General features: G+C 40.2%; 3 protein-coding genes across 3 annotated transcripts; 2 read left to right on the plus strand and 1 right to left on the minus strand.

The window, feature by feature from the left end:
• Positions 1-3,575: 3,575 nt before the first annotated feature.
• LOC310871044 (uncharacterized protein) lies at positions 3,576-65,944 on the plus strand (the record flags this gene model as incomplete). The annotated part of the gene is made up of 32 exons (XM_083782492.1): positions 3,576-3,611; positions 10,798-10,892; positions 11,022-11,136; positions 11,740-11,816; positions 11,956-12,043; positions 12,547-12,638; positions 14,053-14,140; positions 14,560-14,654; positions 15,245-15,332; positions 23,608-23,658; positions 25,017-25,111; positions 26,521-26,635; positions 27,270-27,367; positions 27,829-27,919; positions 28,923-29,020; positions 31,387-31,474; positions 32,715-32,809; positions 33,149-33,263; positions 35,485-35,579; positions 39,553-39,640; positions 40,925-41,019; positions 41,226-41,310; positions 41,487-41,575; positions 42,963-43,044; positions 43,265-43,306; positions 43,941-44,035; positions 45,628-45,715; positions 47,188-47,273; positions 47,983-48,070; positions 50,599-50,693; positions 52,013-52,100; positions 65,324-65,944. 32 exons carry the CDS (start codon positions 3,576-3,578, stop codon positions 65,942-65,944), a joined length of 3,357 nt encoding a protein of 1,118 aa, XP_083638618.1.
• A 9,040-nt stretch (positions 65,945-74,984) lies between these two features.
• On the minus strand, positions 74,985-78,305 carry LOC310856109 (transport and Golgi organization protein 6 homolog; the record flags this gene model as incomplete). Its single annotated transcript, XM_083761338.1, has 1 exon — positions 74,985-78,305. One exon carries the CDS (start codon positions 78,303-78,305, stop codon positions 74,985-74,987), a length of 3,321 nt encoding a protein of 1,106 aa, XP_083617464.1.
• A 458-nt stretch (positions 78,306-78,763) lies between these two features.
• On the plus strand, positions 78,764-80,161 carry LOC310856114 (ruvB-like 2; the record flags this gene model as incomplete). The annotated part of the gene is made up of 1 exon (XM_083761344.1): positions 78,764-80,161. One exon carries the CDS (start codon positions 78,764-78,766, stop codon positions 80,159-80,161), a length of 1,398 nt encoding a protein of 465 aa, XP_083617470.1.
• Positions 80,162-144,179: the final 64,018 nt, after the last annotated feature.

Below are 144,179 nucleotides of genomic sequence, written 5' to 3' on the forward strand. Positions count from 1 at the left end.
TCTCATAGTTCTAGGCAGGTCTGTAACTCTGTGTCCTCTCTCATAGTTCTAGACAGGTCTGTAACTCTGTGTCCTCTCTCATAGTTCTATAGGCAGGTCTGTAACTCTGTGTCCTCTCTCATAGTTCTAGGCAGGTCTGTAACTCTGTGTCCTCTCTCATAGTTCTAGGCAGGTCTGTAACTCTGTGTCCTCTCTCATAGTTCTAGGCAGGTCTGTAACTCTGTGTCCTCTCTCATAGTTCTAGGCAGGTCTGTAACTCTGTGTCCTCTCTCATAGTTCTAGGCAGGTCTGTAACTCTGTCCACTCTCAAAATTGCAGATCTACAAGCTCGAGTGCCGCGCTATGAGCTTGTAGATCTGCTATTTTCCAATAGATAAAGTTTGGAATAATGGTTAAAACACCAAAAGGGGTGATCCCGTACAGAATGGGTTAAAGTACATTCATACCATTTAATTAGGGCAAGCGCTTTGCTTTGAAAAGGTTCTTGTCTGTCCAAAAATGAATTGCACACAATGTACATGGAGCCATATCCCATTTCCTTAAAGGTTTTATGACATTCATTTTCATTTTCATTTATTTTTCTTTTTCTTTTTTGTTTTAGGTTTTATGACCTCAATTACACCCAAAAAACCTGAACTTTGAACATTCAGTGGATTTTCTGTGGTCTGAAGTTTTCTTTGGGGTTTTTTGGGCCTTTTGAGCTACAATGAAAACAGGCAACACAGTGAAACAGTGACATCTGCTGGCAAATCCCATTGACATATATGGGATTTGCAGTAAGTGATGTCACTTACTGCCGGCAAATCAGAGCACCTGTTTGAGCCAGAAAACCCCAGATCACAGAAAATCTACTGAATGTTAAAAGTTAATGTTTTTTGGGTGCAATTGAGATTAGAAAACCTAAAAAAAACAAGAACAATTCCAAAACCTTTTATTTAATGTCACAATCCCTTTAACAAACAGCGAGTAGTAGCAGGGCGGCAGTGCCTCAGGGGTAGAGTGCCTGGATGGTAACCGTAAGGTTGCCAGTTCAAACCCAGGCTCCCCCAGAGTTAGTGTTGAAGTGTCCTTGAGCAAGACACTGAACCCCTAATTGCTATAGTAAATAAATAGATGTGCTGGTTGGTGCCTTGCATGGTTTCCGCCGCCATCGGTGTATGAATGTGTGTGGGTAAATGTAATGCACAATCTCTTAGATAAAAACCTTGGATAAAGGTGCTATATATAAATGCACAATATTTTAGATAATGGAGAATTTGAGTGCCTCAAAGGAACTTTGGTAACTACCAGGTGAAACTCACATCTGTCAAAACACCGCTATCTAAATGGTAAATAACATTCTTATCCTTTGTGGTCAAGACAAAAAGAACACATCTAATCACGCCTCCAACTATCCATGATTTAATTAGCAGTTGACACAACAATAGGAAGGCTAATTTCAGATGAGCCTACTGCCTTTTTTCAGGTGAAACTTCTGCCCGAGTGGGAGTCAGTCTGCATGAACACCGATCCTCAACACCTCCAGACAAAGGAGATGGATATTGACTGAAGGAGAGAGAGAGAGACCATGTTATTATGCGCCGATCCCCTTCTACATATACATGGAGATTAGAAGCATGGAGAAACTGGGAAAGAAGAAGCGACCACAGCTAGTTCAGTGTCAGAATGAACAGCTGATGGCTGATGATGGATCTCTAACAACACCTCACACCTGGTTAATCTCCCTGCATGCTGTGTGTTGTGAGCTTGTAGAGCTGCTGTTTTCAGTGCATGACACGAGCATGTGCCAGAGGCAGCATTTTTACATAATGAATGTTAGACTAATATATATTTTAAATGAAATAGAAATAAATGTTATGCTGACTAATATCTGGGGAGAAACAATAATGGATAATACTATAGTGATCAAAAAGAGGTTGGTTATAGTTATAACCACCCCTAATCTAAAACACCCCTAATCTAAAACCCACTATAATCTAAAACATTTTTATTTTATTTAGCAATCCCTGAGTTGGTTCATGACCACTGCTAGCTCAATGTTGTTTCCTGTCATTCAAGTACTCTGTGTGTGTGTGTGTGTGTGTGTGTGTGTGTGTGTGTGTGTGTGTGTGTGTGTGTGTGTGTGTGTGTGTGTGTGTGTGGGGGGGGGGGGGGGGGGGGGGGGGGGTCAGCTAAAGTCTTTGAATGAACCGACCAATGAGGATTGTCCAGAGGTGATGTTTAACCTTCCTAAGAACTGTTTAGGCCTCCTTGGCTTTGACTCGACTAGTTGACTCGTCTAGTACTTGGTGGTGTGACTGCTCTCTGCTCTGCCTGAAACGACCAGGAGATCACCTTGTTTTCACTGAAAAGCACAAGGTAAGATACAACATTTACATTATATCTATAACCGTACCGTAGTCTGAAAACCCACCTTTTCAGACTCCATCATGGCCCATAGCACCCCTTTATTTCTGTAGACTTAGATAGCATTTGATACAGACTTATAGCATGTTATGTAGACAGCACTATAATTGCATTGTATGTAGTCATAGCACGTCATAGTACATATGTATAGTATATATGTATAGTTTCATTATATAGATATTCCACTGTTACTTTCTTAGCTCACGCATGTTTCATGATAAATGCTTTTTATGTGATGTATTCCCATGCTTTTTTGTTCTTGCTTAATGTAAGGAAACAAATGGACCATTATGGGTCTGTAACTCTGAGAGTGTACAAATGGACCCTTATTTGTACACTCTCAGAGTTAAAATTAACATTGATTTTACAATATAAATTGGGGTTCCCCAGAGAAATAGAAATGCCATTAAATGGGGGGGTTCTGTAGACTAAAGCAAATGGGGGTTCCTGGGATAATTGGTGTCAATTTGGGGGTCCTTGACGTTGAAAACGTTTGGGAACCAGTGCTGTAAATAAAGGCATAAGATAAGTTGCCAAGAGTATAGGCCTGGCCCAGGCCGTAGCGTAACGGTCTGGGCACCGGACTGGTGATCCAGTCGCAGTGTGCCGCGGGTTCGACTACCGGACCCGACACGGCCTTTACTGCATGTCATCCCCCCATCTCTCTCCCGTTTCCTGTCAGCCTACTGTCTGTCCCTTAAAAAATCAATAAAAGGCGTAAGCCGCAAAAAAATATCTTAAAAAAAAAAAAAAAAGAGTATAGGCCTAATACATTGTTTCTGTTTACTGTCAGATATAGATGCCACACAATTACATTATAATTTAAAGTTATAATACAGGATCACATGTTCTGTATTAGGCTACATTCTCAGTGTGATCTCATTGAGAACATTATTCATGATTTGGGAAATGTTTAACATTTTGGCAGCCAGACTAACAACAACCAGAGGCAGATTGCTGCAACAGGGCTGCCATCAGTGTGTGATTCATACGAGGTTTCCACTGGACACACACTGGTCTGATTTAAGGCAGAATTCTAAAACTTGGTTAATAGATATTAGTTATCGTCAAACCACTCTGTAAACCCATTTGGTAAATAAAACAACAACAACCCAAACGCATCTTGTATTTTCTTCTTTCTCAGAATCACAAGTCAGTGTGAAAGTGTCATGTCTGCCAACAGGCTGAGTCCAGAGCAGCAGCAGGTGAGCACAGACATCAACCACAACAACACGAAGAAAGACAAATCAAATGATTTCCACTAGAGCTGGGACTCGATTAAAAAAATTAATCTAATTAATCAGAGGCTTTGCGATGAATTAATCTAGATGAATCGCATTTTAATCGCATATCATTATTTGACCCGAGAACAGTGAGAAAGCATTTTTTTTAAATGGATTTTGGTATACTAGTGAATCAATGAATAGTGAATACACAAGTTTAAGCAATAAAACATTGTTTTTGTAGTAATAGGGGTAATAATTCTTTATTGAATAATTGCACACAACTGTGCTGTAATCCACGCTACCATCGGATAGCCTTTTAAATCCTATTTCCAATCCACGGGGACAAGCAAAGTGATCTCAGCGGCTTCCCCCAGTCTGGTGAACTGTCTGCGGTGTCTGGTGGTGTTATTGTCTGAAGAGGACAAGGACACTTGGTGCGCAGGTCCGTCTGAAAACTGCCCAGTGACAACGTTCCGCGGTGAAAAGAATAGTGCGATTAAAATGTGTTAATTTTTTTAATGCATTAATTTTTCTGTAGTTAATTAATCGCAATTAGTCCCGGCCCTAATTTCCACACATTTTCAAAAATAGCAGATCTACAACCTCATATAGGTGCGGCAAGAAGTGATGCGCTATGATCTTGTAGATCTGCTGTTTTCGCCAGTATAATAGCAAATGTAAAATAATGGTAAAAGAAAAGTGGTTAAAATCTAAAATGACACAGATTATTTCCCTGTTTTAATGGGTTATTAAAGGACCACTTCACCAATTTTCAACCTATCTTTCATAGAATTTGTTCTACTCGGTCTGTGTCTCATAGGAGGGCTGTGGGAAGTTCAGAAACCCGTCCACCAGTGACATCGTTAGGCAGATTTCTTTTTTTAAATACGATAATAAAAAAAAACTATATTTAGATTTTTCTTATTGTGAGAACGATGACTTCCATTTTCCCATCGTAAATTTTCAGGAATAGAAAGCCTTGGATTCCCGATCCATGATGTAAAATATGCATTTAACATCCACCCAAGTGCAGCAGATGTTTCTGAATACTGTTGTTGTTGTTCAGTGTAACTCACCAACCTCACAGAGGCTAATCCCTTGTAGGTGCAAAACGTATCTGACAATAAAAACGCCCTAGCCTAGAGACCCTTAGATAGCATTTTATGTCGACTTAGATAGTATTTTAGACAGACTTATAGCTCGTTACGTAGACAGCACTGGGGCGGCGGTGGCTCAGGGGTAGAGTGCCTGGATGGTAACCGTAAGGTTGCCAGTTCGAACCCGGGCTCCCCCAGAGTTACTGTCGAAGTGTCCTTGAGCAAGACACTGAACCCCTAATTGCTCCCGATGTGCTAGTTGGTGCCTTGCATGGTTTCCGCTGCCATCGGTGTGTGAATGGGTGAATGTAATGCACAATCTCTGTAAAGTGCCTTGGATAAAGGCGCTATATAAATGCACCATTTACCATTTACAGCACTAGAATTGCATTTTATGTAGTCATAGCACTTTATAGTACACATGTATATTGTATAATATATAATAGTATGTATAGTTGACATAGATACTCCACTATTGGCACTATTGGCACTATTGTTGCCATATAAAAAATGGCAACTAAAAAATACGGGGAAGCAGCTTTTTGCTTCTACGGGCCATCGGCATGGAACAAGCTCCCTCTGTACCTTCGTCAGGCAGCCTCTGTAGACATTTTTAAAGCTCAGCTCAAGACCCACTTCTACAACATTGCCTTTAAGTGATCTTATATTTTGTGTTATTCATGTCCTCACTGTATTGCATTACTGCTTGTTTTAATGTCGTTGCCTTGCTTTTCTTTTATGCTTTGCTTTTATTTTATTCTCCATTGTTCTGTAAAGCACTTTGAGCTGCATTTGATGTCATGAAAGGTGCTATACAAATAAAGTTTTATTAAGGGACCAAGAAGACACGCAGTGACTTTGGTCACTTCTTGTTTTTGTAGTTTTTAAGGGACCAAGAAGACACGCAGTGACTTTGGTCACTTATTGTTTTTGTCTTTATTTTTCTTCTTCTTCTTCTTCTTCTTCTTCCGCCAAAAATAGCTGTTCTGACTGAACCGTGCAGTCGCTTTTCGTGAAACTCGGTAATCTGGTAGAGGGCCATGCCAAACGGTGACTATGTGAAGCCCATGACCATTGGCCAAATGGTGGCGCTATAGCACTGAAATTGAAAATTAAGTTGAAAATGCAAACTTTGAATGTGCATATCTCATGAACCGTTTTACCGTTGGCAATGACACTTTGATACACATATGTGTCTCCTCATGCCAAACAACTTCCATATTCTGTCTTTTGACCTCTGACCTTTAGATTACCCGCCATTTTGAATTATATGAAAACCATTAAAAATCTATCTTCTCCCAGGATCTTTGATCAAAATGCACAAAAACGTCTACACTTGAACTTTGAACTTATACGAACAAAAAATCGTAACAGATTTCTTTTAAGTGAAAAAATGAAGTTTTTATGAGCCAATAAATAAATTCTGTCTTGTGAAACCTCTCATGCAACCAATACGTCTTCCAAATACGGTTGGCAGAGCTAATGCCTATACTGCATGTTACTGTATAGAATGAGTCAACTGACAGAGTCTGCTTAGCTCAGTCGGTAGAGCTCTCACCTTTGGACCACAGGGTCACTGGTTCAAATCCGGGTAGTGACAACTCAGCCTGTGATTCTTATTTGTGCATATTGTTCTCTCTCTTTCTCCATCTCTTTCTCCACCCCCCCTCTCTCTCTCTCTCTATCACTAGGACATGACATCACAATAATAGAGATACTAGTAACTGTAATAGAGTAATAAGTCTAATAGTGTATTTAGTGTAATAGTGTAATAAGTGTAATAGTGTAAAAGTAGTGCAATAGTGTAATAGTGAAATAAGTCTATTTAGTGTAATAGTAGTGTAATAGTGTAATAAGTGTATTTAGTGTATTAGTGTAATAGTGTAATAGTGTAATAAGTGTAATAGTGTAATAAGTCTATTTAGTGTAATAGTGTAATAAGTGTATTTAGTGTATTAGTGTAATAGTGTAATAGTGTAATAAGTGTAATAGTGTAATAGTGTAATAGTAGTGTAATAGTGTAATAGTGTAATAAGTGTAATAGTGTAATAGTAGTGTAATAGTGTAATAAGTGTAATAGCGTAATAGTGTAATAAGTGTAATAGTGCAAAAGTGTAATAGTGGTGTAATAGTGTAATAAGTGTATTCTGTCTTCTCTCTCTCTCCACCCCCCCTCTCTCTGTCTCTCTCTCCACCCCCCCTCTCTCTGTCTCTCTCTCTCCACCCCCCTCTCCCTCCACTCTCTCTCTCTGTCTCCACCCTCTCTCTCTGTCTCCACACTCTCTGTCCTCTCTCTGTCTCCACACTCTCTGTCCTCTCTCTGTCCTCTCTGTCTCCACACTCTCTGTCCTCTCTCTGTCTCAACACTATCTGTCCTCTCTCTGTCCTCTCTGTCTCCACACTCTCTGTCCTCTCTCTGTCCTCTCTGTCTCCACACTCTCTGTCCTCTCTCTGTCTCCACACTATCTGTCCTCTCTCTGTCCTCTCTCTGTCTCCACACTCTCTGTCCTCTCTCTGTCCTCTCTGTCTCCACACTCTCTGTCCTCTCTCTGTCTCCACACTCTCTGTCCTCTCTCTGTCCTCTCTGTCTCCACACTCTCTGTCCTCTCTCTGTCCTCTCTCTGTCTCAACACTCTCTGTCCTCTCTCTGTCCTCTCTCTGTCTCCACACTCTCTGTCCTCTCTCTGTCCTCTCTCTGTCTCCACACTCTCTGTCCTCTCTCTGTCCTCTCTCTGTCTCAACACTCTCTGTCCTCTCTCTGTCTCAACACTCTCTGTCCTCTCTGTCCTCTCTCTGTCTCCACACTCTCTGTCATCTCTCTGTCCTCTCTCTGTCCTCTCACTGTCTCCACACTCTCTGTCCTCTCTCTGTCTCCACACTCTGTCCTCTCTCTGTCTCCACACTCTCTGTCCCTGTGTCTCTCTGTCCCTGTCTCCACACTCTGTCCTCTCTGTCTCTCTCGCTCTCTCTCCACACTCTCTCTGTCTCCACCCTCTCTCTTTGTCTCCACCCTCTCTCTCTCTCTCTCTCTCTCTGTCTCTCTCTCTCTCTGTGTCTCTCTCTCTCTCTCTATCTCCTTGGTCCCGCCTTATCGCTGCTTGCAGCTATATTTTTTCTTCTCCTTCTTCCGCCAAAAATAGCTGTTCTGACTGAACCGTGCAGTCGCTTTTCGTGAAACTCGGTAATCTGGTAGAGGGCCATGCCAAACGGTGACTATGTGAAGCCCATGACCATTGGCCAAATGGTGGCGCTATAGCACTGAAATTGAAAATTAAGTTGAAAATGCAAACTTTGAATGTACATATCTCATGAACCGTTTGACCGTTGGCAATGACACTTTGATACACATATGTGTCTCCTCATGCCGAACAACTTCCATATGCTGACTTTTGACCTCTGACCTTTAGATTACCCGCCATTTTGAATTATATGAAAACCATTAAAAATCTATCTTCTCCCAGGATCTTTGATCAAAATGCACAAAAACGTCTACACTTGAACTTTGAACTTATACGAACAAAAAATCGTAACAGATTTCTTTTAAGTGAAAAAATGAAGTTTTTATGAGCCAATAAAAAATATTCTGTCTTGTGAAACCTCTCATGCAACCAATACGTCTTCCAAATACGGTTGGCAGAGCTAATACCTATACTGCATGTTACTGTATAGAATGAGTCAACTGACAGAGTCTGCTTAGCTCAGTCGGTAGAGCTCTCACCTATGGACCACAGGGTCACTGGTTCAAATCCGGGTGGTGACAACCACAGCCTGTGATTCTTATTTGTGCATATTGTTCTCTCTCTGTCTCTCTCTCTCTCTCTCTCTCTCATAGAGATACTAGTAACTGTAATAGAGTAATAAGTCTAATAATGTAATAAGTGTATTTAGTGTAATAGTGCAATAAGTGTAATAGTAGTGTAATAGTGTAATAAGTGTAATAGTGTAATATTGTAATAAGTCTAATAGTGTAATAGTGTAATAGTGTAATAAGTCTAATAGTGTAATAGTGTAATAAGTGTAATAGTGTAATTATAGTGTAATAAGTCTAATAGTGTAATAGTGTAATAGTGTAATAGTGTAATAGTAGTGTAATAGTGTAATAAGTGTAATAGTGTAATAAGTGTAATAATAGTAATAGTGTAATAGTAGTGTAATAGTGTAATAAGTCTAATAGTGTAATAGTGTAATAGTAGTGTAATAGTGTAATAAGTCTAATAGTGTAATAGTGTAATAGTAGTGTAATAGTGTAATAAGTGTATTTAGTGTAATAGTGTAATAGTGTAATATTAGTGAATTAGTGTAATAGTAGTGTAATAGTGTAATAGTAGTGTAATAGTGTAATAGTAGTGTAATAGTGTAATAAGTCTAATAGTGTAATAGTAGTGTAATAGTGTAATAAGTCTAATAGTGTAATAGTAGTGTAATAGTGTAATAAGTGTAATAGTGTAATAAGTGTATTCTGTCCTCTCTCTGTCTCCACTCTCTCTGTCCTCTCTCTGTCCTCTCACTGTCTCCACACTCTCTGTCCTCTCTCTGTCTCCACACTCTCTGTCCTCTCTCTGTCTCCACACTCTGTCCTCTCACTGTCTCCACACTCTGTCCTCTCTCTGTCTCCACACTCTCTGTCCTCTCAATGTCTCCACACTCTGTCCTCTCTCTGTCTCCACACTCTGTCTTCTCTCTGTCTCCACACTCTGTCCTCTCACTGTCTCCACACTCTGTCCTCTCTCTGTCTCCACACTCTGTCCTCTCTCTGTCTCCACACTCTGTCCTCTCACTGTCTCCACACTCTGTCCTCTCACTGTCTCCACACTCTGTCCTCTCTCTGTCTCCACACTCTCTGTCCTCTCTCTGTCTCCACACTCTGTCCTCTCTCTGTCTCCACACTCTCTGTCCTCTCTCTGTCCTCTCTCTGTCTCCACACTCTGTCCTCTCTCTGTCTCCACACTCTGTCCTCTCTCTGTCTCCACACTCTGTCCTCTCTCTGTCTCCACACTCTGTCCTCTCTCTGTCTCCACACTCTCTGTCCTCTCAATGTCTCCACACTCTGTCCTCTCTCTGTCTCCACACTCTCTGTCCTCTCTCTGTCCTCTCTCTGTCTCCACACTCTGTCCTCTCACTGTCTCCACACTCTCTGTCCTCTCTCTGTCTCCACACTCTCTGTCCTCTCTCTGTCTCCACACTCTGTCCTCTCACTGTCTCCACACTCTGTCCTCTCTCTGTCTCCACACTCTGTCCTCTCACTGACTCCACACTCTGTCCTCTCTCTGTCTCCACACTCTGTCCTCTCACTGTCTCCACACTCTGTCCTCTCACTGTCTCCACACTCTGTCCTCTCTCTGTCTCCACACTCTCTGTCCTCTCAATGTCTCCACACTCTGTCCTCTCTCTGTCTCCACACTCTGTCCTCTCTCTGTCTCCACACTCTGTCCTCTCACTGTCTCCACACTCTGTCCTCTCACTGTCTCCACACTCTCTGTCCTCTCTCTGTCTCCACACTCTCTGTCCTCTCTCTGTCCTCTCTCTGTCTCCACACTCTCTGTCCTCTCTCTGTCCTCTCTCTGTCTCCACCCTCTCTCTCTCTCTCTCTCTCTCTCTCTCTCCACACTCTCTGTCTTTCTCTCTCTCTGTCTCTCTCTCTCTCTCTATCTCCTTGGTCCCGCCTTATCGCTGCTTGCAGCTATATTTTATTATTATTATTATTACGTTCTTAAGTTTATACATGATTCATGATAGCTACTTTTTATACATATGCTTTTGTTTTTGCTTAAATGTAAGTCGCTCTGGATCAAGAGCGTCTGCTAAATGCCTAAATTATAAATTGTAAATTGTTTAAGTGCTTCTGTCTTAAGGTGCTCCGCTTGGTGAAGTGCTGTGGAGATGGGTTAATAAAAACAATGCTTTGTGCTTCTGTCTGTCTTAAGGTGCTCCGCTTGGTGAAGTGCTGTGGGGATGGGTTAATAAAAACAATGCTTTGTGCTTCTGTCTGTCCTAAGGTGCTCCGCTTGGTGCAGTGCTGTGGGGATGGGTTAATAAAAACAATGCTTTGTGCTTCTGTCTGTCTTAAGGTGCTCCGCTTGGTGAAGTGCTGTGGAGATGCTGAGGGCATCAGCCTTCGCGACCTGATGCGGAGACTCAGTGGCATGAGTTATGCCGTCATGCTGTAAGACGCGCCTCTCCTCTCCTCCATTATCATTATTATTATTATTATTATTATTATTATTTAATTTGTGGTATTTATTATTCTTTAATGAAGCTAAATATTCTGCATGGCCTTCCCTCTGTTCTACAGAGACGCAGTGGAGTTCCTGAGCATGGGGCGACTGATCTTTCCCACCGTCGACGAGTATCACTACAAATGGACGGACGCTATCAACGACTACATCATGTCCCCGGACACCATCAATGTAAGATTATATATTTAACCCATTCTGACCTGAGATCAGATTGTAAAAGAAATGTCTGTTTGAAAATGACAGTTTTCTGAAAAAAGCTATGTTTCTATGTCAGTCGTTCTTTGTTTTTTCAAAAAATAGCAGACCTACAAGCTCGTAGCGCGCCGCTATGAGCTTGTAGATCTGCTATTTTTAAATAGCTAAAGCATTTGTTTATTTTCTTTTAATGAATGTAAATGAAATAATTTCGTTTCAGGATGGGAACCCCTTTTGGCGTTTTAAGCTCTTTCTTTCGAACGTTTTTAACTCAATTCTTTGCTTCTCGGGGGGTCCCCGGAACAACATATTTTCATGGGGTCGGCGGGCCAAGTACATATATACGTTTTGGGGGTCCTTCATGAAAAAGGTTGAGCACCAAACTGACACAGAAAGATAGTTTCTTTTTCCAGAAAACTGTCAGGATTTAGAAACCTTTTTTTTAAAAATCAGCATCAACCATCATTTGGTGTGATGTACCAGCCTTACAGAGACAAATTCCTCCTCTGCAAAAACATTCCTGGCAATAAAAAAAAACAATTTGTGATTCTCTCCTTTAAGGTGCTTCGTGTGATAAAGAGCTGTCGAGCTGTCGAAGGCATCAGCCTTCAGGGGCTGGAGGAGAGACTGGGTGACGTGAGTTTGCCCGTCATCTGGTAAGACATCTGAGTTACTGTATACCGTATAGTCATGTCGGCTCACAGGACCCCTGTGGTTCATTCTGTTCCCTTTAATACGAGAGTACACAACTATCTAAATATTATGCATCACCTTTTTTCCACCTTCCTGTGACAGGGAAGCAGTGGAGTTCCTGAGCAACGAGGGATACATCTATTCCACCATCGACCAGTTTCACTACACGTCATCAGACACCATCAACAAAGTAATGTTCTTTAGACCAGTTTCACTACACACCATCAGACACCATCAACAAAGTAATGTCCTTTACACCAGTTTCACTACACACCATCAGACACCATCAACAAAGTAATGTTCTTTAGACCATTCTGACCTGAGATCAGATTCATACGAGGTTTCCACTGGACACACACTGGTCTGATTAACCCATTCTGACCTGAGATCAGATTCTAAAAATGTCAGTCGTTCTTCGATTTGAGCTTGTAGGTCTGCTATTTTTCAATAGCTAAAGCATAACATGATGCTGACACCAAAATGGGTGCCCGTTCAGAATGGGTGAACTACAAATTCTGGGACAGTTATTGAACTGTCCAAATTGTCCCTAGTATACTGCCTACTAAATAAATAATGCACTCAGGATACAATATATATAATAATACCAACTTCATTGAATGTGATCTCACAGAGACAAATTCCTTGTCTGTACAACAAGGCCAATACCATGTTTTATTTCATCTTTCTCCAAAGGTGCTGGGTTTGATCATGTACTTTCAGGATTCTGAGGGAATCTGTCTTCTGGACCTGAAGAGATATAGTCTCATGAGTCTGCCCGTTATCAGGTAAGATCCTCTGCTGTCATACTTAAAGGGACACTTCACCCTTTTTGCAAAAAAATATATGTTAATGACGTTTAGAAGCTTTAGAACACTTTCCTGGGGGTCTTTATGTGTGTAATCTGTGGTTTTAGATATTTTAGATTGTAGCAGTGAGCCCAGTGTCTCTGATGTCATGGACACTGGTCTCACTACTACCTTCCTGGACTACATGTTGTCTCAGTAAGACAGCTCTCCCCCCTATCCACAAGGAGGAGCAGTGCACCAAAGAATGGTGGGAATTGTAGTCCAGGAAGGTAGTGAGACCAGTGTCCATGACATCAGAGACACTGTGCTCACTGCTACAATCTAGAATATCTAAAACCACATATTACACACATAAATACCCCCAGGAAAGTGTTCTAAAGCTTCTAAACGTCATTAACATATATTTTTTTGCAAAAAGGGTGAAGTGTCCCTTTAATTTTATTCCATCTAAATTAGTCGTGTCAGCTGACTGAAACATTGTAATCAGGATTGTCGTACAGCTGTCTCTATATCAGAGGGGTGGGCAGCTTTGACGATGGAGAGAGAGCCACTACAGTTCCACACTCACTCCAGATAAGGGCCACATTGCATATTACTGTCGTAGCTAAAAAAAATAGCCGATCTACAAGCTCAAAACACGTCGCAGTGGGGCGCGTTTTGAGCTTGTAGATCAGCTATTTTTTTGCTATTTTTTTAATTGGAATCCTGAAAAGTTTAATTCGTATTTAATTTCAAAATTTAACTTTATGAACCAAATGCAAATACATTGGACATAAAAAAAAGACAATAACATTTTAATACTAGTAATTAGCCGATATTCACCTGAGGGCCACATTAACCCATTCTGACCTGAGATCAGATTCATACGAGGTTTCCACTGGACACACACTGGTCTGATTAAACCCATTCTGACCTGAGATCAGATTCTAAAAATGTCAGTCGATTTTTCAATAGCTAAAGCATAACATGATGCCAACACCAAAATGGGTGCCCGTTCAGAATGGCTTAATAAGGTGAGGGCCGCCAGTTGCCCATGCATGCTCTCTATATGGACAATGCTGGAGCAGTAATTATGTGTGGTCCCTTAGCTTAGGGAGCTGTGTGTCCTATAAGAGCCACCAGCACAAGCCATTTAGTAAAGACTGTGGTTTGTTTTGTTCAGTTTTCTATGAGATCATTTAACAGTTGTTCCATCTAAAATGTTGATGGAACAACTGTCAGTAAACAGTCTAGAACAAACAAAGTGACAACTGTGTAAGTCAACACACGTGAGCTGCAACTGGCCGCGGCCCTCACCAAGTCACCTTTTGCGCAATGTGGCCCTTGCCCCAAAATGAGTTTGACACCCCTGATCTAAATAGTATGCATCATTTGTCCCACTGTCCTCCGACAGGCAAGCAGTGGAGTCCCTGGTTGCCGACGGGCTGGTCTTCTCTCCTATTGACGGCTATCACTACAAAGTGACCAAGGACATCAACAAAGTAAAATAATGCTTTGTGTTATGTTGAAAAGAAATGTATTTTGTATATTTCACGTGAGACGGTAGAGACGGTTATTGAACTGTCCCTGGTCTGCTGGGAAATCCCATTGTCATTTAAGGGATTTGCAGGCTCTTACATCACACTCCACAGGAAAATCAGAGAACTCGTTTGAGCCAGAAAACCCCAGACCACAGAAAACCTACTGAATGTTAAAAGTTCAGGTTTTTTTTGGGTGCAATTGAGCTCTGAAAAATAAAAATGTATAAGAAGAATTACAAAAACTTTCAAGTCAATTCTTTGTATCTTCATATTTTTGAGATAATTGTAAACATTTCTTAATACTAGTCTGTTTGTTATCCAGTGTAATGCAACAAAACATACGTACCTGGCAATAAAACAATACATTCTGATTGTCATAGGTGCTGAGTTTGATAAAGAGTTGTGGAGACGTGGAGGGCATCAGCCTCCAGGAGCTGAAACGGGGACTAAATGGCATGAGTATGCCTGCCATCTGGTAAGACCCCCCTCTCTTCTCTCACATGTTTTCTTTTTGTTTACATTTTTAGCTCTGAATATGTCGTGTCAGCTCCTCCCAGAAGCCCCTGTCATTTCGTCAACGAAGAATGTTCGTCGACTACCTTTTTTCACTGACGAAAACGAAATGGAAACTAAATGAAAATTAAGCTATGATTACTGAAACTAAGACAAAATGTCGTCAACAAAACTAGACTAAAATGTTAGGAAGGGGACTAGTGGACAAGAGATCCAGTAACAAGTCATATTTAAGTCATAGCCTACTTGGTTGCATGATGAAAATAGCAGATCTACACACGTTGTGAGCTTGGAAATCTGCTATTTTCAGCAAGTGTAAAGATCAGGCATTACGACGGCATCAAGGCCCGCCAAAATACATTTTAGTTGACTAAATCAATTGTGGATTTAGTCGACTAATAAAATCGTATGATATTTAGTCGACTAATAAAATCGTATGATATTTAGTCGACTAAAACTAGACTAAAACACTAAAACATTTCAGGTGACTACAACTAAATGGAAACTATTCAAGGCACTAAAATGCGTCTCCTTTCCACTGTCCTCTGACAGGCAGACGGTGGTGTTTCTGACGGAGGCGCGGTTCATCTTCGCCACCATCGACATGGAACACTACAGGTCCATAGACACCACCAACGAGGTAATGTGAGGCATTGTATTCAGGAAACAGTCATTTTCCAGAAGGGAGAGGGCAACTCTCCCTTCTGGTTGCCAGTCGCCAGTTGTCCAGCAGGGGGAGTGGTTTCACCAGCCTAGGTCTGACCGTCATACTATATGATTTCAATCTCTCCCTATACAGATGCTGACTCCAGCGTCAAGCAACTGCAATGCAAGACACACTGCGATGCAAGACGCACTTTGCAACCAGCAAATCGAATGTGTGGGTATATATGGGTATATATACTGAGTCTCACCATGCTAATCTTAACTTCAGAGATTGTTGCTCTATATGTGATGGGGTTTTTCGTTTAAAGTGTGTACACATGTGTTTATATTTGGACCACTTCTTAACTCTCATACCTACTGTATGAGTTGTCTGAACTGAAAGTGACCTGATGCTACCAAACATCTATAGAGAATATGTTAATATAAGTGATCATTATTATGTATCATGCAGTGTTTCCTGGAGGTGGTTCTCTCTGGAGAGGTATCATCGGTGTTCTTGAAATTAACAAGTTTAACCCATTCTGATTTCTGACCTGAGATCAGATTCATACGAGGTTTCCACTGGACACACACTGGTCTGATTAACCCATTCTGACCTGAGATCACATTCTAAAAAAGTCGTCGTTCTTCGATTTTTCAAAAAATAGCAGACCTACAAGCTCATATCGCGCCACTCGGTGGAGCGATATGAGCTTGTAGATCTGCTATTTTTAAATAGCTAAAGCATAACATGATGCTGACACCAAAATGGGTGCCCGGTCAGAATGGGTTAATAACCAATACAATGCACACATTGTATTTATCCAGCTACTAATTTATTCTCCTCCATACTCTGAACACTCTGGATTGTTTATTTTTCATTTTAACCTGCCTTACTTTACCTGTACTACTGCCCACTTTATTTTAACTTTATTAGTATTATTGTTGTTATTATTATTATTAGTTTATTATTATCTTGTTGTCATATACCAACACATACTTCCCACAGATTACATGCACACCCCCAATGTGAGTTTGAAACTATGACCAATGACAAAAACAACAACAACTCCCATATCAACACAGAGAAATACAACAATATGCAAACAAACACAGCAGCAACATCTGTGAACTGTTGCGACAAAAGAAGGTTAGCGAATGGAATACAACCACCCTAAGGACTGCTATCTGTACCAAGTAGACCGCTAAAGTTACTGCACATTACAGACAAACACATCTTAAATATTAAATATATATTTTTAGGGGTGCTATCCAGCTTTTAGTGTTCACAAACTTTGTCCTACATGCACAAACACTAACCCATTCTGACCCTTTTGGTGTTTTAACCCATTCTGACCTGAGATCAGATTCATACAAGGTTTCCGCCGGACACACACTGGTCTGATGAACCCATTCTGACCTGAGATCAGATTCTAAAAATGTCAGTCGCTCTTCGATTTTTCAAAAATAGCAGACCTACAAGCTCGTATCGCGCCACTCGGTGGCGCGATATGAGCTTGTAGATCTGCTATTTTTAAATAGCTAAAGCATAACATGATGCTAACACCAAAATGGGTGCCCAGTCAGAATGGGTTAAGCATCACCGTATGTTATGCTTTATTAGCTGTTGAAAAATGGCAGATCTACAAGCTCATAGCACGGCACTCTGTGCCGCGCGCTATATATGAACTTGTGGGTCTGCTATTTTTGAAAAATCGTGAAAATGTGGCGCAAATCTTTGAATTCTTTCACAGCGGACGCTTTTTAACTCATATCTTTGCTTCTGGGGGCGGCCCCTGGAACAGCATGTTTTCAGATGGGGGTCGGCGGCCAAATACATATCATTTGTGGGGTCCTTGACATGAAATATTGAGCATAGAAACATGAGGTCTTTCAGGAAACTGTCAGGACATTTTTTTTATTTCGACGTCGTCGTCAGGTCTGAATGGGTTAAATTCCCATTGGCAATGAATGGAACATTATACGAGATAATGTCTGAGCTAATAGACAGTGTTTATTTTATGACATGATGATGTACGATAATAAGAGCGCCCCTCACTTCACACAGGTGTGATTTTTTGTATTCTATTTAAAATACTCTTTTTAAACAAATGCTGCTATTTGTCCAAAAGGGACTGCAAAGGAGTGCTGCTATAGTTGTTTAAAAAAAGCATTATACCCAATTGTATTAAACGGTGCAATGTGACATAGCTCTGTTTTACACAATGCTGCACAATCCTCCCAACTGTATATATACTTTCCCCATTTTCAACTGTTTTTATATTGTTAATATATTTTGACACTTGCATGCATTGGCAATGTAAACGTATGTTTTCTCGTGCCAATAAAGCTCCTTTGTAATTGAATTGATATGGTCATTGTTTTATAGAACACGTACAGAGAGTGCCAGTATACTTGTATGAATTTGTATGAAACGACTCTTGATTGATCATTGTTACTAATAGCGTGGTACAGTCCGATAACACTACGGTGTTCGGTGGCTCAGGGGTAGAGTGGCCGGATGGTAACCGCAAAGTTGCCAGTTCGAACCCGGGCTCCCCCAGAGTCAGCGTCGAAGTGTCCTTGAGCAAGACTCTGGACCCCAAATTCCCCCTGAATGTGCAGGTTGGTGCCTTCCATGGTTTCCGCCGCCATTGGTGTGTGAATGTAATGCACAATCTTATGTAAAACGCTTTGGATAAAGGTGCTATATAAATGCACCATTTATCCATAATGATTTCCTTGCTTGGTGACTATTTCTATGTATTTGATGTATTGTTCTTGCTTACCGTAAGTCAGTCACTCTAAACTGCTAAATGACTAAATTGTCAAATTACTCTGACAGTTGACAAATTACTGCTATCTTTAGCGGTTTTTAAACATCCACACCTCCGACTCCATTAGTTTTGCAGAGAGATACTTCTGGCAAAGAGGTCTGCCACCTGGTCCTTAACACCTAGGGACCAATCCACATCCACAGTGGAGAGTGATCAGAGCATGGAAACCTGCAGATCTCCTAATGATCACAACAGTAATTTGTATGATAACGATGATGACCCTTGACCCTCCACACATGGTGAAAAGGCCCAACGTCAACTACTGTTGGGCTGAAACTGAAACTGCGGCTCGTGCCAGAATTCAATTTGTGATGCAACTCTCACAGAAACAACAGCATGAGCTTACACACACACACACACACACACACACACACACACACACACACACACACACACACACACACACACACACACACACACACACACACACACACACACACACAGGGAGGGAGAGCCTATTTCACCTTTTGATTGATTGAATACATTTAATATAAACAGTACTGTAAAATAGTACAGTGGTACAATTATATACCAAAAGCTCAAAGGGCTTGTTTCCCTATAAGGGACTTATCTGTACCAAGTAGACCGCTACATAGCCTACCCCCGGTCATTTTCGCAGGGCCCCCATAGCACGCGTGCGCGCAACATTTTTGTGTTTTTCCGTGTTTTTATCATGTTTTTGACCTAAATCAATGGCCAATGATTAATGAAGGGCCCCAGGAGCCCTTTTCAAGGCGTCAAACCTAGTACTGCGCGGTCCTATTTCCCTGAAGGGCCCCTGAGAGCCAAGGGCCCCAGCTGGGCCACGGCCCCACTGGCCCAATGGCTGATTAATTTGTCCCTGCCAGGAGGAAGTCAGTAATGTTGCTCTGGAGTCTGGAGAGGGAAGTCCGTGACCCCGGTCCACACCACTGATTCAACCCCCACGAACCCCAACCAAGAAAAGCCTGGGTACCGAGGCTGGCTATTAAACCCCTTCAATAGCAAAGTTCATAATTATGATATGATATGATATATTATATGATATGATATGGAAAACATGTCGCAACAGACAGTTCACAAAGCTTGCAGCTGTGCTGTGTTAGAAGTATTATTTATTTGATAGTAGGCTACTACTAGTATCTATCTTGTCTTGTCGTTTAGTCATATTATATAGTTTCAAACTCTCTTTGCGTCGACCAAAATTAAGGGGTGGACATGATGCAATGAGTGTGTGCGTGTGTAGTATACTTTGTGTGTGTGAGTGAGTGTGTTTGATCTGGACCAATCAGCTAGCAGACCTCGGACAAACCGACCAATGGCGTGGCGGATGAACAATGCTCGAATGCAAATTCTCTCCAGCATGGTCCCCCCCCCCCCCCCCCTCCCTCCCCCCCCCCCACTGAGCCCTCCTCCTCCTCAGCCCAGCGGTTTATTTACAAGGAAGGAAGAACTTTATAATAATAGTCTTTTTGGACCCGCTGATAATGTTATATATCTGTATTATGTGACTTAATACAGCCTGCTGGAAGTAGGAAACCAAACAACGGCACAATAATCTCTCTTCGGGACGCTGAGAAGCCCAAAAGGTAAATAAATGTGTGTGTTTGTGTCTGTGTCGCTGTGTGTGTGCACATCAATGGTTGTAGGCTAGTAGCTGGACAGGCATTCAGTGTTTCTGTTTGATTAAAAAAGCATAATAAGGTATATATGCTATAATAATGCTACAGCAGCCTGCCGTTACATAAACATGTTAACTGTAAAGGCACAATACCTAGGTTACAGTCATTCCGCCTGGGATCAAGATTTAGCCTGAGATTTAGACTCTCGTATTTATTTATTTATCGATTGTGAGTCCGACAATAATGTCCGAATCGATACATACATCTAGACTATAAGCCTGGGATCAAGACGGCCTGTAGTCTTTTTGGTCGAATCTAAGCATAGTTTACTGATGGCACATTGTTTTACTGTTAACATGATCACAACACAATGCTGCTGGGGGGTGCACTTAGTTTAGACTAGTCATTGGTTAGACATGGGTTAAGGTTAGGTTTAGTGTGCATACTTAGTTTAGACTAGTCATTGGTTAGACATGGGTTAAGGTTAGCCCTCCAAGCAGAACCCAATGCTACTGAAGTTTCTGACATTTGTTCGACCCAGTGCATTGGGTCCTGTTGCACCACTACCATGCCACCTGGTACGCAGCCATTCTTAAACATAAACAACATGTTTAGCGCCTGTCTGCGCTCTGTGACGACATTTTTCCATGTGAGGCTTTCTGAATATGTGAAGTATAAGTACCCATACATCCCGCTGCGAATATCTCCTGTGGCGCGGAAGCCGTTAAGTTAACTTTGTTTGACCGATTTGGTCGCTTTGATTCTTCTCTTCCTTCCTTGTTTATTGACACCTCATTGTACCGCCTATCTGGCTAGCTAGTGGCGCTATAGCTATGACAGAGCAGATCAGAGGCAGGGACGTAGCCGCACAAGCCAACCGCACACCGGGAGGCGGTACAATAAACGGTAAACAAACAAGAAGAAATAAAGCGACCAAATCGGTCAAACAAAGATTAAAAATACTTAACGGCTTCCGCGCCACAGGAGATATTCGCAGCGGGATGTATAGGTACTTAAAGTTCCCGAATTCAGAATCACTCAAGCTAAAAAAGACCGTCACACGGCGCAGATTCAATCTTACGCGTTCTTAATACTTCCGCGTTCCGGAATTCCCATACGAAAATATAGTCATGACCAGGGACCCAACATAAAACTCATCAAAATTTCAGAAAAGCTTTATGTAGGGTTCCGAGAGGGGCTAGGTTAAGGTTAGGTTTAGGCGTGCTGCCCCGTGGGAGGTTAGGTTTAGACTAGTCATTGGTTAGACATGGGTTAAGGTTAGGTTTAGGTGTGCTGCCCCGTGGGAGGTTAGTTTTAGACTAGTCATTGGTTAGACATGGGTTAAGGTTAGCCCCAGGTGTGCTGCCCCGTGGGAGGTTAGGGTCAGACTAGTCATTGGTTAGACATGGGTTAAGGTTAGGTTTAGGTGTGCTGGCCCGTGGGAGGTTAGGTTTAGACTAGGCATTGGTTAGACATGGGTTAAGGTTAGGTTTAGGTGTGCTGCCCCGTGGGAGGTTAGGTTTAGACTAGTCATTGGTTAGACATGGGTTAAGGTTAGGTTTAGGTGTGCTGCCCCGTGGGAGGTTAGGTTTAGGGTGAGGGTTTGAGATAGGTTGTAGGGGGTGCATACTTAGTTTAGACTAGTCATTGGTTAGACATGGGTTAAGGTTAGGTTTAGGTGTGCTGCCCCGTGGGAGGTTAGGTTTAGACTAGTCATTGGTTAGACATGGGTTAAGGTTAGGTCTAGGTGTGCTGCCCCGTGGGAGGTTAGGTTTAGGGTGAGGGTTTGAGATAGGTTGTAGTTGTAGGACTAATGACTGGTCTAACAAATGACTAGTCTAAACCAAAAACTGTCTAATCTAAGTACTGCACCCTGCTGCTGGCATTAACCTGCCGTTCTGCATGTTTGAAATGGTGCATTTAGAGCTATGTTACTCTCAACTTCTGCTTCTGCTATCTTCGGTTTGTAATGGGTGACTGGGTTTGTTTAGCATAAGATTTAGACTATCGCCAGAAACCATAAATACGTCTAGTCTAAATCTTAGGCTAGGTCTTGTTTAATTTGCTCTGAGGTTTCTTAGTTTCTGTGAAAAACAGCACACAGTGAGACAAACAAGAACAGACAGGATCTAAATATATTAACCCATTTTGGTCGATAAAAATAGGCTTCTAAATCCTAACATTTTTCTGAAAAACCTATGTTTCTATGTCAGTTGGTGCTCAACCTTTTTCATGTCAAGGACCCCCAGAATTATCTCTATTGGGCCACGGACCCCCATCTCAAAATATGTAGTTCTACAAATCAAACAAAGGCTGACAAAAACAGCCAGGATAGTATATTCATCTTGCTTTCCTTTCCCCCTCCTATGTCCAGCTTTGAGGGTTGTGTAAATGCAGACATTGTCCTAATAACACAAACATTGAATGCCATTGATAATGAATGGCCAGCTTTAAGTGTTTGTGCAAACACAAACATTGAAAATATTGACAATGAATGTCCAGCAGTGCTGCACGATGCTCGCTCAAATGTGAATCTCGATTCTCCTCCACAGGAATTGAGATTCCACGATTCTCACACGATTCTCATAATTTCCATGAAAATATGTATTAACCCATTCTGACCGGGCACCCATTTTGGTGTTGGCATCATGTTATGCTTTAGCTATTGAAAAATAGCAGATCTACAAGCTCATAGCGCGCCACCGAGTGGCGCGATACGAGCTTGTAGGTCTGCTATTTTTGAAAAATCGAAGACACTTTTAGAATCTGATCTCAGGTCAGAATGGGTTAATAATGAAACTGTCAGGATGTAATAGACACTTTTAGAATCTGATCTCAGGTCAGAATGGGTTAATAATGAAACTGTCAGGATGTAATAGACATTTTTAGAATCTGATCTCAGGTCAGAATGGGTTAAAAGAAAGTACTCGTACTCGTACTTGGTCTGAAAAAAATGGTATGGGGACATCTCTAGTTTTGAGTGTTTGTGCAAACACGAACATAGAGTGAGGACGCAGAGTGTGATTGGCCGGAATGAGGTGATGTATAAGAGCGCCCCTCACCTCACCCCTGCCCATTTTGACAGGCTGGAACGGCTTAGGGGCGACGACAGACTTGAAGACCCTATTAACAGGAGTCCTATGCATGCACCTCTTGGTACCACAGCACCTCAAAGGCCCTTAAAACTAGGCTCCAGACTTCCCAAAACAAACTGGTCAGGCTCCTACTTGGCCTCACTCCCCGAAACCACCTCACCCCTGCCCACTTAGACAGGCTGGAATGGCTTAGGGTCGACGACAGACTAGAGTACAGCATCTTGCAATGGGTCTGGTCCACAAGATTTGATACAGCACCAAGATACCCTACCTGTCTAGATACTTATAATTAGTACACCCACAACACCAGAGGGAGTTCAACAAACCATGTGCAACCCAGATTCGGCACAAACAAGGGGCTAAATTATTTTCGCTCCTATGCCACCAAAATGTGGAACAACCTACTAATGGTCATTAAGATGTGAATCCCTTGACTCCTTCAAAACACTGCAATTTGAAACTGCCCCCCCGTAAAATCTGAAATCCCTCACTGTATTTTTACCTCTATGATGATTTCCTGTTGTTGGCAATATAGAAGTGCATGTTTGAACGTCTCTAAATGTTATGATGAATTGAACATGGTGGACCCTATTGTAAACAAGTGTACTCCTTTATGGCGTTTTCCACAGTTAACAGTTTTGTATTGAGTTGTGCTTGAAATGTACTGTAATTCTCCAATCTGTTAAAAAAATCAAAATTCTATTTTATTTTCAGAAGCACAGGTGTGAGTGTCTCAGCGACAGCGTCACATCATGGCTGCTAACCGGCTGAAGGAAAATGAGAAGAAAGTGAGTATAGAATAATGTATATTATTTCTCTAAATGTTATGATGAATTGAAAACGGTAGACGCGCTTGTAAATGTACTGTAATTCTACAAACTGTTAATACATATCTCAATCAATCAATGAAAAACATCAGCTACATGACAGTACATTTTTGTTTTAGTCATAGTCTTTTGAATAACTTTCATTTAGTTTTAGTCACATTTTAGTCACCTAAAATGTTCTAGTGTTAGTCCAGTTTTAGTCGACTAAATGTCATACGATTTTAGTCGACTAAATCTACAGTTGATTTAGTCGACTAAAATGTGTTTTGACGGGCCTTGATGTTGTTGTAATGGCAGATATTACACTTTGTTTGCGTGCTGAAAATAGCAGCTCTACAAGCTCACAACGCATCACGCTGCGACGCGTCGCGTTGTGAGCTTGTAGATCTGCTATTTTCAGCACGCAACCTAGCATAAAACTGGATCTCTTGTCCACTACACCCTCCCCTAGCATTTTAGTCTAGTTTGTATTTGTTGACGAAATTGTCAATGCATTTAGTCTTAGTTTTAGTCGTCGTAGCTTAGTTTTAATTTAGTTGCCATTCAGTTTTCGTCAGTGAAAAAAGGTAGTCAACAGACATTTTTCGTCTCAGTTTTAGTCGACGAAAACAACACTGGTTTGCAGATGAGCTACTCATAGCAGGGCTGCATGTTGAAAAAACATACATGCTAACAATTTCTTCCTATGCATGCATTCCATTTTCTTTCTATCATGCATTCTAAGCCAGTGGTTCCCAAAGTGTGGTCCGGGACGGAGTCCCATGCATCCAACTAAGTGTACAAATGGGACCAAATGACCTGCTTGGTTCCATTTGTACACTCTCAGAGTTACAGACCCATAAGGGTCCATTTGTTTCCCAACTATCATTTAGCTGGGGACCCCCTGGAACTCCCAGGGGGTCCTGGAGGGGTTCCTGGAACAACATATTTTAAGATGGGGGTCGGTGGCCAATTACATATACCTTTGAGGGTCCTTGACATGAAAAAGTTTGAGAACGACTGACATTTCAGAAAACTGTCATGTTTTCTGTAAAACTGGCATTTGTAGAATCGTCCTCAGATCGAAATGGGTTAAATAAATGTCTTTATGAAACGTCTATGGGAAAAATGAATGGGGAAATTCTCTTCCTGGTGTCCTGGCAGGGGGCGGGGCTGCGGCGCTCTATAGCGTATTACAGTGCAAATTCAAAGCATTGAATATTGTGTAAATGATTCTGCTTCTCTCTGCTGTTAAGGTGAATATTGTGTAAATGATTCTGCTTCTGTCTGCTGTTAAGGTGAATATTGTGTAAACGATTCTGCTTCTCTCTGCTGTTAAGGTGCTGTGTTGGATCATGACTTACAAAGACGCTGAGGGCATCAGCGTTCAAAACCTGAAGGAGAGACTTAATAACATGAGTATTCGCGTCATCTGGTAAGAGATTATTATTATTATTATTATTAATATTACAGCATATCGTTTTTCTTTGTATGTTTGGCTCTGAATTATAGTCAGTTCAGCTCATGTCGGTCATGTAACAAGAATAATTGCGAACGCAGTGATTGCGAACGCAGTGATTGCGAATGCAATGAGCACTAACTATGACAGCAAGGGCTGAATGTCTGTGTGTGTGTGTGTCCCGCTGTTACACCACCCGCCCGCCACCAGAGGGCGCAGCTGTATCACACAAAACACACACAGCACGCACTCACACACACACACACACACACACACACACACACACACACACACACACACACACACACAACTTAACTTAAAAAAAAAACTTAACTTAAAATGAAAAAGAAAAAACTTAACTTCAAAAAAACTTTAAAAACACTTAACTTCAAAAAACTTAACTTAAAAATAAAATCTTAAAAAAACACAAAAAAGTTAAGTTTAAAAAGAAAACCTTAAAAAAGTATGTAATTTATTCTAATTGTTATTGCCATTTACGAGCTGCGTTCGCTTCCCGCGTTTGCGCGTCTTACTTGTAATAATAGTTAGTGATGCACCGAATAGTCGGCCGCAGAAAATATTCGGCAGAAAATAGCTAAAAACGCATTTTCGGCCTATTCGGTTTCGGCCTGAATAGGCAGAAAATATATCACCGAATAGTGTATGCAATTAATGCATTCAAATGAGCTGAATAAATGTTTTATGGACCCATAACAGTGATTATTATTGAAGTTAAGTTTTGCCATAACCATAAATCAGGTAGCTTTAAGGTACGGCAATGACAGCAATGGTAGGCAAAAATATATATAATATTAAATATATTCGGATATTTGGTTTTCGGCCAACTGTTTCTTATATTCGGTATTCGGTTTCAGCCAAGAATTTCCCTTTCGGTGCATCCCTAATAATAGCACAGCTGTGTCTCTGGCTAGCCTGGCCCAGCCAGCGTGCTTTCTGGTCTGGAGACCTTCCTCTTTAGTAAGGCATTTTGCCCAGCCGGACATTTATGCTGCCCTGTGACGCTTCTAACATTTTAGCTGCTTAGGTGTCCACAGAATGTTTTAACCGTTTTATTTTTCTGCCTGTAGCACTTTGAGATTTGCTTCAAATGTAAAGTGCGTTATAAATAAAATGTATTATTATTATTAGAGAGGGCGCGCACGCTTGGAGCAAGCGTTGGAGAAATATAAGCCTGGGTACCGAGGCTACTCTATGGCCAACGCTGGTGACAGATCTCTGGTCCCTCAGGGAGCCATGTGTCAACAGAGCCAGAAAGCAGTTTTTTCCCCTTTTTCTGCGAGAGGAACTTAACAGCTTTGTTTTGTCGCACATTATGACATTAAATATAATCTGCGTCACCTTTCCTTCCACTGAACTCCCAACAGGAAAGCAGTGAAGTTCCTGGTCAACGAGGGACACGTCCGCTCCACCGTGGACAAGATGCACTACCTATCCACACACTTCAAGCATCACATCAACATGTCCACAGACGCCACCAAGGTAATGACGTCATGTCCAAATGTATTTACTTATTTTCAACATGGCTGTGACCTCGTCTGCATTGATACAATTTAGCTTTTTTAACGGATTCTGGGACGGTAACGGAACTGTCCAGTCCAATCCACTTTATTTATATAGCACGTTTCAAAACTCAGGGTTTAAAAGTGCTGTACAGGAGAAAATCTAATAAGATTCACTATAGCTACGTAACCACACAGAACAAACTACAGCGAGAATACAAAGTACTACAAACAGTGAAACAACTGAGAGACATCATTGAAAAGTACAAGACGCAACAGCGTCAGACAGTGAAAGAAAACATTTACAAGGACCGAAGGAACTCAAGCGGGGTTAAAAGCCAATGTATGAAGGTGGGTCTCAAGGCGAGATTTAAACGTCCCGATGGAAGGGTCCAGTTTGATGTGGGAGGGGAGCGCGTTCCATGATTTGGGGGCTACAACAGAGAAAGCTGGACTTTAATTCCGATGAAATTATTTGCAAATGTTTCTCAATACCTATTTTTTCCCCCCGGTGTAATGTACAAACCCCACTGAGACTACTGTAATTCCTTGAAAGTGCAAAACAACAACTGGCAATAAATTCAAGAATAAATCAGATTCTCTGTCTCCTCAAGGTGCTGAGCTGGATCCAGTGTTTCCAGGGTGCTGAGGGCGTCAGCCTCCAGGCCCTGAAGCAGGGACTGGGAGGCATGACGGTGCCCGCCGCCAAATGGTAAGACCCTCCTTTCTTCTTCTTTTTATTATTGGATTTTATTTGCTCCCTTTTTCTGTGAGAGCACATTCTGGGCGGGAACCCCGCAGATCTACAAGCTCATAGCACAGCACGGAGTGCTGCGCTACGAGCTCGTAGGTCTGCTATTTTTGAAAAGATCTTGAAAATGTGGTGCAAATCTTTGAATGTATATTCTTTCACAGTGAACGTTTTTAACTCAAATCTTCTGGGGGGGGGGGGGGGGGGGGGCTTATTTTTATAGGGGAGTCAATGGCCAAATTCAGATAATTCTGGGGATCCTTGACGAGAAATGAAAAAGGTTGAGCACCACTGATATAGAAACATAGGGTTTTTTTTCCAGAAAACTCAGGATTAATTTAGAAGACATCTGTAGAGTCGTTCCGTAAAATGGGTTAATAGCATTGTTTTAGGTACCTTAAAAAAAGTGACCTTTCTGTCAGCGACGAAGCAGTGAAGTTCCTGGTCAACGAGGGATACATCCATCACACCACCGACCAGCATCGCTACATGTCCACGGACATCATCAACAGCGTAATGCTTTTATTTCATTCATCTCTACATGTCCACAGACATCATATCAACAGCGTAATGCTTTTATTTCATTCATCGCTACATGTCCACAGACATCATCAACAGCGTAATGCTTTTATTTCATTTAAATGTATTTTCACACGGCTGTGGTTCCTGCTGCACATATTGGTATTACCCAACTCATATTTACCTATATTTCTGATATCTGATATTTCCGTGACCGCGGAGAGCAAAGGTCAGTTTCTCAGGTTTTTTTTTTAATCATGTATGAAGGTTTAAAACACTAATCGAGCCCCCATGCCATGCAAACTTCATGAGAGCCCCAGATCCATATGGCCACCATTTTTCTTTTCTTTTTAAAGATTTATTTTTTAGTCTTTTCTGCCTTTTTTATTGATGGTATCAAGTGAAGATGGACAGGAAAGAGGGAGAGAGAGAGAAGGGGAGAGACATGCAGCAAAGGTCGTCATGAACGGGACTCTTTAACTATTGAAAAATAGCAGATCTACAAGCTCATAGCGCGCCACCGAGTGGCGCGCTATGAGCTTGTAGGTCTGCTATTTTTGGAAAATCGAAGGACGACTGACATAGAAACATAGCTTTTTCAGTAAACTGTCAGGATGTAGAAGACATTTTTAGAATCTGATCTGGGGTCAAAATGGGTTAAACTAGGGGCTTTTTCATGATTCTGAATCCATTCCAAGCATTAGTTTTGCACAAAAGAAAACACTCCTTGGGCTAAATTCGGCCATAAGCCACTAGCCCAAATGTCCTCATCACATTAGTGATGACGGCTATGGCCGTTTTTAGCCCAAGGACTGTTTGGGCCATGGGTGCACTGCTCAACCTTCATAGGAGATAAATCCACTGAGAAACTTTAACAAACTATATATATTATTGTTTATGCTGCTTAATATTATTATCCTGTGTAATGCACCAACCTTACAGACACATTTCATTGTATGTGCAGAATATAAAGGTGAATTCTGAATGTGTTCCTCAGGTGCTGCGTTTGATCAAGAGTTGTCAAGACGCCACGACGGGCATCAGCCTTCAGGACCTGAACCAGGGACTGTGTGGGATGAACGTGTCTTCCATCAGGTAAGACCCTCTCCTTCTTAAGTGCCTTGCAGAGTCAAACGTAATCGACGCAAGAATACATACGCAACGGAGGGTGAGAGAAATGTCTCCCTCGCGTTACGTCAGTTACGTGGTCTGTCTCGTTACGTCAGTTACATGGTCTGTCTCGTTACGTCAGTTACGTGGTCTGTCTCGTTCCGTCAGTTACGTGGTCTGTCTCGTTACGTCAGTTACATGGTCTGTCTCGTTCCGTCAGTTACGTGGTCTGTCTCGTTACGTCAGTTACGTGGTCTGTCTCGTTACGTCAGTTACATGGTCTGTCTCGTTACGTCAGTTACGTGGTCTGTCTCGTTCCGTCAGTTACGTGGTCTGTCTCGTTACGTCAGTTACATGGTCTGTCTCGTTCCGTCAGTTACGTGGTCTGTCTCGTTACGTCAGTTACGTGGTCTGTCTCGTTACGTCAGTTACGTGGTCTGTCACGTTCCGTCGGGTCGCGTTACATCAGTTACGTGGTCTGTCTCGTTCCGTCGGGTTGAGATCTGATCCCGAGCCAACGCAACCATATTGCTTGCGTTGCGTACCTTTGCGTCGAGGACGCCCTGCGCACCTGGAGGCAGCAGAGAGCAAGGTTTGGTTTCCTGCTCTGCTCCTATCCCCGAAGCAAGAGGGAAGCCACTCCGTTGTAAAAATAAACACGAAGGCATGGCTATCTCACATTATTTCACTGGACGCCAACATGAAAGTTAAACAGGACAACGTTGTACAAGCTATGATAGTTGTGTATAATGTATAGTCTCCTATGTAGGTACGAAGTATCTACGAGCTTGTAGATCTGCTATTTTTGAAAAATCGTGAAAATGAGGCGCACATCTTTGAATATATATTCTTTCAGGGCGAAAGTTTTTAACTCAAATCTTTGCTTCTGGGGGTTCCTGGGACAACATATTTTCAGATGGGGGTCGGTGGCCAATTATTACGTATCATTTTTGGGGTGCTTGACCTGAAACATTGAGCACCACTGATACAGAAAACATGAGGTATTTAAAAAAAACTGTCAGGATTTAGAAGACTTATTTTATTTTATTTTTTCGACGTCAGGCCTAAATGGGTTAAACTATCAGAGCCAGCAGTGCAAGGCTTTCAGTAAAGTTGACTGTGGTCGGTTTTTGTTCCCTTTTCAGTGAGAGCACATGCAAAAGCAGACACACACACACACACACACACACACACACACACACACACACACACACACACACACACACACACACACACACACACACACACACACACACACACACACACACACACACACACACACACACATACTGTAACAGTAAGTATGCAGTGCCAGTTGGTGCCACAGGGTGGTGCACTGCACCCTTTTGTTTTGTTGTGTGTGTGTGGAAGATCTGACTTTTTTTTTTGATTGATTGAAATATTTATTAACAGTTTGCAGAATTACAGTACATTTCAAGCACAAACTCAATACAAAGACTGTTAACTGTGAGTGGACGACCCAATTAAGCATTACACTTGTTTACAACAGGGTCCACATTGTTCAATTCATAAAAACATTTAGAGACATACAAATAGACATTTCTATGTAGCTAAAGAACAGAACAGGAATTCATCATATAGGAAGCAAAAAGGGAAAAGATACATATACAGTGAGGGGAAAAGGGGGGGGGGATTCAGATTTTACAGAGGCCAGTTTCGAATTGCAGCCATCCGTATAGGTGCCCTTTGAGAGCAGTTTTGAAGGAGTCAAGGGATTCACATGTCTTAATGACTGTTGGTAAGGCGTTCCACATTTTGGTGGCATAGGAGCTTCCTACTTCCACTATATGCGTATACTACATTAGCGGGCAATATGACTAGAGGCTCCGTTCACCTTTTGTTTATGATATTAGTTCTGTCTGCCGTGAGACCTGGCGTAATAATATGGTCAATACTGGATCCATGCTCTTTTTAGTAGGCTGCCAAATAACCCATTCTGAACGGGAACCCATTTTGGTGTTAGCATCATGTTATGCTTTACCTATTGAAAAATAGCAGATCTACAAGCTCATAGCGCGCCACCGAGTGGCGCGCTACGATCTTGTAGGTCTGCTATTTTTGAAAAATCGATCTCAGGTCGGAATGGGTTAATCAGACCAGTGCGTGTCCAGTGGAAACCTCGTATGAATCTGATCTCAGGTCAGAATGGGATAAATCAGCTTATAGTGACATTCACCTGTGTCTGTGTGAAATACCTGGACTGGCATCTATTCTATACTTACTCCCTGCTCAACACATCACAATACACACACACACACACACACACACACACACACACACACACACCATCCACATGTTCTCTGCATCACATCTTCACTCCTCTCCGACAGGCAGGCGCTGGTGTTCCTGACCTACAGAGGCCTCATCTCTCCCTCCATGGAGGGGAATCACTACAGACTGACAGACACCATCGGCAAAGTAATCTTACTGAAATGTACTTCTGCATTTCCATATGGCTGTACTGTATACGTGACTGTCTTATGTTCATTCATGACCATAAACCACCTCATCACGGCATGACAAAATAATGTGTCACCATCCGGTGTTGTTTTTGGCAGCACGTTTCCATTTTTGTTTTAGTCATTAGTCTCTTGAATAGTTTTCACTTGGTTTTAGTCACATTTTAGTCACCTGGAATGTTTTAGTGTTTAGTCTAGTTTTAGTCGACTAAATGTCATTCGTTTTGGCACGGCCTTGATGCCGTCGTAATGACTGAATGATGATTTTTACACTTGCTGAAAATAGTTTGTAGAGCTTGTAGATCGGCTATTTTCAGCATGCAACCAAGTGTAAAATGACTTATACTGGATCTCTTGTCCACTAGTCCCTTCCTAGCATTCAGTCTAGTTTTTATCTGTTGACGAAATTGTCAATACATTTTTTTCCTTTTAGTTTTCATTTAGTTTTCGTCTGTGAAAAAAGGGTAGTCAACGGAACATTTTCCGTCTTAGTTTTAGTCGACAAAAACAACACTGATTCAGTCATTATGTTTTGAATGAGCGTAAATGTCATCCAGTGCAATGACCAGCCTCACAAAACGAATATCTCTGTGGGAGGAAGAGAATAAACATGATTGTGATTCTCTCCTGAGGTGAATAAAGATGATTGTGATTCTCTCCTGAGGTGAATAAAGATGATTGTGATTCTCTCCTTAAGGTGCTGAGTGTGATATAGAGTCAGGATGTGGAGAATAAACATGATTGTGATTCTCTCCTGAGGTGAATAAACATGATTGTGATTCTCTCCTGAGGTGCTGAGTGTGATATAGAGTCAGGATGTGGAGAATAAACATGATTGTGATTCTCTCCTAAAGGTGCTGAGTGTGATAAAGAGTCAGGATGTGGTGAATAAACATGATTGTGATTCTCTCCTAAAGGTGCTGAGTGTGATAAAGAGTCAGGATGTGGAGAATAAACATGATTGTGATTCTCTCCTAAAGGTGCTGAGCCTGATAAAGAGTCAGGATGTGGAGAATAAACATGATTGTGATTCTCTCCTGAGGTGCTGAGCCTGATAAAGAGTCAGGATGTGGAGAATAAAGATGATTGTGATTCTCTCCTGAGGTGCTGAGCCTGATAAAGAGTCAGGATGTGGAGAATAAACATGATTGTGATTCTCTCCTGAGGTGAATAAACATGATTGTGATTCTCTCCTGAAGGTGCTGAGTGTGATAAAGAGTCGGGATGTGGAGCGGGACATCAGCCTCCTGGACCTGAAGGAAAGACTGAACGGCATAAGTCTGCCTGTCATCAGGTAAGGCCGTTCCCTCCACTACTACAAAAATAGCAGACCTACAAGCTTGTAGATCTGCTATTTTTGAAAATTCGTGAAAATGCGGCACAAATCTTTGAATATATATTCTTTCGATGTCAGGCCTAAATGGGTTAACTAAAATATTGGCTTCTGGGGGGTGCCTGGAACTACATATTTCAAGATGGGGGGGTCTGTGGCCCAATAATTCTGGGGGTCCTTGACATGAAAAAAGTTGAGCACCACTGACACAGAAACATGGGTTTTTCAGAAAAATGTTATGATTTAGAAGCCCTTTTTTTAATCAAAATGGGTTAAATATTATGCATGACCTTTCCACAGACAAGCGGTGGAGTTCCTGGGCCTCGAGGGGCTGGTGTTCTCAGACGGTTACCACAACGCCTTCAGACTGAGCGACCCAATCACCTATCGCCACCTGTCCAACGACGCCGCCTCGGTATGTCGTCGCCTTGTTCGTTTGTTTGTTTTTATTTTCACTTAACAAAATATTTAACAACGCCGTTAAAACATGTGAAGGAGAAAGCCCAAAACCCCTCCAGGGAGCTTAACCCATTCTGACCTGAGATCAGATTCATACGAGGTTTCCACATGGACACACACTGGTCTGATTAACCCATTCTGACCTGAGATCAGATTCATACGAGGTTTCCACATGGACACACACTGGTCTGATTAACCCATTCTGACCTGAGATCAGATTCATACGAGGTTTCCACATGGACACACACTGGTCTGATTAACCCATTCTGACCTGAGATCAGATTCATACGAGGTTTCCACATGGACACACACTGGTCTGATTAACCCATTCTGACCTGAGATCAGATTCATACAAGGTTTCCACATGGACACACACTGGTCTGATTAACCCATTCTGACCTGAGATCAGATTCATACGAGGTTTCCACATGGACACACACTGGTCTGATTAACCCATTCTGACCTGAGATCAGATTCATACGAGGTTTCCACATGGACACACACTGGTCTGATTAACCCATTCTGACCTGAGATCAGATTCATACGAGGTTTCCACATGGACACACACTGGTCTGATTAACCCATTCTGACCTGAGATCAGATTCATACGAGGTTTCCACATGGACACACACTGGTCTGATTAACCCATTCTGACCTGAGATCAGATTCATACCAGGTTTCCACATGGACACACACTGGTCTGATTAACCCATTCTGACCTGAGATCAGATTCATACGAGGTTTCCACATGGACACACACTGGTCTGATTAACCCATTCTGACCTGAGATCAGATTCATACGAGGTTTCCACATGGACACACACTGGTCTGATTAACCCATTCTGACCTGAGATCAGATTCATACGAGGTTTCCACATGGACACACACTGGTCTGATTAACCCATTCTGACCTGAGATCAGATTCATACGAGGTTTCCACATGGACACACACTGGTCTGATTAACCCATTCTGACCTGAGATCAGATTCATACCAGGTTTCCACATGGACACACACTGGTCTGATTAAGAAGTGGCATTCTCCAAGAACATCAAGATTACATCAACATTGGAAGTGCAGATCTGTTACAAATAATACAATAAAACACCGTACACACACAGAGGAAATCAAATAATATATGGACAAAATGACAAGAAAACGGCAGTAGAAAATCTTAAGTCACAAAACGGGTTAAATTGACAGACCGTCTGTGGTATTTAATCCATTCTGGACGGGAACCCCAGTTGGTGTTTTATGCATTGTTATATATAGCTATTTTAAAAATAGCTATTTATAATAAGCTATTTTAGAAAATGTGGCGCAAATCTTTGAATATATATTCTTTCAGAGCGAACGTTAACTCAAATATTAGCTTCTGGGGAGGTCCCTGGAACAACATATTTTCAACATATACAGATAATGTACAACAAATACAGGTAATTCTGGGGGTCCTTGACATCAAAAAGGTTGAGCACCACTGGCAGAAAAAAAATAGGATTTAGACGCCATTTCTTTAAGAATCGTCCTCAGATCTAAATGGGTTAAGAGAAGTCATTTTATGCCGTTCTTGAATTGATGATATGACCACTCCCTTTAGATGTAGATGTAGGCCTACAGGCAGAGCATTCCATATTTTGGACCCTTTATATGAGATGTTCTTTCTATTTTCACATGACCGTAAACTCGGTTGTCTGCTATAGTGCTGAATGATTCTAGCTCAAATGTCAATCTCGATTTCCCTCCACGAGAACTGAGATCACGATTCTAAATGTTGAAAATATGTATTTAAAAAAATATAAACAAACGTCAGAGTAACTCTCATTGAATTGGACAGCCAAACAGTGCTTCACAAAAAGAGATTGCATAGGTGTCTGAATCTAGAGTATTGCGCAGCACTGTTGTTGCTGGCATCATGTCGTGCTTTAGCTATTTAAAAATAGCAGATCTACAAGCTCATATCGCGCCACCGAGTGGCGCCATACGAGCTTGTAGGTCTGCTATTTTTGAAAAATCGAAGAACGACTGACATAGTAAACGTAGCTTTATCAGAAAACTGTCAGGATGTAGAAGACGTTTATAGAATCTGATCTCAGGTCAGAATGGGACCCATCTCCTCCTCCAATTTCTTGTAGACTTCCACCAAAGTCCAAACTATAATAATCCTGATTGTCTCCTAAGGTGCTGATGGCGATAAGGGTCTGTCACGAAGTTGAGGGCATCAGCCTCGAGGAGCTGGACGAGGAATGCAGTCTAGTGAGTCAGCCTGCCATCTGGTAAGACGCCTTTCCTCCTACCTTATCATGGACCACCAGGCCTTAATGTAGTCTAGTGAGTCAGCCTGCCATCTGGTAAGACGCCTTTCCTCTGCTACCTTAATGTAGTCTAGTGAGTCAGCCTGCCATCTGGTAAGACCAGGGGGGCAGTCAGACAGATATTTAACCAGGGGGGCAGTCAGACAGATATTTAACCAGGGGGGCAGTCAGACAGATATTTAACCAGGGGGGCAGTCAGACAGATATTTTGTGAAGCCTGAAACTCCTGAAAGTTCATATAATGGCCTGTTGTGGCGCTGTCACTGGACCCAAAGAAACCCATAGCCCCATAGAGGTCCATGTATTTGGGCCCAACTTCACCTAGAATGTATTACCTTAATAAACATGGTCATGAATACTTTCTGCTTCCAGTCACTAGTTTAAAGTCTCATTTCTAATGTCATAATATTCTTTTTGGAAAATTATGGTCCCATTTATAAAATAAATGACCATAAAGTCGTGTATGTTCTGAGGGGCGTGGCTACCGTTACAGTCTATGATCGGGAGTCCCCACCCACTCGAGTCAAAATAAAAACCAACGGAGAAGAAGGGGGGGAAGTCCCGCCTCGTTGTCTGGGCCAGCCAATGGCCAGCTGGGCCCAAACGGATCTAGAAAGATGGCGACTTACAGTGCAGGAATAACAGGCTTCATTTTACGTCCATGTTAGACCCGGGGAACGCTTTGTCCATATTTTTTACAGTCTATGGTTACGACGCCTTTCCTCTCCTACGTTATCATCGACCACCAGGCCTTACGTCTGTGAGTGAGCGGCTAGTTACCGTTACCAGACTGTTGCCTCTCGCGGTATCCAAATGCTTCCGTCATACAGTCTGGAGCAACGGAAGCTCTGATCATGAGTAAAATATAAATGCTTCCGTCATACAGTCTGGAGCGACGGAAGCTCTGATCATGAGTAAAATATAAATGCTTCCGTCATACAGTCTGGAGCAACGGAAGCTCTGATCATGAGTAAAATATAAATGCTTCCGTCATACAGTCTGGAGCGACGGAAGCTCTGATCATGAGTAAAATATAAATGCTTCCGTCATACAGTCTGGAGCAACGGAAGCTCTGATCATGAGTAAAATATAAATGCTTCCGTCATACAGTCTGGAGCGACGGAAGCTCTGATCATGAGTAAAATATAAATGCTTCCGTCATACAGTCTGGAGCAACGGAAGCTCTGATCATGAGTAAAATATAAATGCTTCCGTCATACAGTCTGGAGCGACGGAAGCTCTGATCATGAGTAAAATATAAATGCTTCCGTCATACAGTCTGGAGCAACGGAAGCTCTGATCATGAGTAAAATATAAATGCTTCCGTCATACAGTCTGGAGCAACAGAAGAGCTGTCATGAGTCAAATATAAATGCTTCCGTCATACAGTCTGGAGCAACAGAAGAGTTGTCATGAGTAAAATATAAATGCTTCCGTCATACAGTCTGGAGCAACAGAAGAGCTGCCATGAGTAAAATATAAATGCTTCCGTCATACAGTCTGGAGCAACAGAAGAGTTGTCATGAGTAAAATATAAATGCTTCTGTCATACAGTCTGGAGCAACAGAAGAGCTGTCATGAGTAGAATATATATGCTTCCGTCATACAGTCTGGAGCAACAGAAGAGTTGTCATGAGTAAAATATAAATGCTTCCGTCATACAGTCTGGAGCAACAGAAGAGCTGCCATGAGTAAAATATAAATGCTTCCGTCATACAGTCTGGAGCAACAGAAGAGTTGTCATGAGTAAAATATAAATGCTTCCGTCATACAGTCTGGAGCAACAGAAGAGTTGTCATGAGTAAAATATAAATGCTTCTGTCATACAGTCTGGAGCAACAGAAGAGTTGTCATGAGTAAAATATAAATGCTTCCGTCATACAGTCTGGAGCAACAGAAGAGCTGCCATGAGTAAAATATAAATGCTTCCGTCATACAGTCTGGAGCAACAGAAGAGTTGTCATGAGTAAAATATAAATGCTTCTGTCATACAGTCTGGAGCAACAGAAGAGTTGTCATGAGTAAAATATAAATGCTTCCGTCATACAGTCTGGAGCAACAGAAGAGCTGCCATGAGTAAAATATAAATGCTTCCGTCATACAGTCTGGAGCAACAGAAGAGTTGTCATGAGTAAAATATAAATGCTTCTGTCATACAGTCTGGAGCAACAGAAGAGCTGTCATGAGTATAATATATATGCTTCCGTCATACAGTCTGGAGCAACAGAAGAGTTGTCATGAGTAAAATATAAATGCTTCCGTCATACAGTCTGGAGCAACAGAAGAGCTGCCATGAGTAAAATATAAATGCTTCCGTCATACAGTCTGGAGCAACAGAAGAGTTGTCATGAGTAAAATATAAATGCTTCCGTCATACAGTCTGGAGCAACAGAAGAGTTGTCATGAGTAAAATATAAATGCTTCTGTCATACAGTCTGGAGCAACAGAAGAGTTGTCATGAGTAAAATATAAATGCTTCCGTCATACAGTCTGGAGCAACAGAAGAGCTGCCATGAGTAAAATATAAATGCTTCCGTCATACAGTCTGGAGCAACGGAAGCTCTGATCATGAGTAAAATATAAATGCTTCCGTCATACAGTCTGGAGCGACGGAAGCTCTGATCATGAGTAAAATATAAATGCTTCCGTCATACAGTCTGGAGCAACGGAAGCTCTGATCATGAGTAAAATATAAATGCTTCCGTCATACAGTCTGGAGCAACAGAAGAGCTGTCATGAGTCAAATATAAATGCTTCTGTCATACAGTCTGGAGCAACAGAAGAGTTGTCATGAGTAAAATATAAATGCTTCCGTCATACAGTCTGGAGCAACAGAAGAGCTGCCATGAGTAAAATATAAATGCTTCCGTCATACAGTCTGGAGCAACAGAAGAGTTGTCATGAGTAAAATATAAATGCTTCTGTCATACAGTCTGGAGCAACAGAAGAGCTGTCATGAGTAGAATATATATGCTTCCGTCATACAGTCTGGAGCAACAGAAGAGTTGTCATGAGTAAAATATAAATGCTTCCGTCATACAGTCTGGAGCAACAGAAGAGCTGCCATGAGTAAAATATAAATGCTTCCGTCATACAGTCTGGAGCAACAGAAGAGTTGTCATGAGTAAAATATAAATGCTTCCGTCATACAGTCTGGAGCAACAGAAGAGTTGTCATGAGTAAAATATAAATGCTTCTGTCATACAGTCTGGAGCAACAGAAGAGTTGTCATGAGTAAAATATAAATGCTTCCGTCATACAGTCTGGAGCAACAGAAGAGCTGCCATGAGTAAAATATAAATGCTTCCGTCATACAGTCTGGAGCAACAGAAGAGTTGTCATGAGTAAAATATAAATGCTTCTGTCATACAGTCTGGAGCAACAGAAGAGCTGTCATGAGTAGAATATATATGCTTCCGTCATACAGTCTGGAGCAACAGAAGAGTTGTCATGAGTAAAATATAAATGCTTCCGTCATACAGTCTGGAGCAACAGAAGAGCTGCCATGAGTAAAATATAAATGCTTCCGTCATACAGTCTGGAGCAACAGAAGAGTTGTCATGAGTAAAATATAAATGCTTCCGTCATACAGTCTGGAGCAACAGAAGAGCTGTCATGAGTCAAATATAAATGCTTCCGTCATACAGTCTGGAGCAACGGAAGAGCTGTCATGAGTCAAATATAAATGCTTCCGTCATACAGTCTGGAGCAACGGAAGAGCTGTCATGAGTCAAATATAAATGCTTCCGTCATACAGTCTGGAGCAACGGAAGAGCTGTCATGAGTAGAATATATATGCTTCCGTCATACAGTCTGGAGCGACGGAAGCTTTGCTTTTATTAAAGATAAACTTGTGTACCGAGCAGATCATCAGTGTGCGGGCGTATCTTTATCCTTATCATTAAAGTAATATCTCTCCACTGAACTCTGACAGGAAATCAGTGGAGTTCCTGAGCAACGAGGGCCTCATCTATTCCACCATCGACCAGTTTCACTACACACCATCAGACACCATCAACAAAGTAATGTTCTTTAGACCAGTTTCACTACACACCATCAGACACCATCAACAAAGTAATGTCCTTTAGACCAGTTTCACTACACACCATCAGACACCATCAACAAAGTAATGTTCTTTAGACCAGTTTCACTACACACCATCAGACACCATCAACAAAGTAATGTTCTTTAGACCAGTTTCACTACACGTCGTCAGATGAAACCTATCATATGAAAATGTGCTCTTTTTGATTTTTAACATGGCTGTGTAAACTTGCCAATGCTACTGTTACAAGGTGATCGCTAAATAAGTTCCACAATGGGATTAATCGTTTAAATGCTACCGGTTACCCACGGTTGTCCAGAACCGCCCCAAAAAGGCCTCTGCCCAAGCCCTGGACAGGGCCCCTGCCCAGGCCTCTGGACAGGGCCCCTGCCCAGGCCTCTGGACAGGGCCCCTGCCCAGGTCTCTGGACAGGGCCCCTGCCCAGGCCTCTGGACAGGGCCCCTGCCCAGGCCTCTGGACAGGGCCCCTGCCCAGGTCTCTGGACAGGGCCCCTGCCCAGGCCTCTGGACAGGGCCCCTGCCCAGGTCTCTGGACAGGGCCCCTGCCCAGGCCTCTGGACAGGGCCCCTGCCCAGGTCTCTGGAGACAGGGCCCCTGCCCAGGCCTCTGGACAGGGCCCCTGCCCAGGCCTCTGGACAGGGCCCCTGCCCAGGCCTCTGGACAGGGCCCCTGCCCAGGTCTCTGGACAGGGCCCCTGCCCAGGCCTCTGGACAGGGCCCCTGGACAGGCCTCTGGACAGGGCCCCTGCCCAGGCCTCTGGACAGGGCCCCTGCCCAGGCCTCTGGACAGGGCCCCTGCCCAGGCCTCTGGACAGGGCCCCTGCCCAGGTCTCTGGACAGGCCCCCTGCCCAGGCCTCTGGACAGGGCCCCTGCCCAGGTCTCTGGACAGGCCCCCTGCCCAGGCCTCTGGACAGGGCCCCTGCCCAGGCCTCTGGACAGGGCCCCTGCCCAGGCCTCTGGACAGGCCCCTGCCCAGGCCTCTGGACAGGCCCCCTGCCCAGGTCTCTGGACAGGGCCCCTGCCCAGTGTCCATATATGGAGCTGGATTGTTCTGACATCATTCTGACTTCTGACTAAATGCTACTGATCTAGAATATTTGTACATAACTGTAAAAAAAATTAACCTTAAAGCTGTCATCATCCAGTGTAATGCACCAACCTCACGTGTAACGCACCAACCTCACGTAATCACATGGGTGAAAACAGAACCTCCATTAGCTAATGTGTGAATCTCTCCCAAGGTGCTGAGTTTGATAAAGAACCATCCGTGTCCTCTGGGCGTCAGCCTTCAAGACCTGGACCAGAGACTGGTTTATAGCAGCATGCCTTTCATCACGTAAGACCTTTCAGTATGCCTTTCATCACGTAAGACCTTTCAGTATGCCTTTCATCACGTAAGTCGTAAGACCCGCACTTCAGTGATGCTTGCGGAACTCGACACTGTCGTGGCAATAATCACGTTAACCCACACCCTCTCGTGTAATATTGCTTAATTGAAATGTATCTAAACTAAACCATCAACGTTCAACTGTCCTCTGACAGGCAAGCAGTGAAGTCCCTGGTTGAGGATGGACTGATCTTCTCCGTTGACGGGAGTCACTACACACTGACCGACACCATCAGCAAAGTAACGTTAGGTTTTTCTATTTTAAAAACACTTTTTCACGTGACTGGAAGTGCTATAGTCCTCTTTTATCCAGAGACTACGGATTTCCGACTAACGTTGGAACAGTTGTTGTATGTATGTGCAAAACATACAAAAAAAGAAAGTTAAAAAAACATATTTTTTGATTGTTTCTTAAGGTTCTGAGCCTGATTATTACAGCTGCAGAGGGCAGCAGCCTCCAGGAGCTGAAGAAAGGACTCGATGGCATGAGCATGCCTGCCATCTGGTAAGACCCTCTTCTTGTACACCAGGGGTGCCCACACTTTTTAGACTTGAGAGCTACTTTCAAAATGATCAGATCTACCTACCAAAAAATATATAGGCCTATTATCCCATTGCTGAAAATAGTTACATATTAGGCAAACACACTTGGAATGAGAAATAGAGGAAAACTGTGGGAGATGACAAAAATAGTTTTTGTTTTTATTTAAATTATATTTTTTAGGGGCATGTCATGTGGTCTACTTGCACAGCCTGTGTGATCTACTGGTAGATCACAATCTACCTTTTGGGCACCCTGGTTGTACACTATGCATATTTTCCCTTCATATTATTATGGTAATAATAATTAATCTGGCCCCTTTACCCCATTGAGACCTGCGGCCAGATTCTACAAATGTATTCTAAACCATGACATGTTTTTATGTCAGTGGTTCTAAACCATGACATGTTTTTATGTCAGTGGTTCTAAACCATGACATGTTTTTATGTCAGTGGTTCTCAAACTATTTCATGTCAAGGACCCCAAATACTTTACATAGTGGGGCCTGACCCCCATCTGAGACTCATTCGTTCCAGGGACCCCACAGAAGAAAAGATTTGAGTAAAAAATAAAAGATGTATGATGTCTGATCCTCAGTGCAACTGAGGTCCAAAATGTTCAGATTGGTGCAGACTGCAGGGAAGATCATAGGGTTATAAGACAACTCCCCTCTCTGCAGTCTATTTATGAGCAGGCTACATTAAATGGCGAGTTTGTACTTCTGCCCTCTGGTGGAAGTACATCAGGTTTAAAAAAATCGTTTGTATCAGCATCAACTAAGATGCTGAACGAGGCTCTGAAACAGCAGTAACTGCAGTAAGTGCAATTGCACACATCATGTGTGCAATTAGTGTAATGTTGTGTCTTCCTCTGTAATGTATTTTTGTTGTCATTGGTGTTTTATGTGTGGCTGTAGCTGGGGTGAAAGCCCAAGACAAATTCCCCTTGTGGACAATAAAGTTTACCTTGACCTTGATAGTATATGTCTTCCTAGCCTGAGCTAACGTGTTAGGTTTCTGGTCTAGAGGGGCGGGTCGCGGCTGAGATTTGCGCACGCCCTGATTGGATCTCATCGATCTGTCCGTCACCCCCGGCCCCTCCTCTCCCCCCTAGTGCAGCGCTACGTCACATCATTTGGAGCGACGCCCACCCGGAAGGGTTGACTCCCAATTTTAGACCAGAGCGGCCAATACGTTCCTCCAGGCTTTCAATTTTTTGCACCAACAAAAATGAAAGCCTGGTACCGAGGCTAATGTCTTCCTAACACAGCCCAGTAATACTAGATATTAGACACACACACTATGCAAACATACAGTATGAATGCATCACCTTCCCGCTCTCCTCTCGACAGGCAGTCGGTGGTGTTTCTGAAGAAGGAGGGATGCATCTACTCCACCATCAACATGGACCGCTACAAGTATTCCATGCTACAAGTAAAGTCGTCATTTTGGTTGAAACGTTGCCCAGATCGGGTCATTTCGAGAGTCAACAAAACTTGAATGAATGAATGAAGGAATGTAAAGTGCATTGTACGTTGCCGCCATTGTACGGAGTACCCACAACAGCCGGTTCCTTAATGTTCAACGATATTCATATTTCAAGGAGAATATTTGCAACTAATTGTACATGATGTTTCTTACTGCTGTTATGCAGGACAACGACATGGCTGCTCTCATGCTGCGGCCAAATGAGCAGGTGAGTCAGGAAACATCAGCGTTAGGAAAATAACTCCATCAACCGATAACGATTGCATTAGCTAGACTTGTGTTAGGGTGACATGGGTGAGAACAGAACCTCCATTAGCTAGACTTATGTTAGGGTGACATGGGTAACACAGACCATTTGATTACATTTAGCCTCTCAGACCCAAAACTAAAGAATATTTTGTTGTCGTTTGGATAGTATTTTGTCCACAATCCCATGCTGTATAAATGGTGCATTTATATAGCGCCTTTATCCAAGGCGCTTTACAGAGATTGTGCATTACATTCACACATTCACACACCGATGGCAGCGGAAACCATGCAAGGCACCAACTAGCACATCGGGAGCAATTAGGGGTTCAGTGTCTTGCTCAAGGACACAGTAACTCTGGGGGAGCCCGGGTTCGAACTGGCAACCTTACGGTTACCATCCAGGCACTCTACCCCTGAGCCACCGCCGCCCCCCGGACCTCTCAGACCCAAAACTAAAGAATATTTTGTTGTCGTTTGGATAGTATTTAGTCCACAATCCCATGCTGTATATAACGTGTCCCCCCTCACAGAATTCCTTGTTTGTGCAAATACACAATCTGTCAATAAAACTAACAGTGGTTCTCTCTCCTAAGGTGCTGAGCGTGATAAAGAGCTGTGAAGATGCTGAGGGCATCAGCCTCCAAGACCTGGAGGAACACATTGGTTACATGAGTCTGCCGGTCATCTGGTAAGTTGTTCAGAGCACGACGCTGGGAGCGTTTATATTCCAAAACGAGATGCATGCTGGAGTCAGAAATGAAGACAAAACCATGGAGAGCTTCCTAGATTAGGAGTTACGAGCGAGTTTGATTAGAAAGGACGTCTTTACATTACACGTCCTTAGCAAAAGAATGTGTTAATTTGAGAGCACTTTGTTTAGTCAAGTGTGTACCCAGTATCTAAATAGTTTAGGTACACACAGAGTTAGGGATGGGTATCGTTAGGATTTTTTCGAGTCCGGTACCGATTCCGGTACTGCTTATCGATTCCGGTTCTTAACGGTTCCCTATTTCGGTTCCAAAATGATATAAAAGAGGTCAAATGTTTAAAAAAAAAGCTCAATGTCAATTTAAGACATGTAATGAATAAATAGTGTAACATCCTCTTCCACAGTATACTACCACAGTACTGTGGTAAAGGCCTACAGTTAGGCTACTGACAAGTTCAGATGCAAATTATAACATAAAAATTCAATGTATGATAGGCTATTTCATATACCGGTAATATCACATCAGAACAGTGCAACACTACAGTGCTTCAACGGGAGAGAGAGAGAGAGAGAGAAAAAAAGAAAGACGTGTTAGAGAGAGCGTCTCTCTCTAACGCGCGCGCGAGAGAGAGAGAGAGAAAGAAAGACGTGTTAGAGAGAGCGTCTCTCTCTAACGCGCGCGCGCGAGAGAGAGAGAGAGAGAGAGAGAGAGAAAAAGAAAGACGTGTTAGAGAGAGAGAGAGAGAGAGAGAGAAAGAAAGACGTGTTAGAGAGAGCGTCTCTCTCTAACGCGCGCGCGCGCGAGAGAGAGAGAGAGAAAGAAAGACGTGTTAGAGAGAGCGTCTCTCTAACGCGCACGCACGCACGCGCGCGCGAGAGAGAGAGAGAGAGAGAGGGAGAGAGAGAGAGACGTGTTAGAGAGAACGTCTGAGAGAAAGAGAGATAGACTTGTTGCTAACAGGGTCCCGTTAGCAACAAGCTAACAGCATACCGGTGGTACGTTCGTTCCATAAAATGAGAGATCCACAACGCGCATGGAGCTGCGCCAGTGCGCCAGGCTGCAAAACCCCCCATGCGCTCATCGATCTGCCGTTCGTTGCATGAAGGGCAGATCTGTGGGGGCTCTCTCCCGAAGTTAACTTTGTTGTTGTATTGTGTGCGAGCGGAGCACCGCGGCCACGGCATCTGGAGTCTGGACAGTGGACGCTAACTGCTTTGATTGTCTACTATAGTGAAGCCATACTTTTGAGCGACAAGAGCGATTACCACGGTCCATTCTGTTGCTGGCTCTCCGAGTAGCAGGATCTGATTATAATCAGCTGTTTTATGTGCGTGCGTGCATGGTGTCACCCAGGAACCGATAGAGAGAACCGAAATTGAATTATTGTAATGGGTACCCGGTACTAGAGCATGTTCGGTTCGGTACCGGATTGGTACCGACGTTCGGGACCCACCCCTACACAGAGTACACACTATCTAAATAGTTTGCATCACAGAGTACACAGTATCTGAATAGTTTGCATCTCACAGTACACAGTATCTGAATCACCTTTTCCACCTTCCTGTGACAGGGAAGCAGTGGAGTTCCTGAGCAACGAGGGATACATCTATTCCACCATCGACCAGTTTCACTACACGTCATCAGACACCATCAACAAAGTAATGTTCTTTAGACCAGTTTCACTACACACCATCAGACACCATCAACAAAGTATTGTTTCGCGTCTCATTGAACTGTACTTACTGTATTGTAAACTTGGCTGTCTAATAACGCATTCAGGGATGGAAGGGAACCACTTTCTGTGTTTTAACCATTGTGTTACACTTTAGCTATTGAAAAAATAGCAGATCTACAAGCTCGTAGAGCGGCACCGAGTGCCGCTCTACGAGCTTTTAGATCTGCTATTTTTGAAAAAACGTAAAAATGTGGCACAAGTCTTTGAATATATATATTCTTTCAGAGCGAACGTTTTTTTTTAACTAAAATCTTTGCTTCGGGGGGGGGTCCCTGGAACAACATATTTTCAGATGGGGGTCGGCGGCCAAATACATAGATTTTCTGGGGTCCTTATTGAGCACCACTGACATAGAAACACAGGGTTTTCAGAAAACTGTCAGGACTTAGAAGAGTCAGGCCTAAATGGGATAATGTACCCCATGTCTGTCCTGGGACTGCGGAGACTATTTTAGTTTTTTATGCTAACTAGAGCGTTGCCCGTTGGGCACTGGCCTACTTGGAACGATGCAAGTTGGGAATGCATGCCCCAACCAGATATCATGCCTGTGTCCCTTTTGTGCCCATATAATATATGGAGTCTATGCAGACGGAACAGGCCAGCTCCATATAGAGCGTCGCAGTCCCGCCCACTTTCATGACGACGCCAGGCCCAGGAAATAATTCCCAATGCATTTTTCCCATAGACATTTCAAAAAGTATTTATTTAAAGACCTTTTTAAGCGTCGTACGAAGCCAACTCGAGTCGTGACAAATCATGACAACAAACACAATATTTTGGACCAAATAAATAATTACAAAGAAGAAAAACAACAAAAAAGAAAGTGTTGTAACCTGCCGTTTTTTTTCCTTCTTTCTAATTATTTGTTTGGCCCAAAACATCGTTTATTGTCATGATTTGTCACGACAAGAGTTGGCTTTGTCCGCGGCGTAAACGGCTTTAAATAAGTATGATTAAAATGAACGGGGAATCCTTTTCCGGGTCTCTAGAGGGGGCTGCGACGCTGGGCACTGGGCCAGAGCCCGGGCAGGGGCCCTCTTTGGGGGCGGTTCTGAGGCGCTGGGCACTGGGCCAGAGCCCGGGCAGGGGCCCTCTTTGGGGGCGGTTCTGAGGCGCTGGGCACTGGGCCAGAGCCCGGGCAGGGGCCCTCTTTGGGGGCGGTTCTGAACAACCGTGGGTCCGACCGACTCGACACCGGGCACTCTGCTCCCTGTGGTGGTGTCTGTGGAACACGTGTGTCGAATTTGGGCGTGAACGGTTCTCGAGTTACGTGGATTACAGACGTACACACAGACAGAGACTTTTGGGTTGTTCAATTAAATAAACATACATTTGCACAAATTCCATAATGAAAAACATACCTGGTGATAAAACGTATTCTGACTCTCTCCTAAGGTTCTGGTGTATATACAGTTTTGGAGGGATGGCGTCTGTATTCCGGACCTGGCCACAATCTGTGGCAGGAGTTTGGCTGTCACCAAGTAAGACTTTTTCTTTTAACCCATTTTGGGCGTTAGCATTATGTTATGCTTTAGCTATTGAAAAATACCAGATCTACAAGCTCATAGAGCTTGTAGGTCTGCTATTTTTGAAAAATCGAAGAACGACTCACATAGAAACGTAGCTTTTTCAGAAAACTGTCAGGATGTAGAAGACATTTTTAGAATCTGATCTCAGGTCAGAATGGGTTAACACATTAGTCATGTCAGCTCACAGGAATGTCATACAGTTGTCTCTATATAAGGACAATGCTGGAGCAAGATATCAGCAGTACAATACTTTTTAGTAAAGATGATTGTGGTATATTTTGGTTCCTTTAATCATACTATAATTCTAACAATGTCTGAGTGTCTGTCTGTGTGTCCGAAACACAGCCGTAGCTCCTCACTGCCTGCACCAATCACTCCCACTTTTCACACAGGCATTGACCATATGGAGGGCGTAACAAAGGCGTAACGAAGCCCTTTTTTCGATTTCACACATCAATTACTATTAATGAATTCATTAGTCAATTACAAACGCACCCGGGCGCAGTACCCCCCACGGCCACAAGGGGGGGGGGGGGGCAAATATCTCACAACGGGTAAGGGCTAGTATGATATAATGGATGAAATAACCCCGGGCGTTCGGGGTGTTAATATGAGTGTTAATATGGTTTATCTAAATCCTATGGTTCCGGTGCTCCGTCAGGCAGGCCGTGGAGTCCCTGGTGGACGATGGACTTGTCTTCTCCGTCGACGACGGCTGGCTCTACAAACTGACAGACACCATCACCAAAGTAATATATTACTCTATACAGACACCATCACCAAAGTAATATATTACTCTACAAACTGACAGACACCATCACCAAAGTAATATATTACTCTATACAGACACCATCACCAAAGTAATATATTACTCTACAAACTGACAGACACCATCACCAAAGTAATATATTACTCTATACAGACACCATCACCAAAGTAATATATTACTCTACAAACTGACAGACACCATCACCAAAGTAATATATTACTCTACACACTGACAGACACCATCACCAAAGTAATATATTACTCTACACACTGACAGACACCATCACCAAAGTAATATATTACTCTACAAACTGACAGACACCATCACCAAAGTAATATATTACTCTACACACTGACAGACACCATCACCAACGTAATATATTACTCTACAAACTGACAGACACCATCACCAAAGTAATATATTACTCTACAAACTGACAGACACCATCACCAAAGTAATATATTTATTTTTTCTAATATATATTTTTTTATCCCACGATTTTGTAACCCATTTTTCACCCCTGTGTCAATCATCTAATGTGATCCTGGGCTCTACACACCCTCCACCAACCTAGTCCCTATATATGGGGGACAAGGGGAGAGCAACGGACTTGAACTCATGCTTCCTTCATGCCTGAGTGTCCAAGTTGCTCCTTTACACCTGACAGGGGGGAGTTTCCCTGGTTGGACGTAGCGCGTGGAAGGAACACGTTATTCCAACCAGTTCCTTTCCCCTCCATCAGGCGCCCCGGCCTGGCCAGGGGGAGGCAATTTAGAGACCAGGATTACTGCATGTTTTTTGTGAGGGTGCCTACCCTAGGGGACACGGGGAGAACATGTGAGGGTACCTACCCTAGGGGACACGGGGAGAACATGCAAACTCCACACAAAGTAATATTCTTATTGAAACGTACTTTGTGTTTTCTTCCTGCTGTACACATAACTATACATCTCATCTCCAGGCACTAACTACATCATCATATCATACTATCATTCTAACAATGAATGAATGTCAGAAACACCGCCGTATCTCCTCATTGCCTGCACCAATCGCTCCCACTTTTCACACAGGCATTGACCATAATAATATGGAGGTCTTAACGGAGCCCTTTTTTCAATTTGACACATTAATGATTAATAATGAATTTATTAGTGAATTAACCTGTGTTAATGTGTGTGTGTGTGTGTGTGTGTGTGTGTGTGTGTGTGTGTGTGTGTGTGTGTGTTGCATCCTTTGGCCGTCTTCTCCTACTAAACCACACCGTTTGCACACATCTCACCATGCACAACACCAACAGCTAGCCTGTCCACACCTCAACCACTACTTTGCATTCATATTCATGTCATATTTACTGTACAATACCCATTTATATGAAATAATAATCCAACTGCACCCAGGGCGCAATACCCCCCACGGCCACAAGGGGGTACTGAACAACTCATCTCCCCGCAAATCACGTGTCACCAGTGTCACCAGTGAAATGCATGTTGGGACGGACACAGATTAATACTGGGACACAGTTTCCGGCGCAACATTCCCCTTGCATTCTCCAACGCACTTCCCCTTTTTCACACCGCCCCCAGGCAGGCATCAGACCTATGCATCAGACCCACACGAGGAAAACAACTCGGACCCATAGTACAGCTACTCTTGCGTCAGTCGACATAACTTCTTCTTTGGGGAAGCATCGCGGCCGGGAGACGGTGAGCGGTTAGGGACCGTCTACAAAGTGCCACACCGAACTTGCACACATTCAATAACTTCCATTTATAGGCAGAATATCACCACCATATTTACACACATCAATGGTGTACTTATGATTGTACTACAGCATTTAATTAGCCTATACTTTTGTGCCCAACCCAACTTCCCAAGACCATCTGTAAACAATTCCCCCCCCTATCAGTAATGTGATCTATTACATCGCACACTGAACATGATTTGCTGTTCATATATTCAGAACGGGTAAGGACTAGTACTATTAATATATACTGGTATAGTTACTGAACTGTCGCTAAAATAAATCATGCCAACGACGGATGACCGTCCCAGAGGCTGGTTTTTCACCATGTTCAAAATGCTAAATGGTGCATTTATACTGTATAGCGCCTTGACGCTTTACATAGATTGTGCATTACATTCATTCACCCATTCATAAACCAATGACAGGGGGGGGGGGGGGGGGGACCATGCAAGGCACCAAGCTGCACATCAGGAGCAATCAGGGGTTCAGAGTCTTGCTCAAGGACACTTGGACACTGACTCTGGGAGGAGCCCACAGGGATCGTACTGGGAACCTTGCGGTTCCCATCCGGCCACTCTACCCCTGAGCCATTGTTATATCTTTAGATTGTGATGATTTAGTCACTAGGCGTTCTCAACAGTTTTTGTCTGGGGACCTCCGGAAATGCAAACCTCAAACAAACAAACAAACAACCTCATTGAGACTCATTCCTGTACAAAACCAATGCCGTACAAATAATTGTGATTATTTTTCTCTCCCTTAAGGTCCTGAGAACGATAAAGAGTTGTGGAGACGTAGAGGGCATCAGCCTCCAGGAGCTGAGACGGAGACTTGATGGCATCAGTATGCCTGCCATCTGGTAAGACCCCCCTCTCCTCTCCGACACTTATTTACCTGTCTTACTTCTGTCTTCCATCTTACTATTTTGACATTAGTCTGCTCGGCTCACAGGAGCCCTGTAAACAAACAGGAATGTCATACTGTCTCCGTATCGGACACTGCTAGAGCAATACGTTTGGTCTGTCAGGGAGCTGTGTGTCCTTATGGAGCCAGCAGTACGAGACTTTTACCACTTTAGTTCACAAATTAACTGCTTCTTCTGACGGAATGTTCCGCCTGTTGGAATCCAACCGGTAACTGCTTCTGGCGTAACGTTCCGTCTGATAAGCTTTATCCCATTCTGACCTGAGATCAGATTCATACGAGGTTTCCACTGGACACACACTGGTCTGATTAAACCCATTCTGACCTGAGATCAGAATCTAAAAATGTCAGTCGTTCTTCGATTTTTCAAAAATAGCAGACCTACAAGCTCGTAGCGCGCCACTCGGTGGCGCGCTATGAGCTTGTAGATCTGCTATTTTTCAAATAGCTAAAGCATAACGTGATGCTATAACACCAAAATGGGTTCCCGATCAGAATGGGTTATTATTGATATCAAACCGGATCGCTGATTTCACTAACCTTTGAAGAGCCACCGTGCCGACATCATCGTTGCTTTTCATGAAAATCCGTTTAAAACGGTTTGATCGCTTGTCGTAGCGTTGAGAAATAATCCAAAGTGGCGATCAACAACAACAGAGCGGAGGAGGAACGCACGCGCTGTTTGCCACCATTTGCCGCCATTGCAATACATTGAGCCTCAATTTCCCAGAAGCCTTTGCATGCCAGTGCGACGGATGTTTTTTGCGATGGCGACGTCCGAACGCGTCACCTATCCCACTCTGTCCGATGGAAAAACTTATATAATATTAAAAACGCAAATTAAACAATGAAAAAATAACTTGTGAAACTCGTTAATGGGAGGGAGGCTGTTAAGTTGATTGTGGTTTTTGTTTTGTTGTTTTCTTTGTTTTCTGTCAAAGCACTGAACCATTTTCTGTTTGTCTCACATTTCCACTGTCACAGTGAACATGTCGCAGCGCAACATGTGACTGTGAGTGAGCTTGTAGATTGGCTATTTTCGGTCATTTGTTCTTTTCAGATGACAGAGTATTTGAAGTGATCAAACTAGCAGTAGAATAAAAGTTTAGAATCATCTTCCAGAAACATGAGTGGTCTCAGAAATGTCATGCAAACCACCGTGATACCTCAAATCTCTGATTTCTTCAGCTGGTCGTCCTAAAACATCATCGTTACAGGTTGTATTTTGCTTCATGCCATGTGTCCTCTTGACAGGCAGGCAGTGGTGTTCCTGAGGAAGGAGGGACACATTGTGGACACCATGGACATGGAGCACTACATGTCCACAGAAACCCTGCTCGAGGTAATGTGACAATGACAAAGAGACAGTCAACCAGGTGACAATGACAAAGAGACAGTCAACCAGGTGACGATGACAAAGAGACAGTCAACCAGGTGACGATGACAAAGAGACAGTCAACCAGGTGACGATGACAAAGAGACAGTCAACCAGGTGACAATGACAAAGAGACAGTCAACCAGGTGACAATGACAAAGAGACAGTCAACCAGGTGACAATGACAAAGAGACAGTCAACCAGGTGACAATGACAAAGAGACAGTCAACCAGGTGACAATGACAAAGAGACAGTCAACCAGGTGACAATGACAAAGAGACAGTCAACCAGGTGACAATGACAAAGAGACAGTCAACCAGGTGACAATGACAAAGAGACAGTCAACCAGGTGACAATGACAAAGAGAGAGTCAACCAGGTGACAATGACAAAGAGACAGTCAACCAGGTGACAATGACAAAGAGACAGTCAACCAGGTGACAATGACAAAGAGACAGTCAACCAGGTGACAATGACAAAGAGACAGTCAACCAGGTGACAATGACAAAGAGACAGTCAACCAGGTGACAATGACAAAGAGACAGTCAACCAGGTGACAATGACAAAGAGACAGTCAACCAGGTGACAATGACAAAGAGACAGTCAACCAGGTGACAATGACAAAGAGACAGTCAACCAGGTGACAATGACAAAGAGACAGTCAACCAGGTGACAATGACAAAGAGACAGTCAACCAGGTGCTCGGTGGAGATATATTCTTGTATCACCAAAATCTATTAAATATGGCGATTTCGATACGCTACCGATTATATCGTGCATCTCCAGTTACAACTAATGCAAATGAGTGTCTGTGCTGTTTGGAGAGAAGACCCAATGAGTGTCTGTTCTGTTTGGAGAGAAGGCCCAATGAGTGTCTGTTCTGTTTGGAGAGAAGGCCCAATGAGTGTCTGTGCTGTTTAGAGAGAAGACCCAATGAGTGTCTGTTCTGTTTAGAGAGAAGGCCCAATGAGTGTCTGTGCTGTTTAGAGAGAAGGCCCAATGAGTGTCTGTGCTGTTTAGAGAGAAGACCCAATGAGTGTCTGTGCTGTTTGGAGAGAAGACCCAATGAGTGTCTGTGCTGTTTGGAGAGAAGGCCCAATGAGTGTCTGTGCTGTTTAGAGAGAAGGCCCAATGAGTGTCTGTGCTGTTTAGAGAGAAGGCCCAATGAGTGTCTGTGCTGTTTAGAGAGAAGACCCAATGAGTGTCTGTGCTGTTTAGAGAAGACCCAATGAGTGTCTGTGTTGTTTGGAGAGAAGGCCCAATGAGTGTCTGTGCTGTTTAGAGAGAAGGCCCAATGAGTGTCTGTGCTGTTTAGAGAGAAGGCCCAATGAGTGTCTGTGCTGTTTAGAGAGAAGGCCCAATGAGTGTCTGTGCTGTTTAGAGAGAAGGCCCAATGAGTGTCTGTGCTGTTTAGAGAGAAGGCCCAATGAGTGTCTGTTCTGTTTGGAGAGAAGACCCAATGAGTGTCTGTGCTGTTTGGAGAGAAGACCCAATGAGTGTCTGTTCTGTTTAGAGAGAAGGCCCAATGAGTGTCTGTGCTGTTTGGAGAGAAGGCCCAATGAGTGTCTGTTCTGTTTAGAGAAGGCCCAATGAGTGTCTGTGCTGTTTGGAGAGAAGGCCCAATGAGTGTCTGTTCTGTTTAGAGAGAAGACCCAATGAGTGTCTGTTCTGTTTAGAGAAGGCCCAATGAGTGTCTGTTCTGTTTAGAGAAGGCCCAATGAGTGTCTGTGCTGTTTAGAGAGAAGGCCCAATGAGTGTCTGTTCTGTTTAGAGAGAAGACCCAATGAGTGTCTGCTGTTTGGAGAGAAGGTCCAATGAGTGTCTGTGCTGTTTAGAGAGAAGACCCAATGAGTGTCTGTGCTGTTTAGAGAGAAGGCCCAATGAGTGTCTGTGCTGTTTAGAGAGAAGGCCCAATGAGTGTCTGCTGTTTAGAGAGAAGGCCCAATGAGTGTCTGTGCTGTTTAGAGAGAAGACCCAATGAGTGTCTGTGCTGTTTAGAGAGAAGGCCCAATGAGTGTCTGTGCTGTTTAGAGAGAAGGCCCAATGAGTGTCTGTTCTGTTTAGAGAGAAGGCCCAATGAGTGTCTGTGCTGTTTAGAGAGAAGACCCAATGAGTGTCTGTGCTGTTTAGAGAGAAGACCCAATGAGTGTCTGTGCTGTTTAGAGAGAAGGCCCAATGAGTGTCTGTTCTGTTTAGAGAGAAGGCCCAATGAGTGTCTGTGCTGTTTAGAGAGAAGACCCAATGAGTGTCTGTTCTGTTTAGAGAGAAGACCCAATGAGTGTCTGTTCTGTTTAGAGAGAAGACCCAATGAGTGTCTGTGCTGTTTAGAGAGAAGGCCCAATGAGTGTCTCTGCTGTTTAGAGAGAAGACCCAATGAGTGTCTGTGCTGTTTAGAGAGAAGACCCAATGAGTGTCTGTGTTGTTTGGAGAGAAGGCCCAATGAGTGTCTGTGCTGTTTAGAGAGAAGGCCCAATGAGTGTCTGTTCTGTTTAGAGAGAAGGCCCAATGAGTGTCTGTGCTGTTTAGAGAGAAGACCCAATGAGTGTCTGTGCTGTTTAGAGAGAAGACCCAATGAGTGTCTGTGCTGTTTAGAGAGAAGACCCAATGAGTGTCTGTTCTGTTTAGAGAGAAGGCCCAATGAGTGTCTGTGCTGTTTAGAGAGAAGACCCAATGAGTGTCTGTGCTGTTTGGAGAAGGCCCAATGAGTGTCTGTTCTGTTTAGAGAGAAGGCCCAATGAGTGTCTGTTCTGTTTAGAGAGAAGACCCAATGAGTGTCTGTTCTGTTTAGAGAAGGCCCAATGAGTGTCTGTTCTGTTTAGAGAAGGCCCAATGAGTGTCTGTGCTGTTTAGAGAGAAGACCCAATGAGTGTCTGTTCTGTTTAGAGAGAAGACCCAATGAGTGTCTGTTCTGTTTAGAGAGAAGGCCCAATGAGTGTCTGTTCTGTTTGGAGAGAAGACCCAATGAGTGTCTGTTCTGTTTAGAGAGAAGACCCAATGAGTGTCTGTTCTGTTTAGAGAGAAGGCCCAATGAGTGTCTGTTCTGTTTGGAGAGAAGACCCAATGAGTGTCTGTTCTGTTTAGAGAGAAGGCCCAATGAGTGTCTGTGCTGTTTAGAGAGAAGACCCAATGAGTGTCTGTGCTGTTTGGAGAGAAGACCCAATGAGTGTCTGTTCTGTTTAGAGAGAAGGCCCAATGAGTGTCTGTGCTGTTTGGAGAGAAGGCCCAATGAGTGTCTGTGCTGTTTAGAGAGAAGGCCCAATGAGTGTCTGTTCTGTTTGGAGAGAAGGTCCAATGAGTGTCTGTGCTGTTTAGAGAGAAGACCCAATGAGTGTCTGTTCTGTTTGGAGAGAAGGCCCAATGAGTGTCTGTTCTGTTTAGAGAGAAGGCCCAATGAGTGTCTGTTCTGTTTGGAGAGAAGACCCAATGAGTGTCTGTGCTGTTTGGAGAGAAGGCCCAATGAGTGTCTGTGCTGTTTGGAGAGAAGGCCCAATGAGTGTCTGTGCTGTTTAGAGAGAAGGCCCAATGAGTGTCTGTTCTGTTTGGAGAGAAGGTCCAATGAGTGTCTGTTCTGTTTAGAGAGAAGACCCAATGAGTGTCTGCTGTTTGGAGAGAAGGCCCAATGAGTGTCTGTGCTGTTTGGAGAGAAGGCCCAATGAGTGTCTGTTCTGTTTGGAGAGAAGGCCCAATGAGTGTCTGTGCTGTTTGGAGAGAAGGCCCAATGAGTGTCTGTGCTGTTTGGAGAGAAGACCCAATGAGTGTCTGTGCTGTTTAGAGAGAAGGCCCAATGAGTGTCTGTTCTGTTTGGAGAGAAGGCCCAATGAGTGTCTGTGCTGTTTGGAGAGAAGGCCCAATGAGTGTCTGTTCTGTTTAGAGAGAAGGCCCAATGAGTGTCTGTGCTGTTTGGAGAGAAGGCCCAATGAGTGTCTGTTCTGTTTAGAGAGAAGACCCAATGAGTGTCTGTGCTGTTTAGAGAGAAGGCCCAATGAGTGTCTGTTCTGTTTAGAGAGAAGACCCAATGAGTGTCTGTGCTGTTTGGAGAGAAGGCCCAATGAGTGTCTGTTCTGTTTAGAGAGAAGACCCAATGAGTGTCTGTGCTGTTTAGAGAGAAGGCCCAATGAGTGTCTGTGCTGTTTAGAGAGAAGGCCCAATGAGTGTCTGTGCTGTTTAGAGAGAAGACCCAATGAGTGTCTGTTCTGTTTAGAGAGAAGGCCCAATGAGTGTCTGTTCTGTTTAGAGAGAAGACCCAATGAGTGTCTGTTCTGTTTGGAGAGAAGGCCCAATGAGTGTCTGTTCTGTTTAGAGAGAAGACCCAATGAGTGTCTGTGCTGTTTAGAGAGAAGGCCCAATGAGTGTCTGTTCTGTTTAGAGAGAAGGCCCAATGAGTGTCTGTTCTGTTTAGAGAGAAGGCCCAATGAGTGTCTGTTCTGTTTAGAGAGAAGGCCCAATGAGTGTCTGTTCTGTTTAGAGAGAAGGCCCAATGAGTGTCTGTGCTGTTTAGAGAGAAGGCCCAATGAGTGTCTGTTCTGTTTAGAGAGAAGGCCCAATGAGTGTCTGTTCTGTTTAGAGAGAAGGCCCAATGAGTGTCTGTTCTGTTTGGAGAGAAGGCCCAATGAGTGTGCTGTTTAGAGAGAAGGCCCAATGAGTGTCTGTGCTGTTTAGAGAGAAGACCCAATGAGTGTCTGTTCTGTTTGGAGAGAAGGACCAATGAGTGTCTGTTCTGTTTGGAGAGAAGGCCCAATGAGTGTCTGAAGAGCTCCAAAATTGGAACGTTAAAGGTATATTCAGTGATTTCACTTAATTCAAATATCACTTATTTTTTTGTTTAGTTGAGATAATCCTCCCTACTAGGCTTGTCACGGTGTAAGAATGTCTACACCGTTTTCACCGTTTGCTTTAACACCGGTTATACCGGTAACACCGTTTCCAACCACTAGATGTCCTCAGTCCTCACCACACTCATCAAAACCTTAATCGACGTTAGTAATGTATATATATATCATGGCATTTCATTCATTAAAATACTTCCCCTTTGAAAAAATACAAAATAGGTTGGTTCATATTGTTTTATTAAGAAACCTGTATGAAGTTATGAACCATGAAACAAAGTGCACACATTTCTCACTGCAGTGCTTTTTTTTTTAACATGAACAGTCGGTAGTAGCTCTCCGTCAGTGCTTTTTTTTTTTTACATGAATAACAGTCGGGACTCGGAGTCGGTAGTACCTCTGCTCTCTGAGCAAACTGTTAATAAAGTGACACAAGTTACTTCAAGTGATCAAAAAAGCCTCTTTGATCCAAAACTGTAAACAGCGGTCGTTAACCCCGCTAACAATGACATGAATACACGATCGCAATCGCATCATTCACATTTCACATGCTGCAATAGCAGACTTGCATAACTAACACACACGCACAATGTCGCATATACACATCTTAAACAACCGGCCTGCATACTGTGCAATTTAAGTTAAGCTGCCAACTCTTAATGACCAAATCAAAGTGTCATTAAATGAGAAACTGAAATAAAAAACTGCCAGACTTAAACAAATAAAATACACAAATAAAACGTCACATAGGCCTAACATTGGCCTTAATTGGCTGCAGACAGTAACAGTAGGCCTAGTAGTAACAGATCTATATTTCCACTTATATTTTCGCTACATATTCTTTGCCAGGAAAACTAACTGGTTTACCTTTTGTGGGCTCAGCAGAGATCTAATGGGTGTACATATGTTGCCCGCTGTGCTGAAGAGCCTTTCTGATGCGCAGCTTGTTGCACAAATGCACAGGTATTTTCTGGCTACGTTTGCCAACAGGGGAAACGAGTGTTCATTTGTTTTCCACCAAAGGAGGGGGTTCTCCTCTAGATCCAGGAGTGATTCTTGGCAATATTTTGCCATCTCGGCATCCACCTTTTCCGGAATTGTCGCGGGTGTGGTCGTGGCAGTTGCCCTTCGCTTGAATAAACTCGCTAAAGTTTTCTTTTTTGGCACGGGGGGCTGCTGCTGTGGGCCAGGGACTTCACCTCCCTCCTCCTCCCTCTCTCCAGTCTCTCCACTCACGGCTGGGTCTGCTACCGCTGGGGGGGCTCTCTCGCGGCCGATGACGACGGCTTCTTCCTTTATCTCGATCTTGGTCTCTTCCACATTTGCATCATAGTCACCCTTGTAGCGTGGGTCCATGAATGTTGCCTTGCGCAGCAGGTCCAGACTTTTTTCGGGTAGAGTTGGAGCTTCGTATTTTTCCTGCAAAATCGTTACGATTCCGGCTTTGAACGAAGCTGTCAGTGTGGTGTCGTCATCACTAGGGCCTAGCGTCTCATCTCTGATCAGGTCGAGCACAGGTAGTAAGGCTGAGGCGGTGATGCAATTCTCGCTGGACAAAACATCTGTGAACTCGCTCACTGGCTTTAGCGCCTTGTTCATAGACTCCAATACTTCCTGGGTTTGCCAGTCAATCCTTACATCTGCTTTGCGATCTTCAGAAAGAACTCTGTTTATTGCCCGCCTCTGTTCCAGCATTCTGTCGATCATCTGTTGCTTGCTGCCCCACCGAGTTGGACAGTCCTATAAATACACAATGAAAAATAAAGTGTTACAATAAAATACATCTTATCCTATATTTATTTATATTATTACATATTATATTCATGTATTAGTATTCTTTAACATCCCCAGCAGTAGGAAATAATGTGTCCTTTCCTCAATACACTACAAACTAATATTAATTATATTAAACGTACCGTCACTAGCTCGTGCTCGTCGATTCCAAGCTCTCTCTGCGCCGCTTTTAGATCGCGTCTTCTTTTCCAGCTGTGGGAGAACAGTCCATTGATTCTGCGACAAACAGCCAGGGCATGATCGGTTCGGGTTTTCTCAGTCTTGCTGATTGTGTTGGTCACGGCGAGGTTCAGGTTGTGCCCGAAGCAGCTCATCCAGGGCACGTCTAACTTTCGAGCAGCGGCCTTTATGTTTGCCCCGCTGTCGGTCGTGAGACAGGACAAGTTATCGATGTTTAATCCCCATTCTTCCAGAGCAGTCAGCAAAGCATCTTTTAAGTTATCGGCAGTGTGGTCCTCAGGCAAAAAGCTGGTCTGTAGACATTTGGCTTCCAGGCTCCACTCTTTGTCGATGTAATGAAAAGTGAGAGACATGTAGGGTGCCATTTTGGGGCTGGACCACAAGTCGGTGGTGAGGGCATAGTAATCAACCGTTGTGATGACATTCTTCAATTCACTCCGAATACTTTCGTAGGCATTTGGGACGGCGGTTTCAGAAAAATAATTCCTTGTTGGAACCTGGTACTGGCAGTCGAATGTGGCCAACATGTCTCTGAACGCTCTCTTTTCAACTGTCCTGAATGACACCATGTCTTTGCATATGTACCTGGTCACGGCATCAGTGCATCTCTTCCACCGCACACTGTCCTGCTTGTATTTCGTTTTTATTGCTCCAGCAATCGACGGCTGTGTGTGTGAAGCAACTGCCATGATTTTACGCCGGGCAGCAAGACCCAATTTTGCAGCCGCAGTCTTGTGTTTCACTACCAGGTGAGCCTTTAGATTAGAGGTGTTGCCTCCAGAAGCGGCCACTTTAGCGAGGCACAGTTTGCAGACAACCTCGTCGGGATTTTCAGGTTCCCTATCAGCATTGGGTATGAAACCAAAATAACGCCAAACAAGTGATTTTGCCTTGGGCTTTGCCACCAAATCCGCCGCGCTCGTAGCCTCCGCCATGTTTGTTTGTTTGTAGTATTCTCCTGTAACCTGTTGTAACCTGTCCTAAACCAACTCAACTGCATGCGGCCTTCTTTCACCCTCCCCCAGTCCCCCCACTCTCGTCATAGGCTTCTGTGATAGGCTTACTCAGTGCCTGCTGCAATTTACCTCTATGAAGAGCAGGCGGAGGAGAGTTGAAGACACATTTGTACTAGGCTACTAAACATCGATAACAAGATAGTTAGTTTATCGTAATTTAGTAATTTACAGAATGTGCAACATAGAATGGATGCAAATAAAAAATACAAATTAACTTTACTTTTTTTTTTTTTTTTTTTTTTATATAAACGGTATAATCGGTGCGCAATTAAAGTACTCGGTGGTGTGCCCGCCCACCGGTAACACCGGTAACACCGGACACCGTGACATCCCTACTCCCTACTATAGAGTGTGCTGGCCATATAAGGAGTTCCTCCCTGTCCCCAGTTAACCCCTGGGGGTCAAAAAACCTTAGGTTTCGTTTTTGGCTCTCTATCCTGATTGGACGAAAGGCTGGGTCCCACAGCCAAAAACGAAACCTAAGGTTTTTTGAGTGAAATCACTGAATATACCTTTAATTATGAATTGAGTGTAGCAAAACCATACCAATTGTAGCGCCTAAACCCCATTATTAGGCGTTACTGGTTGCCAACAGCCAGGATTGATGTTATTATGACGTGTGCTCCAGAAAGTGATTTCCAAACATGTCCATTCAGTTGATGTATATTTATTAGCTGCCAAAGCCCTATACTTTTACATATAGTCAAGGCAGGATTTCAGAATATGTGCTTATTTAAAGTGCTGAAGGCAAATCGTGTTAATTTATGGCATACATGCTTTCTAGGGGTATTAAGGTCTGCTGAATCCAAATCTGCTGTATGCCAAGCTCAGAAATGGCTGCTAAGCCCTCAAAATGGACCATTTAAAGATGACGGCCACCACTATGCTGAAACATAATAAAATGCTTATATTTTTGTCTAAACAAGGTAGAAATATAGACTGAAGTCTAATTTTTATGTTTTCATATATGGGGAATCCAATTCAATATTCTGATTTGAAATCAAGTTTGATGAAAATGCTTAAAATTCATACATATTGGGAAAATTGTCATTTATTGGTGAATATTATTCCAACCAACTTTATGCAATTTATATATGTTCCTGATCATTATGTACATAATGTGTCATTGTATAAAGGTAACCAACTCCATAATACTTGTGCAGAAACTGCTTAAAAATAATATTGCATGCCTGTGGTATAAACTGATGGCCTAACTACAATATCAGCCACAAATGGCTTGCTGCTTCTCTATGAATAGTCAAGGCCCTAAGGGATCAGTCTAATCACCAAAGTTTCCCCAGATGCAGCCCAGGGCATGCTCTAATGATTTAGCTAGGGCACCCAAGTCGCCCAGATTGAGTTAAACTCAAAACAAATAACCTTGTTTAGAGATTTTGAAACAATAAAACAAGTAGGCTAAGTAGTAAGTAAGTAGTTTTGATACAGCTAACATATGAAACAGTACAAGTAAAATTTTAACATTGTTTAGATTTTAAACAATACGTTTAGATCAGACCAGCAATCATTGATATTTTGCCACACGCACACATGAACGCACGCACACGATTGATGACAACGTGTACACCTAATGTCTGGTACTTTCTTCTTCAAGTAACTGGAGAAGCGGGGGGGGATGACATGTAGGGTTAACTGCTGCTTTGTAACAAGAAAAATGTGCTCTCAAACTAACCTGGATTCGATTTATCTGCACTACAGCCTTGAAACCATCCTGAAAAGGACACAAGAATAGTTCAATATAGACAAATGCCATAAAGGCATTTGTCTATCAATTATAGTTCTTGCAATCCACTTATTTGAGACATGAGCATCACATCTCTGGATTGGCTTTGGCTCTCTTCCATGTGCTAACAGGCTGTGAATATAGGCTGTTTTGGAGGCAACACTGGTTCTGACAGGTTGCCCTCACCTTGGAGCCTGTGCAGATCAACTCTGATGTCCAGGGACTCCTTTATCTGCGTCTTCAGCTATCTCGATTCCCCATACATCTAGCGATTCTAGACAGTTGTGATTTTCACATCAGCATCTTTATTTAGCACATCCATGTGGTTTCAGTGGCTAGTCCCATCCCACTGCTATTGTGTCTGCATGGTTGTCATATTCATGATTTCAGTATATGGGACTCCATAACAGTAAGTAGTACAAGTAAGTAGGTCAGAGTGCCTTCTTATCAGAGTCGGAGGTGCCCAAGACCTAAGCCATGGCATAGTCATAGAGGGTACACGTGACATCATCATCATACACAGAAGTTATGCGGGAACGCCTACTGAGTGGAAAAAAACACTTTCTGGCCTTGGCAGCCCATACCTCCAAACAGAAATCTGATTGCATTAAACGACGTTAAACTCACTTTGCCACTCACTTTATGCATGCACAATTTGCACATACTATTGTGGTTGAAAGGTGAGTGCAGTCTATACTGAGCAACCAGGCCATATGTGAGGCCATTGCACCAATAATGAGGGTCCAGACGACAACATACAGTATAAGAACCTTCCAATGTTTCTAAGGATAAAGAAAAAACAAGTTTGCCAATATAGTGTCAAAAGTTAAGGTACAACAAGGTATTTTCATATTGCCTCCATCTTGGACATATGCAAATTAGGTGTCCAGACACACCCAAGTATTCCAAAATGTTTCTTATTGTCAAACATCCTGAAATGGACACCAAGTTTGCATTTGTAGCTCATCTGGTTCAGAAGATATAGCCAAAACCGTTTTCAGGTGGCAGCCATATTGGATTTAGCCACTATGGCGACTGTGAAGGTCACCAGCTCAGGCCCCCTAGCTAAATCATTAGAACATGCCTTGGACTACATCTGGGCCAAATATGGTGCTTTTAGACTGATTAGCACGAAATATCCCTAAGGGCCTGGACTAAAGAGGCCAATTGTCACTATAAATTATATAAAAGTGGTTTCTTCACAATTGATCTTAAATCAGAATATTTCATTGTATTCCCCATATATGAAAACATAAAAGAGGACATTTCAGTCTATTTTCTACCTTGTTTAGTCAAAGAAAATGTGTTTTATTATGTTTCAGCATAGTGGTGGCCGCCATCTTTAAATGCTCCATTTTGAGGGCTTAGCAGCCATTTCTGAGCTTGGCATACAGCAGATTTGGATTCAGCAGACCTTAATACCCCTAGAAAGCATGTATGCCATAAATTAACACGATTTGCCTTCAGGGTTCATATATTTGGGAAAGCGGTCCAGACTAATATAAATAAACATATAAGTCAAAAGAATATACCGGTAGACAATGAGCCCTGATCCAAACACAGTCTAAAAACGGTTTGCCTCTGCATGTCAGCAACACCTGCACCTGATTAGGGCCAGGGTTAAATACCCCTCCCTGTAACCACGGTAACCAAGGCCTTCAATGACAGCATAGAATAGATGCATGGCTCAAATGGCTCTTACACCTATATTAGATTGTTATCACCATGATACTTCTCCAATTGATTACTTACACGAAGACAATTATTTTATTGTATTACAAATTTTACATTTTTAAATGAGGCATTATGTAGGAAAATATGCAAAATAATAGAAAAATATGATAAAGCTACTACTGTGGAAGGGTTATCGTGTATTAATTTGCTCGTATTGATCCTATAAACAATTTAATATAAGTCTAGTTTTTCCCACCAATTTTGGAGATCTGGCTCATGGACTAAGGGCCGATTCATACTCCTATTTTAGAGCCGAATAAAAGTCGGTTCGGCGCTGTAGAGCCTACAATTTGACGTCATTTGAGGTTCGGGGGGGGCGGGTACCGTCCTAAAGTCGGCTCTTCGGTGCTACTGAAAATTTCTGACGAGCCGAAATCATTTCGGCACTACAGCGCCGAAACAGCGCTAAAATAGGAGTATGAATCGGCCCTAAGAACCAAATAGAACTGAACCGGTTCCCGTTGGGAACCAACCGGTGGAAAAGGGGGTCTGTGTGAATAAAATCCATCCATCCATCCATCCATCTTCAACCGCTTATCCGTAGTCAGGTCGCGGGGGCAACAGCTCCACCAGAGAGCTCCAGACTTCCCTCTCCAGAGCAACATTAGTGAATTCCTCCTGGGGGATCCCGAGACGTTCCAAGGCCAGTGAGTCGATGTAATCCCTCCATCTGCACCTTGGTCTGCCCCGGGGTCTCCTCCCAGTGGGACGTGGTCCTTGGTCTGCCCCGGGGTCTCCTCCCAGTGGGACGTGGTCCTTGGTCTGCCCCGGGGGTCTCCTCCCAGTGGGACGTGGTCCTTGGTCTGCCCCGGGGGTCTCCTCCCAGTGGGACGTGGTCCTTGGTCTGCCCCGGGGTCTCCTCCCAGTGGACGTGGTCCTTGGTCTGCCCCGGGGTCTCCTCCCAGTGGGACGTGGTCCTTGGTCTGCCCCAGGGTCTCCTCCCAGTGGGACGTGGTCCTTGGTCTGCCCCGGGGTCTCCTCCCAGTGGGACGTGGTCCTTGGTCTGCCCCGGGGTCTCCTCCCAGTGGACGTGGTCCTTGGTCTGCCCCGGGGTCTCCTCCCAGTGGGACGTGGTCCTTGGTCTGCCCCAGGGTCTCCTCCCAGTGGGACGTGGTCCTTGGTCTGCCCCGGGGTCTCCTCCCAGTGGGACGTGGTCCTTGGTCTGCCCCGGGGTCTCCTCCCAGTGGGACGTGGTCCTTGGTCTGCCCCGGGGTCTCCTCCCAGTGGGACGTGATCCTTGGTCTGCCCCGGGGTCTCCTCCCAGTGGGACGTGGTCCTTGGTCTGCCCCGGGGTCTCCTCCCAGTGGACGTGGTCCTTGGTCTGCCCCGGGGTCTCCTCCCAGTGGGACGTGGTCCTTGGTCTGCCCCGGGGTCTCCTCCCAGTGGGACGTGGTCCTTGGTCTGCCCCGGGGTCTCCTCCCAGTGGGACGTGGTCCTTGGTCTGCCCCGGGGGTCTCCTCCCAGTGGGAAGTGGTCCTTGGTCTGGCCCCGGGGTCTCCTCCCAGTGGGACGTGGTCCTTGGTCTGCCCCGGGGTCTCCTCCCAGTGGGACGTGGTCCTTGGTCTGCCCCGGGGTCTCCTCCCAGTGGGACGTGATCCTTGGTTTGCCCCGGGGTCTCCTCCCAGTGGGATGTGGTCCTTGGTCTGCCCCGAGGGTCTCCTCCCAGTGGGACGTGGTCCTTGGTCTGCCCTGGGGGGTCTCCTCCCAGTGGGACGTGCATCGAGGACCTCCCTATTGGGAGACGCTCGAGAGGCATCCTAACCAGATGCTCCGAACCACCTAAGCTGGCTCCTTTCCAGGCGAGGGAGCAGCGGCTCTACTCCGAGTCTCTCCCGCGTCTCTCACTGGACTTCTCTTGTGAATAACATGATTCCTATATTTCCACCTCTCGTTTTTACAGGCACTGCAGCTACTGTACGGATACCAGGGAGTGCAGGCGCAGCTGCTGCAGAGGTTACAGGGCGGGCTGCAGGGAATCCGGGGCTTCCAGAGGCTCCGGCGTCTGCTGCAGCAGCAGGCGCACGCGGCGGTCCAGGGAATACAGCCGCTGCTGCAGGAGCTACAGGGAGGGCTGCAGGGACTGCAGGAAATAGTGCAGCTGCTCCTGGGTCTGCAGGGCTTGCAGGACCTGCTGCGCGACCTGGCGGAGCTGCAGGGGACGCCGCGGGAGACCACGTGCGAACGGATCCAGGGGCTGCAGGGACTGCCGCGGGTGCTGGAGGGCCTGGAGGCGCTGCTGGAGCGCGTGCAGGGAGTGATGGGCCTGCAGGGACAGGAGGCCATACCCGCCATACGGGCGCAGCTGCAGATACTGCGGAGCCCGCTGCAGGGCATGGACGCGGCGCTGGGCTCCGTGGGAGGGGTGCAGGGGCTGATGCGGCAGTTCGGCACGCAGCTGCGCCACTGCCAGGGACTGCTGCTGCAGGACCTGGAGGGCCTCGGGGCGCTGCTGCTGCAGCAGGTGGAGAGGCTGCAGGGAGCCCAGCATAACCTGCTGGGGGTGCTGCAGGCCATGGATTAGTCAATGCCCAGCATAACCTGCTGGGGGCGCTACAGGGCATGGACCCGTGAACCAAGGACTGTCTAAAGAGGACGGGACGCGGAGACTGTAAGGGCGCCGCCATGTTGCTCACATGGTGCTCCATGGAAGGAAAGGAACATGCACAATGGGCTATATGCAGCCAACACTTCCTCGTTCAGCTTCCTTGGTCTCAACTGCGCATGTTTCTTTCCTTCCATGGAGCACCATGTGAGCAACATGGCGGCGCCCTTACGGTCTTCGCTTCTTGTCCTCTTTAGACAGTCCTTGCCGTGAACCCATTCTGGACTGGAAGGGAACCCCCTTTGGTGTTTTTAAGCATTATGGGCTCCATTTTCATCCCCGCTTCACCGCTAAACCCCATATGCCTAAACTTTGCCTTTTCTTTTTTTTTACTATAGAACAGCATGGTTTCAGATGAGGGTCTTGTATTGTATGGGTAATATTGGCCCTATTTCAGCTATACAGTTTGTACATATTTTTATTTTGACCACTTCTTCTTTGAAAGTGACCTGATGCTACCAAACGTCTACAGAGAATAAGTTGACACACGTACAGTATGAATGTGAATAATGTGACCATATCCCTGGTCCTCAACGTGGGGTCCAGGGATCCCGGGTACGGTCCACCCTAAACCGCCTCGCCGAGTGCTCGGTGCCACAGTTCTTGTAATCTTTATTTTGTTTTACTGAGAATAAGGTTAGAAATAAGTTTAGGGTTTAGGGCATAGTTTTACTATAGGGTTAAGTTTAGGTATAGGTTTACCGGGGTTGAGTTTAGGTATAGGTTTAGGCATAGTTTTACTGAGGGTAAGGTTATAGGAATAAGGTTAGAATTAACCGTTTAAAAGCATCATTTACTCAGGGTACTTTAGGAATACCAGGCTGAGCAGTTCCTGTCGGGCTGTACACCCAGGGTGGGGGGGGGGGCGGGGGGGGGGGGGGAGTTGGTAAAGGGGCGACTCGTCTGGTATTCTCTGTAACTGTTGAGAGTTTTGGGTGTTCCTGAAATCAAAACGCTTTTGAATCAATCAAATGCACACATGGGGCTCCATTTTCATCACCGCTAAACCTCTTATCCCTAAACTTCTATGCCATTTTATTTTTTTTACTATTTTACAAAACATTTTCGAATAGTTAAAATGGCCAGTCTACAATAAGCTCACAACGTGTCAATGTAGATGAACTGTTAAAAAATGTTTTTCAAAATAGTAAAAAAAAAAAAAAGTTTAGGGATAAGGGGTTTTAGCGGTGACGGAAATGGAGCCCATTGTCTCAATGCAGCCACTGAATTATTCCAGTGCATACTCCCCATTGCTGCCAGATTATTATTTTTTTAAACCACGCCTTACCTTACCTGTACTATTGCCAACTTTGTTTCTTATTTTTATTTTATTTAATATCATCATCATTGTCTTGTTGTGATATTGTAGTTTGCTGTTAGCACACTCTGCAGTGTGCATACAGTATGTTTGAGTGTGAAACAAATACATCCTCTTGAATTATTGAATGATCATTCTTACTAAGTTATGGGTTGTAAAGTCAGATACACTCACCCGTCTCCAGAGCTTGTAAAATGGTAAATGGTGCATTTATATACAAGCGCTTTTATCTAAAGCATGTAGAATTGTGCATTACATTCACAGATTCACATACACCGAGATGGCATCAGGAAACCATGCAATTAACCCATTCTGAACGGGAACACCTTTTGGTGATGTAAGCATTATGTTATACTTTAACCCATTCTGACCTGAGATCAGATTCATACGAGGTTTCCACTGGACACACACTGGTCTGATTAACCCATTCTGACCTGAGATCAGATTCTAAAAATGTCAGTCGTTCTTCGATTTAAAAAAAAATAGCAGACCTACAAGCTCGTATCGCGCCACTCGGTGGCGCGATATGAGCTTGTAGATCTGCTATTTTTCAATAGCTAAAGCATAACATGATGCCAACACCAAAATGGGTGCCCGGTCAGAATGGGTTAAATGTTGAAAAATAGTAGATCTACGAGTGGCACGCTACGAGCGTGTAGATCTGCAATTTTTTTTAAATCGTGAAAATGTGGCGCAAATCTTTGAATATATATTCTTTCACAGCGAACGTTTTTAACTCAAGTCTTCTGGGGGGGTTCCTGGAACAACATATTTTCAGATGGGGGTCGGCGGCCAATTACATATATTTGTGGGGGTCCTTGACATGAAAATGTTTGAGAACGACTGACATAGAAACATGGGTTTTTTCAGAAAACTGTCAGGGTTTAGAAGACATTTGTAGAATCGAGGTCTAAACCTGCTCATCTGGAGCAAATTCATTGAGTCTTGCTCAAGGACACTTCGACACAGACTTCTGGGAGAGCCCACAGGGATCGAACTGGGAATCTCACGGTTCCCATCCGGCCGTTCTACCGGCCACTCAAATCCCTGATCCACTGCCGCCCCGGCACAGTCAGACCGATAGATATAGACCGAGAACACACTATTGTATCTACAGAATAAATCCCGCTAACCGTTTCAGTTCGTAGGACGCATGAGGCCGTCATAAGGATCCCAAAATATTAGTGCCTACGACGTCTGTGGACGTCCTAGCGGCGTCCTAGCAACGTCCCAGCGACGCGGGGCGAGATGAGAATATTCAGAATTTTTCCTATTTTTTTTTTGGGCATTTCGCTTTTCGCTTGCCGTATGCTAACGCTCAGTGCAATTATTAGCTTGTCATTGACTCCCATGTTAGCGCGGCGGAAAGAATGACTCATATCTCCTAACCCGGGGCGCTCTCCGTGGTGATGAATGGATCGATATGCTGGCGCTTCATTTCTGCTCCTCATCCGTCTCCCGCAAAATAGGAACGTTTTTTGGAGCGTAAAAAAATAAATTAAGATGATCGGGGATGTGAGGTCACTTAGTAAAGTCAACTTTTTTAGGAAAGTGTTTCCGGTTCATGGCTTTCAGAGTAAAAGCGATCAGACAACTCTGGCACCCCGGAGCTTCTATTTTGATGCACTTCCGGCACTAAATGTGTTTAATCTCGTGATCTGTATTTGTCTAAATATGGAGCTGACTGGCATCATAGTGACGTCGTAGACTGACCTCCAAGATCCCTGACAAAGGCACGTGTCATCACGCTATAATGAACCATCCGATAACGATACATCAGAGCCTTAGACATAGACGGTTAAGCAAACTGCGTTCACGTCATGGGGCTTCATTCAGTCCAATGGTGGCTCCTACATAGACTTCTGTTGAGAGTCCTGGACCGGAAGGAAGTAGGCAGAAATGCATTGGACTCGGGCGGCAACAGCCCAGCTTTAACCGTTTCAGTTCATACGACGCCTGAGGCCGTCATAAGGATCCCGAAATATTAGTGCCTACGACGTCTGTGGACGTCCTAGCGACGTCCCAGCGACCGGGGCGAGATAAGAATATTCAGAATTTTTCCTATTTTCTTTTTTGCATTTCGCTTTTCGCTTTCCGTATGCTAACGCTCAGTGCAACTATTAGCTTGTCATTGACTCCCATGTTAGCGCGGCGGAAAGAATGACTCGTATCTCCTAATCCAGGGCGCTCTCCGTGGTGATGAATGGATCGATATGCTGGCGCTTCATTTCTGCTCATCCGTCTCTCCCGCAAAATATGAACGTTTTTTGGAGCGTAAAAAAAATAATTAAGATGATCAGGGATGTGAGGTCTCTTTGTAAAGTCATCTTTTTTAGGAAAGTGTTTCCGGTTCATGGCTTTCAGAGTAAAAGCGATCAGACAACTCTGGCACCCCGGAGCTTCTATTTTGATGCACTTCCGGCACTAAATGTTAACGATCTTAAATCCCTTTATCTTAGATCGTTTTGTAGTAATCGTACAACATAAACATTAAAGAGACTTTAGTTGTTACTGTACAATACTTTAAAACAGTTGTCGTGTTGCACACACGCTTAAAATAGCTCTTGTTTGCGCCGCCCTCGTTGAGATCAACGTACTTCTAACTCCAGCTTGTCTCAATGTCGTAACTCTCCTATGAGTTAGAGATACATACATTATAAGGATGAGCAAATAGAAGTGAAGAAAGTCAACATCCTAAAACGGGACTAAAGGGCTTTCAGGCCCTACTAAAGGGACCTCTAACCTAATCCTACACGGCAATAAATATACAGTAAATATGAAAAGTCACACCTGTATGAAGTGAGGGCTGATCCTATCATCGTACGTACGTACATCATCATCATACATCATTCCGGCCAATCATAATTTGTGCCTTCACCTTCCTCTTCAATGTTTGTGTTATGCAACGAGCGCTCAAAAGTGTCTGTTCATTGAGGGTCAATGGGAGTTAAAACCCATTCTGACCTGAGATCAGATTCATACGAGGTTTCCGCCGGACACACACTGGTCTGATGAACCCATTCTGACCTGAGATCAGATTCTAAAAATGTCAGTCGCTCTTCGATTTTTCAAAAATAGCAGATCTACAAGCTCATATCGCGCCACTCGGTGGCGCGATATGAGCTTGTAGATCTGCTATTTTTCAATAGATAAAGCATAACATGATGCTGACACCAAAATGGGTGCCCGGTCAGAATGGGTTAATGTATGTGTAGAACAAAGTTTGTGTTCGCACCATAGACTGTAAAATAAAAAATAGGTTAGCACATACACCAAAGGCTGGACATAGGAGCTAGGCTAGGGGCTATCGCCCCTCAAATACCAACAGCAGATTTTATTTTTATTTATTTTTTGACGGGGACAACGCTCATTAATCAACATGTCAGTTTTCACATCAATGTAAATGGGCCAGAGTTAGCCAAAGCTAAATGTGTAGTCCCTGGGCAGGCTCTTAAAAAGTAAATGATGCGCCTGCACACAACACCATGCGTTGATGCCATGAGTGCATATGTGCAGGCACCCAACACCACGTCCATACAAAAACACAGTACAACAGATAAAAGAAAGACAAAGTGTAGGGCGCCTGCACACAACACCATGCGTTGATGCCATGTGTGCATAATGTGCAGGCACCCAACACCACGTCCATACAGAATACAATACAATACAGATCAACATGGTACAGGGGACAGAACAACTGCAAAGTGAAATGATAAATGACACCGAATACTAATTAGTGTTGTTAGTTACTCATGATTACAGATTTGAATTGTTTTTAGCCACCTTTTCAGGTTGAATTTGAAGGTCAGATAGTTGGAAGTCTCTCTTACTTCTGTGGGGAGACCGTTCCAGTGATGGGAGGCTCTAACAGAGACTGTTCCAGTGATGGGAGGCTCTAACAGAGAAGACTGTTTCACCAAACACACTACGTCTGATTGGCACTTCACAGTCCCCTCTGGTAGTCGCCCTTGTTGCTCTGTCACCACTGTCCCTTCGATCTATGAACTGGTTCAGTGGTAGAGGTGCAAGTCCATTTAAGATCTTAAAAATGAGACAAGCAACCCATTTTGACCTGGGAACGATTCTGCAAATTTCTTCTAAATTCTGACTGTTTTCTTGAAAAAGCTGTTTTTTCTATGTCAGTCGTTCTCAAACACTTTCATGTCACTTTTCACGATTCTTCAAAAATAGCAGACCTACAAGCTGGCTTCTGTTCTGGGCAAACGACCAAACCTGGGCATCCCTTCCATGCACTGCCGTTGAAGGGCCACTGGGGGGCAGCGCTACACTTGAAGGGCCACTGGGGGGCAGCGCTACACATGCATGGCAACCATTTGTGTTAAGCGTAAGACGTCAGACACGAGTCTGGACCGCCTAGATATATAAAGAGTGAATATGCTTTAGAGATCAACTTTGTCAGACACTGCTGTGAGACTGAGAAGACAGACAGACAGGACACAGACAGGCAGACAGACAGACAGGCAGGACAGACAGACAGGACACAGACAGGCAGACAGACAGACAGACAGGCAGGACACAGACAGACAGGCAGGACACACAGGACACAGACAGACAGGACACACACACAGACAGGCAGACAGACAGGCAGGACACAGACAGGCAGTCAGACGACCGGCAGACAGACAGGCAGGTAGACAGACGACAGGCAGGTAGACAGACCGACAGACAGACAGGCAGACAAATAGATAGACCAGGCAGGTAGACAGACAGACAGACAGACGACAGGCAGGTAGACAGACAGGCAGACGACCGGCAGGCAGGCAGACGGACGATGATATCCCAGTTTTCCAAGACCCAGGTGTTTTCCTGTCCAGAGTGTACGTATGCCTTCACGTCTCCGGTCTTCCTCCAGAAGCACACCATGAGGAGCCACAGCGCCCTCTACTGCCAGATGCAGAGGAGCGGGCAGATCCCCTCGGCGGCAGCCTGTCGGCAGATCACCGGATCTGCGACCGGACAGAAACCGGACCGGACAGACACGGACGGAACGACGGCGGCCTGCAGCTGTCACCAGCGTGCCGAGACTTTAACTCGGCCAGCAGGAGGAGGACGACCGCTGGCCTTCGCCGGGAAGAAAACCCACGTCTGTAAGCAGTGTGCCAAGGGCTTCACTCGGCTGAGCAACCTGAACAAGCACCGCCGTCTCCACACGGGGGAAACCCCTTTCCGGTGCGAGCGGTGCCTCAAGGGCTTCACCGAGTCGCGCAGTCTCAAGAGACACCAGAGCATGCACACCGGAGAGAAGCCCTACCACTGCAGACAGTGCGGCAAGAGCTTCAGCTCGTCGGACACCCTGAGAAGACACCAGCGTCTCCACACGGGGGAAAAACCCTTCCGCTGTCAACAGTGCGACAAGCGTTTCACCGAGCTGAGTCACCTGAAGACTCACCAGCGCGTCCACACGGGAGAGAAGCCTTACCCGTGCACACAGTGCGACAAGCGCTTCAGCGTGTCGAGTCACCTCAAGAATCACCTGCGCACGCACACCGGAGAGAAACCGTACCAATGCAAGCAGTGCGACAGGAGTTTCAGTGAGTTGGGTAGTCTGAAGAGGCACCGACGCGTCCACACGGGAGAGAAACCATACCACTGTAGACGGTGTGACAAGAGCTTCAGTTGGCTCGATGCTCTGAAGAAACACCAATGTCGCCGCGCCGGAGAAAGGCCTTTCCACTGCAAACGATGTGACAAGAGTGTCACCGATTCGGGTCGCCTAAAGACTCGCCGCCAGCGGATCCACGCGGGAGAAAGACCTTTCCGTTGCAAGCGGTGTGACGAGAGTTTCGGTTGCCTGCACGCTCTGCAGAGACACCGGAGTCTCCACACCGGAGAGGTGGTTACATCAGTGGTTCCCAAACTCTCTAGCCTGTGACCCAAAAGAGTGAATCTTTATTTGTTTTCTTTTCTTTTCAAAATCTTTTTATGCTGGTTTTATAAAGGTATGGGTGTCAAGGGGGCGTAACGCATGTGGAGGTACACGCTATCCCCCCTACCTCCTCCCTCCCCTGAACAGGCGGCGCCTTGACTGCAATTTCATTTTATTTTATTTTACTTTTTGTTGAGTGGTGCAACCACTCCTATAGACAGCTATGTGTGTCCCTGGGGTCTATCCCTGGGTCTGTCTGTCCAAGCATGAAAATAGTGTTATAGCGTTTGTTCACCACCAAGTGTCACTGTTGCACAGCCTAAGACACAGACACACACGGGTACAGTACAGTACAGCACCACTCACTTCAGACGGGTCTGAATTTTTTTTGCGCTGATGATGCAGAGGAGAGGTAGGGGGAGTGCGATCCCCCCCTACTTCTGACTTACTTTCATGGATACGATTAAGCAATGTAAACCCTGAATCGTAAACAGCATATGCGCGTGCATGTGTGCGTGCACGTGTCCCCGCTACAACACTGGCTTTTCTGGCTGTCTCCCCGCGACCCAAACATACTGACTGAAGTATATATATTATGAATTAATATAGTTTTTGTTATTATGTCTGAAGGTTTGTTTATATCTTAAATTTGTATTTGTTTTGTTCTGTCTTTCTTTTGAAAAAATGTTAGATTTACATTTTAAATCTTTTGAAATAATAATTCCAAAAAGGTTAACAAAGGATTATCATGTGAACCGGAAATTGTGCTGCTAAAATCATGGACAGAAGATACTCATTTAGTCTTTACAGTAGCCTATACGTTTACTGACAATAAATAACTAATATATAAACTTCAGCAATTGCACATTTTTGGTTTGCAATGAAGGTTCACATGCATTAAACGTATCACTACACTTGTTAACCCATTCTGAGCTGAGATCAGATTCATACGAGGTTTCCGCCGGACACACACTGGTCTGATGAACCCATTCTGACCTGAGATCAGATTCTAAAAAATGTCAGTCGTTCTTCGATTTTTCAAAAAATAGCAGACCTACAAGCTCGTATCGCGCCACTCGGTGGCGCGATATGAGCTTGTAGATCTGCTATTTTTAAATAGCTAAAGCATAACATGATGCTGACACCAAAATGGGTTCCCATTCAGAATGGGTTAATGCTGGTTTCAAATGCTGGGTCAAAAGTTTGCCACTGCTCTGCTCAACCCTACTGTAGTGGAGTCGTCCCCAAGACCATGTGCGGCCCACTCATCTGACCACTTAACACGGCAGCCAACAGGCTGCGTGCCGTTTCTGAGCAAGTTTTTGAGGCGCTAGCTTTTGTCCCCACACGTCTCAATATTTGCCATTGACAATGAAAGGGGAAATTGGGTCAAATGTCTGCCAAATATGACGTAAATCTTGTCCCCACACGTCTAATATTTGCCCATGAAAGGAGAAGTTGGGTCAATTGTCTGCCAAATATGACGTAAATCTTGTCCCCACACGTCTAATATTTGCCCATGAAAGGAGAAGTTGGGTCAATTGTCTGCCAAATATGACGTAAATCTTGTCCCCACACGTCTCAATATTTGCCATTGTCAATGAAAGGAGAAGTCGGGTCAATTGCCTGCCAAATATGACGTAAATTTGTACAATGACAAGAGCGCCCCTCACTTCACAGGGGTGTGGTGATTTTTTTTCTTTCCCCTTTAACCGCCTGAACTTTGAACCCCAAACATACATTATTAATGAACTCTACGGCAGAACAATAATTTTCTTTTCCAACTTCAGCTGCGGGAAGAGGAACCTCTTCATGACATCATCGAGCTCTTCCAGGGCCAGCTGAGCGTGGAGCACCGTGATGCCGTCGCGGTCCGAGCGCACCGCCCACTTCAGAGCTCGGTACAGGTCCAGGAGAACGTCGCCGAGAACCCGGGTGGTTCTGTCGCCGAGGCCTCGGATGAGCAGCGTGACGACGTGGACGGCGGCTCTCCTCACCTCCGCCTCCTCGTCGGTCTTCATCACCGCGGTCAGACGGCGGCTCAGCTCCTGAACCAGCGGGCCCAGGGCGTAGTTCAGCCTCTGACACAGTTCTCCCAGGTTGGACAGACAGCTGGCCCGAACCGTCCGGTCCGCGTCCCCGGTGCCCTGCAGGAACGCTCCGATCAGCGGACGCCCCAGGTGGGGCGCCAGCTCCCCCATAGCCCTGCTGGCCCTCATGAGGACCTCTCCTACCTTGAGACGCGTTTCCAGAGAGCGCTCCGCCGTGTCGTCGGAGGAGGAGGCGGAGGGGAGGGACGGCGGGCCACGCCGGAAGGCTTCCAGAAGCTTCTGCAGGATCCTCTCGGGAAAGGAGTCGGCCAGCACAGCCAAGCCTTGAATGGCTGACAGGTACACAAACGAGTCCTCGTGCTCCAGGTTTTCCAAATAGATGGCCAGGACTTTCTCCTGGGCCTGGACAGCCACCCGGTCCCCCTCTTGCACCATCCGTGTCAGTGTCCTGAGGGCCAGTGCTCTGGTCGGAACGTCAGGGTCACACGCCTCCAGCAACAGATCTGAAACGGCCCTGGTGGTGGACGCGGCGGGGTCACCGGTGGTGGACGCGGCGGGGTCACCGGTGGTGGACGCGGCGGGGTCACCGGTGCCATTCATCTCAACTCCCGGCTGACATCTTTCTGTCGAAGACCCTCCAGGGGGATTATCGTGTCTTATCCTCCCAGGATGGCCGAGTGGGCCCATCTGGGTCGGAGCTTCAGCAGCACAGCTGCCTCGAGCTCTTCTGACGGGGTTTCCGGGGCACTGCGCGGCCCGTCGGAGGACACTCTCCGGCTTGTAGGCGCCGTGCGTGGCGATAACGGGTCGTAGGCTGGACGCCAGCTCCCGAACGACGACGTCGGGGTGTTTCTGGGACAGGTCCTCCAGTGGCGGGAGAAGCCTCTTCATGGAGGCATAATCCTCGGCGCCGAGCCGGGGTCCAGAAAGCAGCGTGGCCACCAGACCCATGGCCATGCTGAGACTCTGGCTCTCTACCGTGTTCTCCGTGGCGGCACAAGGGGACCGTCGGTCCGGACCAACACAGCCCCTCTGAAGCAGGGAGACGATGAAGTCCACCGTCTGTGTGGTTTTCCTCAGCAGTAGGGCGCGTGGCAGCGTGTCACAGACCACGGCCAACACCTGCAGCAGGGCCAGCCTCTGACCGCTGAGCGCATCGCGGCGCGACAGCCGCTGCTCCGCCTCCAGCAGTGTCCCGGCCGACACGTCGTCCACCTCGTCGTCGACCTGCTGCTCGTCCATCTCCTCCTCCTCTGCCGTCCAGCTGGTCAGTTCCCGCAGAAGCTCCAGGAAGAAATCTCCGGGCAGGTCACTGTCCTTGAGCTCGGCCAGTAGCTGCGTCAGACAATCCAGCCGCCACTGCTCCTCCGACAGACGCTCGTACAGCGCGTCGTCCTCATCGCCGGCGGCGGCGGCCTCTCTGGGGGTCAGCCTGGCCCCTCCCTCGCTACCAGCGGTGAAGTGGAACCCCGGAGGCACGCGGCAGGTCTCCTGCCCTGCCAGGCCAGAGAGCTGCCTCACGGCGGACAGCGCGTCGGAGTGCTCGGCGTGACCCGCGTACCAGAGCAGGATCTCTCGACAGGGGCCGCGTAGGTGGGACGCGTTCCGCTTGGTGAAACAGAACAGCGTGAAGACAACGGGAAGCACCTCCTCCAATGCCTTCGCCATCGGACGCGACGGACTGTTGTTCCCCACGACCCAGATCTTGTACACGGCCTCCACGCAGAGCGTCAGCTCCGGTTCATCGACGGCACGCCCAGACTCTCCGGCGCGGTCGGCGCAGCGCCGGAGAGGACCAAGGAGCGGCGTCAGGAGGTGCTGCTGGGCCAACCGTGGCTTGTCCTCCACCATGATGTCCACCACCCTGGTGGCCACCCGCTGGAACTGCAAGCCGGCCAGCTTGTCCTTCAGGTGGAGCAGTTCCAGAATCTGAGGGCAGATCTGTCCGTAGTAGCTGTCTGGCGACACGGACTGCTGCTGAGGGCACGCCGCCAAGATCCTGGCCACGCCGTCACACTTACTCCAGTCCGAGTCGCCGCCCGGCGGGCCTCCCTCCAAGACGGCCCTGACCACAGCCTGGACCCCGTTGGGCTGCATCAGCCGATCAGACAGCAGCTGACCGCACAGACGTCTCAGCCAAGGCGGCGCTGCTCCCGTAGCAGCACCGCGACCGGTGCCACTGGCGCTGCCGACCGGTTGTTTCTGCCCGCCTTGGAGGTGCAGTAGTTCCCTGATAACAATAGGCTGGTAGACTTTACCCAGTAGGCTTTGGAGGGCCTCCCTGCACGTTTGGCGCTCTTCGACACTGAGCGCGCACTCTTTTTCAATGTCGCCGCCTCCGTCTGAGCGGTGCGGGCCGTGACCCAGCTGACACAGAGCTGCCAGGACGTTCCTGAGGTGCCGTGTGAAAAGCACCGTGGCGAGAGAGGACAGGTCTGCCACCTGCAGCAGGACACTCGTGGTGGTCAGGAGGCGGCGTTCCATCGCGGGCGACACATCTCCATGGACTAACTTTCCCACCATCACCCCAAAAGCAGTTCTGCTGCCGAGCGGCACGCCCACCCCCGAGGCCAAGTAGGGGCTGAGCCCCAGCGAGACCACAAACTGGAGCGCTGCGCCAAGAGTCCTCTGTTGGGTTACGCCGAGAACGTCTGGCGGTAAGGGCGGAGCCATCTCCGCGGTGCGCGGCCTCGCTGCCGAGGCCACTGTGTTTCCGTCGAAGAGCGCCAGCTGGACCGAGAGGTGTCTGGCTAACGTAAGAAGCAGGAGGAGACACTCTTGAACAAAGTTCCATATAGCGTCTCCCGTGTCACTAGAGAACCACTTTGCCTCGGCCATAACCTCCTCCCTCAGCCTCCTCACCTCTTCAAGGCCCGTCTCACACCTCAGCTGCTCCAACAGCAGAGCTCGGTTGGCCCGCAGCGCCGCCACCAGCGCCCCCTGCTGTGAGGACGTGGCGTCGCACGCGGAGGCCTCGAGAGGCTTCATCAGGACATTCAGTCCGGAGAGAATAGCCGAAGTCATCTTGCATGTACTTTAGATGTGAAACCGGGAGAATTATTTAGACAATTAAATAGCTGGAGAAAATGTAAAGACAATTTTAATGCCAACCAAGCATGCTAATAATAACTGCACTGCACGTTGCTGGAACTGTTATCTCGACGTACGCCAAACGTATACGTCATTGCGTACACCAGCCGAAGGATGCATCCGGTAGAACAGTATTAGCCTCACTAACAGCAGCTTGGATACAGCTATGGTATTATTTATGCATGCCGAGTTCTGTATTTCCATATTTGTGCCTCTCATCCAATGACATTGGAAATAATGATGATGTCACGTCGCAGATACAAAAGCTTGTGCAGCTTGATGTTTCAACACTGTTCACACATAGGTCATAGGTCATAGGTCATAGGTCATTCTATAATCTGACTGAAATCACTTCTGTGTCGTGTAACTGTGTCACCGGTATTCCTGCGCAGATGGCAACAACAACAACAAAGGTCCCGGAGGTCCGTGACATCACGCGGATCGAGAGAATAGGTGCACATTCTCACATCCGTGGCCTCGGTCTGGACGACGCCCTGGAGGCGAGGCCGGTGTCTCAGGGGATGGTCGGCCAGCTGGCCGCCCGGCGGGCCGCCGGCATCATCCTGGAGATGATCAAGGACGGCCACATCGCCGGCAGAGCCGTGCTGATCGCCGGCCAGCCCGGCACGGGAAAGACCGCCATCGCCATGGGCATCGCCCAGTCGCTGGGCCCCGACACCCCGTTCACGGCGATGGCAGGAAGCGAGATCTTCTCCCTGGAGATGAGCAAGACGGAGGCGCTCAGCCAAGCGTTCAGGAAGTCCATCGGGGTGAGGATAAAGGAGGAGACGGAGATCATCGAAGGAGAGGTGGTGGAGGTCCAGATCGACCGGCCGGCCAGCGGAACGGGTGCCAAGCTGGGCAAGCTGGTCCTAAAGACGACCGACATGGAGACCGTCTACGACCTGGGCAACAAGATGATGGAGAGCCTCACCAGGGAGAAGATTCAGGCCGGAGACGTCGTCACCATCGACAAAGCCACCGGCAAGATCAGCAGGCTGGGGCGCTCCCTCACCCGGTCCCTAGACTACGACGCCGTGGGCGCTCGGACGCAGTTCGTCCAGTGTCCACAGGGGGAGCTTCAGAAGAGGAAGGAGGTGGTCCACACGGTGACCCTCCACGAGGTGGACGTGGTCAACAGCCGCTCGCAGGGCTTCCTCGCCCTCTTCTCCGGAGACACCGGAGAGATCAAGGCCGAGGTCCGCGAGCAGATCAACGCCAAAGTGTCCCAGTGGCGGGAAGAGGGCAAGGCGGAGATCATTCCGGGAGTGCTGTTCATCGACGAGGTCCACATGCTGGACATGGAGTGCTTCTCCTTCCTGAACCGCGCCCTGGAGAGCGACCTCTCGCCCGTCCTCATCGTGGCCACCAACCGAGGCATCACGCGCATCCGCGGCACCAACTACCAGAGCCCCCACGGCATCCCCGTGGACCTGCTGGACCGCCTGCTCATCATCGCCACCTCCCCGTACACGGAGAAGGAGACTCGGGAGATCCTCAAGATCCGCTGCGAGGAGGAGGACGTGGAGCTGAGCGAAGAGGCCCTGGCGGAGCTGACCAGCACGGGACGGAGGACGTCGCTGCGCTACGCCATCCAGTTGATCAGCACCGCGGGACTGGTGTGTCGCAAACGCCGGGGCACACAGGTGCAGCTGGAGGACGTCCAGAGGGTCAAACACCTGTTCCTGGACGAGTCGAGGTCGTCCGAGTACATGAGAAAGTATGAAAATGACTTCCTCTTCAATGAAACACGAGCACCTGAACTGCACGCTTCACAACAATGTCTTTGAAAAGTGTTCGCCGCGTTTGCTGCCACTGGTTCTTCATGGCTGAGAATCTGTTCAAAACTCAACTGTGAATTTGTCTCAAATTTCAATTCAGTCATTCTTCCATTTAGTTTGAATCATGTAACATGCAATGTAAACGTATGTTTTCTCACGCCCTTTGAATTGAATTGTATATTTATTTGTAGGCTATATCTGGTGATGTTGATTTGCTGCTCTCTTACTTTCAAAAGCCCTGTTTCGTTCATTTAAGCTTTGGACTTAATTACTAGTACGGTAATCTATCTTTGAGGCCGTGTGGCTGGAAAAGGTGATTCATCTTTTAACGGAGACCCCCTTATCCCTAACACAGGTTCTCAAAATGGGTTCAGAGATTGATCGAATACCTTATTAATATTCTGCAAAGAAAGAGCACAGGTAAGTACATTTCAATACGAGGTCTGCTATGAGGAGTTAAACCCCAAGAAAGCCTTTTGGCTTGCTTTTATCCATTGGGATCCTTACGTCCAGTTTTCAAGGACGGTGGTCCCTAAACGACTCATTCGGTAAAATGTAGTAAAGCTATTTTTTGTTTTGATTTTGTATTCATTGTTTGCTTCCTGTCTATGAATAATCAAGTGAAATCTGTCTACTAATTAGGGAACAATGTGAGGACAGGACATGCACTTGCAGTCTCCTATATGCTGGTGAGAAGACCAAATATCACAGGAGATGAGGCTCCAGGCTTAGCAGGTTAACCCATTCTGAACGGGCACCCATTTTGGTGTCGGCATCATGTTATGCTTTAGCTATTGAAAAATAGCAGATCTACAAGCTCGTATCGCGCCACCGAGTGGCGCGATACGAGCTTGTAGGTCTGCTATTTTTGAAAAATCTAAGACACTTTTAGAATCTGATCTCAGGTCAGAATGGGTTAATAATGAAACTGTCAGGATGTAATAGACATTTTTAGAATCTGATCTCAGGTCAGAATGGGTTAAGCCTCTTTGTCTCGGTTCTCAAGGATTTGTAATACTTCATGATTCAAATATTTTAATGGTGTTTAAAATAATATATATTTTGTTCAAGTATTTTATTTTGGATATTATTATCAATATGGCTATTTGTGCAGATGTTTGACCTGCTAGCTATACTTTCATTTATATCAAATACTCTAAATGTATTTTATTTTTATTTTGACCTGCTAGCTACTTTCATTTATATCAAATACTGTAAATGTATTTTATTTTTTTGAGGGGCGCTATAGCCTCTTCTACAGCTTTTGTCCACACACGTCTCAATATTTTCCATTGACAATGAAAGGAGGAATTTGCTCAAATGTCTGCCAAATATGAAGTAGATTAGACAATAAAACATTAAATGCCGTTGACAATGAAGGGAGAATTTACGTCGTCATATGTAGCCTAGACGAGCAAATCGCTAAACAATCACATAAATTCAGTTGTCAGCTTACTTTATGATTGTGAAAAGGGGGATGTTTTTGAGGGGAATCAAACATTGTAATAATATGTTGTCAAACATATATATCAATTGCAATACATAAAAAGATTTATATTTAGGGAGAGATCGATGACAAGACGGCCCCTCACTTCACATGGGTGTGATTTTGAGCATCGCAGTCCCGCCCCCTTTCATGACACGACAGGCCCAGGAAATAATTCCCGATGCATTTTTCCCATAGATGTTTCAAAAAGTAATTCATTTAACCCATTCTGACCTGAGATCAGATTCATAACGAGGTTTCCGCTGGACACACAACTGGTCTGATTAACCCATTCTGACCTGAGATCAGATTCTAGAAATGTCAGTCGCTCTTCGATTTTTCAAAAATAGCAGACCTACAAGCTCGTATCGCGCCACTCGGTGGCGCGATATGAGCTTGTAGATCTGCTATTTTTCAATAGCTGTAAAGCATAGCATGATGCTGACACCAAAATGGGTGCCCGTTCAGAATGGGTTCAAGATATGTAAGCCTCGTACAAATCATGACAACACAATATTTTGGGCCGAACAAATAATTACAAATTCTTCTTTCTACTGTTGGACACACAAGCTGGATTTGAAATGTTTTGCAGTTATTTAACTTAAACGCCCAATGCATTCTCATTTCTCAATGGCAATAGTACAAACTTTGGCATGCTACTAGTCCTATACATACTTACACCTAGAAACCCCATTCAAACCTATTTAGGTTAATCTTACGGTGGACATGTGTGCCTGAAAATTAATCTTTGGAATGTTTCATAGTTTTAAAAATGTATAGTGCTTTCAAATTTCAGAAATTTATAATGGGGGTCAATGGCAGATTTTTACCTGATTTTTACCTGATTTTCATATTTTTTTTCAAATCCTCAAAAATCATGAAAAACTATACACTACTACTACTAAAAACTACTACACTATAGGCCTAGTATGTCTTCCGAAACCATGAACTATAGTATGTTGTTTTTTCATGATTTTCATATATTTTTTAAATCCTCCAAAATCATGAAAAACGGCACACTATAGGCCTAGTATGTCTTCCGAAACCATGAACTATAGTAGGCCTATGTCGTTTTTTCATGATTTTCATATATTTTTTAAATCCTCCAAAATCATGAAAAACGGCATAGGCCTACTGTAGTATAGGCTACTGTATGTTCCGTAACCATGAACTATATGTCGTTTTTCAGGGTCAATGGCAGATTGAAACGTCAAAAAAACACTTTCACCTAGAAACTCCAATCTAATTATCATCCTCAGTTGTTTTCCTTGTTTTAAAAACGCCAAATTGACGATGAATGGAAAATCGTCGTCGTCGTCTCTCTCTCTCTCTCTCGCTCTCTCGCTCTCACTCTCTCTTGTCGTCGTCTTCGTCGTCGACTCATCGTCGTCGGCGGCGGCGGCGGCGTCGTCGGCGTCTCTCTCGCTCTCGCTCTCTCGCTCTCTCGCTCTCGCTCTCTCGCTCTCTCTCGACGTCGTCTCATCGTCGTCGTCGTCATCTCTCTCTCTCTCTCTCTCGCTCTCGCTCTCGCTCTCTCGCTCGCTCTCGCTCTCTCTCTCTCTCTCGCTCTCTCGCTCTCTCGCTCTCTCGCTCTCTCGCTCTCGCTCTCGCTCTCGACGTCGTCTCATCGTCGTCATCTATCTCTCTCTCTCTCTCTCTCTCTCTCTCTCTCGCTCTCGCTCTCTCGCTCTCTCTCTCTCTCTCTCTCTCTCTCTCTCTCTCTCTCTCTCTCTCTCTCGCTCTCTCGCTCTCTCTCTCGCTCTCTCGCTCTCTCGCTCTCTCGCTCTCTCGCTCTCTCGCTCTCGCTCTCTCGCTCTCGCTCTCGCTCTCTCGCTCTCGCTCTCTCGCTGTCTCGCTCTCGCTCTCTCGCTGTCTCGCTCTCTCGCTCTCGCTCTCTCGCTCTCGCTCTCTCGCGCTCTCGCTCTCTCGCTCTCTCGCTCTCTCGCTCTCTCGCTCTCTCGCTCTCTCGCTCTCTCGCTCTCGCGCTCTCGCTCTCGCGCTCTCGCTCTCTCGCTCTCGCTTTCTCGATCTCTCGCTCTCGCTCTCTCGCTCTCTCGCTCTCGCTCTCTCTCTCGCTATCGCTCTCTCGCTCTCTCGCTCTCGCTCTCTCGCTCTCTCGCTCTCTCGCTCTCTCGCTCTCGCTCTCTCGCTCTCGCTCTCTCGCTCTCTCGCTCTCTCGCTCTCGCTCTCTCTCTCTCGCTCTCTCGTTCTCGCTCTCGCGCTCTCGCTCTCTCGCTCTCGCTCTCTCGCTCTCGCTCTCTCGCTCTCTCGCTCTCTCGCTCTCTCGCTCTCTCGCTCTCTCGCTCTCGCTCTCTCGCTCTCTCGCTCTCGCTCTCTCGCTCTCGCTCTCTCGCTGTCTCGCTCTCGCTCTCGCTCTCGCTCTCTCGCTCTCGCTCTCTCGCTCTCGCTCTCTCGCTCTCGCTCTCTCGCGCTCTCGCTCTCTCGCGCTCTCGCTCTCTCGCTCTCTCGCTCTCTCGCTCTCTCGCTCTCTCGCTCTCGCTCTCGCGCTCTCGCTCTCGCGCTCTCGCTCTCTCGCTCTCGCTTTCTCGATCTCTCGCTCTCGCTCTCTCGCTCTCTCGCTCTCGCTCTCTCTCTCGCTCTCGCTATCGCTCTCTCGCTCTCTCGCTCTCGCTCTCTCGCTCTCGCTCTCTCGCTCTCTCGCTCTCGCTCTCTCTCTCTCGCTCTCTCGTTCTCGCTCTCGCGCTCTCGCTCTCTCGCTCTCGCTCTCTCGCTCTCGCTCTCTCGCTCTCTCGCTCTCTCGCTCTCTCGCTCTCGGCGTGCTATAGTATGCCGTACGGTATGGGCTATAGGCCATGGTCAAAAATGATGAAAAACGAGATTTTTTTCTTTTTCAAAAATTCAAAAAACGATGGGCTATAACCCATGTTTTTTTTTCTTTTTTCATTTTTTTCAAATCCTCAAAAATGATGAAAAACGGCGTGCTCTCGCTCTCGCTCTCTCGCTCTCTCGCTCTCGCTCTCTCGCTCTCGCTCTCGCTCTCTCGCTCTCTCGCTCTCGCTCTCTCGCTCTCGCTCTCGCGCTCTCGCTCTCTCGCGCTCTCGCTCTCGCTCTCGCTCTCGCTCTCTCGCTCTCTCGCTCTCTCGCTCTCTTGCTCTCGCTCTCGCTCTCTCGCTCTCTCGCTCTCTCGCTCTCGCTCTCTCGCTCTCTCGCTCTCGCTCTCTCGCTCTCGCTCTCTCGATCTCTCGCTCTCGCTCTCTCGCTCTCTCGCTCTCGCTCTCTCTCTCGCTCTCGCTATCGCTCTCTCGCTCTCTCGCTCTCGCTATCGCTCTCTCGCTCTCTCGCTCTCTCGCTCTCTCGCTCTCGCTCTCTCACTCTCGCTCTCTCGCTCTCGCTCTCTCGCTCTCTCGCTCTCTCGTTCTCGCTCTCTCGTTCTCGCTCTCTCGCTCTCGCTCTCTCGCTCTCTCGCTCTCTCGCTCTCGCTCTCTCGCTCTCGCTCTCTCGCTCTCTCGCTCTCTCGCTCTCTCGCTCTCTCGCTCTCGCTCTCTCGCTCTCTCGCTCTCTCTCTCGCTCTCGCTCTCTCGCTCTCTCGCTCTCGCTCTCGGCGTGCTATAGTATGCCGTACGGTATGGGCTATAGGCCATGGTCAAAAATGATGAAAAACGAGATTTTTTTCTTTTTCAAAAATTCAAAAAACGATGGGCTATAACCCATGTTTTTTTTTTTTTTTTTTTTTTTTCAAATCCTCAAAAATGATGAAAAACGGCATGCTATAGTATGCCGTACGGTATGGGCTATAGCCCATGGTCAAAAATGATGAAAAACGAGATTTTTTTCTTTTTCAAAAATTCAAAAAACGATGGGCTATAACCCATGTTTTTTTCTTTTTTTTCAAATCCTCAAAAATGATGAAAAACGGCGTGCTATAGTATGCCGTACGGTATGGGCTATAAGCCATGGTCAAAAATGATGAAAAACGAGTGCTTCCGGGTCGTAAGATGGTGTAGACGCGCTTTGCCACGCCGTAGCTCCCGAACTTTTATAAATTACTATATAAGCCTCACTTTTGTACACTCAGACTATCCAGACTGCATCGATTTGTTTTCTTATACATTTGCGTTTTTGTTTCTGGCTAAAACGAGCCAAAATGCCCAAAAGTAAGGACAAGAAGGAACTTAGGGAAGACCCTGTAGCTGCCACCGAAATGGCTACTGTTGCTAAGCTAATTCAGGAGTTGAAAGCATCCCTTACGCTCGAGTTCAGAGCCGGCTTTTCCTCGCTTGAATCCAAACTCGACAACCTTCAGATAACCGTTGCTGACCACGGTCAGCGTCTGACCTCCTTGGAAGACGGTCTGAACCATTATAGCGACAGGCTGGAGGAGGCTGAAGCCAGATGTGCGGCAATGGAGGAGAGCTATGCTAAGCTAAGGTCCCAAGTGATAGATTTATCCGCGCGTAGCCGTAGGAATAACATAAGAATTATTGGGCTTGATGAATCGATCCAAAGTGACCAGCCCACAGACTTCTTTGCAGCGGTTCTGGTGGAAATTTTGGGCAAAGACGTCCTTCCTACACTGCCTGAACTGGATCGCTGTCACCGAGCGCTGACCGCTAGGCCAACCCTCGGATCCAAGCCTAGAGCAGTGATTGCTCGTCTACACCGCTACAAAACAAAAGAAGCTATAATGCGGGAGGCTCGTAAAAAGAGAGGAGAGCTGTCCTACAAAGGCAAAGCTGTCCTTATATTCGAGGATTACCCCCCCGAGGTCATGGAACAACGTTTTTCCTACCGAGACGCCATGGGTCTGTTATGGAAGGAAGGATACAGGCCCTCGCTCCTCTACCCGTCTCGGCTCTTTATCCAGTCCAAAGACGGCAAAAGAAAGCTTCTTGCATCACCCAAGGACGCTATGGACTTCTTGAAGGCCCACTCCGAAGACGCCGCAGCCTCGGTCTCGCCGGCAAGGGAGGCCGAGGTGGACACCGTGGCGGACGCCCAGGACGTCGCCAAATGATGGTAGTACTACTAGTATTCTTACTCTCGTTAGCTTATCGCTAACGCTCGAACGTCATGTCTACCTCTTCGTTTAATTAGAGACTTCGGTTCATAAGGGCGAGACTGTGAAGCTGGGTTATATTCGACCACTTGGGTATCTAATTTTGTTTATATGCCCCCCCCTTTTTTTTTTCTCTCCTTTTTTCTTTTAATTTATGATTACTTTTCGCATCGGTCTCATGCTAGTAGGCGAGGTGTTGCCTCTCGTTTTGTTTTGTTTTTCTTTTTTGTTTATATATATAAAAAAAAGGGAAAGCTTCACATGCTGCGCGCCATGGGCGATATTGTGAGGTTTTATTAATCCCTAGATGACTATGCGTGGTTTTGCCGAACGCCGATATGTTTTTGTTCATGCTTTATGCAACTGGGGGGTTTAGTTTTTGTTTTATTATTAGCCTTGTTGTTAGCCACTCCAGCTGGCTGCGTGACGTCACCGTTCAGTCGCGCCGTTACCAACCATTGAACTCTGAACTCTGAACTGACTATGCTGACGGACGAACTGTTTAGCGCCCCTTGTGGCCTGGCAGAGTAATCGCACCCCCCCTTTTCTTGTAATTATTTCTTTTTTCTGAATGTAGTGCCTCCCTGGGTTGGGAGGAGTTATTGCTCATACAGACCTGGGCTTTTTTGGACAGGACTTTGATTTTGCCATGCCATTTTTGGTGGTAGTGATGTTCTTCTTTGGATTTAAAGTTTACTTGATTTTTCTGTTTACATTCAATTGAATATGACATTTGTGCAGTGTGGATGTTTGTGTGTGCGTTTGTTTATGTGCATGTGCGTGCATGTATGTATGCGTGTGTGTATGCATGTATCTGTGTGTATGTGTGTATATATATATTTTTCATTACTCTCATTTCTTGAAATAATTGTGCAATGCGTGTTTGTGTGTGTGTATGCATATGCGTGTGTGCGTATGTGTATGCACATGCACAGACATATGAATATGTATATATATAGATATATATTATTTTTTCCCTCCACAAATGTGCAATACCGGTGTGTGCATACACAATGTACAAAAATATAGTTTTACAGTCTTCTCTTTTCTTTAAATGTGCACTGTGGATATGTGTGTGCGTGGGCGTATGTGTGCATGTGTGCGTGTGTACATATGTGTGTATATATATATGTATGTATGTGTGTATGTGTATGTATATATGTATGTATGTATATATATATATATATATATATATTTTTTTTTTTTTTGTATCTATTTTTGTTACATTTCTTATGACCATTTTGCTTGTCTATTTGAGGCACCTAATAATAATATGGGAGTGGGGTTGTTGAGAAGTGTTAATCTACGTTTGGTGGATTACTGAGGGTTTAAGTTGGATGTTTAGTCCCTGTATTTTTGGGGAAAGGCCCACCGCTCGCGTTTTTTTGTCTGTCTTTTTTATTTTATTGTCTTATAGCTCAGGACACGCATGTTTGTTATTGGATATGAGTAAGGATAGTGTGCCTATAGGCCCTTCTAGGTCTATTCTGCTTAAGTATCACTTGATGTTCGATGACCATGGTTAATTCCGACAGTTTCAAGCTTTGCTCTTGGAACATTCGGGGCCTTCAAAAGGCGGCCAAGAGGAAGGCAGTTTTGTCATTTTTGAAGAGGGAGAATGTTTCTGTTGCTTTTTTACAAGAGACTCATATGGAGGCTAAGGACAATGTTAGACTTCAAACAAATTGGGTAGGGCAGGTTTTTGCTACAGCTTACTCCTCATTTAGTAGGGGTGTGGCCATTTTGGTCAATAAGAATATTGCATTTAGGCCTCTTAAGTCTATTATAGACAGCCAGGGCCGATATGTAATTGTTAAGGGGGTTCTTAAAGGTAAGGATGTGACTTTCATGAATGTTTATTGTCCTCCTGGCTACTCCGCTGATTTTTTATCTAAGATTTTTTCTGACTTTTCTGAGCTAGCTACTGAGGATGCCTTTGTGGGCGGAGATTTCAACTGTCACCTTACCCCGTCCTTGGACAAACACCCACCTAGTTTGGCCCCCCCCTCGAGGCAAGCCAAGACGCTCTCCTCTCTATGTTCAGATATTGGATTCTCTGATGTCTGGAGATCCCTATTCCCCTCTGATTTGAAGTTTACTTTTTTCAGTGCCCCTCATAAATGTTACACTAGACTCGATTATTTCTTTATTCCTTCCTCCAAGTTATTTTTGGTCTCATCTTGTACCATGGGAAGTATTATTTTGTCAGATCATGCTCCTGTATATCTGGTTTATTCACTTTCTGAGGAGAGAGCACTATCAAGACGCTGGAGACTTAATTCATCCCTTCTCAAAGATGATAGATTTGTTTCGTACTTCACTTCAGAATTCAAAATGTTTTACTCAATTAACTCATCATCTACAGATGATCCTTCTCTCCTTTGGGAAACATGCAAAGTCTACTCCCGTGGACTTATTATGTCTTATGTTGCTTCCAAAAAGCGTAAAAAGGAAGAACAACGCAAACTCCTTGAATCCAAACTGACTGACCTTGAAAACAAACACATCTTGACCCCAGGCTCAGATCTGCTTAAGGAATTGACGGCTACTCGTGCTGCCCTGAATACCTTGTTGCTTCAAGACTCAGAGTACTCCCTTAAATTTGCTAGACAGAGAATGTATGAGTTTGGGGATAAGCCCGGCAGATGTCTAGCTAACCTGGCTAAGAAAAGAGCTAACTCTCAAGTTATAGCCTCAGTTGTCGATTCCAATAATGTCAGATCTTTTGATACTAAAACTATTAACAAGGAGTTTGCCTCATTTTATTCTAATCTCTATAAAACAGAACAGCTGGATGATAGTGCTCTCTCCGATATGTATTCTTTTCTTGAAGACTTGCATCTTCCTATGGTCACGACTGCTCAGAATGTACTATTAGATGCCCCAATCACAAAGGAGGAGGCATTTGAAGCCTTGAAATGTATGCCATCTGGGAAAGCCCCAGGGCCGGACGGGTTTGGTTGTGAATTTTATAAGGAGTTCAGTAGTATTCTATTAGATCCCTTTCTGTCAATGTTGAATCACGCTTCTGAGACCTGGATCCTGCCTCAGTCCTTGCGGGAGGCTAATATTTCACTTCTCCTCAAAAAAGGAAAATGTCCCGAAAAGTGCGCCTCCTACAGGCCTATAGCCTTACTTAATTCTGACCAAAAATTGCTTTCCAAAATTTTGGCCATGCGTCTGGAAAAAGTGCTCCCTTTCATCATTAAAGAAGAACAGACAGGCTTCATCAAGGGGCGAAACTCCTGTGACAATATGAGAAGGCTTTTAAATGTTATCCAACTATCTCAGGGCGTCGACCACCCCGTTATGGTGCTGTCTCTTGACGCAGAAAAGGCATTCGACCGCGTGGAATGGCCCTATCTGTTTGAAACGTTTGAGGAATTCGGCCTGGGTTGTAGATTTACCAAGTGGGTCAAAATTCTTTACGAATCCCGAACGGCAGCGGTTTTGACTAATGGACTTAGGTCCAACAACTTCTCTATTCAACGGGGTAATCCCCAAGGAGATCCGCTCAGCCCGTTGCTCTTCGCAATTGCTATTGAACCACTTGCCGAGGCAATCAGACAATCTGCTCTGATCTCTGGTGTTCGAATCGGTGAAAGGGAGCACAAAATCACTCTTTATGCAGATGACGTGTTAATTTTTATTTCCAGACCTCATTCCTCTATTCCCTGTCTAACTCAAATGATCTCTAGGTTTGGCGCCTTTTCGGGATACAAAATTAATCTCACAAAGTCTGAGGCCATGCCACTTGGTTCTCACACATCTATCCCAGACCTGTCCGAACCCTTCCCTTTTAAATGGTCACCTGCTGGTTTCGTTTATTTGGGAGTGACTATAACACCTGCTTATGATACACTGTTTAAGGCCAACTTCCCTCCTCTTTTAGATATTATAAAGGCAGATTTAGATCGTTGGGCCCCCTTACCCCTCTCTTGGCTAGGTAGGATAGCTCTTATCAAAATGAATATTCTCCCCAGAATACTTTATCCATTGCAAATGATTCCTGTATTGTTGACAAACAAGGTTATCAAGGTACTAGAAGGCTGGTTAAGTACTTTCATTTGGAGTGGGAGGAAGCCTCGGCTGAAATTGGCCAAACTTCAAATGAATAGCGCAGATGGTGGTCTAGACCTGCCCAATATAAGGCATTACCAACTGGCCGCGCACCTCAGGGTGCTTACGAATTGGCTTAAATCGGATCCTTCCTCGATCTGGCTTGATATTGAATCTTCACAGTCCAAATGCCCTCTTTGGAATCTATTATTCATAAAGGACCTTAAGTCTATTAGGAAATTTTGTTCTAACCCCATCACTCTATGTTCAGTCAAAGCCTGGAGGTCTGTGCGTAATATTGAAGGCCGTGCTAAATTGACATCTCCCCTTACTCCAGTGGTAGGCAACCCTGACTTTAGGCCGGGACACCCAGATGCAGGCTTTAGGACCTGGCATGAGAAGGGCATTACCAAACTTGGAGACCTTCTTGATGGCCATACCTTGAGGTCTTTCACACAATTGCAGCAGCGTCATGGGTTGCCAAAATCTGAATTTTTCAGGTATTTACAAATTAGACATTTTATTACTAAGGACACTTCACTTTTAACCAATAGTTCCGCTTCACAGGTAGAACGAGCCCTCTCCTTGCAATTATCTAAGAAACAAATTTCAATTTTCTGTGACGTATTGAATTCCTATTCATCTATATCCTCTCAGATTACTAAGCAGTCCTGGGAAAAAGATCTGGACGTCTCTATTCATGATGAGGGCTGGGCAGATATGTGGGCCTATGCGAAACAGATTTCAGTTTGTAACCGAACTAAGTCCATCCAGTTCAGAATATTACATCGTATACATATAACTCCTGCTCTCAAGAACAAAATGGATGTCAGTGCGTCCCCATTTTGCTTTAAGTGCAAGACAGAGATTGGTAACTACGTTCACTGTCTTTGGTCCTGTGTGAAGCTTCAGAACTATTGGTATGATATTGTGTCAGAACTCTCTGTTATTTTTGGTGTGTCGATCGATTTAGATCCGTTGTGTCTTTTACTTGGTCTCCCGGATGATCATGTCATTGATGTCAAACATAAGAGGTTGTTCAACTTATTAACGTTTGCTGCTAGGAAAAATATTCTTTTGTTTTGGATCAAGGATGTTGCTCCATCAAAGAAATCATGGCATAACATTATAATGGGCTGTATTCCTTGTGAATACATCACATGCATGTTGCATTCTAAATTGGACACTTTCTACAAAATTTGGGACCCTTATTTGAATCATATTGGAACCACACTGTCTGCCACGATACTTGGAGGCTTTCCGTACCAACCTTAGATGCTTATGATAACTATTGTCTGCCTTCTTGGCCCTTTCTGACCTGGGATCGGATTCATGCGAGGTTTCCACTGGACACACATTGGTCTGGTTGACCCGTTCTGACCTGAGATCAGATTCTGAAGGGTGTCAGTCGTTCTTCGATTTTTCAGGGGTGGCGGACCTACGGGCTCGTAGCGCGCCACTCGGGGGCGCGCTGTGAGCTTGTGGATCTGCTGTTTTTCAGTGGCTAGAGCATGATGGGTGCCCGGTCAGAATGGGTTAATATATGTAATTAATGTACTGTATGGATGTATTCCCTGGTTGAGAAGCAAATTCGAAAGTCACTTGTCATTTTGGTTCATTGTCCGTGTCATGTCTTTGTATATTCAATCTTTTTATTTATAATAGTGTTGTGCTGAGCTGTTTTTCTTTTCTTTTCTTTTGTTTGTTATTATGTGTAATATGTCTGTTTGTCTTTAAAAAGAAAAAACCCAATAAATATACTTTATAAAAAAAAAAAAATGATGAAAAACGAGGATAAATTTTTTTTCAAAAATGATGAAAAACGGCGTGCTATAGTATGCCGTACGGTATGGGCTATAGCCCATGGTCAAAAATGATGAAAAACGAGGATTTTTTTTTCAAAAAATCAAAAAACGATGGGCTATAACCCATGTTTTGTTTTTTTTTCCATTTTTTTCAAATCCTCAAAAATGATGAAATACGGCGTGCTATAGTATGCTGTACGGTATGGGCTATAGGCCATGGTCAAAAATGATGAAAAACGAGGATAATTTTTTTTTTCAAAAATTCAAAAAACTATGGGCTATAACCCATGTTTTTTTTTTTTTTTTCAAATCCTCAAAAATGATGAAAAACGGCATGCTACAGTATGCCGTACGATATGGGCTAATAGACGAGCGTCTAAAAATGAGATAAACGTCAAAAAATAGACGTCTAAAACACGTCTAAAAATAGACGTGTTTTAGACGTCTATTTTTAGACGTTTTTTAGACATCTATTTTTAGACGTTTTTTATCCCATTTTTAGACGCACGTCTAATAGCCGGCTATTGCTCAGTGGGATGGTCAAAAATGATGAAAAACGAGGATAATTTATTTTTTCAAAAATTCAAAAAACGATGGGCTATAACCCATGTTTTTTTTTTTTTTCATTTTTTTCAAATCCTCAAAAATGATGAAAAACGGCGTGCTATAGTATGCCGTACGGTATGGGCTATAGGCCATGGTCAAAAATGATGAAAATTTTTTCAAAAATTCAAAAAACAATGGGCTATAACCCATGTTTTTTTTTTGTTTTTTTTTCAAATCCTCAAAAATGATGAAAAACGGCATGCTATAGTATGCCGTACGGTATGGGCTATAGCCCATGGTCAAAAATGATGAAAAACGAGGATAATTTTTTTTTTCAAAAAATCTAAAAACGATGGGCTATAACCCATGTTTTTTTTTTTTTTTTTTTTTTTCAAATCCTCAAAAATGAAGAAAAACAGCATGCTATAGTATGCCGTACGGTATGGGCTATAGCCCATGGTCAAAAATGATGAAAAACGAGGATAAAAAAAATAATCAAAAATTCAAAAAACTATGGGCTATAACCCATGTTTTTTTTTTTTTTTTCAAATCCTCAAAAATGATGAAATACGGCGTGCTATAGTATGCTGTACGGCATTGGCTATAGGCCATGGTCAAAAATGATGAAAAACGAGGATAAAAAAAGAATTCAAAAATTCAAAAAACTATGGGCTATAACCCATGTTTTTTTTTTTTTTTTCAAATCCTCAAAAATGATGAAAAACGGCATGTTACAGTATGCCGTACGATATGGGCTAATAGACGAGCGTCTAAAAATGAGATAAACGTCAAAAAATAGACGTCTAAAACACGTCTAAAAATAGACGTGTTTTAGACGTCTATTTTTAGACGTTTTTTAGACATCTATTTTTAGACGTTTTTTATCCCATTTTTAGACGCACGTCTAATAGCCGGCTATTGCTCAGTGGGATGGTCAAAAATTATGAAAAACGAGGATAATTTATTTTTTCAAAAATTCAAAAAACGATGGGCTATAACCCATGTTTTTTTTTGTTTTTTCTTCAAATCCTCAAAAATGATGAAAAACGGCATGCTATAGTATGCCGTACGGTATGGGCTATAGCCCATGGTCAAAAATGATGAAAAACGAGGAATTTTTTTTTTCAAAAAATCTAAAAACGATGGGCTATAACCCATGTTTTTTTTTTTTTTTTTTTCAAATCCTCAAAAATTAAGAAAAACAGCATGCTATAGTATGCCGTACGGTATGGGCTATAGCCCATGGTCAAAAATGATGAAAAACGAGGATAAAAAAAAAATCAAAAATTCAAAAAACTATGGGCTATAACCCATGTTTTTTTTTTTTTTTTCAAATCCTCAAAAATGATGAAAAACGGCATGCTACAGTATGCTGTACGATATGGGCTAATAGACGAGCGTCTAAAAATGAGATAAACGTCAAAAAATAGACGTCTAAAACACGTCTAAAAATAGACATGTTTTAGACGTCTATTTTTAGACGTTTTTTAGACATCTATTTTTAGACGTTTTTTATCCCATTTTTAGACGCACGTCTAATAGCCGGCTATTGCTCAGTGGGATGGTCAAAAATTATGAAAAACGAGGATAATTTATTTTTTCAAAAATTCAAAAAACGATGGGCTATAACCCATGTTTTTTTTCTTTTTTCATTTTTTTCAAATCCTCAAAAATGATGAAAAACGGCGTGCTATAGTATGCCGTACGGTATGGGCTATAGGCCATGGTCAAAAATGATGAAAAAAAAATCAAAAATTCAAAAAACGATGGGCTATAACCCATGTTTTTTTTCATTTTTTTCAAATCCTCAAAAATGATGAAAAACGGCATGCTATAGTATGCCGTACGGTATGGGCTATAGCCCATGGTCAAAAATGAGATAAAAAACGTCAAAAAATAGACGTCTAAAACACGTCTAAAAATAGACCTGTTTTAGACGTCTATTTTTAGACGTTTTTTAGACATGTGTAGACGTGTGTGTGTGTGTGTGTGTGTGTGTGTGTGTGTGTGTGTGTGTGTGTGTGTGTGTGTGTGTGTGTGTGTATGTGTGTGTGGAGGAGCCAGGCTGCTGATTGGCTCCTGTGATGGCCTCAACTATATAAAGCTGTGTGGAAGCAGCAGTCTGATGTATTCTTCCTGGTGTGTGTTTGGTCTGTCTGTAGCAAGGAGTTACACACCGTCTGTCTGTACCAAGAAGGTAACTACATGTTAAACTTAAACCTTTATGTAACACAGCCAACATGGCAACCCGCAAATGGCAACCCATGTCAACTGTCAATCAAGGCAGCATAAAGGTGACATCAGTTCCTACACTCCTCACTCCCGCCTCATGCAAGATGGCCGAAATGTTTGGCAGCAGCAGCAGGTTCCTGTTCATTGTGACAGTCCTTGGTTACTCTTCGGTGAGTTATATAGGCTTGGTGTCTTAACTTGGATCAACAGGTTAACTGTTTGTTTATATTTAAAGTATTTGATTTTTGATTTATGTTTGACCTTTTGGTTTAATAATTAATATTGGTGTATTCTATTATAATATATATAGCCTATATATATTATAAAATACCTTGAATTTTATTTTCTAAAAGCATGCATTTAATTATATAAACTGTTAATAGAAAAATGATTAAGGATTCGATTCTGATCACCTCGAACTCTTTACTCATTTAATAGTTTTATTTATTTTTATTTTTATTTGTTTGAAATGATTCTGTTTGGGGAACTTGCTCTGTGAATGAATGCCACTGAGGAGTTGTGTTTTATAACAAGCGTTAAGGTAACTGTTCCAATATGGCTCATAGTGTCTTTTTCCACAATGGCTTTCAAACTCTTGCATTTCAAGATCTCCTCTTAACTCTTGAGACAGTGTGCAAATGGACAGGGTCCATTTGGTTCCATTTGTACACTCTCAGAGCTGTAAGGGTTCATTTGGTTAAACATGTTACAGTCAGAGTTACAGACCTGTCAGGGTGAAATTGGTATTGTCACAGACTCGCAATACAATGTTGGGTTTAAAGTTAATTCAAAGCTGAGGGAAAAACATATTTCAAAAGTTAAAGTAAGCTTGGGGGAGGGATGTTAAGTTGTAAAATGTGGGTTGTGGGGGCTGACGAGGCTATACAGCCACATGTGTTTCTAATGTGATGTAGGCCTACATAACACTAATGACACTTATCTTTTCTCTTCATGTAATTCCAGAATATGAAGAGTCACTGCACCAAGCCCTGGACCCTGAGACGAGCCATGTCCGTGGGCCCCACAGCCCCACCAATTTAGGCTTCCGACGACCCCCACCCTGGAGCCCATGTGAAGTGTCCCAGACCGATGCCCCCCCTCCCTGCACAAGACATTGAGGTAGGAACTGTACGCTATAGCTGCTGCTGCTGTGAAGAGCTGCTTGCTGCGCAGTGAGTACAAATCTTGTTTATTGTCCTTTGCTGTGGCTGGTGTGGTTCTGGGTCTGCAGGGAACTGATGGTGTTGCTCTCGTTTGCGTTTGCGTTCCGGCTTCCTGCGTTTGCATCGCGTCGGGCTGCCTGCTGATGCGCTCGTTTGCGTTGCGTCTTTTGCGTCGACTGCCACAATTTCGGCTGGTTCCGTCATTTCACCTAATTTCACCTAACTTGTGGACACCGCCTGTCATCTGCAGAAGTACGTGATGGTTCACGGTAAGTATCTGTTTTTGTATTCTTTGCTGCTGGTAGGGTAGGGCTGGTAGGGTAGGGCTCCTACTCCTAGGGTAGGTTTTTGCGTTGCGTCGCAAACTAAGCACTTTGGCACAGGCATGGAGCTCCTGGTTTACTGGGATGGGGTTCGATTCCCTGCTGCGCCCTGCTGATTACATTTAATCTGTTAAACGGGCATCCTTTAGCACAATAGAGCTTTAACCTATGACCGTATAAGACTCTCACAATTGGTGGTCCGTGGCTCAGATGCGTCTGAGAGGCTAAATGTCATCAAATGGTGGTCCGTGGCTCAGATGGGTCTGAGAGGCTAAATGGCCTCAAATGGTGGTCCGTGGCTCAAATACTGAATAAATAATCGACTAGAGGTGAAAAGAGTATTGTTTGGTAGGTAAAAAGGACAAACATTCTGTGGAATCTTCTACATTCTCTAATTGTGTCGGGTTTTTTTTAATTAAGCAGATGCTTTACAACAATTAAACTATTGAGAGTGTAAAGATCTACTATTGGGGTCCATTTGATTACCTAACTTAAATTACTCTTGTATTGTGACAGTAATCATTGCTATAGTGTGTGTTCAGTAACAGTGTTAAATAGCTCTATATTGTGACAGTAATCATTGCTATAGAGTGTTCAGTAACAGTGTTAAATAGCTCTATATTGTGACAGTAATCATTACTATAGAGTGTGTTCAGTAACAGTGTTAAATAGCTCTATATTGTGACAGTAATCATTGCTATAGAGTGTGTTCAGTAACAGTGTTAAATAGCTCTATATTGTGACAGTAATCATTGCTATAGAGTGTTCAGTAACAGTGTTAATTAGTTCTATAGTGTGACAGTAATCATTGCTATAGAGTGTGTGTTCAGTGGAATTGTAATGTAACGGACACAATTGGAACTGGAACATTAAGCTCATAAATAGCTTAATGTTTCTTTTCTATGTATTAAAGAGCTGGAGAGACAGGAATATTCCTGTTACTGGACACACACACTATAGCAATTATTACTGTCACAATAACTTTGTAATGTTACTGATGTCTGTGTGCAACATTTGAGCTGACAGGCCTTTTTATGTCAAATCAAGTCACCTTAATTCAAGTGATAGATTATATACAGGGGCATGCCATGTGGTCTACTGGTAGATCACGATGTACCTTTTGGGCTCCCCTGCAATACAGGATTCCTGTCCAGAATTGTTTTATTAAATATACAGCGTTTAAGTCAATCTAAATTTGTGCGTTTCTTTTTCTGTCTTTCTTTCTTAAGACGGAGATCAGGGTAGACAGCTAGCCATACAGCAAGCCCGCCCAGTCAGCCAGTGTAGAAAGCCAGGCTGCCAAGCCAGCACACATCAGCCCTTTGCAGTCAGCCATTGCAGCCATTGCAGGTTACTTTTTTTTTTTTCATCATTTTTGAGGTTTTGAAAAAAATGAAAAAAAAAAAAAAACATGGGTTATAGCCCATCGTCTTTTGAAAAGAAAAGAAAAAAAAGTAACCTCGTTTTTCATCATTTTTGACCATGGGCTATAGCCCATACCATACGGCATATTATAGCACGCCGTTTTTCTACATTTTTAAGGTTTTGAAAAAAATGAAAAACAAAACAAAACATGGGTTATAGCCCATCGTTTTTTGAAAAAAATAAAAAATAAAATAACCTCGTTTTTCATCATTTTTGACCATGGGCTATAGCCCATACCATACGGCATATTATAGCACGCCGTTTTTCATCATTTTTGAGGTTTTGAAAAAAAATGAAAAAAAAAACAAAACATGGGTTATAGCCCATCGTTTTTTGAAGAAAAAAAAAAGTAACCTCGTTTTTCATCATTTTTGACCATGGGCTATAGCCCATACCATACGGCATATTATAGCACGCCGTTTTTCATCATTTTTGAGGTTTTGAAAAAAATGAAAAAAAAAAAACATGGGTTATAGCTCATCGTTTTTTGAAAATAAAAAAATAAAAAAAGTAACCTCGTTTTTCATCATTTTTGACCATGGGCTATAGCCCATACCATACGGCATATTATAGCACGCCGTTTTTCATCATTTTTGAGGTTTTGAAAAAAAAGAAAAAACATGGGTTATAGCCCATCGTTTAAAAAAAAAAAAAGAAAAAAAGTAACCTCGTTTTTCATCATTTTTGACCATGGGCTATAGCCCATACCATACTGCATATTATAGCACGCCGTTTTTCATCATTTTTGAGGTTTTGGAAAAAATGAAAAAAAAAAACATGGGTTATAGCCCATCGTTTAAAAAAAAAAAAGTAACCTCGTTTTTCATCATTTTTGACCATGGGCTATAGCCCATACCATACGGCATATTATAGCACGCCGTTTTTCATAATTTTTGAGGTTTTGAAAAAAATGAAAAAAAACATGGGTTATAGCCCATCGTTTTTTGGAAAAAAAAAAGAAAAAAAGTAACCTCGTTTTTCATCATTTTTGACCATGGGCTATAGCCCATACCATACGGCATATTATAGCACGCCGTTTTTCATCATTTTTGAGGTTTTGAAAAAAAAGAAAAAACATGGGTTATAGCCCATCGTTTAAAAAAAAAATAAAAAAAAATAAGTAACCTCGTTTTTCATCATTTTTGACCATGGGCTATAGCCCATACCATACGGCATATTATAGCACGTCGTTTTTCATCATTTTTGAGGTTTTGAAAAAAATGAAAAAAAAAACATGGGTTATAGCCCATCGTTTTTTGAAAAAAAAAAAGAAAAAAAAAAGTAACCTCGTTTTTCATCATTTTTGACCATGGGCTATAGCCCATACCATACGGCATATTATAGCACGCCGTTTTTCATCATTTTTGAGGTTTTGAAAAAAAAAAAAAAAAAAAAAAAACATGGGTTATAGCCCATCGTTTTTTGAAGAAAAAAAAAAGTAACCTCGTTTTTCATCATTTTTGACCATGGGCTATAGCCCATACCATACGGCATATTATAGCACGCCGTTTTTCATCATTTTTGAGGTTTTGAAAAAAATGAAAAAAATAAATAAAACATGGGTTATAGCCCATCGTTTTTTGAAAAAAAAAGTAACCTCGTTTTTCATCATTTTTGACCATGGGCTATAGCCCATACCATACGGCATATTATAGCACGCCGTTTTTCATCATTTTTGAGGTTTTGAAAAAAATGAAAAAAAACAAACATGGGTTATAGCCCATCGTTTTTTGAAAAAAAAAAAAAAAAAAGTAACCTCGTTTTTCATCATTTTTGACCATGGGCTATAGCCCATACCATACGGCACATTATATATACATGATTTGAAAAAAAAAAAAAAAATCAAAAAGTTGGGTTATAGCCCATCGTTTTTTAAATTTTTGAAAAAAAACATTATCCTCGTTTTTCATCATTTTTGACCATGGGCTATAGCCCATATCGTATGGCATACTATAGCACGCCGTTTTTCATCGTTTTTGAGGAATTGAAAAAAAAATTAAATTTCAAAAAGTTGGGTTATAGCCCATAGTTTTTTGAATTTTTGAAAAAAAAAATTATCCTCGTTTTTCATCATTTTTGACCATGGGCTATAGCCCATATCGTATGGCATACTATAGCACGCCGTTTTTCATCGTTTTTGAGGAATTGAAGAAAAAAAAATCAAAATTTAAAAAAGTTGGGTTATAGCCCATCGTTTTTTGAATTTTTGAATTAATTTTTTAGCCTCGTTTTTCATCATTTTTGACCATGGGCTATAGCCCATATCGTATGGCATACTATAGCACGCCGTTTTTCATCATTTTTGAGGATTTGAAAAAAATAAAAAATTTAAAAAAGTTGGGTCATAGCCCATCGTTTTTTGAATTTTTGAAAAAAAAAGATTATCCTCGTTTTTCATCATTTTTGACCATGGGCTATAGCCCATATCGTATGGCATACTATAGCACGCCGTTTTTCATCATTTTTGAGGAATTGAAAAAATATCAAAATTTCAAAAAGTTGGGTTATAGCCCATCGTTTTTTGAATTTTTGAAAAAAAACATTATCCTCGTTTTTCATCATTTTTGACCATGGGCTATAGCCCATATCGTATGGCATACTATAGCACACAGTTTTTCATCGTTTTTGAGGAATTGAAAAAAAATCAAAATTTCAAAAAGTTGGGTTATAGCCCATCGTTTTTTGAATTTTTGAAAAAAAAAATTATCCTCGTTTTTCATCATTTTTGACCATGGGCTATAGCCCATATCGTATGGCAAACTATAGCACGCCGTTTTTCATCGTTTTTGAGGAATTGAAAAAAAATCTAAATTTCAAAAAGTTGGGTTATAGCCCATAGTTTTTTGAATTTTTGAAAAAAAAAATTATCCTCGTTTTTCATCATTTTTGACAATGGGCTATAGCCCATATCGTATGGCATACTATAGCACGCCGTTTTTCATCGTTTTTGAGGAATTGAAAAAAAAAATCAAAATTTAAAAAAGTTGGGTTATAGCCCATCGTTTTTTGAATTTTTGAATACATTTTTTTGCCTCGTTTTTCATCATTTTTGACCATGGGCTATAGCCCATATCGTATGGCATATTATAGCACGCTGTTTTTCATCATTTTTGAGGATTTGAAAAAAAATTAAAATTTAAAAAAGTTGGGTTATAGCCCATCGTTTTTTGAATTTTTGAAAAAAAATGATTATCCTCGTTTTTCATCATTTTTGACCATGGGCTATAGCCCATATCGTATGGCATACTATAGCACGCCGTTTCTCATCGTTTTTGAGGAATTTAAAAAAATTCAAAATTTCAAAAAGTTGGGTTATAGCCCATCGTTTTTTGAATTTTTGAAAAAAAAAATTATCCTCGTTTTTCATCATTTTTGACCATGGGCTATAGCCCATATCATATGGCATACTATAGCACGCCGTTTTTCATCATTTTTGAGGAATTGAAAAAATATCAAAATTTCAAAAAGTTGGGTTATAGCCCATCATTTTTTGAATTTTTGAAAAAAAACATTATCCTCGTTTTTCATCATTTTTGACCATGGGCTATAGCCCATATCGTATGGCATACTATAGCACACAGTTTTTCATCGTTTTTGAGGAATTGAAAAAAAATCAAAATTTCAAAAAGTTGGGTTATAGCCCATCGTTTTTTGAATTTTTGAAAAAAAAAATTATCCTCGTTTTTCATCATTTTTGACCATGGGCTATAGCCCATATCGTATGGCAAACTATAGCACGCCGTTTTTCATCGTTTTTGAGGAATTGAAAAAAAATCTAAATTTCAAAAAGTTGGGTTATAGCCCATAGTTTTTTGTATTTTTGAAAAAAAAAATTATCCTCGTTTTTCATCATTTTTGACCATGGGCTATAGCCCATATCGTATGGCAAACTATAGCACGCCGTTTTTCATCGTTTTTGAGGAATTGAAAAAAAATCTAAATTTCAAAAAGTTGGGTTATAGCCCATAGTTTTTTGAATTTTTGAAAAAAAAAATTATCCTCGTTTTTCATCATTTTTGACAATGGGCTATAGCCCATATCGTATGGCATACTATAGCACGCCGTTTTTCATCGTTTTTGAGGAATTGAAAAAAAAAAATCAAAATTTAAAAAAGTTGGGTTATAGCCCATCGTTTTTTGAATTTTTGAATACATTTTTTTGCCTAGTTTTTCATCATTTTTGACCATGGGCTATAGCCCATATCGTATGGCATATTATAGCACGCTGTTTTTCATCATTTTTGAGGATTTGAAAAAAAATTAAAATTTAAAAAAGTTGGGTTATAGCCCATCGTTTTTTGAATTTTTGAAAAAAAATGATTATCCTCGTTTTTCATCATTTTTGACCATGGGCTATAGCCCATATCGTATGGCATACTATAGCACGCCGTTTCTCATCGTTTTTGAGGAATTTAAAAAAATTCAAAATTTCAAAAAGTTGGGTTATAGCCCATCGTTTTTTGAATTTTTGAAAAAAAAAAATATCCTCGTTTTTCATCATTTTTGACCATGGGCTATAGCCCATATCATATGGCATACTATAGCACGCCGTTTCTCATCGTTTTTGAGGAATTGAAATAAAGTTCAAAATTTCAAAAAGTTGGGTTATAGCCCATCGTTTTTTGAATTTTTGAAAAAAAAACATTATCCTCGTTTTTCATCATTTTTGACCATGGGCTATAGCCCATATCGTATGGCATACTATAGCACACAGTTTTTCATCGTTTTTGAGGAATTGAAAAAAAATCAAAATTTCAAAAAGTTGGGTTATAGCCCATCGTTTTTTGAATTTTTGAAAAAAAAAATTATCCTCGTTTTTCATCATTTTTGACCATGGGCTATAGCCCATATCGTATGGCATACTATAGCACGCCATTTTTCATCGTTTTTGAGGAATTGAAAAAAAAGAATCAAAATTTCAAAAAGTTGGGTTATAGCCCATCGTTTTTTGAATTTTTGAAAAAAAAAATTATCCTCTTTTTTCATCATTTTTGACCATGGGCTATAGCCCATATCGTATGGCATACTATAGCACGCCGTTTTTCATCGTTTTTGAGGAATTGAAAAAAAATCAAAATTTCAAAAAGTTGGGTTATAGCCCATCGTTTTTTGAATTTTTGAAAAAACATAAATCCTCGTTTTTTATCATTTTTGACCATGGGCTATAGCCCATATCGTATGGCATACTATAGCACGCCGTTTTTCATCGTTTTTGAGGAATTGAAAAAAAATCAAAATTTCAAAAAGTTGGGTTATAGCCCATCGTTTTTTGAATTTTTGAAAAAACATAAATCCTCGTTTTTTATCATTTTTGACCATGGGCTATAGCCCATATCGTATGGCATACTATAGCACGCCGTTTTTCATCGTTTTTGAGGAATTGAAAAAAATTCTAAATTTCAAAAAGTTGGGTTATAGCCCATCGTTTTTTTTATTTTTATTTTTATTTTTATCCTCGTTTTTCATCATTTTTGACCATGGGCTATAGCCCATATCGTATGGCATACTATAGCACGCCATTTTTCATCGTTTTTGAGGAATTGAAAAGAAATCAAAATTTCAAAAAGTTGGGTTATAGCCCATCGTTTTTTGAATTTTTGAAAAAAAAAATATCCTAGTTTTTTATCATTTTTGACCATGGGCTATAGCCCATATCGTATGGCATACTATAGCACGCCGTTTTTCATCGTTTTTGAGGAATTGAAAAAAATTCTAAATTTCAAAAAGTTGGGTTATAGCCCATCGTTTTTTTTATTTTTATTTTTATTTTTATCCTCGTTTTTCATCATTTTTGACCATGGGCTATAGCCCATATCGTATGGCATACTATAGCACGCCGTTTTTCATCGTTTTTGAGGAATTTAAAAAAATTCAAAAATTCAAAAAGTTGGGTTATAGCCCATCGTTTTTTGAATTTTTGATATTTTTTTTTATCCTCGTTTTTCATCATTTTTGACCATGGGCTATAGCCCATATCATATGGCATACTATAGCACGCCGTTTTTCATCATTTTTGAGGATTTGAAAAAAAATCAAAATTTCAAAAAGTTGGGTTATACCCCATCGTTTTTTGAATTTTTGAAAAAAAACATTATCCTCGTTTTTCATCATTTTTGACCATGGGCTATAGCCCATATCGTATGGCATACTATAGCACGCCGTTTTTCATCATTTTTGAGGATTTGAAAAAAAATCAAAATTTCAAAAAGTTGGGTTATAGCCCATCGTTTTTTGAATTTTTGAAATAAAACATTATCCTCGTTTTTCATCATTTTTGACCATGGGCTATAGCCCATATCGTATGGCATACTATAGCACGCCGTTTTTCATCGTTTTTGAGGAATTGAAAAAAAAAATCAAAATTTAAAAAAGTTGGGTTATAGCCCATCGTTTTTTGAATTTTTGAATACATTTTTTTGCCTCGTTTTTCATCATTTTTGACCATGGGCTATAGCCCATATCGTATGGCATATTATAGCACGCTGTTTTTCATCATTTTTGAGGATTTGAAAAAAAAATTAAATTTAAAAAAGTTGGGTTATAGCCCATCGTTTTTTGAATTTTTGAAAAAAAATGATTATCCTCGTTTTTCATCATTTTTGACCATGGGCTATAGCCCATATCGTATGGCATACTATAGCACGCCGTTTCTCATCGTTTTTGAGGAATTTAAAAAAATTCAAAATTTCAAAAAGTTGGGTTATAGCCCATCGTTTTTTGAATTTTTGAAAAAAAAAATGATCCTCGTTTTTCATCATTTTTGACCATGGGCTATAGCCCATATCATATGGCATACTATAGCACGCCGTTTTTCATCATTTTTGAGGAATTGAAAAAATATCAAAATTTCAAAAAGTTGGGTTATAGCCCATCATTTTTTGAATTTTTGAAAAAAAACATTATCCTCGTTTTTCATCATTTTTGACCATGGGCTATAGCCCATATCGTATGGCATACTATAGCACGCCGTTTTTCATCGTTTTTGAGGAATTTAAAAAAATTCAAAAATTCTAAAAGTTGGGTTATAGCCCATCGTTTTTTGAATTTTTGATATTTTTTTTTATCCTCGTTTTTCATCATTTTTGACCATGGGCTATAGCCCATATCATATGGCATACTATAGCACGCCGTTTTTCATCATTTTTGAGGATTTGAAAAAAAATCAAAATTTCAAAAAGTTGGGTTATACCCCATCGTTTTTTGAATTTTTGAAAAAAAACATTATCCTCGTTTTTCATCATTTTTGACCATGGGCTATAGCCCATATCGTATGGCATACTATAGCACGCCGTTTTTCATCATTTTTGAGGATTTGAAAAAAAATCAAAATTTCAAAAAGTTGGGTTATAGCCCATCGTTTTTTGAATTTTTGAAATAAAACATTATCCTCGTTTTTCATCATTTTTGACCATGGGCTATAGCCCATATCGTATGGCATACTATAGCACGCCGTTTTTCATCGTTTTTGAGGAATTGAAAAAAAAAATCAAAATTTAAAAAAGTTGGGTTATAGCCCATCGTTTTTTGAATTTTTGAATACATTTTTTTGCCTCGTTTTTCATCATTTTTGACCATGGGCTATAGCCCATATCGTATGGCATATTATAGCACGCTGTTTTTCATCATTTTTGAGGATTTGAAAAAAAAATAAAATTTCAAAAAGTTGGGTTATAGCCCATCGTTTTTTGAATTTTTGAAAAAAAAAATTATCCTCGTTTTTCATCATTTTTGACCATGGGCTATAGCCCATATCATATGTTATAGCCCATCGTTTTTTTTATTTTTATTTTTATTTTTATCCTCGTTTTTCATCATTTTTGACCATGGGCTATAGCCCATATTGTATGGCATACTATAGCACGCCGTTTTTCATCGTTTTTGAGGAATTTAAAAAAATTCAAAAATTCAAAAAGTTGGGTTATAGCCCATCGTTTTTTGAATTTTTGATATTTTTTTTTATCCTCGTTTTTCATCATTTTTGACCATGGGCTATAGCCCATATCATATGGCATACTATAGCACGCCGTTTTTCATCATTTTTGAGGATTTGAAAAAAAATCAAAATTTCAAAAAGTTGGGTTATACCCCATCGTTTTTTGAATTTTTGAAAAAAAACATTATCCTCGTTTTTCATCATTTTTGACCATGGGCTATAGCCCATATCGTATGGCATACTATAGCACGCCGTTTTTCATCATTTTTGAGGATTTGAAAAAAAATCAAAATTTCAAAAAGTTGGGTTATAGCCCATCGTTTTTTGAATTTTTGAAATAAAACATTATCCTCGTTTTTCATCATTTTTGACCATGGGCTATAGCCCATATCGTATGGCATACTATAGCACGCCGTTTTTCATCGTTTTTGAGGAATTGAAAAAAAAAATCAAAATTTAAAAAAGTTGGGTTATAGCCCATCGTTTTTTGAATTTTTGAATACATTTTTTTGCCTCGTTTTTCATCATTTTTGACCATGGGCTATAGCCCATATCGTATGGCATATTATAGCACGCTGTTTTTCATCATTTTTGAGGATTTGAAAAAAATTTAAAATTTAAAAAAGTTGGGTTATAGCCCATCGTTTTTTGAATTTTTGAAAAAAAATGATTATCCTCGTTTTTCATCATTTTTGACCATGGGCTATAGCCCATATCGTATGGCATACTATAGCACGCCGTTTCTCATCGTTTTTGAGGAATTTAAAAAAATTCAAAATTTCAAAAAGTTGGGTTATAGCCCATCGTTTTTTGAATTTTTGAAAAAAAAAATTATCCTCGTTTTTCATCATTTTTGACCATGGGCTATAGCCCATATCATATGGCATACTATAGCACGCCGTTTTTCATCATTTTTGAGGAATTGAAAAAATATCAAAATTTCAAAAAGTTGGGTTATAGCCCATCATTTTTTGAATTTTTGAAAAAAAACATTATCCTCGTTTTTCATCATTTTTGACCATGGGCTATAGCCCATATCGTATGGCATACTATAGCACGCCGTTTTTCATCGTTTTTGAGGAATTTAAAAAAATTCAAAAATTCTAAAAGTTGGGTTATAGCCCATCGTTTTTTGAATTTTTGATATTTTTTTTTATCCTCGTTTTTCATCATTTTTGACCATGGGCTATAGCCCATATCATATGGCATACTATAGCACGCCGTTTTTCATCATTTTTGAGGATTTGAAAAAAAATCAAAATTTCAAAAAGTTGGGTTATACCCCATCGTTTTTTGAATTTTTGAAAAAAAACATTATCCTCGTTTTTCATCATTTTTGACCATGGGCTATAGCCCATATCGTATGGCATACTATAGCACGCCGTTTTTCATCATTTTTGAGGATTTGAAAAAAAATCAAAATTTCAAAAAGTTGGGTTATAGCCCATCGTTTTTTGAATTTTTGAAATAAAACATTATCCTCGTTTTTCATCATTTTTGACCATGGGCTATAGCCCATATCGTATGGCATACTATAGCACGCCGTTTTTCATCGTTTTTGAGGAATTGAAAAAAAAAATCAAAATTTAAAAAAGTTGGGTTATAGCCCATCGTTTTTTGAATTTTTGAATACATTTTTTTGCCTCGTTTTTCATCATTTTTGACCATGGGCTATAGCCCATATCGTATGGCATATTATAGCACGCTGTTTTTCATCATTTTTGAGGATTTGAAAAAAAAATTAAATTTAAAAAAGTTGGGTTATAGCCCATCGTTTTTTGAATTTTTGAAAAAAAATGATTATCCTCGTTTTTCATCATTTTTGACCATGGGCTATAGCCCATATCGTATGGCATACTATAGCACGCCGTTTCTCATCGTTTTTGAGGAATTTAAAAAAATTCAAAATTTCAAAAAGTTGGGTTATAGCCCATCGTTTTTTGAATTTTTGAAAAAAAGAATTATCCTCGTTTTTCATCATTTTTGACCATGGGCTATAGCCCATATCATATGGCATACTATAGCACGCCGTTTTTCATCATTTTTGAGGAATTGAAAAAATATCAAAATTTCAAAAAGTTGGGTTATAGCCCATCATTTTTTGAATTTTTGAAAAAAAACATTATCCTCGTTTTTCATCATTTTTGACCATGGGCTATAGCCCATATCGTATGGCATACTATAGCACACAGTTTTTCATCGTTTTTGAGGAATTGAAAAAAAATCAAAATTTCAAAAAGTTGGGTTATAGCCCATCGTTTTTTGAATTTTTGAAAAAAAAAATTATCCTCGTTTTTCATCATTTTTGACCATGGGCTATAGCCCATATCGTATGGCAAACTATAGCACGCCGTTTTTCATCGTTTTTGAGGAATTGAAAAAAAATCTAAATTTCAAAAAGTTGGGTTATAGCCCATATTTTTTTGAATTTTTGAAAAAAAAAATTATCCTCGTTTTTCATCATTTTTGACCATGGGCTATAGCCCATATCGTATGGCAAACTATAGCACGCCGTTTTTCATCGTTTTTGAGGAATTGAAAAAAAAATCTAAATTTCAAAAAGTTGGGTTATAGCCCATAGTTTTTTGAATTTTTGAAAAAAAAAATTATCCTCGTTTTTCATCATTTTTGACAATGGGCTATAGCCCATATCGTATGGCATACTATAGCACGCCGTTTTTCATCGTTTTTGAGGAATTGAAAAAAAAAATCAAAATTTAAAAAAGTTGGGTTATAGCCCATCGTTTTTTGAATTTTTGAATACATTTTTTTGCCTCGTTTTTCATAATTTTTGACCATGGGCTATAGCCCATATCGTATGGCATATTATAGCACGCTGTTTTTCATCATTTTTGAGGATTTGAAAAAAAATTAAAATTTAAAAAAGTTGGGTTATAGCCCATCGTTTTTTGAATTTTTGAAAAAAAATGATTATCCTCGTTTTTCATCATTTTTGACCATGGGCTATAGCCCATATCGTATGGCATACTATAGCACGCCGTTTCTCATCGTTTTTGAGGAATTTAAAAAAATTCAAAATTTCAAAAAGTTGGGTTATAGCCCATCGTTTTTTGAATTTTTGAAAAAAAAAATTATCCTCGTTTTTCATCATTTTTGACCATGGGCTATAGCCCATATCATATGGCATACTATAGCACGCCGTTTTTCATCATTTTTGAGGAATTGAAAAAATATCAAAATTTCAAAAAGTTGGGTTATAGCCCATCATTTTTTGAATTTTTGAAAAAAAACATTATCCTCGTTTTTCATCATTTTTGACCATGGGCTATAGCCCATATCGTATGGCATACTATAGCACACAGTTTTTCATCGTTTTTGAGGAATTGAAAAAAAATCTAAATTTCAAAAAGTTGGGTTATAGCCCATCGTTTTTTGAATTTTTGAAAAAAAAAATTATCCTCGTTTTTCATCATTTTTGACCATGGGCTATAGCCCATATCGTATGGCAAACTATAGCACGCCGTTTTTCATCGTTTTTGAGGAATTGAAAAAAAATCTAAATTTCAAAAAGTTGGGTTATAGCCCATAGTTTTTTGAATTTTTGAAAAAAAAAATTATCCTCGTTTTTCATCATTTTTGACCATGGGCTATAGCCCATATCGTATGGCAAACTATAGCACGCCGTTTTTCATCGTTTTTGAGGAATTGAAAAAAAATCTAAATTTCAAAAAGTTGGGTTATAGCCCATAGTTTTTTGAATTTTTGAAAAAAAAAATTATCCTCGTTTTTCATCATTTTTGACAATGGGCTATAGCCCATATCGTATGGCATACTATAGCACGCCGTTTTTCATCGTTTTTGAGGAATTGAAAAAAAAAATCAAAATTTAAAAAAGTTGGGTTATAGCCCATCGTTTTTTGAATACATTTTTTTGCCTCGTTTTTCATCATTTTTGACCATGGGCTATAGCCCATATCGTATGGCATATTATAGCACGCTGTTTTTCATCATTTTTGAGGATTTGAAAAAAAAATTAAATTTAAAAAAGTTGGGTTATAGCCCATCGTTTTTTGAATTTTTGAAAAAAAATTATTATCCTCGTTTTTCATCATTTTTGACCATGGGCTATAGCCCATATCGTATGGCATACTATAGCACGCCGTTTCTCATCGTTTTTGAGGAATTTAAAAAAAATCAAAATTTCAAAAAGTTGGGTTATAGCCCATCGTTTTTTGAATTTTTGAAAAAAAAAATTATCCTCGTTTTTCATCATTTTTGACCATGGGCTATAGCCCATATCATATGGCATACTATAGCACGCCATTTTTCATCGTTTTTGAGGATTGGATTTTTTTTTTTTTTTTTTTTTTTAAAGTTGGGTTATAGCCCATCGTTTTTTGAATTTTTGAAAAAACAAATTATCCTCGTTTTTCATCATTTTTGACCATGGGCTATAGCCCATATCGTATGGCATACTATAGCACGCCGTTTTTCATCGTTTTTGAGGAATTGAAAAAAATTCTAAATTTCAAAAAGTTGGGTTATAGCCCATCGTTTTTTGAATTTTTGAAAAAAAAAATTATCCTCGTTTTTCATCATTTTTGACCATGGGCTATAGCCCATATCGTATGGTATACTATAGCACGCCGTTTTTCATCGTTTTTGAGGAATTGAAAAAAAATCTAAATTTCAAAAAGTTGGGTTATAGCCCATAGTTTTTTGAATTTTTGAAAAAAAACAATTATCCTCGTTTTTCATCATTTTTGACCATGGGCTATAGCCCATATCGTATGGCATACTATAGCACGCCGTTTTTCATCGTTTTTGAGGAATTGAAAAAAAAAATCAAATTTTAAAAAAGTTGGGTTATAGCCCATCGTTTTTTGAATTTTTGAATTAATTTTTTAGCCTCGTTTTTCATCATTTTTGACCATGGGCTATAGCCCATATCGTATGGCATACTATAGCACGCCGTTTTTCATCATTTTTGAGGATTTGAAAAAAAATTAAAATTTAAAAAAGTTGGGTTATAGCCCATCGTTTTTTGAATTTTTGAAAAAAAAAAATATCCTCGTTTTTCATCATTTTTGACCATGGGCTATAGCCCATATCATATGGCATACTATAGCACGCCATTTTTCATCGTTTTTGAGGATTGGAAAAAAAAAAAAAAAATTCAAAAAGTTGGGTTATAGCCCATCGTTTTTTGAATTTTTGAAAAAACAAATTATCCTCGTTTTTCATCATTTTTGACCATGGGCTATAGCCCATATCGTATGGCATACTATAGCACGCCGTTTTTCATCGTTTTTGAGGAATTGAAAAAAATTCTAAATTTCAAAAAGTTGGGTTATAGCCCATCGTTTTTTGAATTTTTGAAAAAAAAAAATTATCCTCGTTTTTCATCATTTTTGACCATGGGCTATAGCCCATATCGTATGGTATACTATAGCACGCCGTTTTTCATCGTTTTTGAGGAATTGAAAAAAATTGTAAATTTCAAAAAGTTGGGTTATAGCCCATCGTTTTTTGAATTTTTGAATTTTTTTTTATCCTCGTTTTTCATCATTTTTGACCATGGGCTATAGCCCATATCATATGGCATACTATAGCACGCCGTTTTTCATCATTTTTGAGGATTTGAAAAAAAATCAAAATTTCAAAAAGTTGGGTTATAGCCCATCGTTTTTTGAATTTTTGAAATAAAACATTATCCTCGTTTTTCATCATTTTTGACCATGGGCTATAGCCCATATCGTATGGCATACTATAGCACGCCGTTTTTCATCGTTTTTGAGGAATTGAAAAAAATTCAAAATTTCAAAAAGTTGGGTTATAGCCCATCGTTTTTTGAATTTTTGAAAAAAAAAAGATTATCCTCGTTTTTCATCATTTTTGACCATGGGCTATAGCCCATATCGTATGGTATACTATAGCACGCCGTTTTTCATCGTTTTTGAGGAATTGAAAAAAAATCTAAATTTCAAAAAGTTGGGTTATAGCCCATCGTTTTTTGAATTTTTGAAAAAACAAATTATCCTCGTTTTTCATCATTTTTGACCATGGGCTATAGCCCATATCGTATGGCATACTATAGCACGCCGTTTTTCATCGTTTTTGAGGAATTGAAAAAAATTCTAAATTTCAAAAAGTTGGGTTATAGCCCATAGTTTTTTGAATTTTTGAAAAAAAACAATTATCCTCGTTTTTCATCATTTTTGACCATGGGCTATAGCCCATATCGTATGGCATACTATAGCACGCCGTTTTTCATCGTTTTTGAGGAATTGAAAAAGAAAATCAAAATTTAAAAAAGTTGGGTTATAGCCCATCGTTTTTTGAATTTTTGAATTTTTTTTTATCCTCGTTTTTCATCATTTTTGACCATGGGCTATAGCCCATATCATATGGCATACTATAGCACGCCGTTTTTCATCATTTTTGAGGATTTGAAAAAAAATCAAAATTTCAAAAAGTTGGGTTATAGCCCATCGTTTTTTGAATTTTTGAAATAAAACATTATCCTCGTTTTTCATCATTTTTGACCATGGGCTATAGCCCATATCGTATGGCATACTATAGCACGCCGTTTTTCATCGTTTTTGAGGAATTGAAAAAAATTCAAAATTTCAAAAAGTTGGGTTATAGCCCATCGTTTTTTGAATTTTTGAAAAAAAAAAGATTATCCTCGTTTTTCATCATTTTTGACCATGGGCTATAGCCCATATCGTATGGTATACTATAGCACGCCGTTTTTCATCGTTTTTGAGGAATTGAAAAAAAATCTAAATTTCAAAAAGTTGGGTTATAGCCCATCGTTTTTTGAATTTTTGAAAAAACAAATTATCCTCGTTTTTCATCATTTTTGACCATGGGCTATAGCCCATATCGTATGGCATACTATAGCACGCCGTTTTTCATCGTTTTTGAGGAATTGAAAAAAATTCTAAATTTCAAAAAGTTGGGTTATAGCCCATCGTTTTTTGAATTTTTGAAAAAAAAATTATCCTCGTTTTTCATCATTTTTGACCATGGGCTATAGCCCATATCGTATGGTATACTATAGCACGCCGTTTTTCATCGTTTTTGAGGAATTGAAAAAAAATCTAAATTTCAAAAAGTTGGGTTATAGCCCTTAGTTTTTTGAATTTTTGAAAAAAAACAATTATCCTCGTTTTTCATCATTTTTGACCATGGGCTATAGCCCATATCGTATGGCATACTATAGCACGCCGTTTTTCATCGTTTTTGAGGAATTGAAAAAAAAAATCTAAATTTAAAAAAGTTGGGTTATAGCCCATCGTTTTTTGAATTTTTGAATTAATTTTTTAGCCTCGTTTTTCATCATTTTTGACCATGGGCTATAGCCCATATCGTATGGCATACTATAGCACGCCGTTTTTCATCATTTTTGAGGATTTGAAAAAAAATTAAAATTTAAAAAAGTTGGGTTATAGCCCATCGTTTTTTGAATTTTTGAAAAAAAAAATATCCTCGTTTTTCATCATTTTTGACCATGGGCTATAGCCCATATCATATGGCATACTATAGCACGCCATTTTTCATCGTTTTTGAGGATTGGAAAAAAAAAAAAAAATTTCAAAAAGTTGGGTTATAGCCCATCGTTTTTTGAATTTTTGAAAAAACAAATTATCCTCGTTTTTCATCATTTTTGACCATGGGCTATAGCCCATATCGTATGGCATACTATAGCACGCCGTTTTTCATCGTTTTTGAGGAATTGAAAAAAATTCTAAATTTCAAAAAGTTGGGTTATAGCCCATCGTTTTTTGAATTTTTGAAAAAAAAAATTATCCTCGTTTTTCATCATTTTTGACCATGGGCTATAGCCCATATCGTATGGTATACTATAGCACGCCGTTTTTCATCGTTTTTGAGGAATTGAAAAAAAATCTAAATTTCAAAAAGTTGGGTTATAGCCCATAGTTTTTTGAATTTTTGAAAAAAAAACAATTATCCTCGTTTTTCATCATTTTTGACCATGGGCTATAGCCCATATCGTATGGCATACTATAGCACGCCGTTTTTCATCGTTTTTGAGGAATTGAAAAAAAAAATCAAAATTTAAAAAAGCTGGGTTATAGCCCATCGTTTTTTGAATTTTTGAATTAATTTTTTAGCCTCGTTTTTCATCATTTTTGACCATGGGCTATAGCCCATATCGTATGGCATACTATAGCACGCCGTTTTTCATCATTTTTGAGGATTTGAAAAAAAATTAAAATTTAAAAAAGTTGGGTTATAGCCCATAGTTTTTTGAATTTTTGAAAAAAAAATATATCCTCGTTTTTCATCATTTTTGACCATGGGCTATAGCCCATATCGTATGGCATACTATAGCACGCCGTTTTTCATAGTTTTTGAGGAATTGAAAAAAATTCAAAATTTCAAAAAGTTGGGTTATAGCCCATCGTTTTTTGAATTTTTGAAAAAAAAATTATCCTCGTTTTTCATCATTTTTGACCATGGGCTATAGCCCATATCGTATGGTATACTATAGCACGCCGTTTTTCATCGTTTTTGAGGAATTGAAAAAAAAATCAAAATTTCAAAAAGTTGGGTTATAGCCCATCGTTTTTTTTTTTTTTTTTTTTTTTTTATCCTCGTTTTTCATCATTTTTGACCATGGGCTATAGCCCATATCGTATGGCATACTATAGCACGCCGTTTTTCATCGTTTTTGAGGAATTGAAAAAAATTGTAAATTTCAAAAAGTTGGGTTATAGCCCATCGTTTTTTGAATTTTTGAATTTTTTTTTATCCTCGTTTTTCATCATTTTTGACCATGGGCTATAGCCCATATCATATGGCATACTATAGCACGCCGTTTTTCATCATTTTTGAGGATTTGAAAAAAAATCAAAATTTCAAAAAGTTGGGTTATAGCCCATCGTTTTTTGAATTTTTGAAATAAAACATTATCCTCGTTTTTCATCATTTTTGACCATGGGCTATAGCCCATATCGTATGGCATACTATAGCACGCCGTTTTTCATCGTTTTTGAGGAATTGAAAAAAAATCAAAATTTCAAAAAGTTGGGTTATAGCCCATCGTTTTTTGAATTTTTGAAAAAAAAAAGATTATCCTCGTTTTTCATCATTTTTGACCATGGGCTATAGCCCATATCGTATGGTATACTATAGCACGCCGTTTTTCATCGTTTTTGAGGAATTGAAAAAAAAAATCAAAATTTAAAAAAGTTGGGTTATAGCCCATCGTTTTTTGAATTTTTGAATTATTTTTTTAGCCTCGTTTTTCATCATTTTTGACCATGGGCTATAGCCCATATCGTATGGCATACTATAGCACGCCGTTTTTCATCATTTTTGAGGATTTGAAAAAAATAAAAAATTTAAAAAAGTTGGGTCATAGCCCATCGTTTTTTGAATTTTTGAAAAAAAAAGATTATCCTCGTTTTTCATCATTTTTGACCATGGGCTATAGCCCATATCGTATGGCATACTATAGCACGCCGTTTTTCATCATTTTTGAGGATTTGAAAAAAAATCAAAATTTCAAAAAGTTGGGTTATAGCCCATCGTTTTTTGAATTTTTGAAATAAAACATTATCCTCGTTTTTCATCATTTTTGACCATGGGCTATAGCCCATATCGTATGGCATACTATAGCACGCCGTTTTTCATCGTTTTTGAGGAATTGAAAAAAAATCAAAATTTCAAAAAGTTGGGTTATAGCCCATCGTTTTTTGAATTTTTGAAAAAAAAAAGATTATCCTCGTTTTTCATCATTTTTGACCATGGGCTATAGCCCATATCGTATGGTATACTATAGCACGCCGTTTTTCATCGTTTTTGAGGAATTGAAAAAAAATCTAAATTTCAAAAATTTGGGTTTTAGCCCATAGTTTTTTGAATTAAAAAAAAATATATATATCCTCGTTTTTCATCATTTTTGACCATGGGCTATAGCCCATATCGTATGGCATACTATAGCACGCCGTTTTTCATAGTTTTTGAGGAATTGAAAAAAATTCAAAATTTCAAAAAGTTGGGTTATAGCCCATCGTTTTTTGAATTTTTGAAAAAGAAATTATCCTCGTTTTTCATCATTTTTGACCATGGGCTATAGCCCATATCGTATGGTATACTATAGCACGCCGTTTTTCATAGTTTTTGAGGAATTGAAAAAAAAATCAAAATTTCAAAAAGTTGGGTTATAGCCCATCGTTTTTTTTTTTTTTTTTTTTTTTTTTATCCTCGTTTTTCATCATTTTTGACCATGGGCTATAGCCCATATCGTATGGCATACTATAGCACGCCGTTTTTCATCGTTTTTGAGGAATTGAAAAAAATTGTAAATTTCAAAAAGTTGGGTTATAGCCCATCGTTTTTTGAATTTTTGAATTTTTTTTTATCCTCGTTTTTCATCATTTTTGACCATGGGCTATAGCCCATATCATATGGCATACTATAGCACGCCGTTTTTCATCATTTTTGAGGATTTGAAAAAAAATCAAAATTTCAAAAAGTTGGGTTATAGCCCATCGTTTTTTGAATTTTTGAAATAAAACATTATCCTCGTTTTTCATCATTTTTGACCATGGGCTATAGCCCATATCGTATGGCATACTATAGCACGCCGTTTTTCATCGTTTTTGAGGAATTGAAAAAAAATCAAAATTTCAAAAAGTTGGGTTATAGCCCATCGTTTTTTGAATTTTTGAAAAAAAAAAGATTATCCTCGTTTTTCATCATTTTTGACCATGGGCTATAGCCCATATCGTATGGTATACTATAGCACGCCGTTTTTCATCGTTTTTGAGGAATTGAAAAAAAATCTAAATTTCAAAAATTTGGGTTTTAGCCCATAGTTTTTTGAATTAAAAAAAAAATATATATCCTCGTTTTTCATCATTTTTGACCATGGGCTATAGCCCATATCGTATGGCATACTATAGCACGCCGTTTTTCATCGTTTTTGAGGAATTGAAAAAAAAAATCAAAATTTAAAAAAGTTGGGTTATAGCCCATCGTTTTTTGAATTTTTGAATTAATTTTTTAGCCTCGTTTTTCATCATTTTTGACCATGGGCTATAGCCCATATCGTATGGCATACTATAGCACGCCGTTTTTCATCATTTTTGAGGATTTGAAAAAAATAAAAAATTTAAAAAAGTTGGGTCATAGCCCATCGTTTTTTGAATTTTTGAAAAAAAAAGATTATCCTCGTTTTTCATCATTTTTGACCATGGGCTATAGCCCATATTGTATGGCATACTATAGCACGCCGTTTTTCATCGTTTTTGAGGAATTGAAAAAAAATCAAAATTTCAAAAAGTTGGGTTATAGCCCATCGTTTTTTGAATTTTTTAATTTTTTTTTATCCTCGTTTTTCATCATTTTTGACCATGGGCTATAGCCCATATCATATGGCATACTATAGCACGCCGTTTTTCATCATTTTTGAGGATTTGAAAAAAAATCAAAATTTCAAAAAGTTGGGTTATAGCCCATCGTTTTTTGAATTTTTGAAATAAAACATTATCCTCGTTTTTCATCATTTTTGACCATGGGCTATAGCCCATATCGTATGGCATACTATAGCACGCCGTTTTTCATCGTTTTTGAGGAATTGAAAAAAATTCAAAATTTCAAAAAGTTGGGTTATAGCCCATCGTTTTTTGAATTAAAAAAAAAAAAAAAGATTATCCTCGTTTTTCATCATTTTTGACCATGGGCTATAGCCCATATCGTATGGTATACTATAGCACGCCGTTTTTCATCGTTTTTGAGGAATTGAAAAAAAATCTAAATTTCAAAAATTTGGGTTTTAGCCCATAGTTTTTTGAATTAAAAAAAAATATATATATCCTCGTTTTTCATCATTTTTGACCATGGGCTATAGCCCATATCGTATGGCATACTATAGCACGCCGTTTTTCATCGTTTTTGAGGAATTGAAAAAAAAAATCAAAATTTAAAAAAGTTGGGTTATAGCCCATCGTTTTTTGAATTTTTGAATTATTTTTTTAGCCTCGTTTTTCATCATTTTTGACCATGGGCTATAGCCCATATCGTATGGCATACTATAGCACGCCGTTTTTCATCATTTTTGAGGATTTGAAAAAAATAAAAAATTTAAAAAAGTTGGGTCATAGCCCATCGTTTTTTGAATTTTTGAAAAAAAAAGATTATCCTCGTTTTTCATCATTTTTGACCATGGGCTATAGCCCATATCGTATGGCATACTATAGCACGCCGTTTTTCATCATTTTTGAGGATTTGAAAAAAAATCAAAATTTCAAAAAGTTGGGTTATAGCCCATCGTTTTTTGAATTTTTGAAATAAAACATTATCCTCGTTTTTCATCATTTTTGACCATGGGCTATAGCCCATATCGTATGGCATACTATAGCACGCCGTTTTTCATCGTTTTTGAGGAATTGAAAAAAATTCAAAATTTCAAAAAGTTGGGTTATAGCCCATCGTTTTTTGAATTTTTGAAAAAAAAAAGATTATCCTCGTTTTTCATCATTTTTGACCATGGGCTATAGCCCATATCGTATGGTATACTATAGCACGCCGTTTTTCATCGTTTTTGAGGAATTGAAAAAAAATCTAAATTTCAAAAATTTGGGTTTTAGCCCATAGTTTTTTGAATTAAAAAAAAATATATATATCCTCGTTTTTCATCATTTTTGACCATGGGCTATAGCCCATATCGTATGGCATACTATAGCACGCCGTTTTTCATCGTTTTTGAGGAATTGAAAAAAAAAATCAAAATTTAAAAAAGTTGGGTTATAGCCCATCGTTTTTTGAATTTTTGAATTAATTTTTTAGCCTCGTTTTTCATCATTTTTGACCATGGGCTATAGCCCATATCGTATGGCATACTATAGCACGCCGTTTTTCATCATTTTTGAGGATTTGAAAAAAATAAAAAATTTAAAAAAGTTGGGTCATAGCCCATCGTTTTTTGAATTTTTGAAAAAAAAAGATTATCCTCGTTTTTCATCATTTTTGACCATGGGCTATAGCCCATATCGTATGGCATACTATAGCACGCCGTTTTTCATCATTTTTGAGGATTTGAAAAAAAATCAAAATTTCAAAAAGTTGGGTTATAGCCCATCGTTTTTTGAATTTTTGAAATAAAACATTATCCTCGTTTTTCATCATTTTTGACCATGGGCTATAGCCCATATCGTATGGCATACTATAGCACGCCGTTTTTCATCGTTTTTGAGGAATTGAAAAAAATTCAAAATTTCAAAAAGTTGGGTTATAGCCCATCGTTTTTTGAATTTTTGAAAAAAAAAAGATTATCCTCGTTTTTCATCATTTTTGACCATGGGCTATAGCCCATATCGTATGGTATACTATAGCACGCCGTTTTTCATCGTTTTTGAGGAATTGAAAAAAAAGAATAAAAATTTCAAAAAGTTGGGTTATAGCCCATCGTTTTTTGAATTTTTGAAAAAAAAAGATTATCCTCTTTTTTCATCATTTTTGACCATGGGCTATAGCCCATATCGTATGGCATACTATAGCACGCCGTTTTTCATCGTTTTTGAGGAATTGAAAAAAAAAATCAAAATTTCAAAAAGTTGGGTTATAGCCCATCGTTTTTTGAATTTTTGAAAAAAAAATATATCCTCGTTTTTCATCATTTTTGACCATGGGCTATAGCCCATATCGTATGGCATACTATAGCACGCCGTTTTTCATAGTTTTTGAGGAATTGAAAAAAATTCAAAATTTCAAAAAGTTGGGTTATAGCCCATCGTTTTTTGAATTTTTGAAAAAAAAATTATCCTCGTTTTTCATCATTTTTGACCATGGGCTATAGCCCATATCGTATGGTATACTATAGCACGCCGTTTTTCATCGTTTTTGAGGAATTGAAAAAAAATCAAAATTTCAAAAAGTTGGGTTATAGCCCATCGTTTTTTTTTTTTTTTTTTTTTTTTTTTATCCTCGTTTTTCATCATTTTTGACCATGGGCTATAGCCCATATCGTATGGCATACTATAGCACGCCGTTTTTCATCATTTTTGAGGATTTGAAAAAAAATCAAAATTTCAAAAAGTTGGGTTATAGCCCATCGTTTTTTGAATTTTTGAAATAAAACATTATCCTCGTTTTTCATCATTTTTGACCATGGGCTATAGCCCATATCGTATGGCATACTATAGCACGCCGTTTTTCATCGTTTTTGAGGAATTGAAAAAAATTCAAAATTTCAAAAAGTTGGGTTATAGCCCATCGTTTTTTGAATTTTTGAAAAAAAAGAGATTATCCTCGTTTTTCATCATTTTTGACCATGGGCTATAGCCCATATCGTATGGTATACTATAGCACGCCGTTTTTCATCGTTTTTGAGGAATTGAAAAAAAAGAATAAAAATTTCAAAAAGTTGGGTTATAGCCCATCGTTTTTTGAATTTTTGAAAAAAAAAGATTATCCTCTTTTTTCATCATTTTTGACCATGGGCTATAGCCCATATCGTATGGCATACTATAGCACGCCGTTTTTCATCGTTTTTGAGGAATTGAAAAAAATTCAAAATTTCAAAAAGTTGGGTTATAGCCCATCGTTTTTTGAATTTTTGAAAAAAAAGAAATCCTCGTTTTTTATCATTTTTGACTATGGGCTATAGCCCATATCGTATGGCATACTATAGCACGCCGTTTTTCATCGTTTTTGAGGAATTGAAAAAAAATCTAAATTTCAAAAAGTTGGGTTATAGCCCATCGTTTTTTGAATTTTTGAAAAAAAAAAAATCCTCGTTTTTTATCATTTTTGACCATGGGCTATAGCCCATATCGTATGGCATACTATAGCACGCCGTTTTTCATCGTTTTTGAGGAATTGAAAAAAAAAATCAAAATTTCAAAAAGTTGGGTTATAGCCCATCGTTTTTTGAATTTTTGAAAAAAAAATATATCCTCGTTTTTCATCATTTTTGACCATGGGCTATAGCCCATATCGTATGGCATACTATAGCACGCCGTTTTTCATAGTTTTTGAGGAATTGAAAAAAATTCAAAATTTCAAAAAGTTGGGTTATAGCCCATCGTTTTTTGAATTTTGAAAAAAAAATTATCCTCGTTTTTCATCATTTTTGACCATGGGCTATAGCCCATATCGTATGGTATACTATAGCACGCCGTTTTTCATCGTTTTTGAGGAATTGAAAAAAAATCAAAATTTCAAAAAGTTGGGTTATAGCCCATCGTTTTTTTTTTTTTTTTTTTTTTTTTTATCCTCGTTTTTCATCATTTTTGACCATGGGCTATAGCCCATATCGTATGGCATACTATAGCACGCCGTTTTTCATCGTTTTTGAGGAATTGAAAAAAATTGTAAATTTCAAAAAGTTGGGTTATAGCCCATCGTTTTTTGAATTTTTGAAAAAAAATAATTATCCTCGTTTTTCATCATTTTTGACCATGGGCTATAGCCCATATTGTATGGCATACTATAGCACGCCATTTTTCATCGTTTTTGAGGAATTGAAAAAAAATCTAAATTTCAAAAAGTTGGGTTATAGCCCATCGTTTTTTGAATTTTTGAAATAAAACATTATCCTCGTTTTTCATCATTTTTGACCATGGGCTATAGCCCATATCGTATGGCATACTATAGCACGCCGTTTTTCATCGTTTTTGAGGAATTGAAAAAAATTCAAAATTTCAAAAAGTTGGGTTATAGCCCATCGTTTTTTGAATTTTTGAAAAAAAAAAGATTATCCTCGTTTTTCATCATTTTTGACCATGGGCTCTAGCCCATATCGTATGGTATACTATAGCACGCCGTTTTTCATCGTTTTTGAGGAATTGAAAAAAAAGAATAAAAATTTCAAAAAGTTGGGTTATAGCCCATCGTTTTTTGAATTTTTGAAAAAAAAAAATTATCCTCTTTTTTCATCATTTTTGACCATGGGCTATAGCCCATATCGTATGGCATACTATAGCACGCCGTTTTTCATCGTTTTTGAGGAATTGAAAAAAATTCAAAATTTCAAAAAGTTGGGTTATAGCCCATCGTTTTTTGAATTTTTGAAAAAAAAGAAATCCTCGTTTTTTATCATTTTTGACTATGGGCTATAGCCCATATCGTATGGCATACTATAGCACGCCGTTTTTCATCGTTTTTGAGGAATTGAAAAAAAATCTAAATTTCAAAAAGTTGGGTTATAGCCCATCGTTTTTTGAATTTTTGAAAAAAAAGAAATCCTCGTTTTTTATCATTTTTGACCATGGGCTATAGCCCATATCGTATGGCATACTATAGCACGCCGTTTTTCATCGTTTTTGAGGAATTGAAAAAAAAAATCAAAATTTCAAAAAGTTGGGTTATAGCCCATCGTTTTTTGAATTTTTGAAAAAAAAATATATCCTCGTTTTTCATCATTTTTGACCATGGGCTATAGCCCATATCGTATGGCATACTATAGCACGCCGTTTTTCATAGTTTTTGAGGAATTGAAAAAAATTCAAAATTTCAAAAAGTTGGGTTATAGCCCATCGTTTTTTGAATTTTTGAAAAAAAAATTATCCTCGTTTTTCATCATTTTTGACCATGGGCTATAGCCCATATCGTATGGTATACTATAGCACGCCGTTTTTCATCGTTTTTGAGGAATTGAAAAAAAATCAAAATTTCAAAAAGTTGGGTTATAGCCCATCGTTTTTTTTTTTTTTTTTTTTTTTTTATCCTCGTTTTTCATCATTTTTGACCATGGGCTATAGCCCATATTGTATGGCATACTATAGCACGCCGTTTTTCATCGTTTTTGAGGAATTGAAAAAAAATCTAAATTTCAAAAAGTTGGGTTATAGCCCATCGTTTTTTGAATTTTTGAAATAAAACATTATCCTCGTTTTTCATCATTTTTGACCATGGGCTATAGCCCATATCGTATGGCATACTATAGCACGCCGTTTTTCATCGTTTTTGAGGAATTGAAAAAAATTCAAAATTTCAAAAAGTTGGGTTATAGCCCATCGTTTTTTGAATTTTTGAAAAAAAAAAGATTATCCTCGTTTTTCATCATTTTTGACCATGGGCTCTAGCCCATATCGTATGGTATACTATAGCACGCCGTTTTTCATCGTTTTTGAGGAATTGAAAAAAAAGAATAAAAATTTCAAAAAGTTGGGTTATAGCCCATCGTTTTTTGAATTTTTGAAAAAAAAAAATTATCCTCTTTTTTCATCATTTTTGACCATGGGCTATAGCCCATATCGTATGGCATACTATAGCACGCCGTTTTTCATCGTTTTTGAGGAATTGAAAAAAATTCAAAATTTCAAAAAGTTGGGTTATAGCCCATCGTTTTTTGAATTTTTGAAAAAAAAGAAATCCTCGTTTTTTATCATTTTTGACTATGGGCTATAGCCCATATCGTATGGCATACTATAGCACGCCGTTTTTCATCGTTTTTGAGGAATTGAAAAAAAATCTAAATTTCAAAAAGTTGGGTTATAGCCCATCGTTTTTTTTTTTTCTTTTTTTTTTTTTATCCTCGTTTTTCATCATTTTTGACCATGGGCTATAGCCCATATCGTATGGCATACTATAGCACGCCGTTTTTCATCGTTTTTGAGGAATTGAAAAAAAATTTAAATTTCAAAAAGTTGGGTTATAGCCCATCGTTTTTTGAATTTTTGAAAAAAAAATAATTATCCTCGTTTTTCATCATTTTTGACCATGGGCTATAGCCCATATTGTATGGCATACTATAGCACGCCGTTTTTCATCGTTTTTGAGGAATTGAAAAAAAATCAAAATTTCAAAAAGTTGGGTTATAGCCCATCGTTTTTTGAATTTTTGAAATAAAACATTATCCTCGTTTTTCATCATTTTTGACCATGGGCTATAGCCCATATCGTATGGTATACTATAGCACGCCATTTTTCATCGTTTTTGAGGAATTGAAAAAAAATCTAAATTTCAAAAATGTGGGTTTTAGCCCATAGTTTTTTTAATTAAAAAAAAATATATATATCCTCGTTTTTCATCATTTTTGACCATGGGCTATAGCCCATATCGTATGGCATACTATAGCACGCCGTTTTTCATCGTTTTTGAGGAATTGAAAAAAAAAATCAAAATTTAAAAAAGTTGGGTTATAGCCCATCGTTTTTTGAATTTTTGAATTAATTTTTTAGCCTCGTTTTTCATCATTTTTGACCATGGGCTATAGCCCATATCGTATGGCATACTATAGCACGCCGTTTTTCATCATTTTTGAGGATTTGAAAAAAATAAAAAATTTAAAAAAGTTGGGTCATAGCCCATCGTTTTTTGAATTTTTGAAAAAAAAAGATTATCCTCGTTTTTCATCATTTTTGACCATGGGCTATAGCCCATATTGTATGGCATACTATAGCACGCCGTTTTTCATCGTTTTTGAGGAATTGAAAAAAAATCAAAATTTCAAAAAGTTGGGTTATAGCCCATCGTTTTTTGAATTTTTGAATTTTTTTTTATCCTCGTTTTTCATCATTTTTGACCATGGGCTATAGCCCATATCATATGGCATACTATAGCACGCCGTTTTTCATCATTTTTGAGGATTTGAAAAAAATTCAAAATTTCAAAAAGTTGGGTTATAGCCCATCGTTTTTTGAATTTTTGAAAAAACAAATTATCCTCGTTTTTCATCATTTTTGACCATGGGCTATAGCCCATATCGTATGGCATACTATAGCACGCCGTTTTTCATCGTTTTTGAGGAATTGAAAAAAAATCAAAATTTCAAAAAGTTGGGTTATAGCCCATCGTTTTTTGAATTTTTGAAAAAAAAATTATCCTCGTTTTTCATCATTTTTGACCATGGGCTATAGCCCATATCGTATGGTATACTATAGCACGCCGTTTTTCATCGTTTTTGAGGAATTGAAAAAAAATCAAAATTTCAAAAAGTTGGGTTATAGCCCATCGTTTTTTTTTTTTTTTTTTTTTTTTTTTTATCCTCGTTTTTCATCATTTTTGACCATGGGCTATAGCCCATATCGTATGGCATACTATAGCACGCCGTTTTTCATCGTTTTTGAGGAATTGAAAAAAATTGTAAATTTCAAAAAGTTGGGTTATAGCCCATCGTTTTTTGAATTTTTGAAAAAAAATAATTATCCTCGTTTTTCATCATTTTTGACCATGGGCTATAGCCCATATTGTATGGCATACTATAGCACGCCGTTTTTCATCGTTTTTGAGGAATTGAAAAAAAATCAAAATTTCAAAAAGTTGGGTTATAGCCCATCGTTTTTTGAATTTTTGAAATAAAACATTATCCTCGTTTTTCATCATTTTTGACCATGGGCTATAGCCCATATCGTATGGTATACTATAGCACGCCGTTTTTCATCGTTTTTGAGGAATTGAAAAAAAATCTAAATTTCAAAAATGTGGGTTTTAGCCCATAGTTTTTTGAATTAAAAAAATATATATATATCCTCGTTTTTCATCATTTTTGACCATGGGCTATAGCCCATATCGTATGGCATACTATAGCACGCCGTTTTTCATCGTTTTTGAGGAATTGAAAAAAAAAATCAAAATTTAAAAAAGTTGGGTTATAGCCCATCGTTTTTTGAATTTTTGAATTAATTTTTTAGCCTCGTTTTTCATCATTTTTGACCATGGGCTATAGCCCATATCGTATGGCATACTATAGCACGCCGTTTTTCATCATTTTTGAGGATTTGAAAAAAATAAAAAATTTAAAAAAGTTGGGTCATAGCCCATCGTTTTTTGAATTTTTGAAAAAAAAAGATTATCCTCGTTTTTCATCATTTTTGACCATGGGCTATAGCCCATATTGTATGGCATACTATAGCACGCCGTTTTTCATCGTTTTTGAGGAATTGAAAAAAAATCAAAATTTCAAAAAGTTGGGTTATAGCCCATCGTTTTTTGAATTTTTGAAAAAACAAATTATCCTCGTTTTTCATCATTTTTGACCATGGGCTATAGCCCATATCGTATGGCATACTATAGCACGCCGTTTTTCATCGTTTTTGAGGAATTGAAAAAAATTCTAAATTTCAAAAAGTTGGGTTATAGCCCATCGTTTTTTGAATTTTTGAAAAAAAAAATTATCCTCGTTTTTCATCATTTTTGACCATGGGCTATAGCCCATATCGTATGGTATACTATACCACGCCGTTTTTCATCGTTTTTGAGGAATTGAAAAAAAATCTAAATTTCAAAAAGTTGGGTTATAGCCCATAGTTTTTTGAATTTTTGAAAAAAAACAATTATCCTCGTTTTTCATCATTTTTGACCATGGGCTATAGCCCATATCGTATGGCATACTATAGCACGCCGTTTTTCATCGTTTTTGAGGAATTGAAAAAAATTCAAAATTTCAAAAAGTTGGGTTATAGCCCATCGTTTTTTGAATTTAAAAAAAAAAAAGATTATCCTCGTTTTTCATCATTTTTGACCATGGGCTATAGCCCATATCGTATGGTATACTATAGCACGCCGTTTTTCATCGTTTTTGAGGAATTGAAAAAAAATCTAAATTTCAAAAATTTGGGTTTTAGCCCATAGTTTTTTGAATTAAAAAAAAATATATATATCCTCGTTTTTCATCATTTTTGACCATGGGCTATAGCCCATATCGTATGGCATACTATAGCACGCCGTTTTTCATCGTTTTTGAGGAATTGAAAAAAAAAATCAAAATTTAAAAAAGTTGGGTTATAGCCCATCGTTTTTTGAATTTTTGAATTAATTTTTTAGCCTCGTTTTTCATCATTTTTGACCATGGGCTATAGCCCATATCGTATGGCATACTATAGCACGCCGTTTTTCATCATTTTTGAGGATTTGAAAAAAATAAAAATTTTAAAAAAGTTGGGTCATAGCCCATCGTTTTTTGAATTTTTGAAAAAAAAAGATTATCCTCGTTTTTCATCATTTTTGACCATGGGCTATAGCCCATATTGTATGGCATACTATAGCACGCCGTTTTTCATCGTTTTTGAGGAATTGAAAAAAAATCTAAATTTCAAAAAGTTGGGTTATAGCCCATCGTTTTTTGAATTTTTGAAAAAAAAGAAATCCTCGTTTTTTATCATTTTTGACCATGGGCTATAGCCCATATCGTATGGCATACTATAGCACGCCGTTTTTCATCGTTTTTGAGGAATTGAAAAAAAAAATCAAAATTTCAAAAAGTTGGGTTATAGCCCATCGTTTTTTGAATTTTTGAAAAAAAAATATATCCTCGTTTTTCATCATTTTTGACCATGGGCTATAGCCCATATCGTATGGCATACTATAGCACGCCGTTTTTCATAGTTTTTGAGGAATTGAAAAAAATTCAAAATTTCAAAAAGTTGGGTTATAGCCCATCGTTTTTTGAATTTAAAAAAAAAATTATCCTCGTTTTTCATCATTTTTGACCATGGGCTATAGCCCATATCGTATGGTATACTATAGCACGCCGTTTTTCATCGTTTTTGAGGAATTGAAAAAAAATCAAAATTTCAAAAAGTTGGGTTATAGCCCATCGTTTTTTTTTTTTTTTTTTTTTTTTTTTATCCTCGTTTTTCATCATTTTTGACCATGGGCTATAGCCCATATCGTATGGCATACTATAGCACGCCGTTTTTCATCGTTTTTGAGGAATTGAAAAAAATTGTAAATTTCAAAAAGTTGGGTTATAGCCCATCGTTTTTTGAATTTTTGAAAAAAAATAATTATCCTCGTTTTTCATCATTTTTGACCATGGGCTATAGCCCATATTGTATGGCATACTATAGCACGCCGTTTTTCATCGTTTTTGAGGAATTGAAAAAAAATCAAAATTTCAAAAAGTTGGGTTATAGCCCATCGTTTTTTGAATTTTTGAAATAAAACATTATCCTCGTTTTTCATCATTTTTGACCATGGGCTATAGCCCATATCGTATGGTATACTATAGCACGCCGTTTTTCATCGTTTTTGAGGAATTGAAAAAAAATCTAAATTTCAAAAAGTTGGGTTATAGCCCATCGTTTTTTGAATTTTTGAATTAATTTTTTAGCCTCGTTTTTCATCATTTTTGACCATGGGCTATAGCCCATATCGTATGGCATACTATAGCACGCCGTTTTTCATCATTTTTGAGGATTTGAAAAAAATAAAAAATTTAAAAAAGTTGGGTCATAGCCCATCGTTTTTTGAATTTTTGAAAAAAAAAGATTATCCTCGTTTTTCATCATTTTTGACCATGGGCTATAGCCCATATTGTATGGCATACTATAGCACGCCGTTTTTCATCGTTTTTGAGGAATTGAAAAAAAATCAAAATTTCAAAAAGTTGGGTTATAGCCCATCGTTTTTTGAATTTTTGAATTTTTTTTTATCCTCGTTTTTCATCATTTTGACCATGGGCTATAGCCCATATCATATGGCATACTATAGCACGCCGTTTTTCATCATTTTTGAGGATTTGAAAAAAATTCAAAATTTCAAAAAGTTGGGTTATAGCCCATCGTTTTTTGAATTTTTGAAAAAAAAGAAATCCTCGTTTTTTATCATTTTTGACTATGGGCTATAGCCCATATCGTATGGCATACTATAGCACGCCGTTTTTCATCGTTTTTGAGGAATTGAAAAAAAATCTAAATTTCAAAAAGTTGGGTTATAGCCCATCGTTTTTTGAATTTTTGAAAAAAAAGAAATCCTCGTTTTTTATCATTTTTGACCATGGGCTATAGCCCATATCGTATGGCATACTATAGCACGCCGTTTTTCATCGTTTTTGAGGAATTGAAAAAAAATCTAAATTTCAAAAAGTTGGGTTATAGCCCATCGTTTTTTGAATTTTTGAATTTTTCTTTATCCTCGTTTTTCATCATTTTTGACCATGGGCTATAGCCCATATCATATGGCATACTATAGCACGCCGTTTTTCATCATTTTTGAGGATTTGAAAAAAATTCAAAATTTCAAAAAGTTGGGTTATAGCCCATCGTTTTTTGAATTTTTGAAAAAAAAATTATCCTCGTTTTTCATCATTTTTGACCATGGGCTATAGCCCATATCGTATGGTATACTATAGCACGCCGTTTTTCATCGTTTTTGAGGAATTGAAAAAAAATCAAAATTTCAAAAAGTTGGGTTATAGCCCATCGTTTTTTTTTTTTTATCCTCGTTTTTCATCATTTTTGACCATGGGCTATAGCCCATATCGTATGGCATACTATAGCACGCCGTTTTTCATCGTTTTTGAGGAATTGAAAAAAAATCAAAATTTCAAAAAGTTGGGTTATAGCCCATCGTTTTTTGAATTTTTGAAATAAAACATTATCCTCGTTTTTCATCATTTTTGACCATGGGCTATAGCCCATATCGTATGGTATACTATAGCACGCCGTTTTTCATCGTTTTTGAGGAATTGAAAAAAAATCTAAATTTCAAAAATGTGGGTTTTAGCCCATAGTTTTTTGAATTAAAAAAAAAAAAATATATCCTCGTTTTTCATCATTTTTGACCATGGGCTATAGCCCATATCGTATGGCATACTATAGCACGCCGTTTTTCATCGTTTTTGAGGAATTGAAAAAAAAAATCAAAATTTAAAAAAGTTGGGTTATAGCCCATCGTTTTTTGAATTTTTGAATTAATTTTTTAGCCTCGTTTTTCATCATTTTTGACCATGGGCTATAGCCCATATCGTATGGCATACTATAGCACGCCGTTTTTCATCATTTTTGAGGATTTGAAAAAAAAAAAAATTTAAAAAAGTTGGGTCATAGCCCATCGTTTTTTGAATTTTTGAAAAAAAAAGATTATCCTCGTTTTTCATCATTTTTGACCATGGGCTATAGCCCATATTGTATGGCATACTATAGCACGCCGTTTTTCATAGTTTTGAGGAATTTAAAAAAAATCAAAATTTCAAAAAGTTGGGTTATAGCCCATCGTTTTTTTAATTTTTGAAAAAAAAATTATCCTCGTTTTTCATCATTTTTGACCATGGGCTATAGCCCATATCGTATGGTATACTATAGCACGCCGTTTTTCATCGTTTTTGAGGAATTGAAAAAAATTGTAAATTTCAAAAAGTTGGGTTATAGCCCATCGTTTTTTGAATTTTTGAAAAAAAATAATTATCCTCGTTTTTCATCATTTTTGACCATGGGCTATAGCCCATATTGTATGGCATACTATAGCACGCCGTTTTTCATCGTTTTTGAGGAATTGAAAAAAAATCAAAATTTCAAAAAGTTGGGTTATAGCCCATCGTTTTTTGAATTTTTGAAAAAAAACATTATCCTCGTTTTTCATCATTTTTGACCATGGGCTATAGCCCATATCGTATGGTATACTATAGCACGCCGTTTTTCATCGTTTTTGAGGAATTGAAAAAAAATCTAAATTTCAAAAATGTGGGTTTTAGCCCATAGTTTTTTTAATTTAAAAAAAAATATATATCCTCGTTTTTCATCATTTTTGACCATGGGCTATAGCCCATATCGTATGGCATACTATAGCACGCCGTTTTTCATCGTTTTTGAGGAATTGAAAAAAAAAATCAAAATTTAAAAAAGTTGGGTTATAGCCCATCGTTTTTTGAATTTTTGAATTAATTTTTTAGCCTCGTTTTTCATCATTTTTGACCATGGGCTATAGCCCATATCGTATGGCATACTATAGCACGCCGTTTTTCATCATTTTTGAGGATTTGAAAAAAATAAAAATTTTAAAAAAGTTGGGTCATAGCCCATCGTTTTTTGAATTTTTGAAAAAAAAAGATTATCCTCGTTTTTCATCATTTTTGACCATGGGCTATAGCCCATATTGTATGGCATACTATAGCACGCCGTTTTTCATCGTTTTTGAGGAATTGAAAAAAAATCAAAATTTCAAAAAGTTGGGTTATAGCCCATCGTTTTTTGAATTTTTGAATTTTTTTTTATCCTCGTTTTTCATCATTTTTGACCATGGGCTATAGCCCATATCATATGGCATACTATAGCACGCCGTTTTTCATCATTTTTGAGGATTTGAAAAAAATTCAAAATTTCAAAAAGTTGGGTTATAGCCCATCGTTTTTTGAATTTTTGAAAAAACAAATTATCCTCGTTTTTCATCATTTTTGACCATGGGCTATAGCCCATATCGTATGGCATACTATAGCACGCCGTTTTTCATCGTTTTTGAGGAATTGAAAAAAATTCTAAATTTAAAAAAGTTGGGTTATAGCCCATCGTTTTTTGAATTTTTGAAAAAAAAAAATATCCTCGTTTTTCATCATTTTTGACCATGGGCTATAGCCCATATCGTATGGTATACTATAGCACGCCGTTTTTCATCGTTTTTGAGGAATTGAAAAAAAATCTAAATTTCAAAAAGTTGGGTTATAGCCCATAGTTTTTTGAATTTTTGAAAAAAAACAATTATCCTCGTTTTTCATCATTTTTGACCATGGGCTATAGCCCATATCGTATGGCATACTATAGCACGCCGTTTTTCATCGTTTTTGAGGAATTGAAAAAAATTCAAAATTTCAAAAAGTTGGGTTATAGCCCATCGTTTTTTGAATTTTTGAAAAAAAAAGGATTATCCTCGTTTTTCATCATTTTTGACCATGGGCTATAGCCCATATCGTATGGTATACTATAGCACGCCGTTTTTCATCGTTTTTGAGGAATTGAAAAAAAATCTAAATTTCAAAAATTTGGGTTTTAGCCCATAGTTTTTTGAATTTAAAAAAAATATATATATCCTCGTTTTTCATCATTTTTGACCATGGGCTATAGCCCATATCGTATGGCATACTATAGCACGCCGTTTTTCATCGTTTTTGAGGAATTGAAAAAAAAAATCAAAATTTAAAAAAGTTGGGTTATAGCCCATCGTTTTTTGAATTTTTGAATTAATTTTTTAGCCTCGTTTTTCATCATTTTTGACCATGGGCTATAGCCCATATCGTATGGCATACTATAGCACGCCGTTTTTCATCATTTTTGAGGATTTGAAAAAAATAAAAAATTTAAAAAAGTTGGGTCATAGCCCATCGTTTTTTGATTTTTTGAAAAAAAAAGATTATCCTCGTTTTTCATCATTTTTGACCATGGGCTATAGCCCATATTGTATGGCATACTATAGCACGCCGTTTTTCATCGTTTTTGAGGAATTGAAAAAAAAACAAAATTTCAAAAAGTTGGGTTATAGCCCATCGTTTTTTGAATTTTTGAATTTTTTTTTATCCTCGTTTTTCATCATTTTTGACCATGGGCTATAGCCCATATCGTATGGTATACTATAGCACGCCGTTTTTCATCGTTTTTGAGGAATTGAAAAAAAATCTAAATTTCAAAAATTTGGGTTTTAGCCCATAGTTTTTTTAATTAAAAAAAAATATATATATCCTCGTTTTTCATCATTTTTGACCATGGGCTATAGCCCATATCGTATGGCATACTATAGCACGTCGTTTTTCATCGTTTTTGAGGAATTGAAAAAAAAAATCAAAATTTAAAAAAGTTGGGTTATAGCCCATCGTTTTTTGAATTTTTGAATTAATTTTTTAGCCTCGTTTTTCATCATTTTTGACCATGGGCTATAGCCCATATCGTATGGCATACTATAGCACGCCGTTTTTCATAATTTTTGAGGATTTGAAAAAAATAAAAAAATTAAAAAAGTTGGGTCATAGCCCATCGTTTTTTGAATTTTTGAAAAAAAAAGATTATCCTCGTTTTTCATCATTTTTGACCATGGGCTATAGCCCATATCGTATGGCATACTATAGCACGCCGTTTTTCATCATTTTTGAGGATTTGAAAAAAATTCAAAATTTAAAAAAGTTGGGTTATAGCCCATCGTTTTTTGAATTTTTGAAGAAAAAAAAAATCCTCGTTTTTCATCATTTTTGACCATGGGCTATAGCCCATATCGTATGACATACTATAGCACGCCGTTTCTCATCGTTTTTGAGGAATTGAAAAAAAGTTCAAAATTTCAAAAAGTTGGGTTATAGCCCATCGTTTTTTGAATTTTTGAAAAAAAACATTATCCTCGTTTTTCATCATTTTTGACCATGGGCTATAGCCCATATCGTATGGCATACTATAGCACACAGTTTTTCATCGTTTTTGAGGAATTGAAAAAAAAATCAAAATTTCAAAAAGTTGGGTTATAGCCCATCGTTTTTTAAATTTTTGAAAAAAAAAATTATCCTCGTTTTTCATCATTTTTGACCATGGGCTATAGCCCATATCGTATGGCATACTATAGCACGCCATTTTTCATCGTTTTTGAGGAATTGAAAAAAAAGAATAAAAATTTCAAAAAGTTGGGTTATAGCCCATCGTTTTTTGAATTTTTGAAAAAAAAAAAATATCCTCTTTTTTCATCATTTTTGACCATGGGCTATAGCCCATATCGTATGGCATACTATAGCACGCCGTTTTTCATCGTTTTTGAGGAATTGAAAAAAATTAAAAATTTCAAAAAGTTCGGTTATAGCCCATCGTTTTTTGAATTTTTGAAAAAAAAGAAATCCTCGTTTTTTATCATTTTTGACTATGGGCTATAGCCCATATCGTATGGCATACTATAGCACGCCGTTTTTCATCGTTTTTGAGGAATTGAAAAAAAATCTAAATTTCAAAAAGTTGGGTTATAGCCCATCGTTTTTTGAATTTTTGAAAAAAAAAATATCCTCGTTTTTTATCATTTTTGACCATGGGCTATAGCCCATATCGTATGGCATACTATAGCACGCCGTTTTTCATCGTTTTTGAGGAATTGAAAAAAATTCTAAATTTCAAAAAGTTGGGTTATAGCCCATCGTTTTTTTTATTTTTATTTTTATTTTTATCCTCGTTTTTCATCATTTTTGACCATGGGCTATAGCCCATATCGTATGGCATACTATAGCACGCCGTTTTTCATCGTTTTTGAGGAATTTAAAAAAATTCAAAAATTCAAAAAGTTGGGTTATAGCCCATCGTTTTTTTAATTTTTGATATTTTTTTTTATCCTCGTTTTTCATCATTTTTGACCATGGGCTATAGCCCATATCATATGGCATACTATAGCACGCCGTTTTTCATCATTTTTGAGGATTTGAAAAAAAATCCAAATTTCAAAAAGTTGGGTTATAGCCCATCGTTTTTTGAATTTTTGAAATAAAACATTATCCTCGTTTTTCATCATTTTTGACCATGGGCTATAGCCCATATCGTATGGCATACTATAGCACACAGTTTTTCATCGTTTTTGAGGAATTGAAAAAAAATCAAAATTTCAAAAAGTTGGGTTATAGCCCATCGTTTTTTTTATTTTTATTTTTATTTTTATCCTCGTTTTTCATCATTTTTGACCATGGGCTATAGCCCATATCGTATGGCATACTATAGCACGCCGTTTTTCATCGTTTTTGAGGAATTTAAAAAAATTCAAAAATTCAAAAAGTTGGGTTATAGCCCATCGTTTTTTTAATTTTTGATATTTTTTTTTATCCTCGTTTTTCATCATTTTTGACCATGGGCTATAGCCCATATCATATGGCATACTATAGCACGCCGTTTTTCATCATTTTTGAGGATTTGAAAAAAAATCCAAATTTCAAAAAGTTGGGTTATAGCCCATCGTTTTTTGAATTTTTGAAATAAAACATTATCCTCGTTTTTCATCATTTTTGACCATGGGCTATAGCCCATATCGTATGGCATACTATAGCACACAGTTTTTCATCGTTGTTGAGGAATTGAAAAAAAATCAAAATTTCAAAAAGTTGGGTTATAGCCCATCGTTTTTTGAATTTTTGAAAAAAAAAAAAATCCTCGTTTTTCATCATTTTTGACCATGGGCTATAGCCCATATCGTATGGCATACTATAGCACGCCATTTTTCATCGTTTTTGAGGAATTGAAAAAAAAGAATCAAAATTTCAAAAAGTTGGGTTATAGCCCATCGTTTTTTGAATTTTTGAAAAAAAAAAATTATCCTCTTTTTTCATCATTTTTGACCATGGGCTATAGCCCATATCGTATGGCATACTATAGCACGCCGTTTTTCATCGTTTTTGAGGAATTGAAAAAAATTCAAAATTTCAAAAAGTTGGGTTATAGCCCATCGTTTTTTGAATTTTTGAAAAAAAAGAAATCCTCGTTTTTTATCATTTTTGACCATGGGCTATAGCCCATATCGTATGGCATACTATAGCACACAGTTTTTCATCGTTGTTGAGGAATTGAAAAAAAAATCAAAATTTCAAAAAGTTGGGTTATAGCCCATCGTTTTTTGAATTTTTGAAAAAAAAAAATTATCCTCTTTTTTCATCATTTTTGACCATGGGCTATAGCCCATATCGTATGGCATACTATAGCACGCCGTTTTTCATCGTTTTTGAGGAATTGAAAAAAATTCAAAATTTCAAAAAGTTGGGTTATAGCCCATCGTTTTTTGAATTTTTGAAAAAAAAGAAATCCTCGTTTTTTATCATTTTTGACTATGGGCTATAGCCCATATCGTATGGCATACTATAGCACGCCGTTTTTCATCGTTTTTGAGGAATTGAAAAAAAATCTAAATTTCAAAAAGTTGGGTTATAGCCCATCGTTTTTTGAATTTTTGAAAAAAAAGAAATCCTCGTTTTTTATCATTTTTGACCATGGGCTATAGCCCATATCGTATGGCATACTATAGCACGCCGTTTTTCATCGTTTTTGAGGAATTTTAAAAAAATCAAAATTTCAAAAAGTTGGGTTATAGCCCATCGTTTTTTTTATTTTTGAAAAAAAAAATATCCTCGTTTTTTATCATTTTTGACCATGGGCTATAGCCCATATCGTATGGCATACTATAGCACGCCGTTTTTCATCGTTTTTGAGGAATTGAAAAAAATTCTAAATTTCAAAAAGTTGGGTTATAGCCCATCGTTTTTTTTATTTTTATTTTTATTTTTATCCTCGTTTTTCATCATTTTTGACCATGGGCTATAGCCCATATCGTATGGCATACTATAGCACGCCGTTTTTCATCGTTTTTGAGGAATTTAAAAAAATTCAAAAATTCAAAAAGTTGGGTTATAGCCCATCGTTTTTTTAATTTTTGATATTTTTTTTTATCCTCGTTTTTCATCATTTTTGACCATGGGCTATAGCCCATATCATATGGCATACTATAGCACGCCGTTTTTCATCATTTTTGAGGATTTGAAAAAAAATCCAAATTTCAAAAAGTTGGGTTATAGCCCATCGTTTTTTGAATTTTTGAAATAAAACATTATCCTCGTTTTTCATCATTTTTGACCATGGGCTATAGCCCATATCGTATGGCATACTATAGCACACAGTTTTTCATCGTTTTTGAGGAATTGAAAAAAAATCAAAATTTCAAAAAGTTGGGTTATAGCCCATCGTTTTTTGAATTTTTGAAAAAAAAAAAAATCCTCGTTTTTCATCATTTTTGACCATGGGCTATAGCCCATATCGTATGGCATACTATAGCACGCCATTTTTCATCGTTTTTGAGGAATTGAAAAAAAAGAATCAAAATTTCAAAAAGTTGGGTTATAGCCCATCGTTTTTTGAATTTTTGAAAAAAAAAAATTATCCTCTTTTTTCATCATTTTTGACCATGGGCTATAGCCCATATCGTATGGCATACTATAGCACGCCGTTTTTCATCGTTTTTGAGGAATTGAAAAAAATTCAAAATTTCAAAAAGTTGGGTTATAGCCCATCGTTTTTTGAATTTTTGAAAAAAAAGAAATCCTCGTTTTTTATCATTTTTGACTATGGGCTATAGCCCATATCGTATGGCATACTATAGCACGCCGTTTTTCATCGTTTTTGAGGAATTGAAAAAAAATCTAAATGTCAAAAAGTTGGGTTATAGCCCATCGTTTTTTGAATTTTTGAAAAAAAAAGAAATCCTCGTTTTTTATCATTTTTGACCATGGGCTATAGCCCATATCGTATGGCATACTATAGCACGCCGTTTTTCATCGTTTTTGAGGAATTTTAAAAAAATCAAAATTTCAAAAAGTTGGGTTATAGCCCATCGTTTTTTGAATTTTTGAAAAAAAACATATCCTCGTTTTTTATCATTTTTGACCATGGGCTATAGCCCATATCGTATGGCATACTATAGCACGCCGTTTTTCATCGTTTTTGAGGAATTGAAAAAAATTCTAAATTTCAAAAAGTTGGGTTATAGCCCATCGTTTTTTTTATTTTTATTTTTATTTTTATCCTCGTTTTTCATCATTTTTGACCATGGGCTATAGCCCATATCGTATGGCATACTATAGCACGCCGTTTTTCATCGTTTTTGAGGAATTTAAAAAAATTCAAAAATTCAAAAAGTTGGGTTATAGCCCATCGTTTTTTTAATTTTTGATATTTTTTTTTATCCTCGTTTTTCATCATTTTTGACCATGGGCTATAGCCCATATCATATGGCATACTATAGCACGCCGTTTTTCATCATTTTTGAGGATTTGAAAAAAAATCCAAATTTCAAAAAGTTGGGTTATAGCCCATCGTTTTTTGAATTTTTGAAATAAAACATTATCCTCGTTTTTCATCATTTTTGACCATGGGCTATAGCCCATATCGTATGGCATACTATAGCACACAGTTTTTCATCGTTTTTGAGGAATTGAAAAAAAATCAAAATTTCAAAAAGTTGGGTTATAGCCCATCGTTTTTTGAATTTTTGAAAAAAAAAATAATCCTCGTTTTTCATCATTTTTGACCATGGGCTATAGCCCATATCGTATGGCATACTATAGCACGCCATTTTTCATCGTTTTTGAGGAATTGAAAAAAAAGAATCAAAATTTCAAAAAGTTGGGTTATAGCCCATCGTTTTTTGAATTTTTGGAAAAAAAAAATTATCCTCTTTTTTCATCATTTTTGACCATGGGCTATAGCCCATATCGTATGGCATACTATAGCACGCCGTTTTTCATCGTTTTTGAGGAATTGAAAAAAATTCAAAATTTCAAAAAGTTGGGTTATAGCCCATCGTTTTTTGAATTTTTGAAAAAAAAGAAATCCTCGTTTTTTATCATTTTTGACTATGGGCTATAGCCCATATCGTATGGCATACTATAGCACGCCGTTTTTCATCGTTTTTGAGGAATTGAAAAAAAATCTAAATTTCAAAAAGTTGGGTTATAGCCCATCGTTTTTTGAATTTTTGAAAAAAAAGAAATCCTCGTTTTTTATCATTTTTGACCATGGGCTATAGCCCATATCGTATGGCATACTATAGCACGCCGTTTTTCATCGTTTTTGAGGAATTTTAAAAAAATCAAAATTTCAAAAAGTTGGGTTATAGCCCATCGTTTTTTGAATTTTTGAAAAAAAAAATATCCTCGTTTTTTATCATTTTTGACCATGGGCTATAGCCCATATCGTATGGCATACTATAGCACGCCGTTTTTCATCGTTTTTGAGGAATTTAAAAAAATTCAAAAATTCAAAAAGTTGGGTTATAGCCCATCGTTTTTTTAATTTTTGATATTTTTTTTTATCCTCGTTTTTCATCATTTTTGACCATGGGCTATAGCCCATATCATATGGCATACTATAGCACGCCGTTTTTCATCATTTTTGAGGATTTGAAAAAAAATCCAAATTTCAAAAAGTTGGGTTATAGCCCATCGTTTTTTGAATTTTTGAAATAAAACATTATCCTCTTTTTTCATCATTTTTGACCATGGGCTATAGCCCATATCGTATGGCATACTATAGCACGCCGTTTTTCATCATTTTTGAGGATTTGAAAAAAAATCAAAATTTCAAAAAGTTGGGTTATAGCCCATCGTTTTTTGAATTTTTGAAATAAAATATTATCCTCGTTTTTCATCATTTTTGACCATGGGCTATAGCCCATATCGTATGGCATACTATAGCACGCCGTTTTTCATCGTTTTTGAGGAATTGAAAAAAAATCTAAATTTCAAAAAGTTGGGTTATAGCCCATCGTTTTTTGAATTTTTGAAAAAAAAGAAATCCTCGTTTTTTATCATTTTTGACCATGGGCTATAGCCCATATCGTATGGCATACTATAGCACGCCGTTTTTCATCGTTTTTGAGGAATTTTAAAAAAATCAAAATTTCAAAAAGTTGGGTTATAGCCCATCGTTTTTTGAATTTTTGAAAAAAAAAATATCCTCGTTTTTTATCATTTTTGACCATGGGCTATAGCCCATATCGTATGGCATACTATAGCACGCCGTTTTTCATCGTTTTTGAGGAATTGAAAAAAATTCTAAATTTCAAAAAGTTGGGTTATAGCCCATCGTTTTTTTTATTTTTATTTTTATTTTTATCCTCGTTTTTCATCATTTTTGACCATGGGCTATAGCCCATATCGTATGGCATACTATAGCACGCCGTTTTTCATCGTTTTTGAGGAATTTAAAAAAATTCAAAAATTCAAAAAGTTGGGTTATAGCCCATCGTTTTTTTAATTTTTGATATTTTTTTTTATCCTCGTTTTTCATCATTTTTGACCATGGGCTATAGCCCATATCATATGGCATACTATAGCACGCCGTTTTTCATCATTTTTGAGGATTTGAAAAAAAATCAAAATTTCAAAAAGTTGGGTTATACCCCATCGTTTTTTGAATTTTTGAAAAAAAACATTATCCTCGTTTTTCATCATTTTTGACCATGGGCTATAGCCCATATCGTATGGCATACTATAGCACGCCGTTTTTCATCATTTTTGAGGATTTGAAAAAAAATCAAAATTTCACAAAGTTGGGTTATAGCCCATCGTTTTTTGAATTTTTGAAATAAAACATTATCCTCGTTTTTCATCATTTTTGACCATGGGCTATAGCCCATATCGTATGGCATACTATAGCACGCCGTTTTTCATCGTTTTTGAGGAATTGAAAAAAATTGTAAATTTCAAAAAGTTGGGTTATAGCCCATCGTTTTTTGAATTTTTGAAAAAAAAAATTATCCTCGTTTTTCATCATTTTTGACCATGGGCTATAGCCCATATCGTATGGCATACTATAGCACGCCGTTTTTCATCGTTTTTGAGGAATTTAAAATAATTCAAAATTTCAAAAAGTTGGGTTATAGCCCATCGTTTTTTGAATTTTTGAAAAAAAAAGATTATCCTCGTTTTTCATCATTTTTGACCATGGGCTATAGCCCATATCGTATGGCATACTATAGCACGCCGTTTTTCATCGTTTTTGAGGAATTGAAAAAAATTCTAAATTTCAAAAAGTTGGGTTATAGCCCATCGTTTTTTGAATTTTTGAAAAAAAAAATTATCCTCGTTTTTCATCATTTTTGACCATGGGCTATAGCCCATATCGTATGGTATACTATACCACGCCGTTTTTCATCGTTTTTGAGGAATTGAAAAAAAATCTAAATTTCAAAAAGTTGGGTTATAGCCCATAGTTTTTTGAATTTTTGAAAAAAAACAATTATCCTCGTTTTTCATCATTTTTGACCATGGGCTATAGCCCATATCGTATGGCATACTATAGCACGCCGTTTTTCATCGTTTTTGAGGAATTGAAAAAAATTCAAAATTTCAAAAAGTTGGGTTATAGCCCATCGTTTTTTGAATTTAAAAAAAAAAAAAGATTATCCTCGTTTTTCATCATTTTTGACCATGGGCTATAGCCCATATCGTATGGTATACTATAGCACGCCGTTTTTCATCGTTTTTGAGGAATTGAAAAAAAATCTAAATTTCAAAAATTTGGGTTTTAGCCCATAGTTTTTTGAATTAAAAAAAAATATATATATCCTCGTTTTTCATCATTTTTGACCATGGGCTATAGCCCATATCGTATGGCATACTATAGCACGCCGTTTTTCATCGTTTTTGAGGAATTGAAAAAAAATCAAAATTTCAAAAAGTTGGGTTATAGCCCATCGTTTTTTGAATTTTTGAAAAAAAAAATATCCTCGTTTTTTATCATTTTTGACCATGGGCTATAGCCCATATCGTATGGCATACTATAGCACGCCGTTTTTCATCGTTTTTGAGGAATTGAAAAAAATTCTAAATTTCAAAAAGTTGGGTTATAGCCCATCGTTTTTTTTATTTTTATTTTTATTTTTATCCTCGTTTTTCATCATTTTTGACCATGGGCTATAGCCCATATCGTATGGCATACTATAGCACGCCGTTTTTCATCGTTTTTGAGGAATTTAAAAAAAATAAAAAATTCAAAAAGTTGGGTTATAGCCCATCGTTTTTTGAATTTTTGATATTTTTTTTTTATCCTCGTTTTTCATCATTTTTGACCATGGGCTATAGCCCATATCATATGGCATACTATAGCACGCCGTTTTTCATCATTTTTGAGGATTTGAAAAAAAATCAAAATTTCAAAAAGTTGGGTTATACCCCATCGTTTTTTGAATTTTTGAAAAAAAACATTATCCTCGTTTTTCATCATTTTTGACCATGGGCTATAGCCCATATCGTATGGCATACTATAGCACGCCGTTTTTCATCATTTTTGAGGATTTGAAAAAAAATCAAAATTTCACAAAGTTGGGTTATAGCCCATCGTTTTTTGAATTTTTGAAATAAAACATTATCCTCGTTTTTCATCATTTTTGACCATGGGCTATAGCCCATATCGTATGGCATACTATAGCACGCCGTTTTTCATCGTTTTTGAGGAATTGAAAAAAATTGTAAATTTCAAAAAGTTGGGTTATAGCCCATCGTTTTTTGAATTTTTGAAAAAAAAAATTATCCTCGTTTTTCATCATTTTTGACCATGGGCTATAGCCCATATCGTATGGCATACTATAGCACGCCGTTTTTCATCGTTTTTGAGGAATTTAAAATAATTCAAAATTTCAAAAAGTTGGGTTATAGCCCATCGTTTTTTGAATTTTTGAAAAAAAAAGATTATCCTCGTTTTTCATCATTTTTGACCATGGGCTATAGCCCATATCGTATGGTATACTATAGCACGCCGTTTTTCATCGTTTTTGAGGAATTGAAAAAAAATCAAAATTTCAAAAAGTTGGGTTATAGCCCATCGTTTTTTGAATTTTTGAAAAAACATAAATCCTCGTTTTTTATCATTTTTGACCATGGGCTATAGCCCATATCGTATGGCATACTATAGCACGCCGTTTTTCATCGTTTTTGAGGAATTGAAAAAAAATCAAAATTTCAAAAAGTTGGGTTATAGCCCATCGTTTTTTGAATTTTTGAAAAAAAAGAAATCCTCGTTTTTTATCATTTTTGACCATGGGCTATAGCCCATATCGTATGGCATACTATAGCACGCCGTTTTTCATCGTTTTTGAGGAATTGAAAAAAATTGTAAATTTCAAAAAGTTGGGTTATAGCCCATCGTTTTTTGAATTTTTGAAAAAAAAAATTATCCTCGTTTTTCATCATTTTTGACCATGGGCTATAGCCCATATCGTATGGCATACTATAGCACGCCATTTTTCATCGTTTTTGAGGAATTGAAAAAAAAGAATCAAAATTTCAAAAAGTTGGGTTATAGCCCATCGTTTTTTTAATTTTTGAAAAAAAAGAAATCCTCGTTTTTTATCATTTTTGACCATGGGCTATAGCCCATATCGTATGGCATACTATAGCACGCCGTTTTTCATCGTTTTTGAGGAATTGAAAAAAAATCAAAATTTCAAAAAGTTGGGTTATAGCCCATCGTTTTTTGAATTTTTGAAAAAACATAAATCCTCGTTTTTTATCATTTTTGACCATGGGCTATAGCCCATATCGTATGGCATACTATAGCACGCCGTTTTTCATCGTTTTTGAGGAATTGAAAAAAAATCAAAATTTCAAAAAGTTGGGTTATAGCCCATCGTTTTTTGAATTTTTGAAAAAAAAGAAATCCTCGTTTTTTATCATTTTTGACCATGGGCTATAGCCCATATCGTATGGCATACTATAGCACGCCGTTTTTCATCGTTTTTGAGGAATTGAAAAAAATTCTAAATTTCAAAAAGTTGGGTTATAGCCCATCGTTTTTTTTATTTTTATTTTTATTTTTATCCTCGTTTTTCATCATTTTTGACCATGGGCTATAGCCCATATCGTATGGCATACTATAGCACGCCGTTTTTCATCGTTTTTGAGGAATTGAAAATAAATCAAAATTTCAAAAAGTTGGGTTATAGCCCATCGTTTTTTGAATTTTTGAAAAAAAAAATATCCTCGTTTTTTATCATTTTTGACCATGGGCTATAGCCCATATCGTATGGCATACTATAGCACGCCGTTTTTCATCGTTTTTGAGGAATTGAAAAAAATTCTAAATTTCAAAAAGTTGGGTTATAGCCCATCGTTTTTTTTATTTTTATTTTTATTTTTATCCTCGTTTTTCATCATTTTTGACCATGGGCTATAGCCCATATCGTATGGCATACTATAGCACGCCGTTTTTCATCGTTTTTGAGGAATTTAAAAAAATTCAAAAATTCAAAAAGTTGGGTTATAGCCCATCGTTTTTTGAATTTTTGAAAAAAAAAATTATCCTCGTTTTTCATCATTTTTGACCATGGGCTATAGCCCATATCGTATGGCATACTATAGCACGCCGTTTTTCATCGTTTTTGAGGAATTTAAAATAATTCAAAATTTCAAAAAGTTGGGTTATAGCCCATCGTTTTTTTTATTTTTATTTTTATTTTTATCCTCGTTTTTCATCATTTTTGACCATGGGCTATAGCCCATATCGTATGGCATACTATAGCACGCCGTTTTTCATCGTTTTTGAGGAATTTAAAAAAATTCAAAAATTCAAAAAGTTGGGTTATAGCCCATCGTTTTTTGAATTTTTGAAAAAAAAAATTATCCTCGTTTTTCATCATTTTTGACCATGGGCTATAGCCCATATCGTATGGCATACTATAGCACGCCGTTTTTCATCGTTTTTGAGGAATTTAAAATAATTCAAAATTTCAAAAAGTTGGGTTATAGCCCATCGTTTTTTTTATTTTTATTTTTATTTTTATCCTCGTTTTTCATCATTTTTGACCATGGGCTATAGCCCATATCGTATGGCATACTATAGCACGCCGTTTTTCATCGTTTTTGAGGAATTTAAAAAAATTCAAAAATTCAAAAAGT

The sequence above is a fragment of the Protomyctophum parallelum genome, assembly GCF_964188405.1.
Source record: "Protomyctophum parallelum genome assembly, chromosome: 1".
In the NCBI taxonomy this organism is placed as follows: domain Eukaryota; kingdom Metazoa; phylum Chordata; class Actinopteri; order Myctophiformes; family Myctophidae; genus Protomyctophum; species Protomyctophum parallelum.